A 144179-nucleotide genomic window follows, 5' to 3' on the forward strand; every position below is an offset into this window, starting at 1 on the left:
TGCAATCTTGGAAAAGTGCCTTTTATCAAAATTCTTGGCACCATATTGAGTGCGATGATGGTCAAAGCGGACCATGAAAATTGTACCTACAGAGTGGTTTCTTCAACCATTGCCAAATAAACATGTTATTGGGTGTTTCCAGGCTGCTGGATCTGATTAAACCCCCTTCTTTTGCTTTGGCGCCGTTGAGTTTTGTTGGGGCCTTTGGGCGCCATGGCAACTGCCCCGAATTTGCGCTTCCTGCTCCTCTGTGTGCAAACGGCAACCAAAAAAAAACATCTGCTTTTCTTGTGACAAAGCCGGAGTTATCAGCAGCAGTTGGCCAAAAACGAAGAGAAATTGAGTAATTAAAGACAGGAGGTTATAAATTATCTAAAGTTGGCAAGCATTGAAAAGGTTGCAGAGACCACAATAATGGCGGGATGAAAGACTGTGGTTATGATTGGTTCAATCATACCATCACTCATGCCGTACATTTAATGATGGAAAACATTGATTGAGTTGGCTCATTGGCATATTATATCCTTATCAGTCTTGCATTCCGCTTTCAGCCTAGAGGCGTTTTACCTTTCTTTGGACCTATCTCGGAAGGATCTAGCAATGCTACAGTGAATATATATTGACCTTATTATAGCAGCGCTGAAGGCACTTGAGCACATTTAGGTACAAATTAAACTCATTGCCGTGAAATTTAAGGTCCGTTGGCAAATGGGGAACAACATCTTCAGCAGAGTGCCCCAGGTTTGGGAAGGGGGAGGAGGCAGACAAGATACATTCGCAGATAAAATACCACAGCAATGATGTGTTCAAAGAGGAAAGAAAATTGTGGAGAATTGGCTTCAGGCTCTGCTACGTGAACTGTATTTTAACATAACATAGAACAAAGTGATCTCTGCTGACTTTACTTTGGTGAATATTTAAGAGATCACACTATGGTTTTCAGATATTCTGATAATGAGGGAAACAAGCAGGATAGTTTGAGAGCCCTCAGGAGGGTCTGATTGCTACACAAATGTAATAGCTCATGTCAGCCATGGCTCAGTTGGTTGCACCCTCGCCTCCGAGTTAGAGGTCATGGCTTTGTGTCCGTAAACTTGAGCACAAAACCCAAGCTGATACTCCCAGTGCAGTACTGAGGGAGGGCTGCACTGTCAGAGGTGCTGTCTTTTGGAACGAGGGGTGAAATCTAGGCCCTGTTGGCCCTCTCAGGTGATCCGGATTTCAAAGAAGAGCAGAGGAGTTCCCCCCCGCCCCCCCCCCAGTGTCATGGCCAGTCTCTCTCTCAGACAGTACATCGGGATCAAGGCTAACTTGCTTCCATTCCAGTTTGATGGGTCCCGAGGTGGCTGATAAGTTCAATGCATGGTCTACAGACTCTGCCACATGCAGGGTGGTGGTGCTTGAAGGGTCTGGCAGGTGGGTTATTTCTTCAACACCGCAACTTTGCCTCTGCGTGCTCCCGACGAAGTCTCTCAATGTCTTCACTGCCTTCCTGGATGAGGCTTCTCCATTTTGGTTGTTCACAAGACAGCGAGTCCCATGAGTCGACAGGGATGTTCGACCTCTTCAGGGACGTTTTGAGAAGCGTTTCTGTTGTCCTCCTGGCAGCCTTCAACTGTGACCAAACTCCAAGTAAAGCAGTTGCTTTGGGAGTCTGGTGTTGGGCATATGAGCTACACGTTCTGCCCAGCGGAGCTGTTTTTGAGTGATTAGCACCTTGCTGCTGGACACGTTGGTTTGGGAGAGGATGCTGCTGTTGGATCACCTTGCTTGCCACCAGATATGTAGGATCTTGCAAAGGCACCACTTCTCCAGTGTTTTAAGGTCCTTGCTGTAGGTTGTCCAAGTCTCTGAAGCATGTAGGAGTACAAGGATCAAGCTGCCCAGTAAACAATGACCTTAGTCTTGGGTTTGAGACCCTGGTCCTCAAATACTCTCTTCCTCCGTTAGCTGAATTGGCATATTGGAGGCGATGATGAATTTTGTTGTCTACGTCTGCCTTTGTCGAGGGGAGGCTCCCAAGGTACAGAAAATGGTCTACATTTTCCAGGATCTTGCTGATTTATCACTCAGCCAACATCACTGAAGATAGATGATCTGGTCATCATCATATTTCTGTTTGTGGGACCTTGCTGTGTGCAAAGTGTTTCCAACATTACAACTGTCACAACACTCCAAAAGTACTTAATTGGCCATAAGACAAATTGAGATGTCCTGAGGTCATAAAAGGTGCTATAGAAATGCAAATTCTATCTTTCTAAGTTTGGGATTTCAGTAAACAACATCTTGCATTGTTGCAGTGCCTTTATTGCAATAAAATGTCTGAAGACACTTCACAGGAGAATTATCAAACAAAATTTGACACTGAGCACCATCAGGAACTGTTAGGACAGATAGCCAAAAGCCAAAAGTTGGCCCAAACATATAGATCTTAAAAGAGGAGAGCGAGGTTGACATGCAGAGAAATTTAGGGAGGGAATTCCAGAGCTTAGGGCCCAGGCTGCTGAAAGCACGGCCCCCAATGGTGGAGCGATTAAAGTCGAGGATGCGCAAGAGGCCAGAATTAGGAGAGTGCAAAGGTCTCGGAGGGTGTTGGGGCTAGGGGAGGTTGGAGTGAAGCCATGGAGGGATTTGAAAACAAGGATGAAAATTTTAAAATTGAGCTTTCGTTGGACTGGAAGTCAGTGTTGGTCAGAGAGCACAGCAGGTGACGGGTGAGAGGGACTTGGTACAAGTTAGAATATGGGCATCAGAGTTTTAGATGAGCTTAAGTTTATTCGGGGTGGAAGATGGTGGGCGGACTAGGAGGGCATTGGAATAGCCAATTCTGGGGGTACAGGAGAGTTTCAGCAGGGGATGAACTGAGGCATGGGCAGAGTCAGGTGACATTATGGAGGTGGAAGTAGGTGGTCTTAGTGATGATCTGGATATTTGGTGGGAAGCTCATCTTGGGGTCAGATATGAAACCAAGATGGTGGTCGGTCTGACTCAGCCTCAGACAGTTGCCAGAAAGAAGGGTGGAGGCCTTGGCTAAGGATCGAAGGTTGTAACAAGGACCTATGACAATAGGGCTTCAATGGATTTAAGCCACACAATGAACTGGCAACACTGAACCAAGTGTGCATAGCGTTGTCAGAAATGTCTCCCTTTGGGTGAGATGTAGGGTGACCAGATTTTCGAAAGTCAAAACTGTGACACTTTGAAAAGTCTTGGGAAGGTGGGGCTCCGTGATGGTTGACATGTCGAGTGACCAAGAGCAGCAGTCAGGAGGAGCAGTTGAATGTAGGAGGTCATGTGATGACATCACCCAGAACATCTCCAGCCAGAGTTGGCAACCCTGTTAAGTCAGCCAGTTACTGAAGGCAGCCGTTACAAACCACAGACTTTTGTTCCAATGAAATTTCTCCCTAATTTTCTTCAACAAAACGCAACCATGCCTTCGTTTGTCACAAAATCCCAGCCAGAATCCTCAATTCCTCTCTAACTTCACTGTACGATGCACAATGGTTTGACCAATCTCCATTTAAAAGCCTTATTTATTTTTACTTGCATACTGGGTTCTAACAATAGATGTTTTCAACCAGAAGCTGGATTTTAAACTAGCAAACGTATCTCAAGCATGGGAGATTTTGTTTGCACCCAGAGCTGTGAGCAGGAAAACATACAACCTTTCAGTGAGTAGTTTGTTTGAACGTGTCACAGTTCAACTGAACTGGCTTGACAACTTCTTCAGCGTTGATTGGTGCTATACTGATGGGCATCATCTGACCACCTCATCAAGTGTGTGGCTTGTGGTAAGCGGACACCGCTGTCAATCTTCACTTCTCACCCAAAGGCTGATCTCCCCCCATTGTCCCCCCACCCCGGTTTTGGATGTCAGAGCCAGTGAGGATTTCTGAGCACACACCAGTCTCCTGGTGCAGCCACTTAATGGTCAACGAGTGGGTGGCATTCCAATCCCCAGGGTGCCGCGCAGTCCAAGAGGGGTTTTTTGGGGGGGTTTGTCGACAGTGAATGGAATGTGAGGGGCAGGTGAAAGAGGAAGGGACTCAGGGGAGCTGAAAACAGGGACATTAGAGCAATTTGGAGATAACTGTCGAGATACTGGGACATTTAGTGAAAAACCGGGACTGATGTGGCATAACTAGGGCGTCTTGTCACCCAAGCTCAGTATGTTGAGTTTGGGGAAAAAGTTTAAGATTTCATGATGCTATTGGAAAAAGAACAGGAAGTGTCCCAAATAAGGACTGACATATTTAACATTCACTGTCCTTGACGGCAGGAAATTCCAGAAGTGATAATGTAGCAACTCCTGTGATAACAAGAATTGGTGTCCAGTCCAAACCTTCCCTTTGTGGTGTTAGCTTGTGTGAAACACTGACCATAGTCACAGCCACAGCTAGGCTTATGGCATCTGAACAAGTCAATTTTTTCCTTTTGTTTGATGAAATGTTGGCATTTCTATGTGTAATATTGTGAATTCTGTGACTCTTCCTATTTTCCAAATAAGCTCCTAAGTTATAGTGACTACCTTTGACTCCTGGTTATTACCTCCTTGTCTGTTCCTAGTTTCACTATATTCTCTCCCTCTCTTTTTTGGGGTTGTCAACTTAAAACATAACATAAGAAATAGGACCAGGAGGAGGCCATTCAGCCCTTCGAGCCCGCTCTGCCATTCAAGGAGATCATGGTTGATCTTCTACTTCTACACCATTTCCCTGCACTATCCCCGTATCCCTTGATATCTTTAATATGTAGAATTCTATTGATCTTAGCCTTGAACATACTCAATGACTGAGCCTCCACAGCCCTCTAGAGGGGTAGAGAATTCCAAAGATTCACCATCCTCTGAGTGAAGAAATTCCTCCTCATCTCAGTCCTAAATGGCCATGCCCCTTATTCTGAGACTGGGTCCCCTGGTTCTAGAGCCCCAGCCAAGGGAAATATCCTTCCTGCATCTACCCTGTTGAGCTCAGTAAGAATTTTGTATGTCTCTCATTCTTCTAAACTCCAGAGAATAAAGGCCCAGTCTATTTAATCTTTCCTCACAGGACAATCCCTCCATCCCAGGAATTAGTTTGATGAACCCTTGTTGCACTCCCTCTATGCCAAGTATATCTTTCCTTAGGTAGGGAGACCAGAACCGCACACAATATTCCAGATGCGGTCTCACCAAGGCTCTATGTAATTGGAGTAAGACATCTTTACTCCTATACTCAAATCCTCTTGTAATTAAGACCAACATACCATTTGCCTTCTTAATTGCTTGCTGTGCCTGCATCTTAGCTTATAGTGACTCATGAACATGGACATCCAAGTGCCTTTGTAGTTCAACACTTCCCAGCCTCTCACCTTTTAAGAAATACTTTGTATTTCTGATTTTCCTACCAAATTGGATAGCCTCACATTTCTCCACACTGTTTTCCATCTGCCAAATTTTTGCCTACTCAGTTAGTCTCTCCAAATCCCCTTGAAGTGTCTTTACAACCTCCACAAAACTTACACTTCTACCTAGTTTTGTGCCATCTGCAAACTTGGAAATATTACATTTAATCTCCACACCCAAATAATTGATACAGATTGTGAAAAGCTGGGGCCCAAGCACTCATTCTTGTGATACCCCACTAGTCACAGCCTGCCAACCTGAGAATAATCCATTTATTCCTAGTCTCTGTTTTCGGTCCATTAACCAATTCTTAATCCATGCCAATATATTCACCCCAATCCCATGTGCTTTCATTTTGTTTATTAACCTCTTGTGTGAGGCCTTATCAAAAGCTTTCTGAAAATCTAAATATATCATATCCACCATTTCCCCCTGATCTAGTTTGCTAGTTACATCCTCAAAAAACTCCAACGAGCTGGTTAAACATGGTTTCCCTTTCATAAATCCATATTGACTCTGGCCAATCCTATCATTATTTTCCAAGGGCAGAATCGTCGCAGATTTGCACTAAGTGCAGCAGCGGACAGGAGAAACAACATTTTACCCGCCGACCGTGATGGTGGCTTCTCACACCATATCATCCCGATCTCGCCTCATTAATCATGCATTCCTGAAAACACGCCATTTCGATGGCAGGCAGCCTCTCGTTCACCCGCCACGCCTTCACCTCGCCGTTTCATCACGCCAAGCGCCATATTTAAAGTGCAGCCGTGCGCACACCTCTCAGTGCTTGCAGCCCACGACTGCTGCACAGAAGGCATGGCCCTGAAAGGCAAAAAGACTGCAGCCCCCAGGTTTAATGATGCATCTCTCAAGCACCTTTTGGACACCGTGGAGGCTCGCTGTGATGTCCACTACCCCCGCTCTGGCCGCAGCAAATCACCAACCCGGCTTTGGAGGCGATGGCAGTGGTGGTCAGTGCCAATTCCCTGCAAAAGAGAACAGCCACCTAGATCCACAAGAGAATGAATGATCTCCTTCGTTCCACCAGGTAAGTTACTCTTCTCATCACTCTCAACTCACACACCCACAAACCCATCGCACATCCACAGGGATCTCACTCACTGCCAGTTCAAGGGATATCACCATTCACTCTCTCATGCACACCTTCATTGTCCTCATCTGGACGATGGGGCCACTCACCACCCACATAGGCCAGGCATACATATCATCTGGCCTGGCAGGCATCCTACTTACACTCTTGGCATCTCTATTCATGCAGGACAAGCTGGCACACAACAAGAGAGAGAGGTCACAGACTGATGGAGAAATGCCTGAAATCAAGGTCCTCATGGACTTTGTAAACAGGGTCATCCAGCTGGCTGGCGAGGATTTGGACCGGTCCTGTGCTGACGGTGAGGTCGGTGATGCTCTACCAAGTGAGGGTCGAACAGTGCAACATCCATCAGACAACCATGCTGTGAGTGACTTCCCCTGTTCCGCAGTCCCCTGCCATGCACTAATTATCTCTCCTTGAGTTCGCAAGCACATCTGGGAAACAGCCAAGGGAGTCCACAACACAGGGCCTCCAATCAAGCCCTGAAAAAACCTCTGAGGAGGAATCTGGAGGCACCCTCCCTGACATCCCGTCACAGCGCACACCCACACCCTCCACCAGCACAGAGACCCACACCTCGATGGGACCTAGCTTTAGAGTAGCCTCAGGATAACAATCTTGTGAGCACATCGCACTGTCTGATCCACAGCAGGCGGAGGCAGGGACTTCCCAGGTCCCCGGCACTCGGAGGACTGCTGGAGGCCAGAACGCTGCTGAGTCTGAGTCAGATGATGAGCCTCTGGACTCGGTCATGTTACAGTTGCTGGAGCTGCAAAGGCAAGCTCAGGAACATCAGGAAGGGATGTCCACTGCACTCCTCAGATTGTAAGGCACGATGGAGGAGTCTGTCTGCCTTCAGGCTGAGGTGATAGTGCCAGCATTGCCAACACACCGAGGTCAACACTGGTAAGATGGTGGCCGCCATTGAGACCTTGGCCCAGGACGTCGCTCTTGGACGATGTGGAAGGCAGGAGTCAGACATTCCCAGGGGCTGTGTGAAGATCTATGGAGTGTCTTCACTGCATGTTGTCATCATCCTGCTGCAGTCGAGCGACTATAAGGGCCTCCACTGCGCCTCCATGACAGGAGCATTCTCACAGACGGTATGTGCGCTGCCATAAGCCAGGCTGGAGTCAAACTTTCATAGCTACAATGTGAGGATCTATGGTTTCTCCTCACTGCATGTCGTCCTCCACAACTCTAGCAGCTATGAGGGCCTCCCGAGTACATCCTACCTCATCTGGCCAGTGCAAGGGCATCATCGCCATCATTGTTGATGTCGAGGACCTCCTTACCCTTATCCCAGTCGACGTCTTCCTCATCCAAGGAGACCTCCAGCACCCCCATCTCCTCTCAGCCAGCTCCTCTCCCTGTTGCAGCACAAGGTTGTAAAGGGCACAGCAGATGATGATGCGTGACACCCTCTGCAGACAGTATTGCAGGGCTCCACCAGACCGGTCCAGGCACTGGAACTTCATCTTCAGCATCCTGATGGTCTGCTCCACATGTGAGCTGCAGCATGAGCCTCATTTTCTCTTCACTCTGCTGCAGTCTGAGGCTGCCGCACGGGTTTCATCAGCCACAGCCTCTGTGGGTAGCCCTTGTCCCCAAGGATCCATCCCTGCAGCTTCTGTGGACCCCGGAAAACGTCAGGGATCTGTGACCGACTGGGAATGTCGGAGTTGTAGGCACTCCCTGGAAACTGCGCAGACCTGCAGGATGCGTTTGTGATGGTCGCACACCAGCTGCACATTCAGTGAATGGAAGCCTTTGCAGTTGACATAGTTGACCGCTTGTTGCCATGGAGATCTGAACGCCATGTGAGTGCAGTCAGTGGCACCCTGCACCTGTAGGAAACCCGAGATCTGGGCAAATCCAATCGCTCTTACATCCTGGCCCTCTTGGTCCCGGGAAAAATGCACAAAGTTGTGTGCCCTGCCGAAAATGGTATCCATGACCTCATGGTTGTATTTGTGGGTGGAAGCTTGTGACACCCCACAGAGGTCACCTGTGGAGCCCTGAAAGCAGCCACTGCGTAAAAATTGAGCGCCGCTGTTACTTTCACGGCCACTGGGCAGTGGATGCCCTCCATGTCCCCGTGGCGCTAAATCCTGCAGCAGGTGGCAGATGGGATTGAACAGGTCCCTAAACATACGCAGTCTTCGGCAACACTGGTTGTCAGTCATCTGCAGGAATGAAAGGCGGTGTCTATAGACCCTGGGTCTAGCCAGGCACCGACCAGCGAGGGCTCACTGTGATTTTTCAGCTGTGTGTCCGGGAGGCCCAGCCACCCCTTCTTTCTGAGGTTGCTGCTCCTGCCTTTGCGCGGCCAGGAGCCTCAGTTGCTCTCTTCTCCATCGTCTTCGCTCTCTGTAGGGCACCAGGCACACAGCTAGTTTACCAGGCTCCATGACCCTGATGCACTCCTCCTGCAGGATAAAAGAGAGAGACGCGTGGGTTAGCTTGGGTGTACTAACAACCTGTCTTAGTTAAGTCTGATGGTCCCTTAACACATCCCGGAGAGTGCTGGCCACCACTTGGATGGTCAGAGTTTAGTGCGCTGCATGGTTACCCGAAACCCCGCCCACCTCCGCCCCACTCCACCCGACCGATTGGCAGCAGCTTTGCCCATTGGACTGCATGTTGTGCTCTCAGCTCAGGCACAGGCATTCTCCTAACCCGCACTGCCCTGTTAGCTTGAACCATGGAGGAGACTGGTCCGAACCGGGATGGTGACATTGCCAGGGGCTGTGAGCGCCCCCAGCAGTGACTGCTCCATGGCCGGCTATAGCGAGGAGACTGTACAACGTGCCCAGTCATCCAACTGTTCTGTAGTCCATTAAAACGGTCATTAGTTTATTAGTTTGCAGTCTGTGCCTGAGGGGTGAAAAGCTCTGGAGCACTTGGTGGCGCTTTGACACCTCTGCATTGCTTGGGTGGACAGATAAGCTAGAGGCCTGACTCCATGCATGTCAATGTGGCTGCATCTGAACTGTTTCAGCTGCAGAGGGATGGTCACTTTATACAAGGTTTCCTATAATGTGGGCCCAACCCCACATGAGCTGGTGCACTACCTTCAACCGCAGGGCATCCCTTTCCCCTGTATTCACCTCAACTTTCACGCCCAACCGGCAATCTTTGTGAGTGCTGCGCAATGTTACTGTGCACTCACCTCCGAGTTCCCCTCAAAGTGCAGCCCGCCAAGTGCACGCCTTATATCTGCTGTTGGGAAACACGGTGGTGTTGTGGGTGGACAATTCAGTGGGGAGGTGTTAGGGAGGGGGAGGCTGGCCTTATATTGATATGCAGCTGTATTACAGTGAGGTCCGATGGTGGGAAACGCGGCCTGCCATTGACGGGCTGAGCGGACAATTGCAAACTGGTTTCACGATGCGATGAAACCGATTTTTGGCCTTCTCACCATATTGTCCGCTCATACCGCCAAACACGCCCAATGCCGGCGGGCAGGAAAATTTCCACCCTCAGTGCCCTGTTATCACATCCTTTATTATAGATTCTAGCATTTTCCCTACCACTGATGTCAGCTCTGTAGTTCCCCATTTTCTCTCTCCCCCCCACCTTTCTTAAATAGTGGGGTTACACTTTCCACCTTCCAATCTGTAGGAACCATCCCAGAGCCCATAGAATTTTGAAAGGTGATCACCAACTATTACCACTACCTCCACAGCCACCCCTTTCAACATTCTGGGATGTAGATCATCAGGTCTAGAGGATTGATCTACTTTAAGTCCCATTAATTTCTCTAGTACTATCTTTTTTTAACTAGTATCGATATCTTGCAATTCCTCATTTATGCTAATCTCTTGATTCTACATTATTTCTGGGAGGTTTTTCAGTATTTTCCTCCATGAAGACAGACACAGAGTATTTGTTTAGTTTCTCTGCCATTTCCTTATTCCCCATTATAAATTCCCCTGACTCTGCTTGTAATGGACCCACATTTGTTTTTGCTAACCTTTTCCTTTTTACATACGAAGCTTTTACAGTCAGTTTTTATTTTTTTTGCTAGTTTACTCTCATATTCTACTTTCCCCTTCCTAATCTTTTTCTTGGTCCTCTTTCACAGAATTCTAAAATGTTCCCAATCCTCAGGCTTACTGTTTTTTTGGCAACTTTATATGTCTCTTCCTTTGATCTAATACAATCCTTGATTTCTTTTGCTTGCCACGATTAGAACACTTTCCTTGCTGGGTTAAAGGAATGTATTTTTGTTGTAAATTATGTATTAGTTCTTTAAATGTTAGCCATTGCCTGTCTACTGTCACACCTTTTAATGTAGTTTCCCAATATAGAACAGTCAATATGCCCTTCATATCTTCAGAGTTTCCTTTGTTTAGATTTAAGAGACTAGTCTCTGATTGAACTTCATCACTTTCAAACTTAATGTTAAATTCTATCATATTATGATCACTCTTTCCTAAAATCTCCTTTGCAACAAGACTATTAATTATCCCTTTTTCATTGCACAATACTAGATCTAAAAAAGCCCGTTCGATAGTTGGTTCCTCGGCGTACTACTCTAGAAAACCATTTCACACACATTCCAAGAATTCATCCTCCATAACATTAGTACTAATTAGGTTTACCCAGTCTATATGTAGATTGAAATTCCCCATGATTACTGTATTACCCTTGTTACACACACCTCTGATTTCCTGATTTATACTGTGATTATATTACCACTGTTGTTTGGTGGCCTATAAACAACAACCCCCAATGTTTTCTGCCCCTTGCTGTTTCTTAGTTACACACAAACTGATTGATTCTATATCTTGCTCTTTGGAACTAAGTTTATCTCTCACTACAGTACAAATACCCTCTTTAGTTAACAGAGCTACCCCACCACCTTTTCCCAGCTTCCTGTCCTTCCTGAATGCCACATACCCTTGAATATTCAGATCCTAGCTTTGGCTTCTTTATTGCCATGTGTCTTTGGTAGGATGTATACCTGGAGCTGGCACCACATGACCTCCCCTTTTGAACAGTCCCGTTCCCTACACTCCCATGATTGGTCCATCCTCTGGGTACATTGCCTTCCCCCAGCCAATTAGAAAGTGACCAGCTACTTTGATATCTGGATTCAATTTGTCTGCCCACAGAAGAGCATTTTCTCCTACCTCTAAATGGTTCCGGGCATGAGGAACTTCAGTTATGTAGATAGATTGGAGAAGTTGGGGCTGTTTTCCTCGGAGAAGAGAGGGTTGAGAAGAGATTTGTTAGAGGTATTGAAAATCATGAGGGGTCTTGACAGAGTAGATAGGGAGAAACAGTTCCCACTGGTGAAAAGATTGAGAATGAGAGGGCACAGATTTAAGGCAATTGGTAAATGAAGCAATGGAGACATGAGGAGAAACTTTCTCACTCAGCAAATGGTTAGGATCTGGAATGCGCTGCCTGAGAGTGTGGTGGAGGCAGGTTCAATCGAGGCATTCAAGAGGGAATTAGATTGTTATCCGCAAAGGAAGAACATGCAGGGTTACGGGGAGAAGGCAGACGAATGGCACTAGGTGCATTTTTCATTTGGAGAGCAGATGCAGACACGATGGGCCGAATGGCTTCCTTCTGCACTGTAACAACTCTGTGATTTTCCTCATTAATATATAAAAACTATTGAAATGGCTGCTATGAATTTCCTCCAGAGATTTGCCCTCCGAAATTTCCTGAAGGTGGATCTTTAGTTCTTGGAGACTCCAGGGCGAGACTGAACGGTTGGCAAACCTATTCTTTTTTCCTTCTTATCTCCTGCCAGCTCTAGTCCAATCTTTCTTCTCTCTCTCTCTCTCTCTCTCTCTCTCGCTCCTGGCTCTTCCCTTTTGCTGTCTTCTTCACCAGGCCTTGTAATTGATCAGTTCTGCACTGTCTCACATACTTTCTCTTGGAGATGGATCAATCAGCCGACACAGTCTTCCGCATAGACAACATGGTGTATCCTCAATCAATGGGCTGTCTCTGGAACAGATACCTCATTAGAGCACACCACACATTTCCTTGACTATGTATTTGAAAGCCTGTTATGCTAGGATGTGGTCAGCTGCCTTTATCCTAATTGCTACTCTACGATAAACAATATAATTGTCCTCCCTGGAACCTCAGAATCCTCAAAGTATTTAACTTTCAATTTTATGTGATTCAAATTTTCGTTTCTTGTGAAGGTGGTGTTGCCCTGAAGTCTCCAGGAATTGAGGATTAATCTCCAGGACAGTTGTTAGTAAAAACCCCGGAGAAAAATTCACAGGAGGCATTGAGAATAGTTTTTTAAAAATATATGTCATTTGAATACTCTTGTCTATTCATTGGAAATATTAGAAATCTGGGATAAAGAGCATTTGTGCAGAGCTATTGGAGGCAAGAGAGGGGGTGACAAAATCTCCAGGAATACGTCCAATTAGAGATGGCAATTCTGTGTAAAGTAATAGGGTAGCACCTGTATCTTGGGCTCTTGTGGTGGAGACCTAAACTGAACTGCTGCCTCCAGCCAATATTCACAACATGGATTGAGTCTGCTTCACACATTTACATTGAAAAATGAGATAATTAGTGGTAGCATTTCATGTTTTAATCCGCTGTTTCTTTGACCTTTAAGGTACAAAGTATCTGTTGACATCAGTCTGTCAGCCAATGAGTTTAAGGTGGGCTGGGTCTCACTGCAAGCAGTCTATTTCACAACAAACAGAGTCTATTTAAAAAGAGACTGTGAACTACAGAAAATGGAACACATGATAGAAATTGCAGCAACTTCTCCCGACAAAAGCAGAATTATTTCTCCAGAAAATTGCAGTCAGTGGAGGATAGTCACAAAATATAAATTGAGCATAAAATCGATCCCAGTCATTACCACAATGCGATCGCCAGGTGTGATTGATGGAGGAACCGTCAAATCATTTCCATTCTAGACAGAAATATTGGTATCAGTACAAATGGCCTCTACTGTAATAAAAGATGTGTTACGGAGGTGGTAAAACCATAGTGGCGGGGAAAGGCTCTGCAATTCCCTCCCTAAAACTCTCCACCTCCCTCTTCCTTTAAGATGCTCCTTAAAATCCACATCTTTAGCTACATTTTTTTGGTCATCTTCCCTAGTATCTGTCCCCTGTAGATCGGAGTCAAATTTTGTTTGATCACTCCTGTGAAGTGACTCGGGAGCTTTGACTTTGTTAATGGTGCTATATAAATGCAAGTAGTTGATGTTGTGCCCCAGGCAAGGTTGAATTTCACCCCTAAAGATTGAACCACCCTTGACTTTTCTTAGCTTCTTTCCTTTGGATAAGGGGTTCCATAAGGTACAGAATGTAGAGTGATTGGCTGGAACCCAAGAGTTACTCCGGTGTCAAGTATGTGCTTGTCTGAACTCAATTCTACTCAGATTTAGTGTGTCTGAGCAATCGAAACTGTGTAAACTGTCACATTTCAGATGGACAGTGTAATGGGAAACAGTGAAATTTGGTTAATGGTCTAATCGCAAATGGAAAGGAAATATAATTCCATGTCACTTCACATAACCTCATCTTGTTCAATTATTAAACTCCTTTATAGGTCACAGTCGCCAGCTCAAATAGAAGGAATTGGGGGTTACATGTTGCTCAAAAGAATTGCTAAATGGGAACTAAATCCCCAGCTTTAACCCTTAATGGAGACGCTAGTGCTTTTTTTGCGTGAATTTCATGTTGGCTGTTTTTTGGAGGATCCGAGGAAGCCCTGGCGCAAACATCAAGAACAGCATTACTGAAACAGACTGTCTGGTCACTATCACACCTGGGATCTTGCTGTGCACAAATTAGCTGCCATGTTTCCTACTCCACAACAACAACTTCACTTTACAAAGTACTTTGTTAGCTGCAAAGCCCTTTGGGAGCCTTCCAAGGTCATGAAAGGTGCTATAGAAATGCGAGTTCTTTCTCTCAATCCCAGAGGGACCGTGCCCAGCACAAGATAAGGACAACGCGTCAGGGAAAGAAAAAAACGCTGCATGAGCCATATCATTTCTAGGCTGCCTTTTAGTTAGACCAGGTAATGTTAAGGGCATTCAGATAATGTTTCAGTTGGGATGCGAGAACACAATTTATTTTTGTCCTGTTCTATTTAACATCTTCAGCATTGAAACAGAATCCCTGCAGGTCAAGAGAGACGAGGACATGTTTGCAACTGCACAGAGCAGGCAGATGGATGAAGTGCAAAACATTTTTAGTGTTTAATACCTTATGTAACACTCACCTTGAGCTGGCAGCTGCAAACCTCGGAGTGTTTTATGTCACCTTTGGCTCCTGGTAGAAAAGTACTTTTGGTTAAATAAAATTATCATTGACTGAGCCCTGTCTACCTGAGTGTGGAGTCACGCAGAGTTTGTGTGTGCTCCTTGGGCTCCATAGCAGGTTTGAAGATTGAGCTGAAAAATGCCCCTGTGAAGCACCTCGGGGTGGTTTACAACGTTCAAGTCGCTATATGAACGCAAGTCATTGTCTGCTCTCCATTGCTTGTCATTGCTTGGTGAGATGTGGAGAGGAGGACAAAAAGGAAGTTTGGGGAGCATAAAATAATTGGGGAAAAAAAAATCAATTTGGTGCAACTGGGCCCCCCATGTTATTTGAATCTGCTCCCTTGACAGAACTGGCCCAGCTGTAAGGTCAGACTAAGTGTGAAAAACAGATCATAGTACTGCTACCAAGCAGTCAATCCGACATGCCTGGAAGAGGTTAGGAGGAAAGACGTAAGGGGGGCAACCAATAATTTTGCACTTGCCCCCTTAGTAACAATGGCCTCTTTAAACAGGGCCCGTGACACCTGCCTCAAAGCCCTGCTTATCCAAAAACAAAACGCAGCCAGGCCGAGAATACAGTTCCGACTGCTCTCCTCGGACACGGCTCAGTAACTGCACTGTCAATTTACTCCCATGTAATTGCACAAGAAATATAATTTTACTGAAACACAGCAGTGAGCTCTTTATTGGAGTTGCAGTCCATTCGGAATGATGTTTTACTGTAAGATTCCAGAGGGCTCAATTTATCTATCACTATGTTGGCTATAATTAAACGAGTTGCCATTAGAGCAGTTAGGGATGACATGTGGCTACGCTCAGTTGTTTCCCTCCTCGCAGATTTCTGACACTTGGTTTAAGTATCCTGTGCAGAGCCTGGGAGGAACGGAGAGTGCGGGGAGGGTTAAGGAGAGAGATTCTGTGGCCGCCTAATCCCCTACTGCCATGATTACACCAATGATAGCTCCCTGCAACCCGTTGGCCAAGTTGTCTTATTGCTTTGTAACAATTTACAGTCCAATCCTGCCAGCTCAAAATAAATTTAAAAATGAGTAAATAATGCAACGAGAGGACAGTCCTGTGCTTAAAATAGATGGAATTATCAGAGCATCTTAATTGGGTGACTTTAAACAATGGGTTTGGACTGGGACATTATATAATACATTATGCTAAAATGCTGTGAGTTTTGCAAATGGCAGCTGCAGAAGGAAAATTGTTGCAGAACAGAGAATCGACCCAATATCCTTCCAGGTGAAAAAGTGACTGGGTGTCTTGGTCAATGTTAATCCCTCAACTAATGCTAAACAGATCATCTGGTCGTTATTGCACTGTTGTTTGTGGGATCATGCTGTGCACAAATTAGCTGCTGTGTTTCTAACATAATATTACACTTAAGAAGTGCTTAATTGGCTTTCAGGTGCGTTTAGGGTGACCTAAAGTTGTGAAAGGTGCTATGGAAATGAAAATTCTTCCCATTGAGCTGTTAAATCTCCACACAGACGCAGAAATACTTATCCCTCAACCAACCTAAAACAGACTAACTGGTCATTATCTGATTGCTATTTGTGGGATCTTTCTGTGCATGATTTGGCAGCCATGTTTTCCTGCATTACAACAGTGATGATACTTCAAAAATAGTTCATTCACTGAAAATCACTTTGGGGTTTTATTTTTAATTCTTTCATGGGATGTGGGCTTCGCTGGCTGGGCCAGCATTTATTGCCCATCCCTAATTCCCCTGAGAAGGTGGTGGTGAGCTGCCTTCTTGAACCGCTGCAGCCCATGTGGTGTAGGTACACCCACAGTGCTGTTAGGGAGGGAGTTCCAGGATTTTGACCCAGTGACAATGAAGGAACGGCGATATATTTCCAAGTCAGGATGGTGAGTGGCTTGGAGAGGAACCTTTAGGTGATGGTGTTCCCATGTATCTGCTGCCCTTGTCCTTCTAGATGGCAGTGGTCAGGGATTTGGAAGGTGCTGCCTAAGGAGCCTTGGTGAATTCCTGCAGTGCATCTTGTAGATGGTACACACACTGCTGCCATTGTGCGTCAGTGGTGGAGGGAGTGAATGTTTGTGGATGGGGTGCCAATCAAGCTGGGCTGCTTTGTCCTGGATGGTGTCAAGCTTCTTGAGTGTTGTGGGAGCTGCACTCATCCAGGCAAGTGGGGAGTATTCTATCACGCTCCTGACATGGACCTCGAGGATGGTAGACAGGCTTTGGAGAGTCCTGCGGTTGTTAATGTCACTTTCTGGGAAAGAATGTTCCAGATTTCCGCTGCCCTTTGTGTAAAGAAATGTTTCCTGTAAACAGCTTAGACTTAGTTTGAAGGTTATGCCTCCTTGTTGTGGACTTCCCCCTCCAAGGGGAGATAGTCTCTCTCTCTATCTACCCTACAAAACCCTCTGTACTCTGTTATAAATGTTGTACTCTGTGGTGATGACTGATTCTGTATTGATTGGTTTTTAAAAATTCTTTCCTGGGACATGGGCGGCAAGGCCAGCATTTGTTGCTCATCCCTAATTGCCCCTGAACTGAGTGTCGCACTAGGCTATTTCAGAGGGCAGTTAAGAGTCAACCACATATGCTGTGGTTCTGGGGTCACATGTAGGTCAGACCAGATAAGGATGGCAGATTTCCTTCCCTAAAAGGCATTTGTGAACCATGGTGACCATTACTGAGACTAGCTTTATATTCTAGATTGGATTTAAATTCCACCAGCTGCTGTAGTGGGATTTGAACCCATGTCCCCAGAACATTAGCTCTAATTTCTAGAGTACTAATTCAGTGACATTACCACAACACCACCAACCCCCCAACAAGGTAACTGCAAAGAGGAGATTTCATGCAATGACATTGATGTGTCTATTGTGGTGTTACTGATTGATGAATGCCTGCCACTGGTTACGAGTGAGTGATCTAGTTGAAAGGTTCAGATATCATGGAGTTAATGGAAGGGATGCCATTGGCTGGGACTGTTCAGCTGGGACTCGCAAGGCTGGTCATGACTCGACTGTCCCTGTCGGAAAGTGCTGGGGGATGGACACTGGGCCTGAACAGAATTAAGTCTGGTCATAGTGCCCCATGTGGTTGAATAGCTTCCCAACACTTGTTGGACTCAAGTTAAAAATGGCTGTTGAGTGGGAAAAAGCATATGTGGAAGCCAAGGAGAAGAAAAAAGTGCAAAGACATTTCCAACGGCTTATTTATAGCACAGTAGGTGTCCAACAGTAAGTACATGGCTGTATTCTGATCGAGGTTTCAACTGTCATCATCAACTCAGATATCTTCACAGTTTGGAACCAACAGCTGACACTGAATTACCATTACAGTTTTGAAAAGAATCCTATGGCATCTCTTCAAAGATATTTATAATTTATTTACCAAATGAGAGTGTCATGCAGATATCAATGGCTGGAGTTCTTGGCATCATGTGTTTTATTCATGTGGGTGTCCTTGGCAAGGCTGTTATTTATCACTCATCACTAGTTGCCCCTTGAGAAGGTGGTGGTGGGCCGCATTCTCCAACCCTGACCTCCGTATGGTGATGGTATCCCCATGGAGCTGTCAGGTACGGAGTTGCGGGAATTTGACCGAGCGGCAATGAGAGAATGTTGGTACTTCTCCAAAGTCAGGATGGTGCATGTGTTAGAGGGGAACTTGGAGGTGGGTGTGTTGTGTTCCACTGTCCTTGCCCTTTCGGGTATTGGAAGTTGTGAGTTTGGGAAGTGCTGTCAAATAAGACTTTGCTTGATAATTTCCCCCTAGCTTTCTCCTCTCTTTTTGAAGGTGCTGACTCAGAATGACATAACACAGAAGGAGGCTTTTCGGACCATCGTGTCAATGCTGGCTCTTTAAAGTGCAGTCAAATCAATCCCACTCCTCTGTTCTTTCCCTACGGCCCTGGAAAAATTTCCCCTTTAAGTATATATACCCACTTACCCTCATGAGTCATATGGGGACAGAATCCACAACCCTCAGAATTCCTTCATCATCGCCTCCAAGTAGCCATTTTTCAAATGTGAGCCTAGGGTTTGCTAGCTATTGAACTGTGGCAGGTATCATAGCCAGGTCAGCCCTTGTCCTCAATGGATGGCCACATGAGACCAGATAAATCTGTTGTAATGATGTTGTTTGAGGGATAAATATTGGCCAGGACAGAGGGGAGAACTCCTCTGCTCCTTTTCAAAGTAGTGTCCCGGGGTCTTTTACAGAGAACAGACAGGACCTCAACTTAACATCTCATCTGAAAGATGCTACCTCTGACAGTGCTATACTCCATCAGTGCTGCACTAGGAGTGTCAGCCGAGATTATGTGCCCAAGTCCTTGCAGTGAGGCTAGAACCCATGATCTTGGACCGTTGGATGAAGGTGCTACCGACTGAACCTTGGCTAATACCATTAGACTGTAAAACCTTAAAATTCATATCCAACTATACTATAGCAGAAGATTAACACATTGAGTTTCAATGTTCTGGAAGCTAATGAAGCATTGTATCCTCCAACTTGCAACATCAACAACTTGCATTTATACAGCACCTTTGAAGTAGTAGGTGCTTCACAGGAGAGGTTGTCAGAAAAATTTGACTTTGAGCCACATAAGGAGATATTAGGACAGGTGACCAAAAGCTTGGTCAAAGAGGAGGTTTTCAAACTTCTTAAAGGAGGAAAGAGACGTAAGAAGAGAGGTGAGGTTTAGGGAGGGAATTCCAGAGCTTTAGGGCCCAGGCAGCTGAAGGCAAGGCCGCCAGTGGTAAAATGAAGGAAGTCAGGGATTAGAATTGGAGGAGTGTGGAGACCACAGAGAGTTGTAGGGAGCAGAAAATGTTACAGAAATAGAGAGGGGGTGAGGCCATGAAGGGATTTGAAAACAAGGATGAGAATTTTAAAATCGAGGCGTTGCTGGGCTGGGAGCCAATGTAGGTCAGTGGCCGCCGGGATGACAGTGAAACAGGACCTGGTGTGAGTGAGAATGTACACACTTCAATCAAGATTGATGTGCAGGGAGAGAGAAGGTTGAAGAGACAGGAAGCAGGTGAGGCTGGGGAAGAATTTGAAAGCGTAATGAGAAATTGAAAACGGAAGGTATGCTGAAACATGTACCTGTTAATGATTAGATATACACATTAGATCATGTTTGCTGAATGAATAAATATGCGTACAGAAATAAGTTGTCAGAGCTAAAATGCACAAAACCTTTTCCTCATTGATCCATGGTTAGTAATCAGGGACACATATTGATGTGTAAAAGGGTAAAGTAAAGTCACACGTGTTTAGTGTCTATAAAAATGCATGTCTTTCTCCACAAGCATTCAGCTTGCTTCTGACTTTACTAATGGCCACACTGTGAAAAGTTCTCAGATTGCTGACGGCAGCTGCACAGCCAATCTTACCTCTCAGGACATATCTCAGAGTACTTTTCCATCTTAAACACATGCTCCCTCCAGTAATTGCTTCCCGTTAACTCTCTTGCTGGCCTCTCAGCTATATTTAACCTCAAATAGCAGCAACGGGCTCATGGCTGCTTACAATGGTATCCGGTGCATTGGGAGGGGCTGGGAGGAAGGGTCCGAGGTGGGGGGAGTGGTGTTTTAGCATCAGTGTGAAGGTGGATACTGGTTCAAAGGTGCTAATGGACAGGACTCTGCACAGTAGGACTTTGCAGCTTGGCACTTAGCGAAGAGTTAAAGTGCCTTCACTGCTTAGCAGATCTGTTAACCAGTTTATCTTAAATGAGTTCACACAAGTGTGAAAATAGTGGAGAGACACTCACTTAACCTAACTATGTCACTTTGGAGCCTCCTAATGTCCTCTTCAAAATTTACTTTACTAATTTACAGCAAATTTAGCCACCATTCCTTCGGTCCCTTCATCCAAGTCATTTATATAAATTGTAAGAAGTTGAGGCCCCAGATCTGATTCCTGTGGCACACCACTCGTTACATCCCGCCAACCAGAAAAAGACCCATTTTCCTGTTTCCTGTTAGCCAGCCAATCTTCTATCCATGCCAATATGTTACCCTCTATACCATGAGTTTTTATTTTCTGCAATAACCTTTGTTGTGGCACTTTATCAAGTGCCTTCTGGAATTCTAAGTACAGTATATCTACCAGTTCCCTTTCATCTACAGCATATGTGGCTCCTTCAAAGAACTCCAATAAATTGGTTAAACATGATTTCCCTTTAACAAAACCATGTTGACTCTGCCTGATTGCCTTGAATTTTTCTAAGTGCCCTGCTATAAGATCTTTCATAATAGCTTCTAACGTTTTCCCTGGATGCCCTGGGTGTGGCCGTCCCAGAATGACATTTGTCCCAGATTTCTCTCCTTTTGTCACTGCCCGGTCATTGTTACTATTTGCCCATGCCCACTGTGCTGCTGGTCATGCACAGTCTAGAACCGGCAACCGTGTACATGGGCAGATACAGTCACAAGGGAGCAGCACTGGCTGGCACCCACTCTCCTCCAGGCTTCAACAGGTGTATGAATGGGGTTTGTGAAGTCTGGGAAGGTGGTGGGGGGGAGGGGGAGGAAAAAAGGGACACGTCGCCAGTTGGGGGTGGTGGGGGGTTGGGGAGGACAAATTTGATAGTGTTGCTCTGCAAAGCGGTGACCAACTCATGGGAGAAAGAATAAGGGACACGTCGCCAGTTGGTGGGGCAGGACTGGGGAGAGGGTGAGGGGTTGCTGACAGGACCTGAGGAGCGGTGGTGGGGAGGGTGCAGTTCTTGACAAGACCTGATTAACGGGAGGGGGGTGTTAACAAGACCCTTGGAATGGTCTGCCATGTTCCCCCACCCCACACCCTCAACTTTTCAAGTTCCCCCCCTTCCCCTGCCTGTACCCCTCCCCTCCTCTTTGGGTCTCCGTAGACCTCTTCTCTTCCCTCCCCCTCAGGCTTGCTAGCCACCTTACTGGGCCTATGCCGGACCTGACCCTATCAGGACTCTCGTGACAGGATGGAGAGAGGGTCAGTAGAAGTGTGCCTTGCTGATGATAGTCGTGAAACTTGGGGCAAGAATCTGTTGTCGGTTAGGACTCCTGACTTATCCTGCGTGAATAAAGAACAGCATATTGTGGAACTGTGTAGATACCTAACACCATGCATGTTGAAGGACAATGCTTGTGGTTGTTGAATATATATCTTTTTGTATTGACCATTTAAAGTGAAATTTACCTTTCTATTTGAAATATTATTTGCACGTTAGTTCATTTTTAATTTGGGTTGGTTCTGATTCGTGTTAAAGTAAAAGTTACAAAAAGTGAAGTCTTGTTGTCTACATGGACCTGGCTAGGAACGCTCATGAGCTCATCACCCCTACAGTGTGTCAAAATTTGCCCTTCTGAAATTCATTCCTATGACCACTTAGAACAGAAATGAATCGCAGAATGGTCACAGTGCAGGATGAGACCATTTGGCCCATCAAGCTAGTGTTGTCTCTCCTGCCCTTTCTCTGGAGCCCTGCAATTTTAATCCCCTCAGGTGCGTATCCAATTCTCTTTTGAAAGCTACAATTGAATCTGCCTCCACCACCCTCTCAGGTCCAGGTCCTAATCACTCACTGCGTAAAAAGTCTTTCAGCATTTTTGATTTTTTTTGCCTCATTCCTAGTCCCAGTGGTTCTAATTTTGTAGGACAGATACTCAGATGTTCTATCCAAGTTGAAAAAGGAAGAGGTGCTGAGTTTACCAAGTTGGACATATTTTGGCCTTTCCCTCAGCGTCCCTTGGTAAAAATCCTGGAACTCCCGAACTAACTAGAGTTGCAACAAACCCTCCAGGATTGACCTGGAGCCTCAGAAATTAAAGGTAAATCTCCAGGTCGCTGCTGTGAGCTGCAGTCCAGGAGAATAACCACAGGGGTATTTTTTAGCCCTAACCACCATCATTAACACTCCATTTGTCCTATAGCTCATGACATCTTTGTCAATCTCTCCTTTGTCCCCACCTATCGCTGGCCTTCTGTCCAGCTCCACCTGCCCCAACCCCCTTAAACTGTATAAATGTCACTGCGTTTCCACTTCAGCTCTGAAGAAAGGTCATACGGACTCTAAACGTTAGCTCTGTTTCTCTCTCCACATTTGCTGCTAGACCTGCTGAGTTTTTCTAGCATTTTCTGTTTTTGTTTCAGATTTCCAGCATCCGCAGTATTTTGCTTTTATCTTAGCATTTAACAAATCATTTTTTTCACAATTTTGAAAACTTATGTCAGAAAAATATTAGGCATGGGAATAAAGGCCGCTTGATTGACAGTGAAGGATCAGCCAAGTGGGTAATGAGCAGTCTACTGGGTTCCTGACTGGCCAGGAGAAGGTGGAGCACCACAAGGATTGATCTGTTGAGCAACCAATGGTGAGTGAGTGGGGGGTGGTGTAGCTGGAGGCTAATGCCATGAAACCTCCAGGAGGGTGCCCAGCCAGAGTTGCCAACTATAATAGCATTGGGAGCGACCTTTGCCATGTGGACTGCATATTTTTCCATTAATGGCCAATGTTCCACAACTTGCATCCGATTATTTTTGAAAACCTCAAACGCTTGGTGATGCTGCCAAGAATGAATTGATACTAAAGGGAGTTTAATGTTTTGCCCCTTAATTGCATTCTTTTCCCCACTTACCCCAGAATGTGTGGGCTGCCCTATAAGGAGTCATTGAGTGGAATGGGCCTATATTCCCGAGAGTTTATAAGAAGGAAAGGTGATCGCATTGAAGTGCATAAAATACTTAGAGGGTTCACCGTGATGAGAGGTTGTTTGACCTGGCTGGAGAGTCCAAAAGTGGGATAAGGGGTCAGCCATTTAGGGCTGAGATGAGGAGAAATTTCTTAATTCAAAGGGTTGTGAACTTTTGGAATTCTCTACCCCAGAGTGTTGTGGATACTCAGATGTTGAATATGTTCAAGACAGATTGAGAGATTATTGTCACTAAGAGAATGAAAGGATCTGCTCCCATGTCTTATATCCTTATATTATTCATCCCATGAAATAGTTAAAGAGCTCTTCATGTGCCTGGATGTCCATTGTAGACAAGCACCGTTGCTTCTTAACCGTTGGAGGTTATACCCCTGTCTTAGGTATACAAATAGTTGTTTGGTACCAAATGATTTTGGAGGTTATTTATTCACTGAGCCCATTATTTGGTGGAAATGCTTAGTTTTCTAAAGGTTGTATGAAGATGAATTGAATCTGTTAATTTACTGTCTATTAGAGTTCCAATGGTTTTCTGCTGATTGACATGAGTTCCAGCATCTACTGGGTCAAGTCCAGTTTCCCCTCTGTGCTACACTCCAGTCTGCTTCCCATTTCCAATTTCCCCCCCACCTTAGAATCATAGAACAGCAACAGCACAGAAGGAGGCCTTTCAGCCTGTCATGTCTGTGCTGGCCCTCTGAAGGAGGGATTCACCCAGTGCCACTGCTCTGCCTTTTCCTCGTAGCCCTGCAAATTTTTCCTTTTTGCTTCTCCCTATTCGTTTCTCACCCTGGTGTCACAGGGTCTGACAGAGCCCACCTGTGCCCCCAACATCTCACACTTCCAGCCACCCACAATCACATAAGCATAAGAAATAGGAACAGGAGTCGGCCATTCAGCCCCTCGAGCCTGCTCCACCATTCAATATGATCATGGCTGACCTTCTACCTTAACTCCACATTCTCAACCGATCCCCATATCCCTTCAATGCCTGAGAGACCAAAAATCCATCGATCTCAGTCTTGAGTATACTCAATGACTGAGTGTCCACAGCTCTCTGGAGTAGAAAATTCCAAAGATTCTAGATCCTTTGGTTGAAGAAATTTCTCCGAAATAGCATCCTAAATGACTGACACCTTATTCTGATGCTATAACCCCTAGTTCTAGATTCCCACCAGGGCAGATGGTGGAATTTGAATTCAATCAGATACCTGGAATTAAAAGGCTAATGATGAAACCATTGCCGATTGTTGTAAAGATCCATCTTCCCCTTCGGAGAAATCTGCCATCCTTACCTGGCCTGGCCTACGTGTGACTCCATGGTTGACTCTGAAATGCCCTAGCAAGCAACTCAGTTGTATCCAACTGCAAAAAAGTCAAAAATCGATAAGAAATGAAACCGGCTGGATTACCCGTCTTCGATGTTGGCACTGGAAATGGGCCCTGTTGAGCCTGAAAAATCCTCCTTACTAACATCTGGCTTGTGCCAAAATTGGGAGAGCTGTCTTACAGACTAGTCAAGCAACAGCCAGACATAGTCATACCTAACAGACAATGCCCCCCAGCTGTTGAATCAATGCTCCTCCATGTTGAACACCACTTGGAGGAAGCACTGAGGGTGGCAAGGACGCAGAATGTATTGTAGATGGGGGACTTCAATGTCCATCACCGAGAGTGGCTCAGGAGCATCACTGCTGGCTGAGTCCTAAAGGACGTAGCTGCTAGACTGGGCCTGCGGCAGGTGGTGAAGGAACCAACAAGAGAGAAAAACATACCTGACCTCATTCTCATCAACCTGCCTGCCGCAGATATAGCTGTCCATGACAGCATCTATAGGAGTGACCACCGCACAGTCCTTGCAGAGACAAAGTCCCGTCTTCACATTGAGGATACCTTCCATCATGCTAAATGGGATAGATTTCAAACAGATCTAGCAACTCAAAACTGAGCAACCATGTGGCGCTGTGGGCCATCAGCAGCAGCAGAATTGTACTCGACCACAATCTGTAACCTCATGGCCCAGTATATCCCCCACTCTATCCTTACCACCAAGCTGGGTGATCAACCCTGATTCAATGAAGAGTGCAGGAGGGCATACCAGGAGCAGCACCAGGCATACCTAAAAATGACGTATCAACCTGGTGAAACTACAACACAGGACTACTTATGTTGCATAAGCAGCAAGTGATAGACAGAGCCAAGGGATTCCACAATCAACGGATCAGATCTAAACTCTGCAGTCCTGCCACATCCAGTCGTGAATGGTAAAAACAAAAAACGACTGCGGATGCTGGAAATCCAAAACAAAAACAGAATTATCTGGAAAAACTCAGTAGGTCTGGCAGCATCGGCGGAGAAGAAAAGAGTTGACGTTTCGAGTCCTCATGACCCTTCAGCAGACGTTTGTTCTGCTGAAGGGTCATGAGGACTCGAAACATCGACTCTTTTCTTCTCCGCCGATGCTGCCAGACCTGCTGAGTTTTTCCAGGTAATTTTGTTTTTGTCGTGAATAGTAGTGGACAATTAAACAACTCACTGGAGGAGGAGGCTCCACAAATATCCCCATCCTCAATGATGGGGGAGCCCAGCACAGCAGTGCATAAGATAAGGCTGATGCATTTACAACAATCTTCAGCCAGAAGTGTTGAATGAATGGTCCATCTCAGCCACCTCTGGAGGTCCCCAGCATCACAGAAGTTCCCCTCCAAGTCACTCACCATCCTGACTTGGAAACATACCGCCGTTCCTTCACTGTCGCTGGGCCAAAATCCTGGAACTCCCTTCCTAACAGCACTGTGGGTGTACCTACACCATATGGACTGCAGCGGTTCAAGAGGGCAGCTCACCACCACCTTGTCAAGGGCAATTAGGGATGGGCAATAAATGCTGGCCTAGCCAGCGACGCCCACATCCTGAGAATAAATTACTGAAAGTAAGCCACACTGGAGATATGTACAATAACACCTATTGTTCCTTGTGGATTTATTTTACAATGTTTATTGCTGCAATCCTTTTATCAAATTAAAGTTTTATTTGCCTACGCTGTTTGTTCAGGTGGTTTATTTATTCATGCTCTTGTTCTTTCAGAGTGACGTGCTGGATTACTAGGCTATCCTGTGTCACTTAAGTGATTGTTTGTACTGAAGTGCCTGAATAAATAATTAAAAGACCCAGTTTATAGAAGCACGGGGAGGAGAGACAAGACCTGTCTGAATCAGAATAGCCCCATCTGAACTTCATTCTTTCACAACAATGACATGCAGTGGAAATGCAAAGCAGTGGGTGAATGGGAGGGAGCGCCATGGTGTGGTCAAGCCCCGGCATGCTGTGTGAATGATGATACAATGAGCGGTTTAGTCTGGTTTTATTGATCAGTGATATTTTGATTCTGACGCTTTGTCCAGGCCTTTGTGCCCATGTTGCTGTGTCCACAACCCAAGGCTGTGGGTTCACCTCCACTCCAGAGACACGAACACACAATCTCGGCCAACGCTTTCAGTGCAGTACGGAGGGAGTGCTGCACTGTTGGAGGTGCTCTCTTACAAGGTGTTAAACTGATGCGCTGTCTGCTCTCTCAGTGTAAAAGAAAATAACACATGGCCTTATTTTAAAGAAAAGCCAGGGAGTTCTCCCTGGGCCAATATTCCTCAACCAACATCACTAAAAGACTATTTGGTCGTTTATGCCGTTGCTGTTTGTGGCTGCTTGTAGTACTTCGTTTGCTACATTACAACAGTGATGACACTTAAAAAAGTACTTCGGGAGTACCTTCACCACATGGGCTGCAGCAGCTCAAGTGAAAGGCCCACCGTGACTTTCACAAGGGCAGAAAGGGGATGGGCAATAAATGGCAGCCTTGCCAGTGACACCCGCATCCTGCAATTCAAAGATTTTTAAAATGTCTATTCCATTAAAACGCCCTTCTGAATATAGTTTGCTGTCTACGAAATACTCTCCGAAATGAAAGATGCAACTGCAAAATAACAACATTCCCCTCCCCCCTCTCCGAAAAAATCTACCCCTTTGAAATTGCTCCGTTGGAAAAACATTTAAGTGATTCCAGCTGATACTTAGCCGAGATTTTCTTTCATGGGAAAAATGGGATTATTAAAATCAGAAAATCGTGATGTATCTCTATGAAGGTAGCAATCTCATTCTGTAACTGGGTTCAGAGATGGAGGCCTGAGGTAGATAGAAATTCTCACCCAGTAAATTTACATCAGCAAAGCAGAGGATTTATCCGCTCACCTTTTTAATGAAAGCTATTGAATGAAGATTGTTCCTTCCATTTGATCTCGTCTGCCCGAATACCAACTCGAACATCTCTCCATTACATTTTTTGTTTCCAATTGAGCTCAGTGCCTTCAATTGTCTTTCCTGACAGCTGCTTCAGATGTTGATCGACCTCAGTGTTAAAAAAATACTCCCTAGCACCGCTCCTGACCCTGTGTTGACCCTGTAATCTCCTGCCTTCCTGTCGTTGCATATCAGTACTGCCTCAGTTTTGCTTTTTCTATCCTGTGAACCACCTTACGTAAGGTCTGATCTGGAACATCTTTCCAAGAAGGGTTGCCATCCCTCCAGGATTGGTCTGGAGTCTCCAGGAATTGGTGATTAATCTCCATGACACCGGGGGCCAGGTCAGGGATGATAAACCATGGCAGCATTAAAACAAAATGAGAGATTTTGCTCCATTTTCTTTGAACGAGTTCATTCATTAAATGCACTATGTCCGATAGGCTGGTGGATACAGATTCAATTTAAGCCTTAAGAATGCAATTGGATACATAGTTGAAGGAAGGAAAATTGCAGGGATATGGGGAAAGAGTGAGAGAGTGGGACTAACTAGTTTGTTCTTCAAAGGAGCCAGCTCAGACTTGATGGGCCGAATGACCTCTGTCTTCGCTGGACTATTCTACGATTCTATAGTTAGAAAAGTATTAGAGATGGAGGGAAGAAAACAATGTTAGACTGGTCAGCGTGGTTGGAGGCAAGAAGTCATGTGATGGAATCTCCATTCAACCAGAGATGGGAACTGTATTTCCAATGTTGAAATACCTTGGTTTACGATAGCTCCTTCCTCTGATGAAGGGGCCGACTGTGGCCCCTTAAACTTACCTGCTCAAAACCATATACAGAACATGAGACGTTATTTTAATCTGCATTTACACACCAGTGACCCCTTTCTTTTCAGACCCATCACTCCTATAAATTGCTGGCAATTACAAAAGAAGTTTTGATAAGTTCGAAGGTTATTTGAAATAGTCACTTAGTAATACAGAACTTGAGTATCGCTGTAAAAAGAGACATGTCGAAACTTTTCATCTTACACTCATCAGGACAGATGCAAGAATGTTAAATTTTAAAGGGAACGAAAATTTATACTGCATGAGAAAAGGGGTGCTGATTAGTTGACAAGTCAACTCTGATTGGTTGAAGTGTTGCCATGGAGAATGCACCAAGGATCTATTGTCCAGATTATTTTAGATTATTTTTCGTAGAATACCACATGACTCATTCTGCCTGTATCCAAACTTGCACCAAGTCCCATTCACCTATCACCTCCCTGTTCTCTCTGACCTACATTGGCTTCCAGTCCAACGATGTATCAATTTAAAACTTTCTACTCTCTTGTTCAAATCCCTCCATGGCCTCACCCCTCACTATCTCTGTAACCTCCTGCAGCCCTGCAAGCCTCTTAAAAACTCTTTGTGCCTCCAATTCTGACCCCTTGTCCATCCCTGGGTTATAATTGGTCCACCACTGGCCATGCCTTCAGCCACCTCGGCCCTATAGCTGGGATTCCCTCCCTAAATCTCCCTCTCGCTCCTTTAGGAATACGCCACTCCAATTTACAGGAATGATGAGCCTAAAAGGAAAGGGGACGCTGGCAGGTAACTGCAGATTAAAATAATATCTGATGTTCCGTGTACAGTTTTGGTCAGCCTGAAAACGGTTTTCCTTGACCAAGCATTGGATCACCCTTCTTAATACCCCCCGTCTTTGGGCTTGCCATCAAATGTTGTCTGATTATGCCCTTGTGAAGGCATCAAGAGATTTTTTTTTTTAGCCACACTCTGGGCATTACGTAAATGCAAGTTTCTGTTGTTTAAAGTAAAATAGAGAGAATTTAGGTTTATGGCCGTGAAGCATGCTTTGTGCCATGAATAGGTCAAAGGGCAGAACGGGGTTTAAAAACAATCTTGAATGATGAAAAGCTTTTGCGCTGTGAGAGCTGGAGCTGAAGTCATGGTAAGTGGGGATGGTTCCGACAGTTTGGAATGCCTGCGGAGCTGATTGTAGTGAAGCAGAACAGAACCTGCTGACCAGAATGAACTCCTGGCAAAAAGGTTAAATAGACAGCGGTGGAGAATGACAGGATAGAAATGAAGCCAAAAAGGATGGAAAGGAAGGGGAAAAAAAATATGGAGCAACACAGAAATGGATTGGCAAAAGAAAAACAAGAGAATAAAATAGAGGAAAAAGAATTGGAATCTTTTTCTTCAATTAATTTTCCTCAATTGGTTGCATATATTAGAATTGCGTTCCCTCGAGTTTGAGAGATTGAGAGGTGATCCGATCAAGGTGTTTAAAATAGTAAAAGAATTCACAGAATTTTTACAGCACAGAGAGAGATCACTCGGCCCATCTTGTTTGCATCAGCTCTCTTAGTGAGCTTTACGGTTAAACAATGTTTTATAAACAATGTCATGTGAAATTTGTTCAGCGTTTTCAATGCTATTTGGGCCTAGAGCATATGACTCCCACCGCTACAGGAAAGCAATGTTAAACCTGTGTCAGGTAACTTAGCCATAGTCCACATAGGACCATAGGCATCTGTCTCCATTAGAGAGACACAATTGGTTTTACATATCATGAGGGACACCCCTCCACAAGCCTGGGGCAAGGTGAGGAGGCAGACTTCCATAAACTACCACAGCTGGTACAGGAATTGAACCCTCGCTCTTGGCACCTTTCTGCATGATATACCAGCCACCTAGCCAACTGATAGAACCTTGTTCAGACCACCTTTGAGGTACCACGCACAACTGCTGCTCTCCATATTACAAAAAACTATAGAGGCACCAGAGAAGACGTGAAAAAGATTCTCCACAATTCCAGAGGTTGTAACTATCAGGAAAGACTGATCAGGCTACAGCTCTTTTCTGTATAAAAGAGAAGGCTTGAGGGTGTCCTAAGGACGTCCTTAAAATCATGAAGGATTTCTAAACAGTAGGAAGTGGAGAAGACATTTCCACTTATGGGGATCCCAAAACAAGGGGCCATAAATATAAGACAGACATGACAAAGTCCGATAAGGAATTCAAGAGAAGCGTCTTTGCCCAGAAGGTGGGTAGAATGTGGAACTTGCTACCAGAAGGTGAGTTGAAGTGAATTACATAGCTGTACTTAAGGGAAAACTAGATGAACACATGAGGGAGAAAGGAATAAAAGGATATGCTGATAGGGTTCGATGAAGTGAGCTGGGAGGAGGTTCCTCTGGATTATAAACACCAGCGCGGACCAGTTGGCCTGTTTCTTTGCTGTACATTCTGTGGAATTCTTGCTTAGCACTCATTGACAGGAACTTTCATACCGTGTGGGTATGGGATGGTTAGCCAATGGAAAAAAGCAGAGTAGGTCATTTCTCTGAGATCGTCGCTGGTTTTGCAATATTTGAGTAGAGCAGCAGTTTGTTTAACCTGTGCTGTACCTGATCTAATGGTGATTGATGCTAGATTCCCAAAGTGTTCCCCATGGCCAGCCTCGCATGAAAAAAAAATCAGAAGTAAATATTTTTAGTGAAAATCTTTCAGAGTCTGAGAAGAAGGGCCTTTAGCCTTAAATACCGCACAGTTTTTGCTAATGATCTCTTGATTCTCTTGTCCTGTGTATGTGCTTTGCATAGCAGAAGCCTGTTATAACAATGTGTTTATTTGAACTGGTGCCTAGACAAGCAGTTTTAGAGTTAGACAAAGAGAAAGGATTGTTTGTGTTACTATGTGTCCTGCCAATGTACTTTGCCTGGTGTGTTTGAACAAGGTGGAACTTCTGACCATCTGGTTACCATCAATACACGTTTATTTGGATTGCATGCCATCTATCACTCTTTATTTTTCTTGAATAGTCTCATTCTTGCACGGGCAGTTTATTAACTAAATAGGTAAATCCCATTTAGGCACATTTATCAAAGATCTCTAGCTGGGCAAGGAGCTACTCCCTCCTTGCCTCTTAAAAAAAACGTCCTAAAAAGGTGAAGGCATCTATATTTTTAGGAGGGGAGCGGAGGGAACCAGATCTGATAAATGATGACATCCAAAAAAATGATAGATAGTCCCAACTGTTTCAGCAGCGAGCTTCACTTAGTGATAAAGGTATGAATGTAGAAGGTAAACTATTGTAGCTATTTATCTTTCTGTGAAGGTTTCTGCTTTTTAATTTATCTCTCCTCCCTTGTGGATGCCTCACACTGTCACAATGCCCTTTAGGAAAGCAGAGGTCCAATACTCGGAGTAAAAATTGGAGATAAAATTGGAGTTCTGGATCGAGGCAGCATCATCCGAGAAAACAAAATGTTTTTGAAACTTACTGTGCCAGAAGACTTAAGGAGGCTTTAACTGAGACAATCTGATACTTTTATAACACATGATAGTAATAATGTGGTATACTCCACACAAGCCTCCTCCCACTTCACTTCATCTCATCCTATCAGCCCGTCCTTCGATCCATTTCTTCCTCATGTGCTGATTTAGTTCTCTCTTACACCTAACCTATCATTGGAGCTACTCCCTCTGGTAGCCTGTCCCACATTCTAATCACTCTCTGGCTAAAGGAGCCTCTCCTGAATCACCTACTGCATTTGTTACTGTCATAATGATGGGGCAGGATTTTTGAGTTGTCGGACGGGTGCAGTGGGCAGGCCCGGGAGCGACTGGGAAACGAGCCACGGTTTCACGCTTGCTGGTCAGTTAGCGGCCAGCCAGTGTGACAGGCGAGCTCAGCGCTGCAGGGTGGGGGCAGGAGGAGGGCTAGCGCTGAAGTCAGCGTGGATGCGGAGGACCGCGCGATGAAAGCCCCCTGAAGGCGGAGAGAGCTGCCTCCGGGAGCTGAAGGATCTTAAAAACAAAACTAAAGATTATGAAATTCTGAAAAAAAAGTGTCCCCACGTAGGACTCACTCACCTGAACATATGGATCATAAAAATTAAGTCAAAACACTTTTATTGTTTTTTTAATTAATCTCGGAAACCTCATCCCGCCCGTCGATGAGGTTCCCTCAAAACTCCAAAGGCCGCCCGGCCGATTCACCCGCCCGCCAACCGTAAGGTTGGATGGGCAGCAAAAACTCACTCTTAGTTAAGACATCAATGGCCTGAATAGACCTCTTCATTGTAGGCGGGCATGCAGCCGATTCTCGCGAGCACCCGCCAACAGAAATATTGCGCGAGTGTGTGCGATGGCGACGGGACGCTCGCTCAACGTCATCGCGCGTGATTTTTACGCCCAATAGTTTGGGCGCGCGCCCACCTCCGCATGGAGACCCATGGAGACCAGAACTTACCGTACATCAAGTGTGGTCTAACCAAAGTTCTATACAAGTTATTTTGCTTCTCTATTCTATCCCTACAGAAATGAACCACAATGTATTGTTTATAAGCTTGTGCCCGATATCCTGTGCTTTATTCTTCAAGAGATACTGAACATAATTTTATAGCCCAGTGAAGAAATGATTCACACCAGCGCAGAGTACAGTGCAGCAGTAATACCCAAAGGTTTGCGTTACCATCTGACAGGTGGTGTATCACTCCAGAAATCATTTAAAGCCTGACTAAGATTGCAGGGATTATATCCATCGTGTGGAATATACTGAATATCTAACTAGGTTGGAGTATTCCCATGGGATCTCACTTTGGATTTGGAGGCTCCAAATTTCAGTGCACTCATGTAAGAAGTTCTGTTGCTAAGGGACAACTATATTTAACCAGATCTGTTTCTCAATATCATCAAGTAAAAGTCTTGCAAATGGGAGATCCTGAGCTCAGTTGGAGTTTGACTGCTGTGATAGGAAATTCCCATGTTCTAACGAGGAGGACATCTTATAATGATATGCTCATTTACTAATTTAATTAACTTTGATATTTGCATTAAATATTTAAAATGTTTTTGAAGATACCAACATACAAGGTTTTACTTCCTGCCCCTTTTTAAAAAATATTTTCACACTTTGAAGTGCAATGCCTGAAATGTGAAGAGTTTTGAAACTTTGGGCAACATTTTCCCTCCCTCGGGGGTGGGGGGAGGATGTGCGGAAGCGGGCGGGCGGGTTCCCGATCGGCGCCCCCGGTCGGAGGCTTGCCGCCATTTTATGTGGGCGGGCCAATTAAGGCTTGCCCAGTGTGATGTCCGCTCGGAAGCGCTGTGTGCTCCCTGTGCGGGCGGGGAGGGGGGGTGGCCGGGAGTGAGCCGGGAGTGCGCTATTTCGCGCATGCACGCGTTCGAGCGCACTCATCTCCCTGAGGCTAAGTGCCACCTCAGGGAGATCGGCAGAAGTTGTAAAAACTTTTGGAAGGTCGGAAAAAAATTTTCCTGACATGTCCCCTCGTGTCACATGGGCTGGGACATGTCAACGTCTTAAAAATTAAACATTTTATACACATTTTAAATCCCTCATGAAACCTCATCCCGCCCTTGGATGAGGCTTCATGATTTTCTGAAGGCTGCCTGGGCTCTTCGCCTGCCCCCCCGCCAACCTTAAGGTTGGACGGGCAGGTCCATTAATTGGTTTAATTACTTTTTTAAAGGCCTTAAGTGGCCGTTGACAATTCGTCGGGTGCGCAAAATGATGCGGGGTGAGATTGGGACGCATGTCCGACATCACTTCGCATCATTTTATGCGTCAGCGAGTGGGCTCCACCCCCCGCTTGTCAACGGGAAGATGCAGCCCTTTGTGAGTGTGAGAGAGTGTGTGAGAGTGTGTCTGTGTCCGCATGTATGTATGTGTGTGTCCTTGTGTGTTTGTGTCTGTGTGTGTGTGTGTGTGCGTGTGTGTACCCGTGTGTGAGTGGGTGTGTATATGAGTGTCTCCCTGCAGGTTTGTGTGTATGCATATATGGGCGCATGTGTGTTTGTGTATCTTTTGTGTGTGTGTGTTTTTGTTGTTTCACATGTATGTGCATGTGCGTGTTTGTGTATGTGCATGTACAGTATCTCTCTCTTTCTGCGTGTGTGTGCTTACATTTTCCTCGAGGCACTCTGCCTATCTCCTCCTACTCCATGTATTACTTGGGGGAATTGGTGGTATAGAGTTAATGTCACTGGGCTAGTAATCCCAAGGCCCAGACTAATCCTCTGGGGTTATGGGTTCAAATCCCACCCTGGCAGCTGGTGGAATTTAAATTCAATTAACAACATTCTGGAATATAAAGCTAGCCTATGAAACTATAATTGTTGTAAAAACCCACTTGGTTCACTAATGCCCTTTAGGGAAGGAAATCTGCCATCCTTACCTGGTCTGGCCTACATGTGACTCTTAACTACTCTCTGAATTGGCCTAGCAAGCTATTCAGTTCAAGGGCACTTAGGGTTGGACAATGTATACTGGCCTTGCCAATAATGCCTACATCCCATGATAGTAAAAAAACTCCCCACTCACTCTTCACTGACAGAGCAACCCTCAGTCACTATATCACCTACCTCCAAAGTTCCTTTTCCCAACACCCCCACCTTGCCACTGCAATTGCTGCTTCCAAAAGTCCCTTTGTTTTGACCTCAGTTGACACCTTGTGACTTTTTATTTTTCCTCCCTTGCGTTGTGTCCGTCACTCTGCAAATTACTGGGAGATGCCCCTCTCTATATAACGAGTCCTGCAGCCTCAATTTAAAAATTGCAATCCTTGTTTTCAAGTCCTTTCCTGTCCTTGGCCCTGCCCCTCCCCATCTCTGTAATTTCCTCCAGCCCCACAGCTATTAATTGCATACTGATGGTTTAATTGTATACAGGTGTAGGACATTAACTGGGGAGTCACTTGAGTCCCTATAAATAAACGGTGACTAAAGCTGCGCTTCTTGGCTTATAAGTGTATGCTTGGAATGTGTAGCTGTATATAACAGTGTGTAAAGATTGGCTCTAGTTTCATCCTTAAACGATTGGCTTTCTGGAATAGAACAATAGCCCACTGTGAGATTTCTATGTTCCTCAATTTTAGCCTCTTGCACGTTCTTGCTTCCCATCACCTCCACCATCGCTGGTTCTGCCTTCGGCTGCCTGGATCCCAGCTGTCTGGAACCCCGCCACCAACATCTCTGCTTCTCTAGGACTTTGTCCTCCGTTCTCTCTTTGGTCAAGTTTGGTCAAGAGAACTCTCTCTTTGGTCAAGTTTTGCTCACCTGTCCTGATATCTCTTTATGTGACTCAGTGTTGAAGTTTGATTATGATCCTGTGAAGTACCTCAGGATGTTTCATTTCAGTAGGAAATGCCATTGAAATGCAAATTGCTGTTGGTATTGAAACATTAGTTGTTTTGATGTTTGGACTGAAAGGGTTAATGCTAATCTGTGTGGTTGGATGCCTCAGTTCAAATGATCTGTATTGTTTGGCAGGTTTGATATAGGTTCTTGAAAACCAAATTAATTGGGGTTACAGCCTGAATAATACCCGATTGAATAATTAAACAGAAAAACAAAACTGTTGAATGTGTTGTTGGTGTAGTGCAGATAATTAACAATAGAGTCTATAACCAATCCTAAAATTATCATCTTTAGCACTGCAGTAGATGTGACAAGATTTAGTGTTTAATTAAATCAGTTCTACAGTGCATTTTAAAAATTATTTATTTTTAGAGATTTGAAGTTCAGGTTGTACAGCATTCTCTTCTGATAGGTCTAGGTTCCTTTGACCCTGTCTGCTGGACACTTTGGGACATTCGTTTATTTGATTTTCAGCTTATCCACGTTATTCCCCTCAAACTGAATGGTACAGTTGTATAGTTAGAGTTACTGGACTAATAATTCAGAAATATGGGTTCAAATCCCCCATCATGCCTATTGGGGAATTTAATTTGTTAATTGAGTAAGAAGTTTAGTAATGATGGCCATGAAACTATCAGGTTGCCATAATCAGCCCTTGAGGGAAGATTTAAAAATGTGTACTTAAAGGGGAGTAGGATGAGCTGAATTGCTCTTGTGAAGAGCCAGCATTGGCTCGATGAGCTAAATGGCCCCCTTCTGTGCTGTAACCATTCTACGAAACCTACACTGCCTGGCGTATATGTGACTCCAGACCCACAGCAAGGTGGCTGATTCTTAACTGTCATCTGAAACGGCTGAGTAAGCCATTCTGTTGTATTAAAACAGCTGGAGCTGTATATAGGCTGGGCCAGGTTTCCTTCACTGAAGAGTGTTCATGAATGAAGTGGGTTTTTAAGGCAATCCAACAGCTTTATCATCACCATTACTGCTACTAGCTTTTAATTAATTAACAGAATTCAGATTCATAACCTGCCATGGTGGGGTTTGAACTCACACCCACTGGATTATTAGTCCAGTTCCCTGGATACCTAGTGCAGCAACAAAGTCACTTTGCTACCGTACACCCTCCCTTTAGCTCCCAATGCCAACCTTCTGTCCTCCTTTCTCTTATCCTCTCATCCAATGGTTATCCCCCACCCCACATGAAGGTCTGTCGGGATGTGGGTTGTAGTTTGCATCACTGGCCTGTGTACCTTTCTAAGAATGCTTCCTGTTTTCATTTCCAACTGGGTTGATATGTTGACTGCAGCTCATCCCTTTCAGGAGGAAACCTCACAACTCGAAAGTGGATCGAGCCGAGTTTATTTCTTTTAACAGCCGGCGATGATAATACTGTCAGGGCGAGACAGGAGGAGTAAGGGAAGCCTGACAATGTGACCTCATGACCATCATTGCAGGAGGCCTCCCAAGTACAACCTGTTATACTCCATTCATTCTGGAAGGAAAATAATAGGTTCCACTAGAGAGGCCAGTTCACGGCAACCACCCCCACATCCCAATGCCACCCCCCTCCCTCCCAGATAACATTGTGAAGTAGACAGGTTAACTCACCAGTTAAAATGTCAGAGAGTGGAAAACAATACGAATGCATCCTGTATCCATTAGCTTAGCAGTCAGTAATATGCACCTGTCTGTGTTACCATTGACTGCACCAATGTCGCAATGGGTCTTTCATAGGTTCTTTCTGTCAGTTTTCAGCGTTAGCCATGGCTCCAATGGGTAGCACTCTCATCTGTGAGTCAGGGGGTTGAGAGTTAAAATCCCACTCCAGAGTCTAGAACACATAATCCAGGGTAAGACTCATGCTGCATTGCTGAGGGACTGCCGCGCTGTTGGAGGTGCCAAGTTTTGGCAAATACATTGAACTCTTGAGAAGTGGATGTAAAGGATCCCATGACCTCTAGCCTATATACGACTATTTTGGACCAGAGAAACGGAGTTATCCTTGTGGCCTGACCAATATTTACACTTCAATCAACATCACTAAAGCAGATTATCTGGTCAGAGGGGCCAGAATCTTGTGCTGTCACTGGCGGCGGGTAGGGGTTGTAATTAGGCGAGGTGGTAGCACACCGGAACCTTGCCACTTTCCCGCCTCCAGCAGAATTAAGTTCTGGGCAGGAAGGCCCATGGTCGACCTTCCCACCTGCAGCCAATTGAGGCCCTTAAGTGGCCAATTAATGATCACTGAGAAGCCTTATCTCACCACCACTGGGATTAACCCGGCTGCATGAGGACCTGTCACCGTGTCACGTGCACAACAGCTCTAAAACCTTACAGCCAGCTTGTCACCCCTGAGGGAGGTGCCTCTCGATCAAAGGCGCTCAGTGCCTGATCAAGGGTCTGCTGAGAGCCACCCCTTGCCCTTTCCTGCTGAACCCCCTGCACCTCCCTCTCCATGACCCCCATCCTGTGAAACCCACCCGCCCCCACGTTACTTACCCGTGGCCTGGGTCGGTCCACGATCCTGTCTCTCCGAGGGGGTGTTTTTCCTACAGCAGCCATCACCTTCCACTGTGGCGCTGCTGAGTCAGCCTCTGATTTGCTGTGAGTGGGACTTCGGGCCCTGGGTCTTGATTCCTAGGGAAGGCCCGCCGCTGGCCTGGGCGTTGCCTGGTTGGCGTGTGGTTTGGCGGGCCCTCCCAAAAAGAGGCAGCACAGGTCTCTCAGTGACTGTCCAGCCAGCAGGCGAGACTCCTGATGTCTCAGCAAGATTTTGCCAAGGAAGTGTGAAGCAAAGAGTATAGAAGCATTCAAGGGGAAGCCAGACAAGCATATGAGAGAGAAGGAAATAGAGGGTTATGATGGTAGCCTTAGATGAGGAAAAATGGGAGGAGGCTCAATTGGAGCATAAGCATCAGTATGTACTGGTTGGTGTTGTGTTTTATACCTCAGAGATATGCAGAGATGATACACTCTAGGTTATATGCCTGAACAGGAGTTTTATTCAATACTTTAAAATGTCTGGTCTCATGTTTCCAATTGCTGCTTTCAGTTTAGTTTCAGTTTCTCTTTCTCAAAGCACATCTAGGCTTAACTAATCACACACAGTGAGCAGCCAACAAACACACACAATCAAACACCAAACGACTGAACATTATAGTTGGACCGAATGGCCTGGTTCAGTGCTGTATATCCTATGAAATGTTGCTTGTGGGATTTTGCTGTTTGCAAACCGGCTGCTGTTTTTCCTACATTACAACAGAGACTACACTTCATTGGCAATAAAGTGCTTTGAGATGTCCTGGTGGTGTACAAAACACTATATATATCTATATATATATATATACCTATATATATATATATGTGTGTGTGTATATATATATATGTGTGTGTATCTATATGTGTGTATATATCTATATATGTGTGTGTGTGTATGTATATGTATATGTGTGTGTGTATGTATGTCTATATATATATATAATGTGTGTGTATGTATGTGTATATATATATATATATTGCTACGCCTCTAAACATATAACTCAAAGTGATGAAGCTCTGAACAAGCTCTATGGTAATAAGATCTCCTGGGGTGCTTAAAAATGATTTTCACTATTAATGTCTCTTTAGAAGTCAATATGTTGTAAAGAACCCTGATCTACTTCAACATTTTCTTTTTCTTCACTGACTTCTAAACATATTTTTCTCTAAATATCGAGTGTTGCTGACTTGGCTGGGTGGAATTGTCTAGGAAGAGTTACTGAACCTGGCTGAATCAACGTTCTTAGTTACAAGCGGATCTCTGAGATAACTGTGATGTAGGGAAGTGAGATGGTGGCCAGGTAATCCCTGTTCGTGATGTTGGTCGAGGGATAAGTATTGGCCGGGACACTGGGGAGAACACCCCTGCTCTTCTTCAAGTAGTACCATGGGATCTTTCATGTTCACCTGAGAGGACAGACGGGACTTTGGTTTAGCATCTCTTCCAAAACGCAACAAAAACAACTTGCATTTATATAGTGCCTTTAATATAGTCAAACATCCCAAACATATTTCGCAGGAGCATTATCAGACAAAATTTGACACCGAGTCAGATAGGGAGATATGAGGACAGATGATCAAAAGCTTGGTCAAAGAGATATTTTTACGGGAGTGTCTTAAAGGTGAAGGAGAGGTGGAAGGGTTAGGGATGTTAACGTTGGCATAGACCAGTTGGGCTGAGTGTCCCGTTTCTGCCTCTCAAAAGCTACAACTCGTTTGGCATGGCAGGGTCACTAGCTACAGCATACAACCAATACTTGTCTCCAAACTTGATCATGCTCATGGATGAGCATCAAATTGTTAATTCTCTGATTGAGGATCTAGCATATACCTGCTACAGGTCACACCAAGGCAAGTCCCTCACTTCAAGAAATAGTGCACATGAGGGAAGAAAGAAACTGTTGAAATGTAGGAAACGCTGCACCTGATTTGCGCACAGAGAGCTCCCACATTTGAAATGGTGACTGGATTATTTCTTTTGCTGATGTTGATTGAGAGATAAGTATTAGCCAGGACACCCGGGGTAACTCCTACGCTCTTCTTCGAAATAGTGCCATGAGATCTTTTACCATCCAGTTGAGAGAGCCTCAGATTAATGTCTCATCCAAAAGACAATGCAGCACTCCCTCAGTACTGCGATGGAATGTCAGTTTACCAGATTTTTGTGTAAAACTCCCTCATTTGAACTCATGACTCTCTGATGCTGAGGTAAGAAGGTTACTTACTGAGCCAAGAATGAAACCTTAGTCTATTTCCGAATGATGAGATCATGTTAAGAGGCTGTATTTATCCCAAATTCTCATGTGATGTTGCAAATATCTTTTACTGTTTACTGAGGGTGTGCAGAACTTCAATAGACGAGTCTTGTTCCCATTTGCTCCCAGTGTACAACAATATTGATCCAAGTGCAATATTTGAATTCTGCACCTGGCATGAAATGTTCTCAATTATCTCCATTTTAACACTCAGCACAGGCAACGTATACACACAGGAAGCAAGAGTGGAAAAATGCTGACTGGTTCGAGGTTAACATCACCGTGATGAAACCTGTCATTGAAACCAAGCAATCCACGTTTATTAATTCCAAGAGAAATCCAAGCGAGGAAACTCTGAATGCACTGGTAGCCGCTCAAAGTAAAGTCCAAGGCAAGACCTTGCTAATAGCTACTGGTTACAACTCTACCAGAATATCCAGATGTACGTTGACATAGGGAATGATAGGGGCATGTATGAAGGGATTAAAAAGGCAACAGATCCATCAGTAAAGAAAACGGCTCATCGCAAACGAAGGCCCAGGAGGTCATCACTGACTGCAACTATCGGTTGAAGAGACGGGTCGAACACTACCTTGAGTTGTACTCGAGGGAGAACACCATCACTGAGGGAGCTCTAGACACCAAAGGAAGTCTGCCCATCATGGCAGAGCTGGAATATTGAGCCCACAGTGGAAGAGCATAGCAAAGCTATTGACTCACTTGCCAGGTGCTGATGCTATGCTGCTTGAACTCATTGCGCATGGGAAATCGGCACTACTGCAGCATCTGTACGAACGCCACTGTCTCTGCTGGAGGGAGGGGGCAGTGCCCCAGGACATGCAAAGATACAAAGGTTGTGACCCTGTACAAGGACAAGGTCGGCTGCTGCAATTGCAACAACTACCGAGGCATCGCCCTGCTGACCATTGTGGGAAAAGTATTTTCCCATACGAAAACAAAAATACCTGGAAAAACTCAGCAGGTCTGACAGCATCTGCAGAGAGGAACACAGTTAACGTTTCGAGTCTGTATGACTCTTCAACAGACTCTTCTACTGTGTTCCTCTCTGCAGATGCTGTCAGACCTGCTGAGTTTTTCCAGGTGTTTTTGTTTTTGTTTTGGATTTCCAGCATCCGCAGTTTTTTGCTTTTATCTAAGTATTTTCCCACGTTGTCCTCATCAGATGGAAGATCCTGGCTGAAGGAATCTAGCCCAAATCCCAGCTTGGTTTCAGAATTGGAAGATCCACAACCGACACAATCTTCTCTGCAACAGAAATGCTGTGAACCAAGGAGACCACTATATGTTATTGTCATCGATCTCACCAAGGCATTCGACTATGTGAGCAGAGGTGGTCTATTTAAGCTGCTGGAGGAAATTGGCTGCTCAATGCAATCTCCTCTTTCCATGACAACATGATGGGTAAGGTCAGCAATGACAGGGCAACATCTGAACTCTTTATGATCTTTAGTGGGGTGAAACAGGGTTATGTTCTGGCACAGAGACTCTTTGACATATTCTGCCCTTTGCTGCTGTCATAGGCCTTCAGGCCATTTATGGAGAGTATCTACTTACATACCAGAACTGACGGAAAGTTGTTCAGCCTTTCTCACCTGAAATCCAAGACAAAGGTGTGCCAAGCCCTCATCAAAGAGTTGCTCTACTCTGACGATACTGCACTAATATTCCATACCGAGGAACACCTTCAACAGCCAATGGACAGGCTCTCTCACACCTGTAGTGAATTTGTTTTGACCATCAGCATCAGAAAGACAAATGTCATGTTCCAGGATGTTGTCATACTGCCCTCTGTCAGCATTGACAATGTGATGCTGGAGTCTGTTGATGGCTTCGCATATCTAGGGTCCACAATCACCAGCAATCTGTCACTTGGTGCTGAAATCAACACGTGCATTGCAGAAGATGTCCAAGCTGAGTAAGGAAGTGTGGAACAACTGCAACCAGGTGAGAACATCAAGCCTGCATCCCTAACACACTCCTCTCCAGTGGTGAGACCTGGGCAACGTATGTTAGGCAGAAAGAAAGGCTGAGTTCCACCTTCACTGTCTCAGACGTATTCTCAGTATCTCTTGGCAGGACAAGGTCACCAATTCAAAGTCCAGAGCGTGCAAATTCCATCAGCGTACACTCATTGCTACGTCAATGATGTAAGCGCTGGCTCAGGCATGTTCATCAGATTAATAACAGCTGTAAACCTAGAGACCTTCTGTACGGTAACCGTATTGGCCACTGGGGCATAACCTCCTGGGCATCCGTTCCTCTGCTACAAGGTCACATGGGAACGAGATATAAAGATGGTGGACATTGACAACTGGGAGACAGTCGCTGACGGCTGTGACCTCTGGATGCTGACTGTTTGGAAGGGCATAGGAAAAGGCAAGCAGAAATGAGCTGGCTGAGAAGAGGGTCCAGAAAAAACAGAGACCAGCTAAATCCTGCACCTCCTCAGCCCACTGCCTTCCTCTGCAGCATATGTGGCAGGGACTGCCGTGGGGCTCCTGAGATACACCAGGTGATGCTTAATACAGAGCTGACCACCATGGCGCAAACCGCCTCACGAGACAGAAAACTGCCATCACACGCAATTTATTCAATCCACGGCCAAATCTCCGGTAGAGACAGTGGTATATTTTCTCCCATTGCTGTGGAATATGTTCATTGTTCAGTGATTCCTGTTTTAATTCAGGTGAAATTGCTCAGTGGATGATGAAATGACTCACAATACAAAGTTGATTGTTCCTATCTGGAGTTCATAAAGAGCTTGACCTGGGAACAGTTGCAGTTCTAGCCTGACATTTCTTGACAAACACCTCATCCATTTCTTGGGCTCCGACGGTATCCGTATTGATGGGGCTGGGTTGATGTATGAGGAATTTGGGGGAGGGTGGTGGAATTAGCAGCAACATTTGGTTGGCTCTGTTTTAGGCAGGGGTTAAGCTCAGGGGATTCCAGGCCAAGACTAGAGGGAAACAATGAAACTAATATCATTGTACAACAGTCCAAGTGATCTCACACTGCATAGCATTTACCTCTGCCACTCCCCAACACGTGGTCCATTTCAGATCACAGGGGAGCCACTGATGTAGAATTTGCTCATTCTCATTCTCCCCTTGAGTTCAAGCAGGTTTTTATTTTGAGCCAACTGGAAGGGGCCTGAACGCCTAATCAAACAAGGCAATTTGGATTGACTCATTCCTTGCATGGAGCTCACAGTGCAGTCCACTTGGAAATGAGAAGTGTCTGCTGTCATTAACAGTCCGTCAATACCTCACCGGGTCACGGGCTAGGAGCTGTTAGCTTGTGAAAGGTGAGGATCTGGAGCGGGAAGAGGCGGGTGCATGAAAGACTGAAGTGGGCCTGTCAACAATAATCCAAAACGCCACATAGAAAGAAAATCACATTGAAATGATGAATCATTCCCCCTCTCTCCAAGACAGCCATCATATATCGCCTTGTTGGGTTCGAGTATACTATAGTTCTACAAAGTATGTTGCCAAAATTACATTCTAGGTGCTCTGCTGCTTTCTAAAATAGTTCGTGTTTTCTTTACTTAAAGCTGATTGAATTTCTAAGCTGTCGAATACCTGCCAAGTTTTTTATTTAAATGCTCCTTCAATTTGTTAATGTCTTAAATGAATCTGCTGCCTGCCAACAGTCCTAGGTTGTATTGATTTCCTGCTCTGGAGAGGTTAGGGTGAAGCGATAGTTACACTTTAAATTTTCCTTATTGATCTATTCATCTCTTGATTCTCCAGGATTAAATGGCACATTTCACAAACTCCTGAACAAGCACTCAGCTCTGGTCCACATTAAAGATCTTATTGATTTCCTTTTTCCATGAGTTTTCTGCTATTAACTCTCCTTCTGTCTCCACAACGCAATGTAACTTGGCAGCCCTAACTTGAGCTGTAGCTGCTGAAGACCAGATATCTGCTGGTTCACATATCTCTGCGTTCATCCAATTCTGGCCTCTTGGGCATCCCTTATTTTAATCACTCCACCATGGGTGGCCGTGCCTTCAGTTGCCTGGGCCCTTAGCTCTGGAATCCCCTCCCCAAACCTTGAATATGTTTTACGCTATTAACTGCAAGTTGTCGTTGTTCAGGCGGACATTACAGATCGGAGGAAGAATTGAAACTTTCACTGGTGTCCTGGCAAACTTTCATTCCTCCGAGGAAAGTCAGATGGTCTTCTTATGGCTGTTTGTGGGATCTTGCTGTGTGCGGCATGGCTGTCACACTAAGATAAAAGCAAATTACTGCGGATGCTGGAAATCTGAAACAAAAACAAAAATAGCTGGAAAAACTCAGCAGGTCTGACAGCATCTGTGGAGAGGAAGACAGAGTTAACGTTTGAAGTCTGTATGACTCTTCATCAGAACTGAAGAGAAAAAGAAATGTGGTGAAATATAAGCTGTTTAAGTGGGGGTGGGACAGGTGGAGCTGGATAGGGGGCCAGTGATAGGTGGAGGCAAAGGAGAGATTGCCAAAGACGTCATAGACAAAAGGACAAAGGGGTGTTGACGTTGGTGATATTGGCTAAAGGATGTGCTAATGGTGACATTAAGGGTAGAAAGCAGGATGAGCAAGTGACAGATAGTCCTAGTGGGGGTGGGGTGGGGGAAGGGATCGAAATAGGCTAAAAGGTGGAGATAAAACAATGGATGGAAATAAATTTAAAAATAATAGAAATAGGTGGGAAAAGAAAAATATATTTTTAAAAATTATTATTATTATTTATTATTAGAAAAAAGGGTATCGGAAAGGGGGTGGGGATGGAGGAGAGAGTTCATGATCTAAAGTTGTTGAACTCAATATTCAGTCCGGAAGGCTGTAAAGTGCCTAGTCGGAAGATGAGGTGCTGTTCCTCCAGTTTGCGTTGAGCTTCACTGGAACATTGCAGCAGGCCAAGGACGGACATGTGGGCATGAGAGCAGGGTGGAGTGTTGAAATGGCAAGCGACAGGGAGGTGTGGGTCATGCTTGCGGACAGACCGAAGGTGTTCCGCAAAGCGGTCACCCAGTCTGCGTTTGGGCTTTCACACTTGCTGACATATCAAGTCACTGCACTTCAAAGTCCATTGTAACTGAGGTAATTTGAGATGTTGCTGATAAAACTATGTTGCTATCCTAATGTAAACCTTCCTTTTTATCAACCCTCTTCAGCCACAAGTAGGCCCAAGGCTTTTAATGAGAGCTTTTCATGTTGAGAAGCAATTTAAGCTAACACCCACGGCTGTGTGTCACAGGACAGTGACACCCAAATAAGGAAGCTGGGGGGGTGAGGGGGGTGGGGGAACACTGAGATTAATCATAACATCCGACTCATACATTAATTAGAGTCGGCTCATTCAGAGGGTGAAATGTGAAACTTCCCTCAATCAGTTATGGTTCAATGTTGCTGTAGGCATTGGCCTGAAAATAAAGGAGTTGTTGTGAAGAGAGAAAATGTTCCAGTGTTGTTAGCAAGAAGAAACCCTGTAAGGAATTCTGGAGAAAAGTAGAGTGGTTAGAATGTGGAACTCGCTATCACATGGAGTAATTGAGATGACTAACGATGCATTGAACAGGAAACCAAATAAACACATGAGGAGAAAAGGTTGATGAGGTGAAATGAAGCTGGGTGGGAGGAGGTTCATGTAATAAGTACAGGCACGAACCAGTTGGGCCAAATGGCCTATTTCACTGCTTTAAATGTTAGGTCGTTCCTTTATTCTTTCATGGGACGTGGGCATCGCTGGCAAGGCCAGCACTTGTTTGCCCATCCCTAATTGCCCTTGAACTGACTTTGCTAAGTTGTTTCAGAGGGTAGTTAAGAGTCAACCACATTACTGTGGATCTGGAGTCACCTGTAGGCCAGGCCAGAACAGGTAAGGATGGCAGGTTTCCTTCACCTAAAGGACATTAGTGAACCAGATGGGTTTTTAACAACAATTGATGATAGTTTCATGGTCGCCATTACTGAGACTAGCTTTCACTTCCAGGTTTATGAACTGAAATTAAATTACACCAGCTGCTATGGTGGGATTTGAACCTATGACCCCAATGCATTAACCTTGGTCTCTGCAATACTAGTCCAGTGACATTACCACTACACCACCTTTTGATGTAATTGTCTGCTATTTAATTTAATGTTGAAACAATTGCACAAGTGCAGCAACATTAGACCGGGCAAGGAATGCCAATGGCACAGCTCCCTGAACTGAAAGCAATGGTTTACGCAGTGTCAGCTCTTTGCAATCCATCATTCTTCAGTGTAAAGTCGGGAAAGGTCAAAATGCTTTACACTTGGTGAAAATTTTTTAAAATTATAAACGATGTTAGCCACAAATGAGACATGTGGTTATTTATAATCACGTAAACCGAGCACATAATAAATCCTGGAGTTATTGGTTTACTAAACCAAACCAGATTATGATGAACAGGAGCCCAGATATGCTCCACTTTTATTCTTCCAGTTCTCCATGTCTTCCAACCAACCAGAGTGCTCCCAGACCATCGATCAGACCTCTCTAAGGAGAAAAGGGATAATTTTCATGCTCCTCCCATGTTTCCCCAATTACCCTAAAGGGGAAAATGCACCAAGCAAAATATGGAATCCATTAAATCATTGGGACATTTCACTAAAGAGTAAAGAGATTCACCAGCTGCAGATGGTTGAGGCTGAGGAACCCCATTAACCACTTTGCAGCCTTCCGCAATCGGCCCCATGCACTGAAATTGCTCATTTGGTGAAGCCTGTTTTCGGCCTCAGGGAAGAGACATATATCCTGTTATTCCTGTTTCCTTCACCATGTAATAGTCTGAGTTTTAAAATCACTACAACTTGTTAACAGGTTATTAATGAGACACTGAGGGGTTTCAGTTCCTCTCTGCACTAGCTTTATTGCATTGGTCTATGCATTCACATTGAATTTCTCTCTGCCTCGCTTTCTCACTTTTTCTCCCTTTCCATTTATCTCTTCCTTTTTCCCTCCCTCTTTCTTATTGACCCTTTTTTCTTTCTCTCTCTCAATTTCTCTCCTTTTTATTCCTTTCTCTTTTTCTTCCCTCTCTCCATTTTTTCTTTCTATTTTCCTCTTTCTATTTCTTTCACTGTCTCTTTCTCCCCCTCTCTCTTACTCTTTCTCTCTCTCGTTTCAGCAGTCACATGGGTTTTTCCATCTCCCCCTGGTGTGACTCCTGCCCCGATCTCACCTTGCCTCCCCATCAAAATGTTTCTTTCAATTGGTTGCTTTCAGGACAAAAAAAAAACTCTTTAAGAAGACCTATTTTGAGATGGCACTTTGCTTGAAATATCGATCAACCTGTGGGCCTGATTTTGACAGTCTCGGTGATGACAGTGTTTGAGGCCAGTTGATTTACTGAGATCCAATTTCTCTGGGGGCAATGAGGATATATTACTGGAGCCACGCGTCTCGCTTAACAAACATTTAATTCAATCAGTTCCCTTGCCAAGTTTCACAAATTGAGACATGTCTATGACCTCAGTATGATCATCATACCCGGGATTTAATGTAGCCGTCCAGAGCGGGCTAGGTGCTGGGCAAGCCCGCGTGATTGCAGGGGAGGCCGCATGCCCAATTCACGCCAGCGGGGAAAACTGGACCTCATTAAGCCAGTCTCTTGTGAATACCTAATTAAATATGGACATAGATGAGGGGACCTCACAACCATTTGTGGAATTAACGCATCATGTTGTTTCAGGATGGGCCAGCACCTAAGGACTATGGAGTTTCCAAACTGCCTCCATGTTTCATATTTCCATACGAAGGGAAGATCAAAACTCAGTGGCCATTATCAGCTTCCCGCTGTATCATATTGGCCTCCCCCATCCAAACTAGGCTGGGTTTGCCTCTGAAGTGTTAACCCAGTGGTCATGAGACCGAAACTGGTTTCAAGGATTTCACCTTTTTTACTCAAGGACCTAGCAGATCCATCAGAACCATCAGTCATTAGCCAGTCTGAGAACCAGACTCTGAAACTAGCTGCAAGGCATTAGGCAGCCAAAGTACTTAACCTGTTCCAATTTCAAAGCTCACCTGAGAACTAACCTCTTAGATATTTGACTACAAGGAACCTCGCAATCTGCTGTAAGTCCTTCTCTTTACAAGACCCTGACTTCAACATTAAATCATCAAATTCATTCAAGAAACCACAGGCCTACCATGCAGGAGACTGTAAATCATAAATCAGAGACTGAAGTAACTGTAATCTGTAAAAGTGCACTTTTATCCAATCTTTGTTTGTGTGTGTGTGTGTGTGTGTGTGTGTGCACACATTGTATGAGACTGAGTGTGCGACATTATGTTAATTCGGGATAAGTGTGCGGGAATAAATAACCTTATTTATTTTTAAACACACAAAAGCTTGCTGCTGAATTGTTTAATTGGAATACACACTCCAAGGGTAAGAAAAGACAACCACTTTCTGTACAAAACATACTGATTATGGGCAGTAAGAGAGTACATACATTATGTCCATGACACCTTCTATTCCTTTCTCCCTTTGTACTTATCCCGTCTTCTATTAAACAACATCCATGCTACTCAGTTGCCTTGTGTAGTAGCAGTTTCCACATATTTTCAACTCATTTTTAACTATCCAGTGAAAATGTAGACGACTGCTCCCATGTTTTATTCTGAAATAAATTTGGGTGCTTTGCATTGTGAGAAAATTCACCACACCTTCAGTTGGTGAGTCACAGACTGTGCTATACGTTTCCTCGAGTCTTTCAATTAACCCCAGCCTCAACTGCTTTCTGGAGAGAGAGAGAGTTCCAGATTTCCACTATGCCTTGTGTAAAGAAATGCTCTTGACATCACCGCTGAATTGCCTAGCTCTAATTTTGAGATTATGCCCCCACGTTCTAGACTCCCAAAACGGAGGGAATAGTTTCTCTTTATCTAGCCCTATCCAATCCTTTAATCATCTTAAACACCTCAATTTAATCACCCCTTAATTCTATATATTCAAAATAACATTCAAGGCCAACATTCCCTTCCTTGACCAACACCATCATGAATTGGCTATTTATCACAGCAGAAATAAAATACAGGAGAAATGTGAAACATATGAACATACGAATTAGGAGCAGGAGTAAGCTAGTCAGGCCTAAATGACCCGTTTATCCTTACTTTCTACTTCCTGTTAACTAACCAATTCTTTATCTGACTAGCCATGCTAATATGTTACCCCCTACATCATGAGCTCTTATGTTGTGTAGTAATCTTTGATGTGGCATCTTATCAAATGCCTTTTGGAAATGCAAGTACACCACATCTCCAGGTTCCCCTGTAAATCAAGATCAGTCGATTCACAATCACCTGGCTTACACTCGTGCACAAAGTCAAGATCAACCCTGTTGACTCTTACTTGCACCCTGAGGTAGCCTAGCAAACCATTTTGTTGCATCAAACCACTACAAAGAATGGGCTGCAGTGATTCCAGAAGAAAGCTCACTACCGCCTTCTCAGGGAAACTAGGGATGGGCAATAAATGCCAGCCTTGACGGAGACGCCCACAACTCGAAAGTGAATAAGGTAATTATGTTAGTTCACCTGAGTCCCCATTGCCTTTAGTTTGAAATGGGAAGGGTGGATAATCACAATGGCCATGAGTTAGGCACGCTGACCTCTCCACTCAAGCCCTTGGTGTGCAGCTCATCGGAGCAGTGACCTGCCCAGGTTTAACTTTGCTGGAAACACCATGGATCCTGATTGCAGGTGTGAGGATTTAAACCAGCATGATTGGGTATGATTACATTACAGTGGTGCTCGAATAAACCACAGCATTTTGAAATGTCACAGTGTGAGAAGATTCATGTTGAAATGCTTACAACTTCATTAAAATGGAAAAAATGCCACTTGAATTGCTGAGAAATGGTTCTCTAATGACAGAGATTAAAAAGAATTCTTAACAGCATCTAGCTCTCCTCCCTCTGTGTATTTAATGAACTTGCTGTAAAATCAATGTAAATTCTTTAAATAGCATGTTATGTTTTAGCAGAGGTTTTTGAAATCTAGATTCAAATTGCCGTAATGTCCTAATGCTACACTTAACGGGGTTTTGAGGAGGCAATTCAGATCATAGATAGGGAGAGAGAGAGAGAGGCAAAGGGGTTTAGGAAGAGGGTTTCAGAGTACAAGGCCCTGTTATCGAAAGTGGGGTGGGCGACAGAGCAGGACAAGGTTGGAGGAGCAGAGGGTGAGCATTGGGGCCCAGAGAAAGAGAAATTACTGAGGTTGGAAATGGGAAGTCAATAGAGGAGTTTGAAAAGAAGCATGAGGATTTTAAAGTTATTGCACTGAGAGAAGGTTAGGGAGATCAGCAAGGATTCTAGTGCCCATTTAAATGCAATGAGGAATAGATGAGACCTCACCTGTATTTTCAGGCTTCTGAGGTAGCAACCACCAAGATTCTAAAGTGCACCAATCCCAGTGAAGGAACCCCAAACTTCAGGGCAGTTTGAAGTTGATTCCGAATGTTCCTCACTCTTCAAAAATCTGAAAGTCAAATCCTACCTTGTTCTCATTATAACTGAATTCAGATGCTTGTTACTTGGAGCCTGAATTAATTGTTCCCTGATTCATTTTGGCATGGCGTGCAGCAGTTTCCTGTTAAATGTGTATTGGGATATATGGTGCAAGGGTGAGCGAGAGGAGGTCCTGTCCAGACCTATCTCTGCTGTGTGACATCTTAATGGGATTTGATCTCCAAAGTCCAATTTACACCAAGAGGAATGCATTGGTGTACAAAGTGCTTTCAATGGTTTGCTAGGAAACTCTTCTAAAGTGCTAATAATCACCCACGCTACACAGAAGATTTGTAACGTTATACCAGTTCAACGCTTCAGACTAGATAATGGCATTCAGTAAATGGGTCTTCAAATGCCTGATGTGACATCTACTCCCCTAAGTCACTGCAACCTGTTGAATAATGACCACAGCATCAGAACCATAGAACATGGTAACATATTTAGTCTGCACAACTTTAGAACAACCAATCTTGTAGAAAGCAACCTCAGCCAAAACCAGTTTCTCTGCAGCGCTTTAAACATTTTGGAGTTATCCCAGTGTCCTGGCTATCATTCCTCCTTGGTTGACACCACCAAAAACTCATTTATACAAAAGCAAAATACTACAGTGGCTGGAAATCTGAAATAAAAACAGGAAATGCTGCAAACGCTCAGCAGGTCTGGCAGCGTCTGTGAAGAGAGAAACAGAGTTAACGTTTCAGGTTCATGACTTTTCATCAGAACAACCATTCTGATGTCTCCTTGTGTGGCTCAGTGCCAGGCACTGTGAGACACTTTTACTACATTAAAGGTGCTATATAAATGCAAGTTTTTGTTGCTTACCCAAACAATAATAACGAGTGACTTCAAAAATTAATTCTTTGGAGGTGAAATATTTTGGAACATCATGAGATCTGTAAAGGTGGTAAATACGTTTGGAAAATATACAAACATATAAATTAGGGGCAGGAATAGGCCACTCGGCCCCTCGAGCCTGCTCTGCCGTTCAATAAGATCATGGCTGATCTGATTGTAACCTCAACCCCACATCCCTGCCTACCCCCAATAACCTTTCACCCCCTTGTTAATCAAGAATCTATCTAGCTGTGCTTAACTATATTCAAAGACTCTACTTCCACCGCCTTTTGAGGAAGAGAGTTCCAAAGATTCACGACCCTCTGAGAGAAAAATATTTCTCCTCATCTCTGTCTTAAATGAGCGACCCCTTATTTTTAAACAGTGATGACCCTTAGTTCTAGATTCTCTCACAAGAGGAAACACCCTCTCCACATCCACCCTGTCAAGACCCCTCAGGATCTTAAAGGTTTCAATCAAGTTGCCTCTCACTCTTCTAAACTCCAGTGGATGCAAGCCTGGCCTGTCCAGCCTTTCCTCAGAAGACCTCATATACCTCATATAGCTTGCATGTAACTTATAACAGAATTGTGTGAGGGAGATTCTTTGGTAGCTGAGTATATAGACCAGAAGATCTCAGGTTTGATCCCTGTTTTGCTCTACATTAATTGACCTTAGACAGCAAGGCTTCTAGCTTCAGTGCCCTTGAGCTGAGGAGGTAAAGCTCAGCCATGGTCTCATTCCAGATTGCTGTCCAATGGCCCCTTGCTGAAAGTTGAGCATATGTGCATGTTGGGTGAAGACTGGCTTAAGTTTGACTCCAATGTCCCAGCCCCCTCCTGCTTCCTGACATTTACTGTTCCAGAATCACAACTAAAGGATGGCTGCTTTGATAATATTCCCGAGGTTGGTGTCAGTGACTTCAGGGAAGAAGCAAGGGAGGAAGTCGCTAAAGCAAGTGTGAATGGCCTAATCCTGCTCCTAATTCGTATGTTCATATCAGAGAAGTTCCCACAATAGGCGGGAAAGTGGAGTTGAGGCCACAACCAGATCAGCTATGATCTTACTGAATGACGGAGTAGGCTCGAGGGGCCGAATAGCCTACTCCTGCTCCTAATTCATATGTTCGTGATGCCGATCATCTCTCAATGAAAGATTTAAAACTAGCTGTGAATGAATTTAAAGCTCAGCTCTGCTCAGGGCATTTTACACTATCCAAAGTGTTCAGTTGAATTCAATCTTGCAGTTTCATGCCAGCCAGCTATTTACTTCAGTTTTGATTATTGCTAACTTTCATTAAGTATGATCTTAATAATCTATTCATAAGGCATCATAAGTCCATTGTCCATTGTTGTCATAGTGACTCATCGTAAAGGCTTCATGTCCTGTTCAGCAACCTGGCTGTCTCCTGTGTTTCATCCCTTCCTATGCCAATACCATCAAGAACAGATTTAACTCGTTATTCAGCTCATCCCAATTTATGGGATTGCGCTGTGTTCAAAATAGAGGCCACGTTTACCCACATTGTAGCTACTCACAGTCCAAAGAACTTTTGGGAAAGTTTTGGAGGATGTAATAACGTGCTACATTAATAAGTGGTAAAACCTTTACAGACGGAGAAGTGGAGAACCATTTTAACCCCATCCACCACCTTAAACATTCACTCCCTCGACCACCATAGCTGTGTGTGTACCATCTACAAGATGCACTGCAGCAACTCGCCAAGGCTCCTTCAACAGCACCTTCCAAACCCACGACCTCTGCCACCCAGAAGGACAAGGGCAGCAGATGCATGGGAATGCCAGCACCTGCAAGTCCCCCCTCCAAACCACGCACCATCCTGACTTGGAACTATATCGTCATTCCTTCACTGTCACTGGGTCAAAATCCTGAAACTCCCTCCCTAACAGCATTGTGGGTGTACCTACACCACATGGTCTGCAGCAGTTCAAGAAGGCAGCTCACCACCACCTTCTCAAAGGCAATTATGGATGGACAATAAATGCTGGCCTAGCCAACGACACTCACATCCCATGAAAGAATAAATAATAAATAAATAAATATTGAGTTAAAAAATGTTCATTTTGGACATCTGTCTTCTGTTAGACTATTGCTCCCATCATGATATCATCATTAGTCTAGGTTATGATTTATCTTCTATACTGCATCGGTGACACTGTTTCCCAATCTTGTCTACGTGTAGATAGTTACGGGGTGATTAATTTGGGTTCACATGACATCGTAGGATGTAATGGCAGTTTATAAAGCTATCTGAATCTTCGTACTTATGAAACTGCTTTAGAAATATTGCCATCTTTTTAAGAAGTCTAATTTCTTTAGGGTGACGTCATTGATTTAGCCGTGTAGCTGCATGCTAGATAAGCTGGAACAGCCTGAGGAAAGGAAGTTGATCTCTTTAGCTGGCATTTCTTCCACCATATGGTGTGGGGCAGGAAGATGGGATGTGGTGTAGGATGCCACATCCCATCAAATAAGTCATTTATTTATATTGGCTCATTGCCCTAGTTTAATAAAGTGTGCACTAAAATATTGGCCACAAAGCAGCAATCCTTTGGTCGTTGGGCAAGATCAAGTAACTCACAGCACCGGGCAATCTATCCCTGTGTGTTCATTTTTAATATGAAAATCCCTGTTGTTGGCTAGCCAAAGTCCCATGTTTGTGAATCAGCTCCAAACTGCATGCTTCTCAGATTTGCTTTTTCAAGGAACTAATGAAAAATAGTCCAATCTGTATCGAACACTGGCTCTATTCCAGCTAACCCTCCTGCTAAAAACATGGCATCTTAACACAGTGTTTCTCTTCATAAAGAGGAAATGTTGGACACCAAGATACACTGAAATGTCATCCAAAATTCAACACCAAAAGTTTCACCAAAGTGGTGCAAACAAACAAAAGCTGAATGAAGGTTAAAAAAAAGTTAACAATCTTTGGAAGATTAATCCTGCAAACACGGTAACTCTGGTGGCATTTTGAACCCCTCACCGAAGAACTAATGGACCTCATATCAATTACATTGAATTGTCAAAACCAGGAGCGATGAATATAAGATAGTGACTAATAAATCCAATAGGGAGCTCAGGAGAAACTTCTTTAAGCAGGGAGTGGTGCAGAATGTGGAACTCGCTGCCACAGGGAGTGGTTGAGCTGAATAGCATAGGTGCATTTAAGGGGAAGCTGAGGAAACACGTGAGGGAGAAAGGAATAGAAGGTTACTCTGATGGAGTGAGATGAAGAGGGGTAGAAGGAGGCTTTTGTGTGAAGCTTAAATGGTGGCTCTGCACTCAATGTAATTTTATGTAATTACTGTTCTGTTTGGCAAGTGATGTAGAAAACCCACTTCTTAATGAGGTTTCAGACTGAGTGGAACAGGACAGAAAGTAAGCTTCTTTCCTCAGATCGACACTGGGGTGTGGAGCACCATTTGACTTCTGGCTCTGCCTGAAGCTGAACCTGAACATGAAGAATTTCTTTTCTGTTCGATAGAAGCAAGCCCTGAAAGAGATCACTTTGCATTTTAGTTTTTACAGAGTATTTTCCCAATCTATTCAGAAGAAATGAATCACATTTCATTTGTTTTCCAATTCGTGTGACATGAATATAATTGAATGGATACATAATTGGCAAAGAGTTTTTGGCAGCTGCACAGTGGAGCTGTTCTGATATTATAAACAGAGGGAAATGTGAATTTCAAGCCCTTTTATGAGCAGAATCTGGAAAAATTGGACTAAGTCACAATGCCCAGTCCTACATATTTATTAATGGTTGAATGGAAATGTGTGGACCAGGGAGGCTCTAGATTCAATTCCTGAACTGTAAGGCTGAGTTTGTCCTGAATTAAGTTGCTGCAAAATTTTCATTTGTAGCTCCAAGTTTTTTTAATTCATTCATGGGATGTGGGCGTCGCTGGCTGGGACAGCATTTATTGCTCATCCCTAATTTCCCTTGAGAAGGCGTTGGTGAGCTGCCTTCTTGAACCGCTGCAGTCCATGTGGTGCTGTTAGGGAGGGAGTTGACCCAGCAACAGTGAAGAAGGGGAAAAGAAATCAGACGAGAGTTCTTGACCTGACTGTTATCCAGTCATTTCTCTCTTAGGAAGTGTCTCTGGGCATCAGCTCAGGGCAGTGAACAAGCCTCTGGGTAGAGGACAATGAAACAGAAAGGATCAGAGATCCATACAGAACCCAGCCTGATTTTCTGTCTCTTACAGGCAGACTGTCCACCTGGCCCTGTTTCCACAGTGTTCTCCATCTTGATGATCATTTTCACCCATGTGCAAAATCTGTCTCAACTGCTAAAGACCTTGCATTTACATAGCCCCTTTCCTGATCTCAGGATGCCCCAAAATACTTTACAGCCAATGAAGTTTTTTTTGCAAGTGTAGATGCTGTTGAAATGTTGGATACACGGGAGCCAATTTGCGCACAGTAAGATTCCACAAACAGCAGTGTGTTAATGACCAGACGTTGTGATGTTGGTCGAGGGATAAATATTAGCCCAGGTACACCAGGGAAAACTCCCTTCCTGTTCTTCAAAAATAGTGCCATGGTATCTCTTTTGATGGGGTCTCAATCTAACATCTCATCCAAGAGATGACACCTTGGACAGTATAATCAGGCTAGATTTGGCACTCATGCCCCAGCAACGAGAGTTCAACTCACAACCTTCTGACTCAGAGGCAAGAGGCACAACTGAGACAATGAGAAGAGTGACGGCCCTAACACTGACCTTGTAACATGAATATCATCCCACTACACCGACATGGCATGTACTGGCAACTGATATCTTCACTAACAACACAGAACTGAATAAAGTCACCCCACTACAACCAGGGCATATCTTTTGCAAATACTGTGTAAGATATAATTGCTGGAGTGCAATCTCACCTTAGGTTAAACATGGCAGTTATAAACCTCTTGAGCATTATTCTAGTAGTTTACGGTGTCAACAAATTGCACAGTTACGCAGCTACCTTGCTATTGCTCAGTGTTTTCCATTGTTCCCTAATAGCATAAGCTGAATAATGGATCACAGTTAACAGTGCACTGTAACAGAGTGAAGGGAAGTCTAATGAGAAAATTTTTAAAAAACTAGCAGACAGCAGTTCCTACGAACGATAGAGGGGAAAGAAAAAGTATTTGATGCTGGAGAGGACCCAGTTTCCAAACGTTCGACAGAGGACCTGCTGTTCAGTTCCTAAGAGTTGAACTGAGTTGCTGATTTGTCTCCTGGAGAAGTTGGCCAATGGCCTGCTCAATAAATTCCTGGCATGTTCCTGTGCCAGTTTGAAGTGTTTAGGTTTTGGTTTTCCTCTGGTCCATGCAATTATCACACCAGTTGATTAGAGGGTCCAGAAGGCATCTGCTTCACATCATAGAGGTCACAATATGTTTCATATATTGCCTGTTGCCTCATCGAAGGCTATGTTTTGAGGTCTGTATGCCAGTGTGTGAACCTTTCAGCCTGTCACCCTGTTACTATTGTTACTGTGATTATTACTTTGTGTCCATGCACTGGAATCTGTTTACGCTGTTAATAGACTTGTCAAAACTCCAAATCCCAACTCCTTTCTAACTCACTGATTCTTTTAATGATAGAATTAGTGGATCTCCTCTGGTGTTGTTCACAATAAATCAAACGTGGAATGCACAAAGTATTATTCCGCTGCTCAGGTAAAGCAATGTTCCATGTGCTCCGTGACTTGAACAGCATAATCTGTCAGCTGTTAAATAGGCATCTCCATAGATCAATTAATACCTCATTGCTGCTGAAAGAACTTTCATTTGCTTAGCATCTTTCATGACCTCAGGATGCCTCAAAACACTTCACAGCCACTTTTAAAGCAGAGCCGTTGTTTTACTGAAGGAACAGGGAAATCAATTTGCACACAGCAAGGGCCCCACAAACAGCCATGAGAAAATGACCAGACAATCTGTTTTTTGTGATGTTGGTTGAGGGTTAAATATTCAGGACTTTGTGGAGAACTCCCCTGTTTTTCTTTAAAATACTGCTAGGAGATCTTATATATCCACCTGAGAGTGCAGTCAGGGCCTCAGCTTAGCATCTTGTGTGAAAGACGACTCCTCCAACAGTACCTCCCTCAGTACTACAGTCTCAACCTGGATTTTGTACTCAAGTCTCTGGAGTGAGACTTGAACCCATGACTTTCTGACTCAGAGCCAACTAAGCTCACTAAGCCAAATTTGTGGTTTACCTTGTAACTTTCCTGCTCCAAGTCAGGAGAGACCAGTGTGAGCTGATTGCCTGGGTACAGCATCTGTTTTGCAGGAAAAGAGGGTTAATCAAAGGGAGTCACAGTACAATCTCACACCAGTAATGACAATTCTTTTTAAATATTGATACACAACATGGTCAATGGCCTGGAAGGAAATTATTAGGAACATAGGAAATAGGAGCAGGAGTAGGCCATTCGGCCCCTTGAGCCTGCTCCGCCATTTAACTAGGTCGTGGTTGACCTTCTACCTCAATGCTATTTTCCTGCACTTTTCCATATCCCTTGATGTCATTGGTATATAGAAATCTATCGACCTCTGCTTTGAACATACTCAATGACTGACCCTCCACAGCCCTCTGGGGTAGAGAATTCCAAAGATTCACCACCCTCTGAGTGAAGAAATTCCTCCTCATCTCAGACCTAAATCGCCTACTTCTTGTTCTGAGACTGGGTCCCCTGGTTCCAGACACCCCTGCCACCCAACCAAGGGAAACATCCTTCCTCTGTCTACCCTGTCGAGCCCTGTAAGAATTTTGTACACTTTAATGAGAGCACCTCTCATTCATCTAAACTCTGGAAAATACAGGCCCAGTTTCCTCAATCTTTCTATCCCAGGGATTAGTCTGGTGATATTTCGTTGCATTTCATCTATGGCCAGTATCCCAGCCTTCCTTAGGTAAGGAGAAAAACAGCACACAAAACTTTAGGTGTGGTCTCACCAAGGCTCTATACAACTGCAGAAACTTCCTTATTCCTGTACTCAAATCCCCTTGCAATAAAGACTAAGTTTCCATTTGTCTTCCTGATCGCTTGCTGCACCTGCATGTTAGCTTTCAGTGACTCATGAACAAGGACCCTCAGCTCTCTTTGGACATCAACACTTCCCAGACTCTCACCATTTAAGAAATGCTCTGCATTTCTGTTTTTCCTACCAAAGTGGATAACCTCACGTTTTTCCACATTATATTCTTGCCATGTTCTTGCCCATTCACTTAGTCTGTCTAAATCTCCTTGAAGCCTCTTTGCATCCTCCTCACAACTCACATTCCCACCAAGTTTTGTGTCATCAGCAAACTTGGAAATATTACATTTAATCCCCACATCCAAGTCATTGATATAGATTGTAAATAGCTGGGGCCCAAGAACTTGATCCTGCACTCACAGCCTGCCAACCTGAATATGACCCATTTATTCTTACTCTCTGTTTTTTGTCCATTAACCAATTTTTAGTCCATGCCAGTATATTACCCCCAATCCCATGTGCTCTAACTTTTCTTACTAACCTCCTGTGTGGGACATTATCGAAAGCCTTCTGAAAATTCAAATACACTACATCCACTGATTCCCCCTTATCTATTCTCCAAGTAACATCCTCAAAAAACTCTAACAGGTTTGTCAAACGTGATTTCCCTTTCATAAATCTATGTGGACTCTGCCCAAACTCACCACTTTGTTCTAGGTGCCTAGTTATCACATCCCTTAGAATAGATTCCAGCATTTTCCCTACTACTGATGTCAGGCCTGTAGTTCCCTTTTCTCTCTCTCCCTCTTTTCTTAACTTTCCTACCTTCCAATCAGCAGGAACCATTCTAAAATCTATAGAATTTTGAAAGATGATCACCAGTGCATCCGCTATCGCTACAGCCAATCCTCTGGGATGTAGATCATCTGGTCCAGGGGATTTATCAGCTTTCAGCCCCATTAATTTCTCCAGCGCTACTTTTTTACTAATACTAATTTCTTTCAGATCCTCAACCTCACTCAGACCTTGGCTCCTCAATATTTCAGGGAGGTTGTTTCTACTTTCCTCTGTGAAGACAGACATAAAGGCCTGAATTTTCCCGTCGGCGATTTGGGGGCGGGGCCCACTCACCGAGGGGAAAATGACGTGGGATGACATCGGGAGGAAACCCCTTTAAATTTTTAGGAAGGCGGGCGGACAGCGAAATCAGCTGTCCGCCCGCCAACCCGTCAATGGCCAATTGAGGCCATTGACAGAGTAATTAAGATAATTAAGGGCCCTGCCCGTCCAACCTTAAGGCTGGCGGGCAGGCCAGGAGCCCCAGCGGGCTCCAGATTATTCATGAAACCTCATCCATAGGGTGGGATGAGCTTTCATGTCCATTTTTTAAAACTTTAATACATTTTATGTGATATTCATTAACATGTCCCATCTCGTGTGACATTGTCACATGATGGGGGACATGTTAATCATTTTTTAATTTTTCTATTTTTAAAGTTTTCTGGACTGTCAGTATTCTCCCTGAGACAGGACTTTGGTTCAGGGAGATGTGCGCTCTTTTGTGTGCATGCGTGAAAGAGCGCGCTTTGACAGATGAGGAATCCCTTCTACACCCGCACAGGAAGTGCATAGAGCTTCCTGTCGGGACCGCCCACTCAAAATGGCGGCGGGCCCCGTTTTGGCGGCGGGGATTGGCTGTCCGCCTGCCGCCAAGCCGGTGGGGCCCTGCACGTCCACCAAGGGCAAAATTCTGCCCAAAGTATTTGTTTATGTTTTTTTTCCATTTCCTTATTCCCCGTTATAAATTTTCCATTCTCTACCTGTTGGCCAATGCGTTGTCTTGTGCTCCTCTCACAGGTCCAGGGGAGGTGAGCGGCAGTGCATTACTGCCCTGCACATAGATCTCAAGTGAGCAGTGAAGTTTCAGAGTGGTTGGTATGTTGGAAATATTTTCACAGTGCAGAGGAGGGGCAGAAATGAACAAGAATCAAGATAAGGCAGAATAATTAAAGTGGAAGAGGATGGAGATTGATTTAATACTATATGTCAAATTAATTATTTTTCCTGAGATTAACCCATGCTCAATTAATTGACATCCACACACCAGCCCAACTCCTGCAACTTGCCATGTTTAATCAGCGTTACTTTCTCGTAAGTAGAAATACTTGATATACAAAAATTCCAACATCAATCACTTTGCAAATAGTGATGTGGCAATATTAAAAACTAAATCCTGGGATTCCATCTCTGTAATAATGTGCTGTACAGACCAAGAGTGTCCAAAATGAGGACTGAGTGTCATTTCCAGATCTTTGTATTCAGAGAGATGGTGGCATAGTGGTAATGTTGCTGGACTAATAATCTAGTAGGCCCAGGCTAATTCTCTGGGGGGATATGGGATCAAGTCCCACCATGGTAGCTGGTGGAACTTAAATCCAATTAATAAATCTTGGAATTGAAAGCCAGCCTCAGGAATGGTGACTATGAAACAATCAGTGATTGTCATAAAAACCCATCTGGTTCACTAGTGCCCTTTAGGGAAGGAAATCTGATGGCCTACATGTGGCTCCAGATCCCCAACAATGTGGCTGACTCTTAAATGGCCAAGCAAGCCACTTAGTTCAAGGATGGGCAACACATGCTGGCCTTGCCAGTGATGCCCACATCCCATGAAAGAATAAAGGGGGAAAAAAACAGCCTGGAAACCTGACCTGCAAAACCCAAGCATGATTTGTTTTTTATTATCGCTGTTTGAATGTTTTGGGGTGGTCGTGGCCTGGAAACTTTCTTAATGTTTTTGACTGATTGAAGGGAAGGCTTTTACCAATCTATTAGCGTCCGGAACGTTGGTGCATGCTAGCAGTGTATTGTGATGTTAATTGTAAACTGGAAGGAGATACTCCCCCACTCTGGAGTTAGCGTGGGGTCTGCAGCGCCCCTGAGCTATACAGGCACAGAAAGATCCCTCAGGCATGGTGTTACCAACTCTGGGTGGCAATATTCCTGGAGGTTTCATCACAGAATTTCCCGCCTCCAACTGCCTCGCCTGCTTAAAGTGTTTTTATTTTTATCCTTGTCCAATACTTTTAGAACTAATAATCAAAAATGAAAAATGCGCACAATTTTGTTTAATACCGCCCCCCCACCATGGCTTTTCTCTCTGTTTTTTTTTTAGTTGGCAGCAGTGTCCTGGAGATTGTCACACTTGGGTTTTGTAGGTCAGGTTTCCTGGCCTTTTTTTTTCTTTATTCTTTCATGGGATGTGGGCATCACTGGTAAGGCCAATGTATGTTGCCCATCCCTAATTGCCCTTGAACTAAGTGGCTTGCTTGGCCATTAGAGAGTCAACCACATTGCTGGGGATCTGGGGCCACATTACCAGCAGATTTCCTTCCCTAAAGGGCATTAGTGAACCAGATGGGTTTTTAATTTCAGGAAACTCCAGGCTAATCCCGGAGGATTGGCAACTCCTAGTCTCTGCCTTTGTTTTCAGAGCCACTGGTCTGGAGGAGTTGGGGGGGTGGGTGGTGGTGGGAATTGGCATCCAGTTACCCGTCAGCAGATCGAATTCAGCTGCTACGGCCCCCTGTTCAGTAGGTCAGCTCCTCCTCTCCCCACCCACCAACCGGGCCCTTCCCCAAACCAATCAAATCCCCCCCCAATACCCACCGTTCGCCCTCCTCCCACACACACCCATCACCTGGCTGCCTCACCCATCGGCTCCCCCTTGCCCACCGTCCAATTACTTCCCCCTTACCCCACCCACAATCATAGAATGATTAAGGAACAGAAGGAGGCCATTCAGCCCATCATGCTTGTGTCGGCTATTTCAAACAGCTGCCCGGTTTAGTCCCACACGCCAATATTTTCCCCATAACCTTGAAAATTAGTTCTTCTCAAGTGCATGCCCAGTTACCCCTCTGAAAACTCCAATGGAATTTGCTTCCTTTTAGTAAGTGTATTCCAGATCAAAACTATACATTCTGTGAAAAAAATTCCATCTCTCCACTCATTCTTTTGTCGATTATTTTACATCAATGACCTTCAGTTACTGATCCATTCACCAGGGGCAACAGTTTCGCTCTAGTTGCTCATCAAATTTCTCAAAACATTGAACCCCTCTATTAAATCTCCTCTTCACCTTCTCAGCTCTAACGAGAACAATCTGAGAATCTTCAGTCTCTCCACATAACTGAAGTCCCTCATCCCTGGCATTGTGCCCACCCTTACAGTCAACTGTGCCAGCTTTCAAAATAACCCACATCCCAACGTGTCACAACGCCTTCAGGAAAGAGATAAAATATCTATTTTGAATTTTAACATCAGATTTCTACTCACTCCTGAACTATTATTGCACAAACAACACTGGCACCATCACTGGAAGGGATGAGTTGACTGTGCAAGGCAGGTGGGGCTGAATGGCGATGCCAGTGGGAAGCCTTCCTCTCTGTTCCACACCTCCTGCACCAGCATCTGTTCGGTGCCCACAGGTCGTGCTTGTTCCAATCATTAAATGGATTGAGTCTTGCGGTAATTATTGTCTAGATTAGAACTGATAAAGGCTAAAATGTCACGATCTGCCTTTCCTATTCACAGATGTTGATCAACTTGTTACAGGGATTTGTATTAACAGCACAGACAAAGGCCATTCGGCCCATCTGATCCATGCCAGTGCTCCACAAGAGCCTCCTTCCACCCAGATTCACCTCACCCTATTAGCATATCCTTCAGTTCCTTTCTCCCTCATGTGTTCCTCCAGCTTCCCCTCCACTTGTATTTGTGATATTTGCCTCAACTGTCATAGTGAGTCTGACATTCTCAACACTCTTTGGGCAAAGGAGCTTCTCCTGAATTCACTATTGGGTTATTAGTGACTATCTAATATTTATGGCTCGTTTTGGGCTCCCTCACAAGTGGAAACATCACCTCTACTTCAACCCTGTCAAACCCCTCTGTAAAATTTTAACAACCTCTATTGGGTCATTCCCTGGCTTTCTGTTTCCTGAAGAAAAGAGCTCTAGCCTGTCCAGCTGTTGTGCATTTTTTGTGCGGGTCTGAACAAGATGGGTGGACCATCCAAACACAGCATGGTTCTCCTGGACAAACTGTCTCGCGTTTTCACCCAACATTCACTGGTGGTTGGTTGTTGCACTGACTAGGGGCAGAAACATTGGTGTTAGCATGAGAGGCAGCTTCTTTGTAGACCAAGCCTTCAGCTGCTTAGACCCTAAGCTCTGATATTCCCTCCCAAAAACCCCTCCGCCTCTCTCTCTCTCTTCATTTAAGATGTTTCTTAAGTTCTACCCCTTTGACCAATCTTTGAGTCAGCTGTCCTAATATCTCCCTATGTGGCCTTAGTGTCAGATTGGTTTGGTAACCCCCTTGTGAAGCACCTTGAAATGATTTTAGTACATTAAAAGTGCTATATAAACGGAAGTTGTTGTTAAGACCGTTATCCTTTTTAATTCCAGTATTGCATCTTGCCAGATCTTGTAGCTCAGGACTGACAAACTGCCAAAGAGATAACGGGCAGAGTTTTACCGTCCCTCTCGCTGACGGTATTTTCCGGTCCCCGTCAAAGTCAACGGACTTTTGAACGGCTCGCTGCGTTTTATGGCCCTGCCCCCTCCCACCCCAACGGAGCAGTAAAAATCCTCCCAACTTGTTGATCCCTTTTTACCCTCCAGTGATCATTGCTTGAGTGAGAGATTCTGGCCTGCTTTGCTTACGAATCAGGTTTTTTTTGTGGGGGGGGGGGTGCCAGGCCAATCTGTGATCATGTCACTAGAGTATTGGACCTTCCGGCTAGCGTGGCAACTGACACGGTTCCCAAGGCATCGAACACTGATTCTTGGTGGCAAAGCAACAAGCGAGCGCCTTGAACTACCAGATGGGGCTTCCAACAAGGGTTAACACACTCGCACGCTGCCAGTAAATCTTCCACAACTAATTGCAAATACGTTCCAAATCGATGGCTGCCATCTTGCCTCATTTAACTCATGAGCAGAGACAATCCATTTGAATCACAGGCAATCTCCAACTTTCACGCTAGACTTCCTGATTTCCTCCTAATGTAGTGTGCAGAGCAGCCGATTACTGATGAGAGCCTGTAAACAATTTTAAAAAGGAGCGATGCACTGTGAAAACTCAATGTGGCAGAAAGTGCTAGAACACAGTTTGGCAGCAAAATAGGAGCTTCGACACGGGGAAGTTCTTATCTTGACTTCCCCGGCTCCAAGCGTTGCGCAGTACTCATTTCTGCTGTGTTACCGGGTCATTCGAGGCCCGAGTGCCAACCCATGAGCGTGGGCGAGGAGTGGGTGAGGGAAGGGAGCATCAGATACGAATCTCTCCGTGATGCGGTTCCTAGCCTTTTGCCCAGAAAAATCACTTTGGGGGCGGGGAGGGGGAGGCGATGAATCACAAGCAGTGCTTCCATTCAAGGGCAACTTGCACAACCTCAGGACCTTGTAAAGCACGTCGACCGCCAGTGAAGTACTTTTTGAGGTGTAGTCACTGTTGCAATGTAAAAACCAGGCCAGCCAATTTGTACACAGCAAGATCCCACAAGGAGAAAAGAGATCTTGTCCAAGGAGAGTTCAAATAGCCTTTACATCCACACACAAGAGGGCAGACGGGGACATTTTGCACTACCGACGAGGATCAATCTCAGCACCATCCCTCCCTAATGTGTATCACTGGGCTATTCAACCTTGGAGGCTATCATAGTCAAGGGCAATCCTGCCCCTAGGTGACCTCTGCATCAAACACACTTTTCAGCAATAATTAGGGGAAAAATCTTCCCCCTGTCCGGTGTGGGGGGGGGAAGGGCGGGAGCGGGAGCAGGTGCGAGCGGGCGGGCTCCTGATTGGCGGCCCCGGTCGGGGGCGCGCCGCCATTTTATGTGGGCGGGCCAATCAAGGCCCACCCAGCGCGACGTCTGCCAGGAAGCGCTCCCTGTGCGGGCAGGGAGGGATTCCCTCAGCCGGGAGTGCGCTCTTTTGCGCACGCGCGTGAAAGAGCGCACAGATCTCCCTGAGTCCAAGTGCTGCCTCAGGGAGATCGGCTCCGTTTTGAAACTTTTAATAACGGAGTTTAAAAGTTTTCCCTGCCATGTCCCCTCATGTGACACTGTCACATAAGTTGGGGCATGTCCATAACTTTTATTGCAATCTTTCATTAAAATTTAAATACCCTCACGAAGGCTCATCCCGCCCATGGATGAGGTTTCATGTTTTTTCACAGGCCCGACTGGGCTCCCGGCCTGCCCGCCGACCTTAAGGTTGGACGGGCAGGTCCATTAATGAGCTGAATTGGTTTCTTAATGGCCTCAATAGGCCGTTGACAGGTCGGCGGGTGTGTAGCTGACTCGGCTGCGCCCCCTGCTGACCTGAACATGTAAATGGCGCAGGGTGACATTGGGAGCTCCACCCTACGTCACCCTGCATCATTTTACGCGTCGGTGTGTGGGTCCCGCCCGCCCCCCACTCGCCGACTGGAAAAATTCTGCCCTAAGAGTCGGAACACTAGTTGATTTCCTCTCCGGCCCTCTGCCTCCCATCTTCTCACCAATGGGCAGTGAGACCATGTCCATGAAAAGTGCACAATTCTGCTGTCCATAACTACAAAAAACAATATAGAGGCAATAGAGATAGCGCAAAAAAAGATTCACAGTGAGGATGATACCAAAACTGAGAGGTTAAATCTATCAGGTAAGACTTAACAGGCTGGGATTCTTTTCTCTAGGAAAGAGAACGAGGGGGTGACCTATAGGGGTTGCTAAGATTTTGAAAGGGTTTGATAAGGTAGATGTAGAGATGCACCCCCTTGCGAGGGAGACCAGAGGACATAAATGTAAGAGACTCACTAATAAATCTAACAGAGAATTCAGGATAAACTTCTTAACCCATAGAGTGATTAGAACATAGAACATGCTATCGTAGAGAGTAATTGAAGTGAATAGCCAGGTACATTTAAGAGAATGCTCGATAAGTACGTGAGGGACAAAGGAATAGAAGTAGATGCTGATAGGGTGAGAGGAAGCCCCATGTGGAGCATAAACACCAGTATAGACGCATGGGGCCAAATGGCCTGTAAATCCTATGGAACTGCCACATTGAATGACACCAGCTGGCTTGGCACAGGCTGTGGCATTCAATTGTTCGATTTCTCTGTGTTTGATTGTGTGAGTCTGATAACTGATCAATGCTCACTGTGTTTGATTGGGTGTGGACTCGGAGTAAACAGACACCACAGAAGCAACAAGAAGCTGAGCTGTAAGTATGAGTGCAGACGTTCTGTGATTGTGGAGATATTTTAAAAAGCACACTTAGAGGCTAGCATCATCTCTGCATCAAACCAAACGTATAAACTATACAACATAGACTAAGTTTAATAAAAAGCTTTGAGATTTGGTTACCTGCCTTGTTTGGTTGTCAGGAAATGGGATGCATGTTCTGAAACTACGTGAGTGATAATTATGCCAAGTTACCGCCCAAGTGGTGACATTCCAGCTCCCACATTTTTTATGTGTTGCGATAATTTAGCTTTGGGGGTGAGCTAAACCATCTCATGGAACGCAAGATGTAATAAGCCAAATTAAACAGTTTAACAACTGGAACTGACCCACTTAACATTTCTTAATAAGCATGATTTAGCAACAAATGAAGAAAGATGGGTTTGTAAAAGCTCCACAAACCATCGTTCACAGAGCTGCAGCCTCCTATTTTACCAGAATAGGCATTTTTTTATAAGTAAAAGGGGTTAATTAGGGCCTCAAAGCTGCATCAGGTGGTTCTAAAAAGAACTCAGATATTGAGAAGATGCTGGAGGCTGTGTGATGTGAAGTACAGTACATGGACCTGTAAGGAAGTATAGATTAAACTGCTGTTCATCACTATTCACTACAAGACAGGATGTGATGTATAATCCCACGACCCTGAACAAAGCAGTGATCCTATAGGTTAGATGTGTCTACATGGCCTCCTATAATTATTGTATGTGTAAATATAAAGAACTCACATTATTGTTTTACCAGTTCTTGTTGTACTATTGGTACTTCTGCGATAAACAGGAGAACGCAACTTGGGCTATACTTTAACCAACTCAATGTGACTGGAATTTGACACAAATTGTTGGACCCCTCTCCTCTCAGTTGGCGATGAGGATGCATGCTCTATGGTGCCACAGAGACTTTGGAAATGAATAGATAGTGAATAGACACCGCACTTAAGTAGGCCTCATATTGCAAGATGAATAATCTTTTATTTCGCTACAGTACAACACAGCTCAAAGAGTTAAGTATTGCAATCCTCCTGGTGTAATATGCCAATTGGCCCTGAGCTTCTGAGGTTATAACCGCTGTGTTTGACTGGTGGATCTGGGTTGTGGGAAATGCAATGGAAACAGCAATTAAATCGCTGAGCATTGCATGGGTTTTACTGGTTTATCCAGCTGGTGTAACCAGTATCTGCTGTGGAACTGGAAAATATAAACACTCAAATCCATCCAAGCCCACTTCAATTTTCTGTGGAATTTTTATGACTTAACCACAAAGACAACAATGATTCCGAGCTGGGAACAAACATTTAAAACAGTTCAAATCCTTACGCTGAGCAATAGTTAGAGGCATTGGGGTTTTCCTAAAGCAAACAATGTGTGTTTTGTTGATTTTAATTGTGTGGCTTAAATGATCTAACTCTAAGTCATCCTGATCGCCCTTGTGGGATGGTCACATGATGTCTGAAACACTTCATAAGAATGAATCATGCATAGAAATACTACCACACAGAGGTTGTTCGACCCCATTGGTCTGTCCCAGACTCCATGCTCCACACCCGCTTCCACACACCCTACTTCATCTCACCCCGCAGCATGCCCTTCTCTGCCTTTCTCTCCCATATTTGTCAAATTTTCCTTTATTGCATCTATACTATTTATCTGAACCGCTTCCCATGGTAGTGAGTTTTCCATTCTAATCACTCTTGAGGTAAAGAAGTTTCTCTTGAAGTCCTTCATGGATTTATTGGTATCCATCTTATACTTACATTTCCTATTTTTGCTCTACCCTACAGGTAAAAACATCTTCTCAATTTATCAAAGCCCGTCATAATCTCAAGGGTCTCTCTCATATCACCCCTCGGACTTTTCTTATCTCGAGAAAAGAATCATACGTACGAACATATAAATTAGGAGCAGGAGTAGGCCAATTGACCCCTTGAGCCTGCTCTGCCATGGCTGATCTGACTGTGGCCTCAAATCCACTTTCCTGTCTACTCCCTATACTCTTTGATCCCCTTGTCAAGCAAGAATCTATCTAACTCAGCCTTGAATCTATTCAACGTCCCAATCTCCACTGCTCTCTGGGGAAGAGAATTCCACAAACTAATGACCCTCTGAGAGAATTTTTTTTTTGTTCATGGGATGTGGGTGTCGCTGGCTAGGCCAGCATTTATTGCCCATCCCTAATGGCCCCTGAGAAGGTGGCGGTGAGCTGCCTTCTTGAATGGCTGCAGTCAATGTGGTGTAGGTACATCCACAGTGCTGTTATCTCCTCATCTCCACCTGAAATGGGAAACCCCTGAGTTTGTTCAATCTTTCCTGATCGATGCAGCCAATAATCATTCCCACAAGCAGTCGTGGGTAATTCTCTTGCCCCCTTCCCTTGGTTCTATTCTCATTTTAACCTGCTATTCTGAGGAACGATCCAAACGTGATGTGCCCTCAATGGAAGCTGCCTGACTTTTAGCATTTAGCCCTCCTGTTTCCTGAAAGCAATGAGTGTCCGCCCATCACAACAATGAAGCACCAGCAACTCGAGGGTTTTTTGATCTACAAGGGAGTCAAAGGGTTATGGGGGGGGCAGGTAGGAAAATGGAGTTAAGGCTGCAGTCAGGTCAGTCATGATGTTGTTGAACGGCAGAGTAGGTTCGAGGGGACAAACTCCTGCTCTTATTTCTTATGGTCTTAATGGAGCTGTTTTCTTCACAGGAGAGAAGGAAGAAAATTGGCTTCTTAGCACCCATTGCTGCCTTGCAGAGTCACACAATTTCCCTTATAACCCAGTGAGGGAGGCTGCCCTTTACGCAGCTTGTGGTTTTCAAGTTTAGACGAAACAAATTCTTTAGGATGACTGTCAGCACAATTGTGCCTTTGACAGAAAAAATTTGGAATATCCTACACAACAGGAAACAAGCTCCCTGGGTTGTCAATTAGTGTGGTATGATAATGTGCTTTGAGTGACTGACACAGATCCCGGTTTCTCAGTATTTCAAGCATTTATGGCTAGGATAATGGGCATGAGATGTGGATGCAATTAGCTGCATCGATCACATTTCTGTTGTCAGTTGTATGAATGAGGAGTGTTGTGTGGACTACCGTACCTGCATAATTAGGTGACTGTTTCAGCTCCGACCTCATGCTAGGGAATGTGCTATCATAACAAACACCAAGCGGAGGCAGTGGAAATTCTGTGCTGGAGAGTCCTGCCCTGTCAGAGGTGCCATCTTTTGAATGAGATGTTAAGCCGAGACCGTCTGCCCTCTCAGGTGGACATAACAGAACATTATGTCAAGGAAAGCGGAGGGGGGGTGGGGGAAGTTATTCCTTGTGTCCTGGCCAATATTTATCCTTCAATCAATGTCGCAAAAAACATATTATCTGATCATTATCACATTGCTGAATATGGGATCTTGCTGTGCATAACTTGGCAGCTGGATTTCCTACATTACAGCAGTGACTACACTTCACGAGTACTTCGCTGGCTGAAAAGTGCTTTGGGTGTCCTGAGGTTGTGACAAGTGCTATATAAATGCAAGTTCTTCCTTTCTTCCATCGTTGGGGTAGAGGCAGCGCCAAACTTTAGTGTAGCTGACTGGGATTGCTTTGAAGCTGACTCTTGTGAAGATGGATGTTATTTTAATATTGTTGGGGATATGGGTATTCTGTAAAGAAGGCTGTGTGTGCATGTGCATGTGTGTGTGTGTGTGTGTGTGTGATTAATTAAACTGGAGGAAGGTTCATAGAGACAGCTTATCTATGGGAGCTGAGAGATGAAAGATAAAGTCTCTAGATGCATGCATTTGTAATGAGAGGCTATGGTGAAATTGGAATTACAAGTAAATAGGTTGAGTTTTAAGATTTGCCTTAGGTGATAGGTAAAGATGACTTTTCAGCTGCTAAATTTCAAAGGGACTTTTACAACAAAGGTTTCATAAGTGAACAAGGGGAGGTTATTAAATTTTATTTGAACCAAAAGTGGAGGCATTGAAAGGCGTGAAAGATTTTTATATTTTGGAAAAGTTAAGTTCAAAAAGATGCTTAGGACAATGGAGCCTAGGATGAAAGGGGAAAAAAGATATTTAAGGGAGAGGTTTAGTTGAGTTGAGGTGGTTGTGTGGGGGAAATGTCCTGAGACCAGCTCTGTGCTGAGAAAAGCTGTGAATTTGAAGCAGCCATCCAGTTTCAAGCCAGAAACATCTTTATTTTCAGAAAGCAGTCTGGTTCTGAACTTCCTTCATATTTCCACAGCAGAGTGGAAGAGAGTGAGAAGTCATGTGGTATACTTTATATTTTGCCTTGGGTAGTATTGCTGGATTTTTATGGTTAAAAAATCTATAAGGGAGCTGTTGCCAAGTAGTACTTGTGTCTTCTGACCAAGTAGGTTTTTTTGGGGGAAATGTCCTGTAAGATTGTTGTAACTGTATAATTTTAATCTTGTGCTCTTAAGTTTTTTTTCTTTTTGTTAATATATTTTTAAAATTTAAAATCCTAAAAGTGTTATGGGGGTGCTATGCTTCTGGGATTAGTAGTTTTCCCCTCGTTTTCAAAATACAAAAGAAAAAACTGTGATCAATGTGACAAGTTTCCCTCTGGGGCTTGGCTCGCTCAGTGAATAACATCGGCTGTGGTCGAAATACCATGAATGCCTGAAATAGGAGATGCCATGTTATTCTAATGATCTAAGCACCAACCGCTCATAAGGGATTTGGTGAACACATTGTGGGTTCATTTATTAAGGGTGGAATTTTCCGTGCCCGTTGACATGGGCATCATTGTGGGCGTGAGCGGGCAATATGGTGGGAAGGCCAAAAATCGGTCTCACAGCGTCGTAAAACCAGTTTGTAATCGATGGCTCTGCCCATCATATCCAGCCGACAAACATCCAGAACCTCATTGTAATATATCTGCATATCATTATAAAGCACTGCTCTCTGGATCATCCCCTCATGCTGGATCATCCGGGCACATCAATGTGATTGCACGCCAACGTGTTTTGCAGCTGAGCGTAAGCGACGTGCACCTGGTGAGCTGCACTTCATTGGAACTTTGAGGTTTGTTTGCCCTCCTTGCTTCGGGCAGCACTCGCAGTCATCAGCGCCAGGCTTCACAGGCAGCACCACATCACTTTTAGGGGGGGCTCATGGGCAGGTCCCTACTTACGAGACCAACCTTAAGGCAGGGGTGGCTTTTCAATGGCTGCAGGGCTAGGGCTTGCTTGGGGAAGGGGGAGAAGTGGCCTCAGGCAAGGGAGGAGGCTGCAAGGCGAGGGCTGTACTGGGGAAGGGGAGTAAACCAGGGTGTGTGTGGGGGCACATGTTGATCTGTGCAAGTGGCCTCAAGATGGTGAGGGCTGAGGAGGCAGTCTCCAGAGGAGATGAGGCCAGATGGAGATGTGAGGGTGTGTGTGAGAGAGTGAGTGGTGATGCCCCTTGAGCTGGTGGTGAATGAGATGCCAGTGAATGTGTGATGGGCTTGTGAGTGTGTGAGTTAAGAGTGATGAGATGGTTCCCTTACCCTGGCAGCACAGATGAGATCTTTCATCCTCTTTCTACATTGGACGGTGAACCTCTTCCGTGCAGCGTTGGCACTGACCACCACTGCCATCGCCTCCCAAACTGGAGTGGTGACACTGATGGGCCTCCTGTGGCCTGGGCAGGGGTAGAGCACATCGCGGGGGGCTCCAATGGTATCCAGAAGGCATCCCAGGGATGCATCATTGAATCAGGACCTGCAGTCCTCATGCCTTTCTGGGCCATGTCTTCTGTGCAGCAGTCGTGGGCTGGGAGCACTGAGAGGTGTGCGCACGGCTGCACTTTAAACCTGGCTCCCAGTGTGAGGAAGCCTTTCCTGGGAATGCATGATTAATGAGGCAGGATTGGGACAATTCAGTGAAAGTAACTGCCATTGCAGCCAGTAGGTAAAATGTACTTTTTCTCACCCGCCACCACACTTAGTGCAAATCTGGGGTGATTCCGCCCTAAGACTAGGCACAGGAGAACAGTTATACATAGGTATAAAGCTTAAAGACATCAGAGCTGTGTGTGTGTGTGTTCTGCTCTAAGCAAAAGTGAAACTAAGACTGGATCACATTTCGCCCCTCGTGCTGTCATACTGTTATCCCTTAAAGTCATATTACAACATCCCCCTTTTCTTTTTAAATATGCTTTCCCCCTTCAAAAGAAGTATAACTATTTACAGTACATGTTAATGTTTAGTTACCATTACATAAGTGTGTAGGACTGATGAATCTAGGAGTCTCGAAAGCTTAGAGGTAATCTGCTGGTAATCCCAGATCTTGTAATGGTAACCTCATTAATTGGAGGCTTCATTAATTGCTCACGGTGATCTGTGGGATTCTTATGACAGGTTTTTTATGTTTGACTCTCCCTCACTCAATCCTGGTCACTCATCTTTCCCGACTGAGCTAACCTGGTGCTGGTCCTATTGACATCCGGCCCCACTCACGGAACTGACAGGCTACGCACCGCAGTCTCACCACCAGGGACCCATCTGCTTACCAGCCCTTTACTGGTGGGACAGATTTGAAGGGCTGAGGGGCTGAATGGCCTCTTCCTGTGGCTGACAACCTGTTGGCACTCCTGCTTTTGCCTTCAACTTAGAGTCAATTTTAATTTTTAAAACTCTTTGCTGCTACGCAACCTCTTTCCTGTCCATATATCTATATGATTCTGTAATGATGACTGGTTTTATTGTCTTTGAATCTGTTGTGCAAGCAAGCTAACTTTGGCCAGTCAGTATTCATCTCTATCCCAGTGAATAATGCCTCAATAGCTACACAAGTAGACCCATGGCAGTTGAAAATATGCATTCTAAAATAACATCAAATTCAAAATCCTATTTCTTATGATTACACCCTTGGGTAAAAAAACCCTGAAATTTGACTTTTGTCAAGAGACTTATGAGACACTAATTTATTTTACAGCCCCCTTTAGCCAGAATTTTATATCGATCTCTTCATATTTCAGTCACAAACGCTACCCTGTAGCTAGTAAAATGACACTTGTTTGCTATTGATCATTGCACTTTCACTTATTCTCCAACCTTGGTGGAGAATTCCAGCTGTTTTCCTGGATTGGAAAGTAATATTGCCCCCCCACCCGTCGAAATTCGATCAATTATGTAAAAGTTACCAGTAATGAATCATTAAGTCTCAGATCCCACCCATAAAACTAGCCACAGCATTCCCACCCCGCCCCCAACCCAACCCAACCCAACCCCCCCCAACCCAACCCAACCCAACCCAACCCAACCCAACCCATGGTGAATTAATCACAATAATAAATTAAACAGAAAATGCTTGAAAAACTCAGCAGGCCTGACAGCATCTGTGGAAAGAGAAACATTTCAAGTCTGTATGACTGTTCGTCAGAGCATCTTAGTGAATTATCCCCAGTGAATTTTTAAAAAAAAATTCATTCGTGAGATGTGGGCGTCACTGGCTAGGCCAGCATTTACTGCCCATCCCTAATTGCAAAGGCATTTTTTAAAGAGTCAACCACATTGTTGTGGGTCTGGAGTCACATGTAGGCCAGTAGACTTCCTTCCCTAAAGGGCATTAATGAACCAGATGGGTTTTTTATAATTTTTCATTAGACTTTTAATTCCAGATTTTTTTTTATATTGAATTCAAATTCCCCCATCTGGTGGGATTTGAACCCAGGTCTCCAGAGCATTACCCTGGGTCTCCAGCTTGCCAGTCTAGTGGCAATACCACTATGCCACCACCTCCCATACGCAATTAATCACAATTGGCAGTTTCCCCTAACGCTGACTGGGATCTTGAAATTCCCGCTGGTCCGTCAAATTTTCCATCCCTCCCGTGACGATTCACGCCATGGGCGGGATTAGAAATTCCTGACCCATATATCCCGGCACCGACATGAAAGCATCTTTGTGAGTGTGGACTGGCCTCACATTGTTTCCGCCTGCACATGCGCAGTTTCCCTCGGTGGTTGGGTATATGTATCCACAAACATTCGCTCCCTTCACCACCGACGCACAGTGGCAGCAGTGTGTGTACCATCTACAAGATGCACTGCAGGAACACACCAGGGCTCCTTCGACAGCACCTTCCAAACCTACGACCACTACCATCTAGAAGGACAAGCGCAGCAGATAGATGGGAACACCACCACCTGGACGTTGCCCTCCAAGTCACTCACCATCCTGACTTGGAAATATATCGCCGTTCCTTCACTGTCATTAGGTGAAAATCCTGCAATCCCTCCCTAACAGCACTGTGGGTGTACCTACACCACATGGACTGCAGCAATTCAAGAAGGCAGCTTACCACCACCTTCTCAAGGGCAATTAGGGATGGGCAATAAATGCTGGCCCAGCCAGCGAAGCCCACATCCCGTTAATGAATAAAAAAAATCAGCATCAAAGGGACTTCTGTTTTCCTCTGTGTTTTATTATATATATCTCGAGCAGCAATCAAAGGCCAGATTTCATCAATTACAGTACCATAAACCGTACAGAATATGCCATTAAATAGCAGGATGCAGGTTTCTTACCAATTGCCTAAGTAGTTCTTATGACAGGAAATTGAGAAGGAAAATAGTATGATGGATGTAGTTGTAGTGGATTATCAGTTTGTAAAGATTAAGAATAGAATGTAATTATATAGTGAAAAGTATATTAATTAGCAATTAGCATAGTATAGGTCCAAGGTGGAATATAGATTAATGCGGATTCAACAGTAACTGTAATGGGGTTGGGGAAAGACTATTATTGGGGATTAGACTTAACATGTAGTATGTGGTATATTCAGCAATGTGGGCTATATCATTAATAGAGGCCCTGCAACTGTGCATGGGCAGGAAGTACTTCCTTCTATAACTGTGACCAGTAATAAATGCAACCTTCCACTACCTACTGAAGAAGAGTCATATGGACTCGAAACATTAGCTCTGTTTCTCTCTCCACAGGCGCTGTCAGACCTGCTGACATTTTCTGCCTTTTCACAGAATCACAGTGCAAAAGAGGCCCTTCGGCCCATTGAATCTGCACTGACACGTGAGAAACACCTGACCTACCTACCTAATCCCATTTACCAGCACTTGGCCCATAAGCCTTGAATGTTGTGACGTGCCAAGTGCTCATCCAGGTACTTTTTAAAGGATGTGAGGCAACCCGCCTCCACCACCCTCCCAGGCAGCGCATTCCAGACCGTCACCACCCTCTGGGTAAAAAAGATTTTTCCTCACATCCCCCCCCTAAACCTCCTGCCCCTCACCTTGAACTTGTGTCCCCTTGTGACTGACCCTTCAACTCAGGGGAACAACTGCTCCCTATCCACCCTGTCCATGCCCCTCATAATCTTGTACACCTCGATCAGGTCGCCCCTCAGTCTTCTCTGATCCAGCGAAAACAATCCAATTCTATCCAACCTCTCCTCTGTTTTTATTTCCACTATGCGGGTTTGTTGGAGGCTATCAGAGAGGGTTCAGAAATGAAACTGGATCTTGTGGGTGCAAGGACACTATGAGGTACGTTTTGAACAGTTCTGAATGGTCCTTTAAAACTTACTAAGGAGCTGGCTATTGTGCCCCAATCTAACTGGAAAATAGTTTTGTTCGTCTTCATCTTCAGTAATTCCAAGCTGTGTTACACACAGATGGTGAGTTGACGCGGTGATTTTAAAATGCTTATTTTATTCGGTGATAAACACATTTTCAGCGACATTTTTTTACATCAAATTTTCTGTCAAATTTTACCAAAGTTACAACTGTTAAATATATCAAGGATTTTTTTTTTCGGAATCAAAATTTAAAACACAATATTTCCTTTTAGAACACTGACCAATTGCACTGGTTGATGGTAACTTACTCAAATCAGTTTGTGCAGGAATTCGTGGGGGAAAAGAATATCATCAGGCTCAACTTTCTCCAGAAGTGCCAAAGGTTTCCAAAATGGAAACTCTACTCCTTGAATTTCAAACTGCAGCATGTTTTAAAATGCTGATGGTCCCCCTCTCAGCTCCACCTGATGGTGAGGGATCATTTCAGTTGAAACACCTGCTCAAACAGCCGTTCTGCTCTGCTCTGCTCATCAGCGCTTTAATTCCAACCCTTCATTTCAACGGTTTTGCTGAGCTAATGTTGGCAGTTGTGCTGAATGCCCAAAGAGCTGTAACAATAACAGACAGAAAATTCCTTCACTCTTGGGACAGCGTGAAGAAGCAGAACACTAACGGCGCTGCTGGATAACCGGGTGATGGGGTGGAATAGGTACCGACCTCTGGGACTTGCTCAAGCGCAGACTGAAAGCAAATGAAGCAGGTTTGGGCCAGCAGGATGAAGCTGCCCTGCTTTGGCAGTAATTGGCAAACCAATTCTTCCCCAGAGATGGCAGCAGAGGCAGGGTCATTGCTTTTTTTTTAAGGCAAAGGTAGATAGATGCTCGACTAACAAGGGAGTCTAAGGGTGTGGGGGGGACAGGCAGGAAAGTGGAGTTGAGGCCACAACCAGATCATCCACAATCTTATTGAATGGCAGAGCAGGCTCGAGGGGCTGAATGGCCTACTCTTGTTCTTAATTTGCATATTCATGTGTAAGACAGGCCTACAGATGATTAGTGCGGGATATGCCACGATAGCGCAGTAAGGGTATTCCTTTGAGACCCAGTAGAGTTGAGTGAGTTTCGTTGCCCAGATCTGATCGAGGAATGATTGATGCTAACACTGGATGAAAGAAAGACTTGCATTTCTATAGCACCTTTCACAAACTCAGGATGCACCAAAGGTGCTTTACAGCCTTTCGAAATGTGATTACTGTTGTAATGTTGGAAATGCAGCCCCCCAATTTTGACACTGCCAGCTCCCACAAACATCAATGACTAGATAACCTGTCTTAGGTGTTGTCTGAGAGACAGATGGAGACATGGGATCTTTTGCATCCACCTGAGAAAGCAGACAGGGTCAGGTTTAATTTCTCATCCAAATGATAGCACTTCCGACTGCGTGATAACCCCTCTGCTCCAGCATGGGATCATTAGCAGAGGTTCTGTGCTCAGCTCTCCGGAGTGTGGCTTGGATCCACTATCTTTCACCTTAGAGGCAAGAGTGCTACCCACTGAACCAAGAGATAGGGGACAAAGGAAAGTGAAAGGGTGAGGTGGGGGGAATGTCTGACTGAGGGAGGCCTACAATGGAGAGAACGTAGTGGGATGTTGTGCTGTGATACATCTAATTATCAGATGTAAGAAATATCATTGTAAGGTACGATACAGGAAAACAGCAGCCGCCCCAATGATCTATGTGAAACACATTTACTTGTGCAATCCAGGGTAACAGATAGGAACTGAGTAAGTTAAAGCTTACACATCGCTTGGATGATGTCACCTGTGTGCCGAGCAGGTATCCAGGCAACAGGAATCACTGCTAAGCCTGTCAGAATAGGCCCATTTAGCTGCAGCACCGGAGCAGTCTTAAAACATGAGTAACAGTTTGATTGGGTTAGGCGTGTTCAACAGCAAGTCAATTAATGTCACTCACACAAAGAGCAGCAGCCTCTATCAATGTCCCTGTTACTGTATTAGGAGATGTTTGCGCACCCAACCCTAATAATTAAGATCTCCTCTCGACACGATGACAGAAATATATTGCAAGCAAAAGGGTTCAGGTTTTAATGGGTCGCCTGTTTCATTTTCCACTTGTCACCGAAAAGACTGCAATAAAAGGGTTTAGTTGTGTTTGGCAATCATATTTTAGCACTTTTAATACTGGGCTGTCATTGCTGGCCTTTGGAAGCTTCAACAGAGAGAGAAAAAAAAACATTTTCTTCCTTCAAGTGACTGAAAAGAGTTTATGAGTAAACGTTCCTCTGCCTGCTGAGATATTTTTTATGTGTAGTTTGCTCCATCGCTCCCAACACCTTCCTCTCTCCTCTCCTCCCTTGGTGCTTCCCTCTATTGGCAGATGGTCCTGCTGGTTACTGTGGGCCATTTGCCTAGTGGGAGCCTTCCTAGTCATTTTAACAGGCTATTTGACTTGGAGAGCGCCACTGGCAAGTCCATTGCTGCCTCACCTGATGCCCACACACACACACACACACACACACAGACATGAGGTAAAATCCCACGACAGCAGCTGTCGATTAAAATTCAACTAATTAAATAGCCTGGAATAAAAAGCTAATGTCAGTAACAGTGACCACGAAACTTCTGAATTCTTGTAAAAACCCATTTGGTTCACTAAGGGAAGGAAATCTGCCATCCTTACCTGGTCTGGTCAATATGTGGCTCCATTGACTATGAATACATGAGTATTGAAATCGTATTGAGGCACCTCAGACAGGCAGATGCTGTGAAGGAAAGTTGAATTCTATTGCACTTTCTGTGATTTTTCAATTGGAAATGTTTTGCCCTCAGACTCTAATATGGAAAATATATTGTAAATATTGTGAGAATTACAATTGTATAGGGGCATTTAGGAATGGAACATACTACATGGAGACAAGGCACATTTTATGGTACTTACTGTAATTTTCAAGTTGAAATGTTTTTTATGAATAAAGTATATTTTTGGAAAAAACATGTGTGGCTCCAGACCCACAGCAATGTGACTGACTCTTAACTGCCCTCTGAAATGGGCTAGCAAGTCACTCGGTTGTGTTCAAGAAGGGGGCTCACCACCACTTTTTCTTGTGGGGCAGTTAGGGATGGGCTGTAATTGTTGGCCTGGCCAGCGATCCCCACATCCTATGAATGAATCATAAAAAAAACTCAACCGCATCCTCAGATAGACGTGCGTGCATACAGACACATAAACAACCACTCACACATGCAAACCCACGCACACCTTACCCAGAGGATCCCGCAGATAATGATCAGGAGCAAAAATTCAGGCTGAGTTTTCTTTTCCCCTGACTCTTCCCATCGTATTACCACTCCGCTACTTTTTTTTTTAACATTAGATGGAGTTCCGCATTTCTGGCTTGGAATTCCAAACTGGGCACTTTCAGACCGCACCGATCCCCGGACTCCTTCTTAGTAGTGCAGGATTGTCTGGAGAAGCCAAGCCTCACCCCCTTTTTACGGCACTAGCTGCCATATTTTGGTAAGTTTTCATTCGCTAACACTCTGAAAAGCTCAGGGGCATTTAAACAGCGAATGAGTGTGAGTGAGCTATGCAGATATGGTAGCAGGATGGTAGATGGCAGGGTGGTTATGGTGCCAGCTGGGTAGGGTGGCAGAGTGGGTGGATTGGTGAGGTCGGGTCGGGGGGCGGCGGGGGGAGTTGGAGGATTGCGGGGGTGGGGCGAAGTCGGAGTGTCAAGAGAGAGGAGCCAGGGGGGGTCAAGGAGTTTCAGGGAGTCGAGGGGGCAATGGAGAGTTAGGGAGGAGTCATGTGGGGGGAGCGTGGTTACAGTGGGGAGTCGGGGTGTGATTTGTATAGCTACCCGGGAGTTAGACATGGCTTTTCCCTGTCTAATATTTCCTTGGTAACTATCAAGGTAAGTGAATCAGAGCCTTGTGAAATCTCCAACTCCAATTCTGAGCTAGAGACCTTTAAGGAGGGTCCCAGGGGGCAGGGGAATTACCCATCGGAAGTTAGAACTTCCCGAGCAATGCCCGTGGAGACCTTGTGATGGGACCTCCGAGAGGTCCCTTAGCACATCTTCCAGGGTATAGCCGGCACCTCCGACCATCCGGAGATCTGGGCCAAGGTGTTAAAGCCAACCGTTGAACCCTGGAAACAACTGAACCTGAGATCAACTAATCCTGGGCAGACCAGACATTGAGTCTGTATCTGTGTCACACTAGATGGAGCTTTTAACCAGCTGAGAAAGCTTTGTATCAGTGTTGTTTTTATTTCAGACAAGTGAAGTGACACGCGCTGTGACATGTTTGCTGCGACAGAAGTGTGATCATTGACAATCGATTTCCAAATATCTAACAGCCCTGCTATGGACTGCTCTTAAACACGTCCGGAGCCTGGCTAGACATTAATGGAGCCTGCCCCACTCTGTAAACTGTGCCAGATCAGACCAGCATTGTACATGGGCTGTGATAGCTATCACTAACCTCAGCTGATTCCTTTTAGCGCTGTGTTTCTGAAGATGTGTCACTGACATTATCAAGCAGAAGATGAAAACTAAAGTGGAAAGAGAGGCCTGCTGAGGCAGCTTTGACTGCCCCTTGGTGATTCTTGGCTTCAAAGTGTCTCAATCCCAGTTTTGCGCCAGGAGCCCACGTGTTGTCTCCTGGATGGCTGGCAAATATCCTGCCACCTTTTTATCGATGCAAGCAAGTTTCTGGGGAGTCAGATACAGTCACTGGCCAGAGGCCAACAAGTGATATCCACGGCTTCGGTGCGTTGACTGGGGAGGCCGTCAGTGTCCGGTCTAAGAATAGGTTTTATTGCAGCGAGTCACTAATTACATTGATATTAACACTTTCAATGTGACTGGCGCGGGTGCCAAAAGGCCTTTCTATTTATACACTGCCTGACTAATGGAATGCTAATTAATGTGCAGTATTTTCTAAACAGGTGGTGACCTTTATTTCTAAGCAGTATAACCTGAACCTGCCATTTTAATCCTTGTTGGAGTTAGGCTAACGAATGCGCATGACCTTTCACTTGTCCTCCTGGGTGTGGTGCTGACCCACAGGGAGCTAAACTGGTCTCTGTCAGTTGCTCTCCTTTAAGGTTTCACTCCTGCATGTCCGCTGGGTGTAGTTGTGACACCCTAATTTTATGTCCACCCCTGTGTTGGCAGGATGTGGTTCAACATCGTGTGGCCACTGCAATTACATTTCTATAACACCTTCCACAACCTCAGGACGTCCCAAAGTGCTTTACGGAGGACTTTTTGAAGTGTGGGTCACTGTTATAATGTAGCAAACACGGCAAACCAATTTGCACACAGCAAGCTCCCACAACCAGCAGTGTAATAATGACTAGATAATCTGTTCCCAGCCATATTGGCTGAGGGATAAATATTGGGCAGAACTCCCCCTGCTCTTCTCCGAAATAGATCCATGGGCCCAGGCACTAACTGTTAGTGGAATCACCAACTCCCAACAACTAACCCAGCAGGAAACTGAGATCACAATATCATATAAGAGGCTATTCTGTCCATCGTGCCAGTGCTGCCTCTTTGAAAGAGCTATCCAATTATTCCCCCCCTCTGACTTTTCCCCCCCAAAAAGTCTTGAATTTCCTTTTCGAGTATTTATCCAACCCCTTTCCCAAAGTTCCTGTCGAATCTGCTTCCACTGCCCTTCCAGATCACAACAACTCGCTGTGTAAAAACATTTCCCTTCATCCCTCCTCTGTTTCTTTGTCAATTATGGTACATCGCGGCTTATAAGTCGACCCAGCCTGTAGGACGGCCCCCGTTTCTCTTGGCCCCGAAAATCATGCTCAGTGTATAAGTCGACCCCCTCCCCCCCCTTTTTCAGCCATGACATGCTACACTCACATTAATAGTCCATCTCAATTTTTCACCCCACAAATGGATATTTTACTTACACTGGGACCTTATAACTGGGTGCAAGGGATCCGGCAGGTGATAAGGGCTGTGTTGTGAAGACACGTCCGCACAGAGCAGGCCCCTGTGTGGCGACCAACAAAGATGGTGACCACCCAGACTGGTGGTTCATTTTTATACTCAGCGCATAAGTTGACCCCTGTTTTTGGAGGGATTTTTCGAGGCTTCAAAGGTCGACCTATACATTGACATCTACACTATCCTAAATCTGCACCCTCTGGTTATTGACCTCTCTGCCACCGAAAACTATTTCTCCTAATTTGCGCGATCAAAACCCTTCATCGTTTTGAACGCCTCTATTAAATCTCCTCTTAACCTGCTCTGCTTTGAGGAGAACGATCCCAATTTCTCGAGTCTCTCCACAATAACTGAAGTTTCTCATCCCCGAGTTAAAATACAATTTAAAAAAAATAGCTAGTGAAGATCAGATTGCCTAAGACTGGAGGATACCTGAGAGTTTTGTACTCTGTGAAAGGAATTGAGTAATTGGTTAAACTGTAACACAGGCCTTGTGAAAGATAAAGGGAAAACGCAAAACGTTAGTTTCAATTGTTAAACGGGAATTAAACAATCTAATTTATCAAGCAAAATGCCTACCTAGCCCAATCGAGAGCCGTGTTTGACTGATATCACAGATTCACAGAATCACACAGTGCGGAAGAGGCCCTTCGGCCCATCGAGTCTGCACCGACACATCAGATTTGAATCCTGAAAGATTTGACTGTGACCATATTTATCTGCATTTGGCTTGACTTCAATTCTTTCCTCATTCATTGTGTGTCACCTCACAAGTTTTTTTTTATTCCTTCATGGGCTATGGTGAGGCCAGCATTTGTGTCCCATCCCTAATTGCCCTTTCTTGCTAGGCCATTTCAGAGGGCAGTTAACAATCAATCACTAAATTAACAGGATATAATCGAAGGTTTCTGATTCTGTTGTTGTGAACATACAAACAAGAAACAGGAGTAGGCCACTCGGCCCCTCGAGCCTGCTCCACCATTCAGTAAGATCATGGCTGATCTAATTGTAACCTCAACCCCACATTCCTCCCCACCCCTGGTAACCTTTCAACCTTTGCTTATCACGAATGAATCTGGCTCTGCCTTAAAAATACTCAAAGGATCTGCTTCCACTGTCTTTTGAGGAAGAGAGTTCCAAAGACACTCAACCCTCTGAGAGAAAAAAATTCTCCCCATTTCCATCTAAAATGGGAGACCCCTTATTTATAAGTAGTGACTCCTCGTTCTAAATTCTTCCACAAAAGGTAACATCTTCTCCACATCCACCCTGTTAAGACCCCTCAGGATCTTATCTGTTTCAATCAAGTCGCCTCTTACTCTTCCAAACTCCAGCGGTTACAAACCTAACCTGTCCAGCCTTTCCTCATAAGACAATCTGCCCATTCCAGGTATTATTCTAGTAAACCTTCTCTGAACTGCTTCCAACGCATTTACATCTTTCCCTAAATAAGGTGCCCAATACTGTGTAGAAAACTCAGGGACAGACTTTGGCTAATTTCCCAATAGATTTTTCTCTTGGATGTAAAGGATCACCAGTCTGCAGCACTTGGTAGGAAATCGCCCAAGAGGATTGCACACTCGTAACAGAGACTCCCAATTCCCTGAGAATTTACTTAAAATGCAGATGGGTTCCAGCATGTGTTGGAATTTTTGGGTTCCTCATCACTTTCCTGCTCAATGCTTCCTTTGCCATTTCCTGCAGGTCAGCACAGATCTCATCAAAATCGGACACAGACACACACACATGAGCCACCATCCTGTCTGAAATTTTATGAGGGGGAGTCGGGTGGTCTGTCTGCCCTTGGGCCATTGAGGCCTATGGTGACCAATTAATGGCCAATTAAGGTCCTCCCCACCCCACCCCCCCAACCAGTATTTTACCCGTGACAGGAGAGGCCATGGAAAACAGGAAGGCCAGCAGCTTTCGCTGCACAGGCTGGTGTCAGGCGAGGAGGGGACCTCCTTAGTAGGTCTCCTCAGCCCATCGGAGGCATCCCTTTCTCAAACTCATTACCCCCTTTGAATCCTCCACCATCCACTTGAACCTGGCCCCACCCCCTTCACCCCCTGTCGTTGATACCCCCGATCCCGGACTTGCCTGGGCCGCACGGCATGGTGGGACATCCTGCAATCTCAAGAGTGACCACCACTCCCACAGGCACTGCTGGCACTACAGAGCCGCTGGCCATTCGATTGGCCGGCAGCTCCGGGTGGAAATTCCTCCTCAGATAGGATCAGAAATCCCACCTTAAAGTAATTAACTCTGACCCCAGTGTTAAATTGCAGCGGGACAGCCATTGGCTTTGTGGGCAGACTCCTCCCACCCTGACCTTTTAGCTGGGGGCATTGGGAACCGCGGCTTCCCGTAAAATCCAACTCTTACACAGACACTCCCTCCCTAACAGCGCTGTGGGTGTACCTACACCACAGGGACTGCAGCAGTTCAAGAAGTCAGCTCACCACCATCTTCTCAAGGGCAACTAGGGATGGGAAATAAATCCTGGCCTAGCCAGTGGTGCCCAATGAAATAGTAATAAAATAAATTCACACACACACACACACACACACACACACACACATACTCTCACATACACACACAGACACAGACACAGGCATACACACACACACACACACACTCTTACACAAACACACTCTCACACCCTCTCTCACACCCTCTCTCACACTTACACTCTCTCTCCACACACACACACTCACTTTCTCTCTCTCTCTAACACACACTCACCCTCTCTCACACAGACACACACACACACACACACAGACTCTCTCACACAAACACACTCTCACACCCTCTCTCACACCCTCTCTCACACTTACACTCTCTCTCCACACACACACACTCACTTTCTCTCTCTCTCTAACACACACTCACCCTCTCTCACACAGACACACACACACACACACTCTCACACAAACACACTCTCACACCCTCTCTCACACTTACACTCTCTCTCCACACACACACACTCACTTTCTCTCTCTCTCTAACACACACTCACCCTCTCTCACACAGACACACACACACACACATACACACTCTCACACAAACACACTCTCACACCCTCTCTCACACCCTCTCTCACACTTACACTCTCTCTCCACACACACACACTCACTTTCTCTCTCTCTCTAACACACACTCACCCTCTCTCACACAGACACACACACACACACACTCTCACACAAACACACTCTCACACCCTCTCTCACACTTACACTCTCTCTCCACACACACACACTCACTTTCTCTCTCTCTCTAACACACACTCACCCTCTCTCACACAGACACACACACACACACATACACACTCTCACACAAACACACTCTCACACCCTCTCTCACACCCTCTCTCACACTTACACTCTCTCTCCACACACACACACTCACTTTCTCTCTCTCTCTAACACACACTCACCCTCTCTCACACAGACACACACACACACACACTCTCACACAAACACACTCTCACACCCTCTCTCACACTTACACTCTCTCTCCACACACACACACTCACTTTCTCTCTCTCTCTAACACACACTCACCCTCTCTCACACAGACACACACACACACACATACACACTCTCACACAAACACACTCTCACACCCTCTCTCACACCCTCTCTCACACTTACACTCTCTCTCCACACACACACACTCACTTTCTCTCTCTCTCTAACACACACTCACCCTCTCTCACACAGACACACACACACACACACACAGACTCTCACATACACACTCATACACAGACACAGACACACAGGCACACACACACACACTCTCACACACAGACTCTCACATACACACTCAGACACAGACACACAGGCACACACACACACACTCTCACACACACCCTCTCTCACACCCTCTCTCACACTTACACTCTCTCTCCACACACACACACTCACTTTCTCTCTCTCTCTAACACACACTCACCCTCTCTCACACACACACACACACACTCTCACACACACCCTCTCTCACACCCTCTCTCACGCTTACACTCTCTCTCCACACACACACACTCACTTTCTCTCTCTCTCTAACACACACTCACCCTCTCTCACACACACACACACACACACTCACCCTCTCTCACACTCAGACGCATGTTCACACTCACACACATCACACCCACGTACAACCACACATGACCCCCTCTCCTTTTGTGTGGGGTAAGCAGACACCAGCATCATTGTGTGGGTTCACATTCATGAAGGTGAAGGGAGTTAGGAGCAGGAGGAGACCACTCAGCCCCTCGAACCTGTTCTACCACTCAGTCAGCTGCTCTGGACCTCAAATCGATTTCCCTGCATTGGTCCCAAGTCCCTTGATCCCCATACCCAATAAAAACCTATTGATCTCTGTTTCGAAAGCTCCAATTGTTCCCCAGCCTTTTTGGGGGGCGGGGGGCAAAGTTCCATATTTCCAGTCGTTTTTTGTGTGAAAAGACTGCTTAGTGATTTCACTGCTGAACAGCTGAGTTCCAATGTTAAGTAAGGAAACTAAAGGCAAAAGAATAGAATTAATAACATTCATGAAGGCAGAGCCACTTTGTGTTTCAATCACAAAATACAACACCTCTCTTTCCAAGAAAAAAAAATCCATTTACTCAATGGATCAAAAAGCAACAATGGAGTTTGGTGAAGTAGTTGAAACAAGGGTTAAAGTGGCCTTATGTACATGAAGTGTGTGTTTCTTTCTCTCTTTCTCAGGAATATGAAATAAATGGATTTGAAAAGAGCAGTGAAATGAATTGGGGGAAGAAAGCATGAAGATTAATGAATGCTGACACAGATTGGAGAGAGAACGCACAAACACTCTAGGTCCACGATGCACCTTAATTGAGCCGATGGCAGTGAGGCCCTAACAAGTTTTGGGTTGTCGAGAGTAAGGCTGTGGCCTTATAATACTGCAGTGACATTGCAGAAATAGTGTTGCCAACCCTGGTTGGATGGGATCCATCACTGGGCCTCCTGCTTCCAATCAACCTATCACCTGACTCATCCCACATCGGTCGTGACAAGGCAGCATGTCACAATCGGAAAGCGAACAGAATCATCATTGCTCCATTGGATAACTCTTGACTAAAACACTTCTACAACCAAAAGTGCTGAGAGAATTTTTTGTAAAATATAAGTTCTGTTCCCGCTATGGTTTTTCTCACTGGCCTTTGCTCACCGCAGAGCCCTGGAAACTCATCTTCAATCCCCAGAGACTCCAGGGCAACCCTGCTGATGGTTGTTGGTGCTGAGGTATAGACGGAAAGTATGTCTCCCTGTTTTTAAAGGATCAATAGCTGTCACCGTTTACCAAAACGTTAATGAGCAGTTACCACTTCAAACGAGCGGAATGAGCAGCGTTCCAATCCTTACAGGAAGCTGGATTTGCTTCGATGATGTTGATGTCTCTCAGTCCCAGTAGAGGTGACCTGAGTTTTTTTTCTCTGTGGTCTCACTATTGAGGCTCTTGGTACCAAACTGCTGGTCCACTCCTCCATCACCCCCTACACCTCAACCCCCTCCCACGGCACCTTCCTATGCAACCGCAGAAGGTGCAACACCTGCCCCTTTACTTCCTCTATCCTCACCGTCCAAGGGCCCAAACACTCCTTTCAAGTGAAGCAGCATTTCACTTGCACTTCCCTCAATTTAGTCTACTGCATTCGCTGCTCCCAATGCGGTTTCCTCTACATTGGGGAGACCAAACGCAGACTGGGTGACCGCTTTGCAGAACACCTCTGGTCTGTCCGCAAGCATCACCCAGACCTCCCTGTCGCTTGCCATTTCAACACTCCACCCTGCTCTCATGCCCACATTTCCGTCCTTGGCCTGCTGCATTGTTCCAGTGAAGCTCAATGCAAACTGGAGGAACAGCACCTCATCTTCCGACTAGGCACTTTACAGCCTTCCGGACTGAATATTGAGTTCAATAATTTTAGATCATGAACTCTCTCCTCCATCCCCACCCCCTTTCCGATTCCCCCCCCTTTTTTTTCCAATAATTTATATAGATTTTTCTTTTCCCACCTATTTCCATTATTTTTAAATGTATTTCCATCCATTGTTTTATCTCTACCTTTTAGCCTTTTTTGATTCCTTCACCCCACCCCACCCCCACTAGGGCTATCTGTACCTTGCTCGTCCTGCTTTCTACCCTTAATTAGCACATTCCTTAGATAATATCACCACCTCCAACACCTCTTTGTTCTTTTGTCATCTTTTGGTTATCTCCACCTATCATTGGCCCTCTATCCAGCTCTACTTGTCCCACCCCACCTTAAACCAGCATATATTTCACCTGTCTTCTATTTTTACTTAGTTCTGTTGAAGGGTCATTCGGACTCGAAACATTAACTGTGTTCCTCTCCACAGATGCTGCCAGACCTGCTGAGTTTTTCCAGGTATTTTTGTTTTTGTTTTGTGCTGCTTCCCTTGATTTACTCCTGCATACTGGTCTTTGCCTACCTGTACACCATTTTACCACTGTTCTGTCTAGGCTGCCATGCTGGCAAAGTAAAAGGTATTTGACGTGTGGTTCAGTGATAGCACTCTTGCCTCTGGGCTAGAGGTTGTGGGTTCAAGCTCCAATCCAGACACTTGACCACAAAAATTTAAGCAGGTCCTGTACCAATGTGGAGCAACTACCCTGTTGGAGGCGCTGTCTCTCAGGCAGGACGTTAAACCGAGTCCCTATCTGCCCTCTCGGATGGATGTGAAAGATCCCATGGCACCATTTTGAAGAAGAGCAGGAGAGTTATCCCCGATGCCCTGGCCAACATTTATCCCTCGGTCAATATCATAAAGTACAGGTCATCTGGTCATCATCTGGTCTGTGGGATCTTGTTGTGCACAGATTGGCTGCCGCGTTTCCTATTTTACAACAGTGACTACACTTCAGAAGTACTTCATTGTCTGTACAGCACTTTGGGATGCACTGTGGATGTGAAAGGCACTATATAAATGCAAGTCTTTCCTTTTACCTTTTGTCTTTTGAGTTGCCTAACAACGGCTGAACGGCTGGCCTGTGAATGCGGGTCCAGAAAGAGAGGTTCCCTCTGACAAAGAAGATCTTCTATATTCTCTATATGGTCTCCATTTCAAAAAAAAAAGATTTACAAGGGTTATGCCAGAATTGAAAGGGCAAGAACATTAGAAATAGAGGCAGGAGCCTCGAGCCTGATCCATCATTCAACATGATCAGGACTGATCTACCTCAACTCCACCTTCCCACCCACTCCCCATTATAACAAGCAGGAGGGCTAAATAGGCTTGGGTTCTATTCTCTAGAAGAGTGAAGGCTGAGGAATGAGCTGATAGGGGACTTTAAATAATGGAGGGGTTTCTTAGGGTAAACAAAGACATTTTCATTTGCAGGAAGGTCTAAACTAGGAACCATCCATATCAGATAGTCACTACTAAACCCGATCAGAAATTCAGGACCAAGTTCATCACATCCAAACATACAAATTAGGAGCAGGAGTAGGCCATTTGGCCCTTGAGCCTGCTGTCCCATTTGGTAAGATCATGGCTGATCTGATTGTGGCCTCAACTCTACTTTCCTGTCTACTCGCAATGACCTTTGACCCCCTAGTTAATCAAGAACCTATCTAACTCAGCCTTAACAATGTTCAACAATCCTGCCTTCGCTGCTCTCTGGGGAAGTGAATTCCACAGACTATTGACCCTCTGAGAGAGAAAAGTTTCCCTCATCTCCATCTTAAATTCTGCCCAAAGGGTCCTCCCATTTTACGTTCTGTGGGCGGGCGCGCGGCCGACCCGAATGGGTGTAAAATCACGCGATATTTCACTTGATGGGCGTATGCAGCAGTCGGGAGAGCGCCCGCCGACAATTAAGTGGGCAACTAAGCTCATTAACGTCCCAATTGAATGTGATTTCTCGTGGCCTGTCCAACCCTACGGTTGGCGAAAGGGCCAATCGGCCAGGCGGGCTTTACATTTTTCATGAAACCTCATCCAAGGGCGGGATGAAATCCCCCTTAGGAAATAAAATAAAAATAAATATCTGGGGACAGCATTTCTATGAGGTATGTTTTCAGGTGCTTGATTGTGCTGCACGGACATTTTTTACATCATTTTTGTGTTTTCGTTTATTGTTTGGAGGTCTGCAGCTCCCTGAGGCATCCGTCTGCCTCCAGGGAGCTCAGTGGGAGCGCTCACCAGCACCCGTGGTGACATTGGAACCCACCCTCTTCCCGCCCCCAACGGCAGTGCTGAGCCTTTGTCAGGGCGCGTTTCACCAGCGTTTCGCCAGCCAGCGTGAAATCGCGGTCAGGGGCCAGTCAAGGGCCCGTTTCCCATCCGTTCACAGACCCACCGAGCGCGCGCGCTGGACGAGCGCAAAATTCAGGCCTTTGTTTTTAAACTGTGTCCCCTGATTGTAGATTCCCCCACAAGAGGAAACATTCTCTCAGCACCCACCCTGTCAAGTCCCTTCAGGACCCTATGTGTTTCAATAAGATCACCTCTCATTCTTCTAAACTCCAATGGATACAGTCCCAACCTGTCCAACCTTTCCTGGTGAGATAACCTCTTCAGCCCAGGAATCGGACGAGTGAACTTTCTCTGCACTGCTTCTAATGCATTTATATCCTTTCTTAAATAAAGAGACCAAATCTATACACAGTATTCTATATCTGGTCTCACCAACGCCCTGTACAACTGCAACAAAACTTCCCTACTTTTATGCTTGATTCCCTTTGCAATATGTGCCAACATTCTATTTGCCTTCCTAATCACTTGCTGTACCTAACTTTTCCTGATTCATGTACCAGGACACCCAGATCCCTCTGTACCTCAGAGTTTTGCAATCTCTCTGCATTTAAATAATTTGCTGCTTTTCTATTCTTCCTGCCAAATTGGACAAGTTCACATTCTCCCACATTATGCTCCATCTGCCAAATTTTTGCCCACTCACTTAACCTATCTATATCCCTTTGCAGTCTCCTTCTGATGTCTTAGGTACTTTCCTGCTTATCTTTTGAGTCATCAGCAAGAATTGCAACCATACATTCAGTCCCTTCATCCGAGTCATTGATATAGATTGTTGAGGCACCTCATATGTTTCATAAAAATCACATCTCATTCTTCTAGACTCCAATGGATATGCAGACAGCGGCCAGAATGTGGAATTTGCTACCTCAAACAGTAGTTGAGGTGAATAGTATAGATGCATTTAAGGAGAAGTGAGAAAAACACACGAAGAAGAAAGGAGTAGAAGGATATGTTGATAGACTGAGATGAAAAGAGGTGGCAGAAAACTCGTGTGGAGCATAAACACCAGCATGGTTCTGATGGGCTGAACGGCCTGTTTCTGTGCTATACGATTCCAGGTAATTCGACATATGAGCGTCCTTAACAGTGCAACTCCTTCTTCAAAATAACTCGTGATGGCGACGCTTGGAGGGGCATTTCCAAACTTCGCCCTATTAGAATTTGCCTGATTTTCATCCTGTTGACTTTCTGAACAGGAGTTGGAAACCCACTTTCCTCTTTCTTTGGGAGGGGAGGGGCTGATACTGGGATTCCCTCCTTGAGAAGGGGTTCTACTGAACTGCAACTGAGCACGTACAGATCCAACTGGGTGGGGGGGGGGAGGGGTGGGGTGGTGGGGGGGGGACAAAAATCTAAAGGGAAGTAAAAATAAATGATTGGCAAATCCTCATAACACACTCAGTTAAATAAGCTACTTGGTGACCCAGTTTGAATCCACGTTTTCACTGGAGTGATTTGGTTTGTTGCTCATGTTCCCTGCGTGTGAAGCCTGGCAACAAAGCAGTGGGTAAACCTGATAATTGTGGAATATTCCAAGCTTGTGAAAGGATCGTACATTTTAGTGTTACACTTGGAGGAAGTGGCTTGGTGCGTGGAAACTGTTAGGTTTGGGCAGTGGTGAGGGGGGGGTCTTTGATTAGTTTGGAGTCAGTGGCCTGTATATTTTCATTGAAATGGTGTTTGATGCATCTAATCCCATGGAATGGTGCTCGAGGGTTGCTTGTGATTAGACGCAAGCGTTCATAAAGCTGAAGCAAAACAGAAACAGCTGCTTAAGTGTATAACATTACGCAGTGACCAATACTGCAGAAACCATTAGCATACTGCAGAGCTGGAGTACACAGCCTAGTTACTTTTTATACCTATTCTTTTTTTTATATAAAGTTGAAGTCCCAGGTTTTATTGTCACTGAAGTCTGTTCACAAAGATACTTCCTTTCAATTTATTCTTTCATTCATGGGATTTGGGCATCACTGACAAAGCCAGCATTCATTGCCCATCCCTAATTGCCCTTGAGAAGGGCGAGGTGAGACCCCGCTGCATTCCGTGTGGTATATATAAATGCAAAATACTGCAGATGCTGGAAATCTGAAATAAAAGTAGAAAGTGCCGTAAAAACTCAGCAGGTCTGGCAGCATCTGTGGAGAGAAAAACAGGGTTAATGTTTCCAGTTGACTATGGCCCTTCAGAACTATTCCGAAGAAGAAGAAGAGTCATATTCAACTTGAAACTGTAACCCTGTTTCTCTTTCCACAGATGCTGCCAGATCTGCTGAGCTTTTCCACCACTTTCTGTTTTTATTGCAGTCCATGTAGTGTAGATACACCCACAGTGCTGTTAGGGAGGGAGTTCCAGGGTTTTGACCCAGCGACAGTGAAGGAACGGCGATATATTTCCAAGTCAGGACAGTGTGTCACTTGGAGGGGAACTCGCAGGTGGTGGTGTTCCTATGCGTCTGCTGCCCTTGTCCTTCTAAGCGGTAGAGGTTGCGGGTTTGGAAGGTGCTGTCGAAGAGCTTTGGTGAGTTGACCAATGTGACTCACTGTTGTCCCTTTTGAGAGCAGTGCGCCACAATCACCCACCTCTAAGCCTATGGTTGCCAAACCCAGGGGGAACCAACAGAACTGTAGCCAAAGATATTGGGACAGAATGTCCATGTTTGGTACACCTGAGGTTAGCATTAATTCTGACCGAAATCCAGTGGAACCGCCCAGGAAAAGGCTGGGAGCCAGAAATGCCAGCTTCTGAGCTCAGTTTAGAAGCCCTGCTGGACTTTGTAAGGGGCAGAGCCTCCGCCCACTCTTAGAAGACCAACCGTGCCCAATAGAATGAGGCTGGGCCTGGGCTCTTCCTACACAGGAGTTTCCGCTTCCTTGACCAATAAGAAAGGCTGTGTGCAAATTGCTGTCACATTTCATGCCTTACGTCAGTAACTACACTTCCAAAATTACTTCATTCACTGTAAAGCACCCTGAGTGGCCTTGAGGCACAAATTTGTTTTTCTCTCTAGCCGCAGCCTGTAGGCAATGTAACCTCTCACACCATCCTCCTGACCTCTAGTTATGCTATCCCTTAGGAGAGAGGAAAAAAGAAAGATACCACAATATTGTGGTTAATATAGGAAAACTGCAATATTCCTTTCTAGTTCCCTAAAGCTCCAGGGGATTGCTCGTGACAGACTACAATCTAAAGTAACTAACCATTTGTACCTAAAACAGAGTGTTCTCCACTCAGGAAATTGTCAAGTTCCCTTTTAAAGGGCTGTCATGATTTCACATACATCACATGTTACAGGAGCTTGTTCCAGTGGGTGATGACAGCCTCTGAAATGAGAAACCTCCACGACTAATTCTCGTAATGTGGCTTTTATAGAACTCATCTACCTGTTTTAAATGACCTATTGTAATTAGGGTTGCCAGCTCTGACTGGGGCATATTAAAGGTTCAGTAATGGTTTCCCATCTGACCTGCCCACTGTTGTCCACCTGCAGGGTCAATTGGACAATAATGGAGGCAATAATACCCACAATACCCTGTGCTACAGAAACCGCTCTAGCTGTGGCATGGTTCCACCAAAACCACATGTGCCCTAGCTGTGTTGTATCCTAAGTGCAGTGTGGCCCTGGTCTTTGTTGTAACTCCAACTGGAGAGGAGCAAGAGAGGAAAATGTTTCCTTGGTTTTACTCTTGCATTTCTCACAGGAGTGTCCAGGAGATTAATCTTTAATTGAATGAATATTGGCACCACTATGTCCGGCAGTGGGTCAGAGGCCGAGGTTAGGGGTTAGGGGGGTGGCGGGGGGTGGGGGGGGGGGGGGGGTGGGATGGTGGGAAGCGTGTATTTTACATCAGACGGAAGCTCCAAACTCATGACTGAAACTATAGCAAAGTCTCCTGATAAAAGCAGGATTATTTCTCCAGAAAAATGCGGTTCTCTTCTGGACATGAAGCATAGACTAAATTTATTGCTCATTAGAGGAATGATCCATGTCGAGGATGAGGCAAAGGCAGCACTTACAAGATAGAAAGCAAACCTGTTACAACCCAGCAGAAATAAATCACGTTATAAAAAGAAAGCATCACTCTTATAGCCCAAAAAACCAGGACAGCAATGAGGACTGGGATTCATGCTATTGACTGAAGGTCTGCCTAATCCCACTTTGCCCCACTGTCAGTTCAGCCATGTTTAGTCACATTCTCACCCCAGCGTCCGAACGTTAAGCTTTGCTTCAGACTTGGGTCCTCTCTTGCAGAGAGCCGGCACAGACAAGATGGACTGAATGGCCTCCCGCTGTGCTGTAACCATTCTATGATTCTTTATTTGCTTATCAATGTAAAGTATCCATCTATATTTGTATTATAAAAGACTAACTAATTTTAAGACTTGAAACAGTTTAGCTTATAAATGTTTCTGTACGTTGGCCTGAACAATGTGAAGCCATTAAGATTGCAGTTAATGTAGAACTGATTCCATTACTGTCGCCCAGACTGCAGCTAGTGATTACTTGAAGGAGGTAATTCTATCAGAGATTCTTAATGAACTGTTACAGCTGAGTGGGTTTAAGCAATGCAAGCTGAACATGTAATGCCATTCCAGAGTATCGGAGATGTGTGAGGGCTTAGCTGTAGATGAAATATGATTCATGTATGTCTCCCTCCGCCTTACCACTCCTGCCAAGTGACTATTCTTCAAGTATGGGCAAGTTGTTCAACTATTGGTGGGGCATCACAGCTTGGCTTTGTCACACCCTCACTCAATACCCTCACATGTAAACCCAGAAACCCGCGGTAACTTTGACAGATTCGTTAAAATGCATATTTTATGAAGACAAACCAGGAACACGGTTCATGACTGTACAGTCTGTCAGGCTACGTCCTTTATTTACAAAAGCAAAGTACTGCAAACACGGGAAAATCAGAAATGGAAACAGAATAGGCCAGAAACGCGCAGCATCAGGTCAGGCAGCATCTGTGGAGAGAGAGAAACAGAGTCAACGTTTCAGGTCAATGACCTTTCATCAGGACTGACGAGAGGTCATTGCCCCTGCACGTTAACTCTGTTTCTCTCTCCACAGATGCTGCCTGACCTGCTACGCGTTTCCAGCCTTTTCTGTCCTCCATGTAGCTCCATTTCGTCAGCCATGCCAATTGTTTATTGCCACCTTGGGCACTCCACCAGCAGGAGGTATAAACATGGATCAATGCATCAGAAAGCAGCTCCGTGTTAAAGACTTTGTAAAACTTGACTGAAGTCACAAACTGCAATATGTTCCACCCTACATACTCCTCTTCCTCCCTAGACTCAGGACATAAAGGAGAACTCCCCTGCTCTTCTTCCAAATAGTGTTGTGGGATCTTGCATGTCCACTGGAAAGAGAAGACAAGGCCTCTGTTTAATGCCTCATCTGTAAGAGAGTAACTCTGACAGTGTAGCATTCCCCCAGTACTGAACTGAGCAGCAGCCTGGATTAAAATTTGGGTTCCAGTTTCTGGGGTGGGGCTTGAACCCATGATCTTCTGACTCAGACGTAAGATCTCTAATCTACTGAGATGTGGCAGACACAAAACTATTCTTTGTCAGGTCTTCTCAGTTGTGGAGCTCATCACTTCGCTCTGTCCTACTTTCCTCCCACAATCTACAGGCACCTAAATCCAAACTCAGCTTCACCCGATCACCACTTCCTGACTTATCCTATCTTGACTCTGTACTATTCAACTAACGCAGCATTTAACTCCTCGTACTGTGGACTTTCACCTAGACACCTCAACAGAAGGGAATAGAAAATATCCTTGATTGACCTCTGGAATTCACAGAAATTAAACCTAAGAGTCTTAAAAGCATTTGCACACAACTCTTCCTTAGCAGCAGAATAATGCATTGGGTATTGCATGTACGATCCTCCTATTCTTGGCAATATTGGGCCTGACTAGGCATTCCATGATTCTCTTTGGCTTTATTCTTGTCAAGACACTCGTCTTAGTTTATATGTTAGTTTTGATAGAGGTGTTCAAAATTATCAGGTTTAGGTAGAGTAAATAAGGAGGAACTGTTTCCATTGGAGGGAGGGTCATGAACCAGAGGGCAAAAAAAATCAAAGGGAATTTTTTACATAGTGAATTGTTGTGATCTGGAATTGTTGCTGTCTGAAAGGGCAGTGGAAGCAGAACAGCCATTACTTCCAAAAAGGGATTGGTTAAATACTTGAAATTAAGAAATTTGCAGAGATACAGGAGCTGGGCTAATTGGACAGCTCTTTCAAAGAGCTAGCACAGGCATGATGGACCGAATGGCCTCCTCTGTGCTGCATGATTCTATAATAATCTCAACTTTATTAGTAATGCAGCATCAGGTCATTGACTGTTAGACCTTAGATGAGATGCCAATTAACTCAATCTTCATCTGCCTGACCCACTGCTTTCAGGGGATGTTAAAGATCCCATCGAGTATTTAAAGAACAATAGGGAGTTTTCATCATGTTTTGGTTAACATTCATCTCTCAACAAGAAAATCTAAAACAGATTAATTGGTTGTTTGTCTCGTTGCTCTCCGTGGCATCTTGTGTAGAACATTTTAAGCCAAGTTGGTCCACATAACAAAATTTGCTGAGCTTCACCAGTTTAAACCTCCACTCACTCGGCTACCTGTGCACAGTTACTGCAGTGTCCCATCCACAGGATGCACTGATGCATCTTAACAAGGCTTCTTCAATAGCATCCCCCAAACCTGTGACCTCCACCACCTAGAAAGACAAGGGCAGCAGATGCCTGGGAACACCATCACCTTCAAGTTCCCCTCCAAATCACGCACCATCCTGACTTGGAAGGACACCGCCATTCCTCCACTGTTGCTGGATCGAAATCTCCTGGAACTTCCTCCCTAATAGCATTGTGAGAGAAACTTCACTGCATGGACTGCAGTGGGTTCAGGAAGGCGGCTCACCACCACCTTCTCAGAGCAATGAAGGGTGGGCATCAAATGCTGCATTTGCCAGCAACATGGAGATGATATTAATTAGTATTTACAGCACAGAAACAGGCCATTCAGCCTAACTGGTCTATATTGGTGCTTATTCTCCTTCCACCCCACTTCATCTCACTCGCTCAGCATATCCTTCCTTTCTCCCTCATGCATTAATCCAGCTCCTATTGAATGCATCTATGCTATTCACCTCAACCATGCCACATGATAACAGCTTCCACATTCTAACCTCTCTCCAAATGCTGGGGTTGTAAAATATATAACTGCACTGTCATCAGTGCAGTATGAGATTACTCATAATTCCAAATTCCCTGAAATAAAAGTAGGATAAGAAATGACAGAGGCAATTGTTGTTGCAAAGCACAGAAGGAGACAGTCATTAAACTCCAATCGTTAGGAAATACATTTTAAGAGATTAAATTCTATTATAATTGATTGCGTGTGTTTTAACCACAATCATTGGTTGAATAACAATGTCCTGTGTCATCGTATATCTTGGCCACATAATAACAGGATTTCAGGCAGCAGCATCAAGTAAAATATCAATTGATTGCCATCAGATCAATACCAGTACTATCACTAACATGGTGAAATATACTCCACAAACATGGATTTGAGATGGCGTTTCTGCCCATCGGGTAGTGTAACAATCATTGGTTTATTTTTGCTGCTAATTTGATCTCTGCCTCTTCTCCTGTAGGCACTGGCTCTGTCAGGATACAATGCCAATGTCTGTTGCCCACTTTCATTCAGAGGCAATCTTCACACGTGACCCTGGCAGTCAATGTTGCCAAGCAATTTGAGTGTAGTGGGGACGTCACAGGCTCAGCCCAACCCCTTCCTTACCTAAACATCTGCACACTGGCACTTTTGAGCGGGCATCATTGGGAGGTGATTAGGAATGGCCTTTTCCCATCTCAGCTGAGAGACACTGAGAGCTCATTGTAGCATTACTCGTCCAGCTAACCCCGCACAAACTGGAAATCAAACCTGGTACTTCCTGATGTGCATGGTTTAGTTCTATTCCCTCTCTCTTCCCCAAATGAACCATTGAAAGTAAATCCCATCATTGTAATTTGGAATTGTCATGAGCAAAATTTATGTGTTCCTTCTTACTGCCTATGATCAATATGTTTATGTGTAAGGGGTGTGTGTTTTCCCACTCTCAGAGTAATTCTCCCAATTTAAGCTTTCCCACAGATCTATATTCATTATGCTGCAAATGTTTCATCATTCTCAAATGTTTTTACAATGCAGCATTTAAGGACAATCTCCCACTCTGAAGACTCGATGTCTATTGTGTTGCAACACCAAAGGCTCAATGCAAAGTGCTCAAGCCAAATTTTTGCAACATTTAGTGTTGGACTGGGAAAGAGAATAGAATGAGAAAGAACAACATAAGGAGATATATTTCGCTACAACACCAATTTTCATTTATAAAGCACTTTGAAATCCCCCCAAAGTGCTTCACATGGAGTTCTGAAGCACAAGTGAGATCAGGGGTGACTGGCTCCATTGAAAGGGAACAAGATTCTTTAGGATTCTTGTGGTGAATACAACACTATGGAACCATGCAAGGACCCACTCAGGAAATAGCCTAAAGATGCAAGAGCATCAAGTGTTGAGTAAGAAGGGAGAAAATCACCTTGCCAATGTAAAACTGGGAGGTATCTCAAAGGTCACCCATTCCAAGTCCCAGCCTCGGTCACAATGGAACTCAATATCGCTCAGGGTGTTTGTCAGAAAGCCAGTGTGACACCTCCCAAGGTGAAATTCTATCAGCCAAAATGGTCAATCACACAGTAAGGCACAGGGAGGTGGAAAGAAATCCACAGCTTGGAGCATCTTGAATCTCCATTTGTAGAAAGATGGCTGTCGCCTCACTCGAAGGGACAATGGGCGGAATTTTATGCCAGGGGGATCTTACGGTCCCGCCAAAGCCAATGGACTTTTGGACGGCTCGCCACATTTTCAGCCCCGACCCCGTCACGATGGGGCCATAAAACTCCGCCCAATGACAGAGAGAGAGAGACTCAGGAAATAGATGGAGGGAAATAGAAAGAGGTTAAAAAAACTGAGTGAGAAAGAAGAGGAGGGAGTGGGAAGGAGAATAGAATGAGAAAGGAAAACAAAAGGAGATATATTTCGCATTTATAAAGCGCTTTTAAATCCCCCCCAAAGTGCTTCACAGGAGCATAAGCAGACTGAATGTGACACTGAGTGACATAAGGAGATGTTAGGTCAAAAGCTTTGTCAAAGGGGCAGGCTTAAAGGGATGTCTTAGAGGAGGAAAGATAGAGATGCAGAGAGGTTTAGGACAGGAATTACATTGATGCCATGTCCACAGGAAGTGGTCCATTCTGATTCTATCTTAATATTTCTACCATGGTAAAGGATTGCTGTCTCTGGAGGGAATGACCTCTGAGGATATCAAACGAGACCCATTAGCGCAATGTAGAAAAGGGCAGTCAAATCATTTTTAATCTCCTTCCCCTTTTTCTTTTGTTCAGACAATGTATTGTTAATCGAACAAGCAATTTTTTTGTCCTTTTAATCCATGCATTAGATTTGTTCCAAGATTTAGTATTTCTTAATTTTAATTACTCTATCTGAGGAGGCTTTATGATGCATCAAGTACCCAGGCATGTGCAGTGGTATAATGAATCAAGCCCTGCTGTAAACCAGAAGCAATTAGATAAATCTAAATCTTACTTGGTGATGCAGAAAGAAATTTAATCTCACAGCTAAAATCAATTATAATGCTGTAATATTTAATTTCATTTGGGCCATGCAACATATCTTTTTAGGCTTTACTGGGATTTTGTTTCAGAATCAACACTGTTTATTAGACTTTGTTGGCAGTTCTGTGTGTGTTCTAGGTAAATATTCCCAAAGGGAAAGCTATTACAATTTCTGAAATTATAGGAAGTCTATTTCCTAATTGCTGAAAAGCTTAATGGAGACAATTTCTCACACATTTGTCAATAAGTGGAAATGTGCAGCTCTGAATTGTGATGATTGATGTTCTTAATGAACCTTCATAATTAAAGTATGAAGCACAGTATCAATGCCATTCCAAGTATCAAACAGTTATAAAGAGTAATGACTAAATTAACTACGGTACTTGCATTTATAGGGCACCTTAGCACATCAAAATGTCTTAAAGCATTTCACACAGTGAATTACATTGAAGTGCAGTGACTATTGTTATGTATGGGCATGTAATTCTGCATTAGAAACCTCACATTTGTGTCAGCATTGCCTGAATCGGTAGCACAGACATTTACGGATTCGAGTCTTCACAATCAGAAAGACAGACTTAACATAGAAACCTAGAAAATAGGAGCAGGAATGGGCCATTCAGCCCTTCAAGCCTGCTCTGCCATTCATTATGATCATGGCTGATCATCCAACTCAATAGCCGGCTCCTGCTTTCTTCCCATACCCTTTGATCCCTTTCGCCCCAAGAGCTATATCTAACTCCTTCTTGAAAACATACAATGTTTTGGCCTCAACTACTTTCTGTGGTAGCGAATTCCACAGGCTCACCACTATCTGGGTGAAGAAATTTCTCCTCATCTCAGTCCTAAATGGTCTGCCTCATGTCCTCAGACTGTGACCCCTGGTTCTGGACTCCCCCACCATCGGGAACATCCTTCCTGCATCTACCCTGTCTATTCCTGTTAGAATTTTATAGGTTTCTATGAGATCCCCCCTCATCCTTCTGAACTCCAGCGAATATAATTCTAACCAACTCAATCTCTCCTCATATGTCAGTCCCAGCATCCCAGGAATCAGTCTGGTAAACCTTCGCTGCACTCCCTCCATAGCAAGAACATTCTTCCTCAGATAAGGAGACCAAAACTGCACACAATATTCCAGGTGTGGTCTCACCAAGGCCCTGTATAATTGCAGCAAGACACCCCTGTTTCTGTACTCGAATCCTCTGGCTATGAAGGTCAACATACCATTTGCCTTCTTTACCGCCTGCTGCACCTGCATGCTTATCTTCAGTGACTGGTGTAAGGTATGACATGATGGTAAGCATGGTTTACAAGTACATTAAGAGTAAGAGGATAACTAGGGAAAGAGTAGGGCCCCATTAAGGACCATAGTGGTAATTTGTGTGTGGAGCCAGAAAACATAGGTAGGGTTCTAAATTATTACTTTGTGTCGGTGTTCACAAGTGAGAGGGACGACGTAGATATGGAAATCAGGCAGAAGGAATGTGATATAATTAAAGAAATTAGCATATTAAGCAGGCTTAAAAGCAAATAAATCTCCAGGCCTGGATGAAATGTATCCCAAGTTGTTGAGTGAGGCAAGGGAGGAGATAGCAGGGGTGCTGGCAATAATTTTCAATACGTCTCTGGCCACAGGAGAGGTGCCAGAGGACTGGAGGACAGCCAGTGTGATACCGTTTTTCAAGAAGGGAGGAAGGGATAAACCAGGGAACTACAGGCCAATCAGTCTAACCTCAGTGGTGGGGAAACTATTGGAAGCAATTCTGAGGGACAGAATTAATCTACACTTGGAGAGGCAGGGTTCAATAAAGGACAGTCAGCATGGTTTTGTTACGGGGAGGTCATGTCTGACCAATTTAGGCTATGGGCCTAGTGCTGGAAAATGGGATTAGAATAGTTAGGTATTTATTTGACTGGCACAGACTCGATGGGTCAAAGGGCCTTTTTCTGTGCTGTAGACCTCTATGACTCTATGACCTACCCGCTAAGGCTTAAAATGCTTTCAGGGAGTGTAATATAGCAAACTTAGCAATTCCTTATCCAGTGCCCCACTCCATTAGATATGGGGATCATGCCAATGGTAGAAGTGGTTGATTGGTCATGTCAGAAGTTCAATAAATGGATGGTCCCAGCTTGGTGAGAGATGGGTAGGAGTTAGCTTCACAGCATAAACAAGATTTTAATTATCTTGAGGAAGGACATGGGGCAGATCACAATTACATTGACTTGTTACATTCCCTGTACTTGGGCTTCAAGACAACATGGCTGTGTTTGCTTGACAATCGGCCTATCCCGCTCTGTCACTCATGCCAAGTTAAAGTCAGATCCCGGGTATCTGGATTAATTTTGGTTTGAAATACACTGCTGGATAAAATATGGATCACTTCAGTCATTTCCCAAGGGCAGGAAATGAACCCATTACATTTCTATAACTTGACTGTGTTCAAAAAATAAATTCATATAAAGGCCCTACTGCCTATTTGCCCCAAACCTTTGAGAATACCAGGCCTGCAGCAGCTGTTTCTTAAGAGTACCAAATCCAACTATCTGACCTGGGACTCAATTCCATCTGTAAATCAGCTTCTGTGTTAAAAAGTGCCTCTTGGCATCCATGTTAAAATTGCCCCACCTGGAAGTTCCCCTCCAAGCCACCCGCCATCCTGACTTGGAAATATATCGCCGTTCCTTCATTGTCGCTGGGTCAAAATCCTGGAACTCCCTTCCTAACAGCACTGTGGGTGTACCTATACCACAGGGACTACAGCGGTACAAGAAGGCAGCTCACCGCCACCTTTTCAAGGGGCAACTAGGGATGGGTAATAAATACCGGTCTAGTCAGCGACCCCCACATCCCATAAACGAGTAAGAACAAAATTACATTCGGAGCCTGTCGCAACACATTGATAGTTTTGTCTCAGTCTTACCTTCCTCGTCCCATTAAGTACCTGAATACCTCCACATCTCCTGCTTGGGAAAAGCGAAACCACAAACGTGCTGGCAGGTGGGAAAACTTTACCAACCTAAAATTGGCTACGTCCTTTTTCTTTTCGAAGCTTATGAATCATTGCCAATCCATATGTTGATGGTTCATCAATATTGAAGAAAAGCACACTGTAGGCATATCCTGTCTATTAACACGTTTATTAATACACACACTTGTCATGAGCTTTAGCAGTTTTTAAATGAGCCACCAGGAATAATGCCTCCAGAGTGTTTTATGTGATGAACAAGTAAGGTTGAACTTCTGCAGTCAGCAGGGAAGCCTGTACCTACAGGAACCCTCCTCCCTGCTCTCTCCAACTTGGTCTTTCTGTTCTGTCTCTGCCTCCCTCTCAGTCTGTATTCTTTACACTTTGTGGAGTTCCAGACGGCTGTGACTCCAACTGTAGCACTTCTTACTTTCTCTGTCTCTCCTTGTCTCTATTTCTGCCTCTCTCTCTCTCTTTCACTCTCTCTACTTCTCTATTTGTCATTCCATTTGATCACGATTAAGAGTATCAGAAACAGGACTAGATCATTCATCCCCTTGAACCTGTTCCACCATTCAGTTGCATTTTGGCTGGTTTGTGCCTAAACTCCATCTACCAGCATTGGTTCCCCAATCCTTAATAGGCTTGTTTAATAGGCGGATGCCCATTTACCCAATCAGGCTGCAGGAGACATTGTGAACCGCATCTGTTTTATTGTTAAACGACTGTTCAGTACAAATACTAGTTTCCACACTTCCCTCCTGGATCCCTTCCCTGCCCAGAAGTGAGACAACGGGGGACAAAATCTTCTTTTCTATATGCGGGATTATCTTTAAGAAAATGTGTCTGGCAAACTTTATTTGGCTTGGGAGGTAAAATTAGGTTGAGGTCTGATGGAGATGGTCTAAATTTTGTAAGGTTTGGGTAAGGTATTTGGAGACAAGGGCAGAATTTTACGTTCCCCTCGTGGTGGGTTTGTAGGCGGAGCTGACCGTAAAATTCCTCGGATAGCCTTCCCACCGGATTCCCGCCTGCCCAGAGCTCTCCGCAACTTTACAGTGGGATGGGCAAGGCCTACGCTAGCCCATCTGCCCTTGCCCTAATTGAGGCCTTTAAGTGGCCAATTAATGACCACTTAAGGGCCATTTTGCGCCCAGCCTCAATTTTCAGGCCTGGCGGGAGGAGTTCAGGGGTGGGGGGAGGTCCGAAAAGTGACCCTGGTCAGGCCTTGAGCGGGAAGCAGGCTTGGCACCTCCATCAATGGCCTCCTTTCAACATTGGGTGCCCCCACCCCCCCACCGCTCCCCAAAAGATCTGGCCCCAACGGGTACTCCCTCCGGTCCCCCACCCCGGACCTCTCCACAAACATCCTCATCCCCTCCCTGCCTGACCCCTGGGACTCACCACCCTTCCCCCCACTCCCAAGACCCCCACACTTACCTGGTTCTGGACTCCCGGGATGTAGACTCTGGGACAAATAAAAGCAAAATATCGGAGATGCTGGAAATCTGAAATAAAAAGAGAAAAGGCAGTAAAAACTCAGCAGGTCTGGCAGCATCTGTGGAGTGGGAAGCAGGGTTAATGTTTTTGAGTCCATATGACCTTTCTTCACAGCTTAGACCCTGGGAGCTGCATCCTCTAGAGTGAGGGGCAGAAGTCCTGCCTCCAGTCAATCCACACTCCTTGGGGTGTTAAATGGGCATGGGGCAGCCAGTTTTGGGGGCAATGTATTCTCCGCTGATTCATTGGATGGCGGGTAGGGAAACCCCCGCCATCCAAAAAATCCTGGCCAATCATTTCTACTGGTCAGTGCATCTGCAACGGACGGCGATTGAAGATAACCACCAAAAAAATGAAGGGGCAGGTTAGAAGAAATTTTAAACCAGAGAGTTGTTAGACAGCAGAAACATTCATGGGAGCAGAATCCATGACAGATATTAAGGGTGGAGTGGATACATTTGAAAAAAATGTAACAGGTTAAGGGGAAGGGACAGAAGGGCTACATGGATGGACCATTCAGTGAACCAGCATGGACATGATGGACTGAATGGCCTCTATTTTTTTTTAATGTTCTCAGGGTGTGGGCATTGCTGGAAACGCCACGTTTACTGTCTACAGATGCCTAGTTCCCTGGAGAAGATGGTGGGGGACCTTCTCCTTGAGCCGCTGCAGTCTGTGTGGTGATGGTACTCCCCCAATGCAGGTAGGGAGGGGCTTATGGGGTTTTGACCCAGTGAAGGAATGGCGACGAATCAGGATGGTGTGTGACCTGGAGGTGGTGATGTCGCCATGACCCTGCTGCCCTTTTCCTTCTAAAGCAGTGGAAGTTGCCTTAGCAAGTTGCTAAGTGTGTTCTGTCGATTGTATACACTCAAGGCACAGCGCGTCAGCTGTGAAAAGAGTAGATTTTTAATCCAGTTTCAGGAGCATTCATCATCTGAACTTCTCTGTCCTTGATGGTGTTAAGTGCCTTGAATGTCCTGCTCTTGTAGTCAGTGTTGCTGAGGTGGCTGGTCTAATTTAGTTCCTGCTTAATGTGCTAGATTGGGAATGGTAGGATACTGGTTATGTTACTGGACTAGTAACGCAGTGGACTGGGCTAATGATCTAATAGATGATGAATTCAAATCCCACCATGGTAGCTGGAGAATTTAAATTCAATTACTTTTTATTCCAGATGTATTTAATTACTGGTAATGATGACCATGAAATTTTTGGATTATTCTAAAAACTTGCCTGGTTCACTAATGTCCTTTAGAGAAAGAAATCTGCCATCCTTACCCAGTCTGGCCTACCTGTGACTCCTGACCACAGCAATGTGGTGGACTCATAGCTACCCTCTGAAATGGTCTAGCACTCAGTTGTATTCAAGAAGGCAGCTCACTGCCACCTCCTCAAGGGAAATTAGGGGTGGGCAATAGATGCTGGCCTAGCCAGTGTCACCCACATTCCATGAATGAATTCTTTAAAAATCTTTGACTGTATAACTCTGTTCTAATCTCTTTAACTTTAATGATCTGCAATATGAATGGTCTTGGACCTTCACCCTAGATTTCCCTTGGTCTTTGCCAAGCTCTGTTTTATAACATTTCGTTGACAGCCTGGTGCTGATGAAAATGTGCTGAGTTGCACAGAACTCTGGCACTGTGGGTAGAAATGGCCCCAAAAAAGAGACACGCTGCCTCTTGAAAGATGTGCCATCTAAAGAAGGCAGTCACAAGCAACATTGAACAACAGAGCAGCTGCATGTCTACACGCTGCCCAATGTCTTTTCTTTGGAAAAGGACGAATTTTAAGGAGAACAAAGGCCGACTTGCTTCATCCCAACTCCTAGCGCCGAGGAGGCTCGGAGAGAGGGATGGTTCCGACTGCATCTTTATTATAAAAATGAGTTGTCCTTTACGGCAGCACACAGTAGTCTTGCTGACAATGATTATGAACCAGGAGGATAATTAGCAAGTAACAAATTGTTCTGTGTTACTTGCGACCAACATTCGGAGCCATGAAACTTAATTAGAGTGCAAAGATAATGATGAAGTATCTGAAGGAATTTGCATTCAGTGTTAGTGCTAATGGGCTAGGTGAAGCCATTTATTATCCTTATTAGTCCAAGGGCCTTTGTCATACAAACACAAATCTAAAATTAATTTAAGTCCTTAGCATGGTTGCACCTGCACTCTGTCCCAATTGATTGGTGGGAAGCAGTGAATGCAATGCAAGCTGTAAACTGTACTACGTATGGACAACTGACTGCACTACAGTGGATCTGCAAATGAAACCAAGCTGGAGGAAGATTTTGCCTCTCGTTCTGGCCAACATGATCAAAAAACCCAGCTCTATTTAAATGGGGAGAGTGAGGCAAGTGGCATAGGCGGGGGGAGTGTTCTCATTCCTACAATAATTAAATGCAAAAATTGACAAATTATTTGCTTTCTTTATTTGGAGTTTATGTCAATCCTAAACCAAAGCAAATTAATTACAGGTTTATCAGTGGTTAACTGTAATATGGTAACAAGGTTAATATTTCCGCATATTTCAGCTGCGATTGGACTTCTGACCTGGGCTAGGAAAGTTCACATTAACTCACACACATAATCAACACGTTTTCATCCTCAGGCTTAATGCCTCTCATGGCCTCCCTATATCTGTAGTCTCCTTTAACACTGCACAGAACCTCCCCCACCCCTCTTCCCCCTCCCCCACAACAACATCTCTCTGTTGCTTTTTCTTCAGGCTCTTGTTTCACCCCACACATTCTCCAGCCCCATCACTGTTGGCTGTGCCTTCAATCACCTAGCTCACATTCTCAGGAATTCCCTCCCTAAAACCCTCCGCCACCCCCTCCTCCTTTAAGGCCCACCTGAGAACCACCCCCAACCCCCCCACAACACCCCCCACCCACCCCCCCACCCCACCTTGGGAAGCTTTTCTAAGCCAAAGTATCTATATAAATGCAATATGCTGTTATCACTCTATTTCGCTTTGCGATTGTTTCTCTGCCAGGTTTGCCCCTCTGCTCTCACCCTGTGGACATTGCTTCGATGTTTGGTCTTTTGCTTGCGGTCGTGATGAGAAGCTGGAACCCGATTGACCCTACCCCTCTCTCACCATCCATGGCCAAGTAGAGCACCCTAATTTAGGGCAGGAATCAAAATCTAACCTTCTTAGCCATGGATCCCACACTATTCCTTTACTGGAGCTGAAAATTCCAAGTGGGAATTTTAAGTGGCACGATTAGACACAGGCTATGGACCCACCCATCGTTGAATAGACTGTTAATGGTCACTGTCTTAGGTGCAAAGCCAAGGATGGCCACTTGGGAAGGTGAAGCAGCCTATGCCTCTCCATTCCAGACAGTTAACTGGTGTCTTTGGGAGAGGAGAGAAGAGAATAATCTAACGTGTGTCCTCCATTGCGGAGAAATTGTGTTCTGGTATCTTTTAGGTCCACCTAACAAGATAGACATTTAGGTGGAAGCAAAATACCGCGGATGCTGGTAATCTGAAACAAAAACAGAAAGTCCTGGAAAAACTCAGCAGGTCTGGCAGCATCTGTGGAGGGGAAAGCAGAGTTAACGTTTCGAGTCCGTATGACTCTTCCTCAGAGCTAAAGAGAAGTAGAAATGTGATGAAATTGATATTGTTTAAGGGGGGGTGGAGCAGGTGAAGCTGGACAGAAGGCCAGCGATAGGGGGAGGCTAAGGAGAGATTGACAAAGATGTCATGGACAAAAAGACAGAGGGGGTGCTAATGCTAGTGGCGAGGGCTAAAAAAAGGTGCTGATAGTGGCATTAAGGTAAGAAAGCAGAATGTGATAATAGCAGAACAAGGGTAAGCACTCTGGAAAGAATAACATGAACAAGTAACAGTTGTCCCTTTTGGGAGTGGGGTGGGGTGGGGTGGGGGAGGGGGCGATGGTGGGGAAAAGGGTAGAAAATGGGATAAAATGGGGGGATAAAAAGGGGATAAAAATGAATAAATATGAAAATAAATAAAAATAAGTGGATAAAAAATAAAAAAATAATTTTGAAAAAAGGGATTAACAAAGAGGTGAAGATAGCGGAGAGAGTTTATGGTCTGAAGATGTTGAACTCAGTGTTAAGTCCGGAAGGCTGTAAAGTGCCTAGTCGGAAGATGAGGTGCTGTCCCTCCAGTTTGCGTTGAGCTTCACTGGAATATTGCAGCAAGCCAAGGACGGACATGTGGGCATGAGAGCAGGGTGGGGTGTTGAAATGGCAAGCGACAGGGAGGTCTGGGTCATGCTTGCAGACAGACTGAAGGTGTTCCGCAAAGCGGTCACCCAGTCTGTGTTTGGTCTCTCCAATGTAGAGGAGACGCATTGGGAGCAGCGAATGCAGAAGACTAAATTGAAGGAAGTGCAAGTGAAGCACCACTTCACCTGAAAGGAATGTTTGAAGATTTGGACGGTGAGGAGGGAGGCGGTAAAGGTCAGATGTTGCACCTTCTGCGATTGCATGGGAAGGTGTAGTGTGAAGGGGATGAGGTGCTGGGGGTGATGGAGGAGTGGACCAGGGTGTCCCAGAGGGAACGGTCCCTACGGAATGCTGATGGGGGAGGTGAAGGGAAGATGTATTTGGTGGTGGCATCATGCTGGAGTTGGCGGAAATGGCGGAGGATGATCCTTTGAATACGGAGGCTGGTGGGGTGAGAAGTGAGGATCAGGGGAAACCTATCATGTTTCTGGGAGGGAGAGGAAGGTGTGAGGGCAGAGGCGCGGGAGATGGGTCGGACACGGTTGAGGGGCCTGTCAATCACAGTGGTGGGAAACCTCGGTTAAGGAAGAAGGAGGACATGTCAGAGGAACTGTTTTTGAAAGTGGCATCATCAGAACAGATGCGACGGAGGCAAAGGAACTGAGAGAATGGGATGAAGTCCTTACAGGAAGCGGGGTGTGAGGAGCTGTAGTCGAGGTAGCTGTGGGAGTCAGTGGGCTTGTAATGAATATTGGTGGACAGTCTATCACCAGAAATGGATACAGAGGGGTCAAGGAAGGGAAGGGAAGTGTCGGAGATGGACCATGTGAAGGTGATGGAGGCGTGGAAATTGGAAGCAAAATTGATAAATTTTTCCAGGTCCAGTCGAGAGCATGAAGCAGCACCGAAACAGTCATCGATGTACCGGAGAAAGAGTTGTGGGAGGGGGCCTGAGTAGGACTGGAACAAGAAATGTTCCACATACCCCATAAAGAGACAGGCATAACTGGGGCCCATGTGGCACATTTAGATAAGGCCGTTGTTTAGGTTTTAAACCATGGCCCTGCCTGCTCTCTCAGGTGAATATGAAAATCCCATGGTACTATTTTGAAGGGGAGTGGAGATTAACCCCTGGTGTCTTGGTCAATATTCATCCCTCAATCAATATCACAAACACAGATTATCTGGTCGTTATCACATTGTTGTTTGTGGGAGCTTGCTGTGAGCAAATTGGTTGCTGTGATTCCTATATTACAGCAGTGACGGCACTACAAAATCTACTTCGTTGGCTGGAGAGCACTTTAGGGCACTCTGTGATTGTGAAAGGTGTAATTTAAATGCAAGTCTTTCTTTATTTTTGAGGAGGCATAGTTGTTTTGGATTAGTATTCCAGTGACCCAGGGTAATGCTCTGGGGCCCTGGGTTCCAATCCCACCACAGCAGATGGTGAAATTTGAATCCAATAAAAATCTGGAATTAAAAGTCTGATTGTTGTAAAAACCCATCTGGTTCACTAATGTCCTTTAGGGAAGGAAATCTGCCATCCTTACCCGGTCTGGCCTACATGTGACTCCAGACCCATAGCAATGTGGTTGACTCTTAAATGCCCTCTGAATAAGGGCAATTAGGGATTAAGGGCAATAAACGCTGGCCCAGCCAATGACGCCCACATCCCATGAGGGAATATAAAAAACACTCCCACAGTACTGCACTGGGAGTGACAGCCTGGATTATGCGTTCATGTATCTTTGATAGCAACTATGACTTCACCTCAGGGGTAATTAACTGGCTGTCTAGTCTTTAGGACATTTCAAAGATGCGATGGGGCTTGATATGAATTCCCCCCCTCCCCCCTTGCTGTATACTCGCTGAGCTGGCTGAATTCACGGAGAAGAAGCCACAGAATTTCTTGATTTCTGCGAATCTCTGTCCCTGTGTAGTTTTGCCATCCTTCCTACCTAATTAACACATTCAGATGGGTGACAACAAACAATAAACAAAGCATTGCAGTTCAGGAGTGTGTCTGATTACAACTGTTAACTGGCTAATTAAATGCAAATTCCAGCATTAGCGATGGTGTCTATTACATTAACAATGCACTTGCTATCGTAGGACCAGAGTTAGATTAATGTTAAATACATGCAAATTTCTGATTTTTTCAAAATGGCATCTTATTACATTAATGATATGTTGGTGTCACACCACTGGCGGCAAATTAATTATAATTATCATTTGGTAATGTGCCTGTGCTTTTGTCAATTGACTGATTTGAAATCTGACGTATTTAATTCCTTCTCAGTGCAGAACTTCACTGTCAAGAAACAAAAGATATTGGAATAATTTCAGGAATTAGAAAGTGATTCATTTAAGACTCCTGACTCGAGGGTGGGGAAGGAGGGCTAAAAGCAGGTTCCTGATTCTTAATTAGCTTTTAATTGCCACGTCACAGGCGGTTAGATTACATTCATTGTTTAGCAGGAGTTATCAGTATGGAAAGCGATAAAGAGATTACATGGACAGAGCGTATGACCACAGAAACAGGCCATTCAGCCCAATGGTCTATGCTGCAGTTTATGGTTTCCCCCTTCTTCATCTCACCCTGTCAAAAACAACAACTTTATTGCGCCTTTAACATAATAAAACTTCCCAAAGTACTTCACAGGAGGGTTATAACATCTGTGAAACTGAGCCACATAAACAATATTACAGCAGGTGACTAAAAGCTTTTGTCAACGAGGTAAGTTTTAAGGAGCGTCTTGAAGGAGCAGAGAGGTTTATAGAGGAAATTCCAGAGCGTGGGGCCTAGGCAGCTGAAGGCACTGCCAACAACGGTAACGTGCTTAAAGTCAGCGATGCTCACGAGGCCAAAATGAGTTGAGTTCAGATATCTCGGAGGCTTGCAGGCCTGAAAGATGGGAAAGGGCCAGGTCGTTGGAGAGGTTTAAAAACAAGGGGAAGAATTTTTAAATTGAGGCGTTGCTTAACTGGGACCCAGTGTAGGCCAACGAGGGCAAGGTCGATGGGTGAATGGACTGAGCTGGGGCATGGGCGACAGCATTTTGCGTGGCCTTAAGTTTACAGAGGTGGGGGTGATGGGAGATCAGCCGGGGTGGCACTGGAATAGCCAAGTTTAAGGTGACAAAGACGTAGATATCAGCACAATTTTCTTTACTTCCTTGTGTGCTTATCAAACTCCCCCTTAAATATGTCTACCTCAACCTTTTTTTTTAATAGAATTGTGCTTTTGTGCTAAGTACTCCCTTTTCTAGTTAAGCGTTGTCCAATATGTTAACCACTAGGTCGCATGTGGCTAATTGGGAATCCAGATGTGGCTAATTGGGAATCCAGATGTGGCTAATTGCATTCCTGATGAGCAAATGTAAAACTCTCGTTGGGACTGTGATCGCAATACCCGTTCACATGGTGCGCGCATGTGAACTTTCATCTTTTTGTATGTTTGTTGGTAAAATATAAAGAGCAAACGCGGAGAGTGCAGAGCTTTTTTTTGATGGTTGTGGAATGCTTTACTTCCCTTGATGACTGAGTGGCAGTGGGTGTTTATTGAGTTAATAAAAGGCCGATGTGAATTTAAATCCAGAACTCCAAATCCTTTCTGGCTTTTGTTAATGCAAACCCTGGATTGAATTAAAGGATAAGAGAAGTTGCATTTTTATAGGGTCTCGCTACTTTCCAAAGTGCTTTGCAAGCAATGGACGTGCAACTGCTGTCTCTGTAGAGGCAAACACGGCAGCTGGACTTGGAACCACTATTCTGGTGTGAGCCCAGACAGTAAGTATCAGCGGGCTATTTAACCACTCTGCAATCCCTCCCTGAGCCTGTCCAATTTTCTCTCCCATTTTGAGACACTCCTTAGAACTTATCAAGCTTTGGGTCACCTGTCCCTAAAACCTCCTTGTGTGCACCAATGTCAAGTTCTGTCTGATAACACCTGCTGTGAAGCCAGCGGGGACATTTTTTTTTTTGCCAATTTAAAGGTGCTATATAAATGCAAGTTGCTGCTGCTGTTTTTATCCACCAGAGAGTTTTCACGCGTTCACAATTTGATGCAGCAGGATTTACCAAGGCAACATAACGCAGTGCAGTTATCAGCCTCCCAAGGCTGGTGGCAAGAAACTATGCAGCAATTGACAAGAGTGACTTGGGACTGCAAACACACAACGGCCAAGAGAAAGATGATGAAGTGAACCGCGACACTCTCAGTGCTGACTGGTCACTTGAGAAGCTGAGGGGGGGAGCAGATAGAGACCTACATGCGCTATATCATTTGTGTGTGAGGTGTCTCTCCATGCACTGGGGCTAAGGGAATATTGTAGCTCAGGAATGATTTATTTTCTGCAAAGCCTCTCTCTTCATTGTGCTTTAAATTAAGAAAGAATATGAAGCCAGGAGAGCTCAGTTTTAAAGATAACAAGTCCACTGACAACACTGAGAGGAGTACCAATGCAGGGCAGAAGAGACAGGCAGGAACTGATCCTTTATGTATATCTCTCTATTCTAATTGCTCCACCAAGTGTCCAATGTTTTGCTTGAGCTGTCTCCATTAATGAGGTAACACTGCAAAAAAGAAACGATGATTACAATTCTGATGAGATACTGCGTGGGACTAGCTTCCACGCTCCAGTGCTTCATTGGATCGTTAGCACTGTCAACCACACTGGGATTATCCTGCTGGACAAGTAGGTGCTCATTGTCTTGGCTAAACTCAATTGATCCTCAATAATAAATTTGGGCATGTGGTTAATTAACTCTTCCTTTGGCGAGAGGCAGATGGACTGTTATGTAAACAGCAGCTGAGACAACAAGCTCCCAAGTGGTCATATGACAAGTCTTGTTAATATGCAATTGGAAAACAGCCAAAGCTCGGAGCAGGTACCATCAGAGCAAAACAATACAGTCTCCCCTCTGACCTGTTCCAATTGGATGTAAACTGGGATTTGCTGTTGTTTGAACTTCCATTTTAAAAATACTCCTATAGGATTTAATGTTCGTTCTGTGGGCCTGAGTTAAATAGTGTGTGTATGTACATGCGAAGGTTCAAGCAGAACTTCTCCACTTACCTTTCCAGCAGATAGACACTAATCCATTTGCTTTAACTGGTTAATGCCCTGCTAAAATCGCGAAGAGATCAATCAAGGGAGCAAGGGTCATCGCAAGGATTTATGTGCAGGAGTAAGGGGACAGGGCGTTACGTCTGACAAATTTACCTGAGGATTTGAGCGAGTTACTGGCAGTAGAATTTCTGTGGGTATCTTCTATTTTGATTTCGGTGAGCTATCTGCAAATGTGTCACTTAATCATTTATGAACACACAAGGTAGGAGTACACACGAGGAATAGTTTGTGTCACAAACAAAAACAAAAATTGCTGGAAAAACTCAGCAGGTCTGACAGCGTCTGTGGAGAGGAACACAGAGTTAACGTTTCCAATCCGTACAACTCTTCATCAGACATACTTTGTGTCGGTGTTCACAAGTGAGAGGGATGACGTGGGTATGGAAATCAGGCAGAAGGACTGTGATATAATTAAAGAAATTAGCATAAATACTGGGGAGGTTCTAAGTGGTCTGGCAGGCTTAAAAGTAGATAAATCTCCAGGCCCGGATGAAACGTATCTCAGGCTGTTGAGTGAGGCAAGGGAGGAGATAGCAGGGGCGCTGGCAATAATTTTCAATACCTCTCTGGCCACAGGAGAGGTGCCAGGGGACTGGAGGACAGCCAATGTGATACCGTTATTCAAGAAGGGAGGAAGGGATAAACCAGGGAACTACAGGCCAGTCAGTCTAACCTCAGTGGTGGGGAAACTATTGGAAGTAATTCTGAGGGACAGAATTAATCTACATTTGGAGAGGCAGGGTTTAATCAAGGACAGTCAGCATGGTTTTGTTAAGGGGAGACCAATTTGATTGAATATTTCGAAAAGGTGACCAGGCGTGTAGATGAGGGCAATGCATTTAACGTAATCTACTTGGACTTCAGCAAGGGTTTTGATAAGGTCCCACATGGGAGACTGATAATGAAGGTAAGAGCCCATGGGATCCAAGGCAATTTGGCAAATTGGATCCAGAATTGGCTGAGTGGCAGGAAGCAGAGGGTGATGGTCGAGGAGTGTTTTTGTGACTGGATGACTGTGTCCAACGGGGTTCCACAGGGATCAGTGTTGGGTCCCTTGCTGTTTGTGGTATATATAAATGATTTTGACTTGAATGTAGGAGGATTGATCAGTAAGTTCGCGGATGACATGAAAATTGGTGGGGTGGTAAATAGTGAGGAGATAGCCTTAGATTACAGGAGGATATAGACGGGCTGGTCAGATGGGCTGATCAGTGGCAAATGAAATTTAATCCAGACAAGTGTGAGGTGATGCACTTGGGCAGGACAAACAAGGCACGGGAATGTATAATGAATGGTAGGACCCTGGGAAGTACTGAGGATCAGAGGGACCTTGGTGTGCATGTCCACCGGTCTCTTAAGGTAGCGGGACAGATAGATAAGGTGGTTACAAAGGCATATGGGATACTTGCCTTTATTAGCTGAGGCATAGAATATAAGAGCAGGGAGGTTATGCTGGAACTGTATAAAACGCTGGTTAGGCCACAGCTAGAGTATTGCATGCAGTTCTGGAATCTGCATTTTAGAAAGGATGTGATTGCACTAGAGAGAGTGCAGAGGAGATTTACCAGAATGTTGCCTGGGCTGGAGAGTTTTAGTTATGAGGAGAGATTGGATAGACTGGGGTTATTTTCCCTGGAGCAGAGGAGATTGAGGGGGGACATGATTGAGGTGTATAAAATTATGAGGGGCATAGATAGGGTAGACAGGAAGGAACTTTTCCCCTTGGTGGAGGGATCACTAATCAGAGGGCATAGATTTAAGGTAAAGGCAGGAGATTTAGTGGGGATGTGAGGAAGAATTTTTTCACCCAGAGGGTGGTGGGAATCTGGAATGCACTGCCTGAAAGGGAGGTAGAGGCAGAAACCCCAATAACATTGAAGAAGTATTTGGATGTGCACTTGTGATGTCATGACACACAAGGCTATGGGCCTAGTGCTGGAAAATGGGATTAGAATAGTTAAGTACTTGTTTGACCGGCGCAGACTCGATGGGCTGAAGAGCCTTTTTCTGTGCTGTAGACCTCTATGACTCTATGACTTTTTGGCCTGGTAAAGGAGGTTAAAAATCTGGGTTGAAAATTGGCTACCCCGGTGAAATGATAGGGCGCTTATAAGTGGAGATGTGTTGATTTGGCAAGGTACCAGCAGAAACATGCCAGAGGAATCAATGCTGGGACCACTGGAGGACCACAGGAGGGTTATATCACTAAAGGAGTTTGGAGAGGGGCAAGGACATGGAGAAATCTGAACACGAGAAAGAGAAATTTAATTTGAGGTTTTGCCAGGCTTAGAGCAAATATAGGTCAACGAGCAGAGCAGGCGATTGTTGGGCTGGGTGAACTCATGAGTTAGGATTTGAGCATTTTCAATGAATGTACATCTTTTAATTGCCTTAATATTGTCCTTGTTTCTTCCTAGAATTTCCCTGGAATAGAATTCACTTGATGAACACCAGCAGGTACAATTTAACTGGTTGTTCCTCTAATTGCTGTCAGCAAACACTTCTACATTGTTACTTCTATCCACATAGCAACAGTGACTGTACTTTGATATTTTACGAAGTGTTTTGAGATGACTCAGGCAGCTGAAGGCTCAGCCACCAAAGGTGAAGTGATTAAAATTGAGGATGTGCATAAGGGCAGAACTAGAGGAACATAGATATCTTGTAGGGTTGTAGGGTTAGCAAGTTACAAGGATAAGGAGGGGGTGGATATGAAAATGAGGGCGAGAATTTTAAAACTAGGAGCTAACCTAGGCCAGCAAGCACCAGGGCGATGGGTCCCAGGCTGAGGGCAAGCCTCTCAACATACTTTACCAGTTTACGAAATGGAGAGGACCACTTTGGCAGCAGGGCTAAGGTTGTAATGTTACTAATTTCCTGAGCTGATGCGAATACGTGTGTTCAAAAGAAAAAGCACATTGGAAGATTGTACCAGAGCAGATGAAGCAATTCCTGGGGGGGGGGGTTTAAGTTGTCTCAAGGCCAAAGCCATTCCTCTTTGTGCCACATACAGATCTGGCTGGTACAAGATGTTCCTGCTGCTGGGAAGTGCGTGTGTGTGGGCAGCAGACGTCAGTAGGTTCAGACTTCGCTGTGACTCGCCCATTGACTGCCCAACTTGCTTTCTGGGCTGACCAATGAAGTAAAACCACTTGGCTGAAGTACTGGTGGGTGGGCAGCTCCTGCAGACACTGTGACCCCCTTGACCAATGCCAGCAAGCACAATTTAACTGGCCGTTCATCTCAATGCCATCAACAAACCACTTCTATATTGTTACTTCTATCTACATAGTGACTGTGACTGTACTTCCTCAGCTGTGGCTCAGTGGGTCCCACTCTCACCTGAGTCAGAAGGTTTGAGCCCCCACTCCAGAGCCTGAGCACAAAAATCAAGGTTGACACTCCCAGTGCAGCACTGTCAGAAGTGCTGTCTTTCGGATGAGAAATGAAACTGAGGCTCAGTTTGTCCTCTCGGGCGGTTGTAATAAATCCCATGATATTATTTGGAAGAAGAGTGGGGGTACTTTCCCCAGTGCCCTGGTCAATATTTATCCCACAGTCAACATGACAAAAACAGATTATCCAACCATTATCACATTGTAATGTATTTCCTACATTACAACAGTGACTACACTTCATTGCTTGTAAAGTGCTTTGGGATGTTTAGTGGTTATAAAATGTGCTATATAAATACAAGTCTTTTTTTAATCAGGATAGGAAGGGAATCAGTGAATGACATGAAAAGGTAAGATTCTGTTCTTTGACCTGAACTTGCCATAACCCAATGCATTTTCCTTGGCTGAGTTCAATGACTGATGGGGGGGAGGGGAGGTCGGGGTGGGAAGGGGTGTGGGGGCTGGGAGAGGGGGTGGGGGGTGTGGGGAGGGGTGGGGTAGTGGGTGGTGGGTGGTGTGTGGTGCTGGTTTTCGGCCACCATGACCAAGTCCGCCACTGAAGGGCAGTTATTCTGTCGGAATGCCACTCCAGCATCCACGCAGGGAAGTTAAAGGGAGGGAAGAATCCCAAAGGTGAAAAAATTCAGCAGTTTTGTGGGCCTTGGGTGAGCAGGCTGGAGGGAGTGAGGATCCCTCGACAATGTCTCCTCCGTCTCCACTTGCAGAGTTCACGGCCTTGCTGCCACTACTTTTCTTCTGGCAGCCTGGGGGAGTGGTAGGTACGAGTGGATGACAGAAGCCTGGCCAACTGCAGGGAAAATAAAATCGGTGAATTTCCTCTCCTAATCTCCTAAGCGATTGAAACTAGTCCAGGCCATCACTCTGGCCCTGATTAAATAAAGAGAGAAGTTGTATTTGTATAATGCCTTTCACAACCTCAGGACATCCCAAAATGCTTTGCAGCCAACGCAATGCTTTTGAAGTGCAGTCAGTGTTGAATGAATGATTCATGTTATACAGTGTCTGTCTCTTGTACGCAATGATCTCCACCTCTCTCTCAGAGTTCATTGAACCGCTATCCACCACACAGGCCATGTGGTACCTGCAGAGGCGCAGGGCTTGAGGCAGATTGGTGACTTGGTCCCGGTGTCTGGATCACATGCTGTCAGTAGATGGAGCTAATAGCAAGTGGTCAAATAATCAGGATAACGAATCAGTCAAGGATGGGAACTGAGCAGCAGGGAACCAGATAACCAGAGCGTGCGTACCTGACGCGAGCGGAATAGACGGCAGCAGCTACAGGTCTAGGTGCGGGGAAGGGACAGGGGGAAATCAGACCTTGTGGTGCTTGTTTTCCAGGAAGAAAATGGGGTCACGGAATTCCAATGTAAGAGGTCAACTCCCTGAGCTCGAACAAAACACACCTTCCACCCCTTTCCATGTGAATTGCTCTGCTGATTAAAAAGCGAAATGTTACACTGGGACATGTCGAAGGTTAATGACTTGTTGGCTCTGACACCAGGCTGAGATATACTGTACCTTCACAGGGTCCCCTGATAACTTGTGCAGGGACAGTGATGTCCCAGCAAGGAAGACACCATCTTCAAAAGAGGAGCAAAGGCGGAATAAGTAAATGAGTGAGGAAAACAAATGGGGGTTTGAAAGAAAGTTTTTGTTAAAAAGTGGAATGGGTCAAATTAGACAGTAAAAAGTGATCCTAAAAATAGGAAAATGAAAACAGAAAGGAGTGGATGGGGATTAAGAGAAAGAAAGAGTTTAACTTTTTTGCTAGCTAAATTTCATCCTGTGGCTGCAGCAGAGGTCAAGTAGCAAAGGGAACAGGGGCTGAAGCAAATTTCCCTGATGCTGCTTAGGCGGCGATCAGTGTTAGCATGTTTACAAATCCTTTATAAATCACTGATTCCGATCCAGCTGGGACACTGTGACCAATTGGCGAAGGTGTATGGGAGATTTACCAGAATGGCATCAGGGATGTGGGGCGTCAGTAATGGGAAGAGACTGGGGAAGCTGGGATTGCTCTCCCCGGGGGTTTGATAGCGGCGTTCAAAGCTACAAAGAGAGAGACAGTTCCTGCTGGCGGGAGGGTCAGTAACCAGGGGCAGAATTTTTAGCTGAGCGGGCGGGCGCGTGCCCAACCCGCTCGAGCGTAAAATAATGTGCAGTGACGTTGGGCGAGCGTCCTAACATCATCGCGCGCTCACGCGATATTTCGGTCAGCGGGCACGCACAGGAGTCAGCAGCGGGCCCCACCAACAATTAACAGGCCTATTAAGGCCATTAAAGTAATAACTAAATGGAAATTTTCGCTGACAGTTGGCCGGCAAGTGAATCAGCCTTTGGATTTTTAATGAAGCCTCCTCCATGGGTGGGATGAGGTTCCTAACAGAAATTAAAAATAAAATGATGTTCGAACCTCATTTATAACATTGTCGCTGCTCACGTGACAAGAGTCACATGATGGGACATGGTTTTTAACATTTTAAAATTCTCTATTCGTGTTTTGAGAAACCTTCAGCTCCCCGAGGCCGCTCTGAGCTTCAGGGAGGTTTCAGCCCACGTGCTTATCCCGCGCCCACGCGCCCACCCTCCTCCCGCCCCCCCCACCCCCACCCCGGGCAGCGGTCAGTGTCACAGCGCGCGTTTTGTGCTGGCTGCCCGTTAACTGGCCGGTCAGTGTGAAATTGAGATCGGGGCCCGATCGCGGGCAGCAGTTGGCTCCACGGCCGCTCTCAGGCCCGTCCGCCCACCGAGCCTGCCCGCCGAGCCTGCCCGCTGAGGTAAAAATCCTGCCCCAGGAGACACAGATTTAGGATAATTGAAAGTGGGAGCCCGGCATCTTATTTACTCAGCTGGCCGTCAGCACAGACACCATTGGCTGTGAGATAGGAGCCCTTTGCCATCTCCAACAGGGTAAATGGGAGGGGGTGGGGTGGGGGGGTGGGTGGGGAAGGAAACAGTAGTAGCGCCAGGTTGGGCCAACTCGAGGATTTGAGGAGGTGAGGGGGGGTGGGGTCGCACTGGCCAACCCCGAATTGATGGAGTGGCAGAGGGGGAGGGAGATGGGCAGGAAGGGCAGGGGAGGTGGGCGCGAGGGCGTGGAAGCTGCCAACAGAATGAAGCACGGAGGAGAACAGGCTGCATAAACGCGCTTCCGTGAACAAAGACAATCGCATAAAGTGACTTTCATTGACAGCGCTGTGAGGAAATCAGGACTGGCATGACTAGAAAAGGTTGTCATGACGCATCTGCCAGAGCTGTGCTGGAGTCAGTGGTGCAGAATGAGATGACAGTAGAAGTGTAGTACTTTGTGGAGTGTGGTTAATGAACATATCAGTGCAAAGTCATTCATGTGCGAAATATTAAGCTTCAGAAAACACTTCAGCGTAGAACCATCTGGTCAACTATTGTGTGCTAACGGCTTAGACTAATTTTTAATGTGCTTTTTATGTAAGTGCTGGATGTACTTGTCACCTTTGCCTCGCAATTGGAAAGCAACTCGATAGTTAAAAAAAACCAAACACAATGAATGGCAAATATTCAGTACAAGTAAATGCGACTGTGATATCTTCGGTTTGGCTCATTGTTACTGTTACCATCAGATCTGCCAGATTAAATAGCATCATTTGGAAGCTGAAGAAACTTCACCTGAAGATGCACACTGCTCTTAAACATACATGGATTGAGGGAGTGTTGCATAGTGAGTTCAGGAGCATTCAACTGCTGAAATAGAACATCATGGGTCTCTGCTGGTCCTGATGACTAGGCTCCGATTGAATGACTTTAAAACAACCTGTGAATGATGACAACTTCTTCTTGGGGGTGGGGGGGGGGGGGGGGGGGTGAGGGAGTGGCCACATCCAACATCCACAATTCCCCCTCCCCCGCCCCCCGCAACTAATTCCAGCCTTAACCTAGATAGAGAGAAACTCTTTCCATTGGCTGAAAGTGCCAAGAACCAGAGGACACCAATTCAACGACATGCGGAAAGCATTTTCACGCAGAAGTGGTTGGGTTGTGGGATGCACTGCCTGAGAGTGTGGTGGAGGCAGGTTTCATCGAGGCTTTCAAAAGGCAGTTGGATTACTATCTGAAGAGAAATGAGTTTCGGGGCTACAAGGAAAGGGTGGGGGTGTGGGGCTAGCTAAGTTGCTCTTGCAGAGAACCAGCATGGACATGGATGGCTGAATGGCCTCCTTCTGTGCTGTCACCATTTTATGATTCTATGAAAGCCAACACCAACTCCAACACCAACCACAACAACAAAACCAACCCCAACGCTAAACTCAAAGGAGGGAGGGAAGTCTGCAGAGATGCTAATTCAACGTTGATGAACAACCAGAGATCGCTACATGTGATATCACTCAGACAGCCTTGTGGAGAAGGACACACCGTTACAAGCATTGTTGCTTTTGGCTGCTCCACCAGCCATGGGCACTCTACCCAAGCTGGTGTTGCTTGCACTGGATCGAGTGGGAAAATTCTGTTCAATCCTGGTCCCAGTGAGGCAGCCGTCAACATCACTAGACTGGCCCAAATATCAGGTAATTGGATCTGCTCCTGAGCGTGAGCTTAGCTCCTGCCTCCAAACACTAGGCAGGTCAATGTGACCCTGAACAAACCTCAGTATCCAGCACACCCAATGAGTCAACAAGATGTGAAAATCAACAGAAATTTAAATACTGCTATAAGAAAAATCAAGCACGCACAATTTTTAAATGCAAGTTGGATCGCAGAAGGTCATGGACTAACCTATTACTTTTCAGTAGATTGTCCACACCTATATTTCCAGCAACACGAGTCCGGATAGCTGACCCCTGTGAGTAATCCCCTGAAATCTTTGTGTTTCTCCATGTCTGGCCTCTTCCACATGTTTGATATTAATCACTCAACCATTGGCGACTGTGTCTTCAGCTGCCTAGATGCTCTAGAATTCCCCCCCTTACAACACCACCTTTGGTCATCTGACCTAACGCCTCCTTATGTGGCTCAACATCAAATGTTGCTTGAAAACGCTCCTCTGAAGTGACTTGGACAGTTGACAGCATTTTGGCACTATATAAATGTAACTACTGTTGTTTTGCGTGTTTCTTAAGATAATTTCCAACCTCTGCTCCTGAAGGAGCAGATTCATGTTGGGGTCCACAGAGCAACAGACACTGTGGGTACAGTAGTGTAGGGGTTAATATAAACAGAAAATGTTGGAAACGCTCAGCAGGTCAGTCGGAATCTGTAGGGAGAGGGAAAGAGTGAATAGGGGGATTTTCTCATACAAGGGGTGGAGGGTTTGGGTGAGCGAGGGAGTTAAATCCCTAAAAGTAATGTCAGGTTGGGGTTTAATTCCGTCCTCTTGCATGTTTCATCCGGGTGGATCTGAAGGCGAGAGGGGAACTTCTGTACAGCTATCTGTTAAGGTATTATAATTAACAATTAACTGCTGCTTAAACCATGGATTCTGGATTTAACAGATGGTGGACTTTTTAACTTGAGCTGTATTCAACTTGCCGGGGTCACCTGAGGCAAGTATACGATGGGAAATGCTACTTCAGTGAAATTGACAGGCTGGGAAGCCTTTGATCAGTGAAATTGTAGAGCTTCCGCCATGGCCGGATGAGAGGCTGCTGCTCGCAGAACTCCTTCCCAGAGAGTGCTTTCGGTGCTAGACAGGTGATTGCCAGCTTGTTGGAACTTCACCCCTGTCTTGCACTTCACGCCTCACCTCCAGCTGCAGTTCCCTAGTGCCAGCCCTCTCCGCAGCCTAGGAGCAGCGCATGCAGCTCTACCTTGGACCTCTGACGAAGACCAGGAGGAGCAGCAACAGCCGCACCAGCTACTTTCTTCTCAGCCGCCTGCTTCTCCACAGAGCGGAGGAACAAATTCAGAGATCCAGCTCTAAACCCCAGGGCTGCAGCAGGTGATCAGCTCCCCTGACGTGTGTGAACGCCGTTACCTCAAGAGGCGCAGGTTTTCATGGCAGGTTGCTGCCGGCATCTGCAGCCTCCCTGAATGAGACCTCCCTCTGTCCCGCTGGAGCAGGTGGGCATGCATTGTCAGTGGCTGTCAAGGTATTATGTAACTCTCCTCCACTTACTGCATTTTGCTGGAGAAATAATCCTGCTTTGATCAGGAGACTTTGCTGTAGTTTTGTCATGAGTTCTTTTTATTGTAGTTTGTAATTGATAGGGACTCTTTTGAATAGACTCTGTAGACTGTTTGCTGTACTTCGTACAGACTGTACCCCACTTCCAGCCCATTGGCTGACTTGATGATATCAACAAGACACTTTTGTTATGCTGACCAGTTGACCAACTTCCCTGTGAAGTCTGGGAAAGATTTCAAACATCTACTGGGGAGCTATGATTTGCAACTGACTCCAGTTAAGTTTGCAGAGACAACCAAAAAAAAATGTGATAGATGATCTAGTTATAATAAGTCATTGCAACTGTTGACATACATTGCGCAACATCAATCAATTTAGAGTGTGATGAGGCAGTAGAGAGATGATCTATTTTTTCTTATTCTATCTGCATCGGCAGGAAGAGGGGGGGGGGGGAAAAAACAGGCAACTGAATCACTACAAGCTTTAGATAAACACTATTAAACTTAGTGTCACTAAATATTTTGGAGTGTGATTGTGTGTGCAATTATGTGTATAATACAGAAGAGTAATTATGACCTGCAATCACAACAGAAGTGAAGAGGGAAGGTGTCGTTTAATTTCACCCCGGTTGTAAAAAATGAGAGGTTTTTAAATTGTAGGATTATGTAAATGAGTGCTTAGTAATTATCCAAATTAACCCTAACCCAGTGGTCTGAATCATTTTAGATGACCTTGTGATTGTAGTCAGAAAGAAAAAGATTATGTTGAATGGATTCCTGTTGATTTGTTCCGTTTTTCACATTCCAGTAATCTCCACTGCTTGAGGTGCTGATTGTTACACTTCTGAAATTCCTTGTCCAAATAGCCATTCTTTGCCTGCCAACCCGCGTAAGGAGATATTAGGGCAGGTGGTCAGAGCTAGGTCAAAGAGGTAGGTTTTAAGGAGCGTCTTAAAGAGAGAAGCAGAAAGATTTAGGGAGGGAATTCTAGCGTCTACAGCTAAGGCAGCTGAAGTTGTTTTTTTTATCACATGTGAAATTTAAATCCACATAGTATTTGACCAGGGGAGGCATCACAGCTAAGCAAGATCCCACTACCCCATGTGTTGTTCCTGGATAATGTTCAGAAGTGTCATCTTTTGGTCCTTTTCAGAGTCTAGACATGCCATGAACATGTAGCCTCTGCAGCACCCACTCTGGGTGAAATCAGCAAATGTAGAGCTAACAAAGAGACAAACTTGGGAATGTGTGGCTTCCCTACCACAGAGTGGGGCATTGAGATATTGAGCATTTTGGAGGGTTAAAGTGTACACAGTTCTTCTTTAGTTAGTCTATGGATGTGTTCTTATGAAATTACTGCTCAGGTGCAAAGTAATGGCCGTGTGAGGGAGTGTCCTCATTAAGCAATGCAGACTTTGGTTCATAGCTATCTAATTATTAAAAAAAACTTGCAATTTTACCATAGTCTTCAAGAGCTCAGGACATCCCAATCATTTCACAGCCAATGAAATGTAACATGAGCAAACCAATTTGCACACAGCAAGCTCTCGCGAAGGAAATCAGATAAATGGCCTGGTATTCTGTGTTAACAAGGTGGCTAAGGATTAAATATTGGCCAGAACTCTCCTGATCTTCTTCGAATGCTGCCATGGGATCTTTTATCCCCACTTGAAAGGGCAGATGGGAACTTGGTTTAACGTCTCATTGAAAAGGTGTCACCTCCAACAGTGCAGCACTCCCACAACACTGCACTGGAGTGTCAGCCCGAATTGTGTGCTCAAGTCCTTGGAGTAGGGCTTGAATTCACAATCTCTTGACTCAGCGGCATCAGACATCTGTGTAATTCAATAAAGAAATTCAATTTGATAAATTATTCAAATGCAAAACATGAATTCAAATATCAACAACTGCAGCCCTGTGAGTACAACTTATAATGAGATAGGTGATCATTCTCTCAACAGCAACACGCATTTATATAGGTCTCAAAGCGTTTTACAGGAGCGATTGTCAAACATGACAATGAGCCACATGACAGGTGACCAAAAGTTTGGTCAAAGATGTTGGCTTAAAAGAGTGCCTTAAAGGAGAGGGGGAGGGGTGAGGTGGAGAGGTTCAGGGAGGGATTTTCAGAGCACAGGGGACTTATGCAACTGAAGGCACAGACGTCAATGGGGAAGTAATTGAAAAAGCCAAAAGCTGGCTCAGCCCGAGAGATAAGTTCAAGGACACCACTGAGTTGGGACAGGGTCAGGGTGTGGTGCTGGGCGATAGGGGTAGGAGGAGCAGGGCCCACCAGAAAAAAAACATTTGCGAGCTCCCTGGGCTGTTTTTGAGTGATCCCTGGCCATCCCTTTAAGAATTCCTGGTTCGGCTGCTTATTATTTTTTTCTTGGGATGTGGGCATCCCTGGGATGGCCAGTATTTGTTGCCCATCTCTAATTGCCCTTAACACCCGTACAACCGGGCTTCATTTGTACTTGAAAATTGCAATAAAGACTCGGCAATCGGCCTGGGATCCTTATTTGCAAATTGATGCAGCTTCTCACTTATTTCTGCCGATCACTGATGTTCGAACATTTACAGGCTCACCAGGATTAGGTGCTCCTTGAACATCATTGGAATGCCCCCAGCCTGATTTTTAATTGCTGACTACTTAAAATCATCTCTCCCCCAAGACTCGTCAATCAGTCTCCTACTCAAACTCGTTCTTTCCCCAAGATCTCAAAACGGCAGAATTTTGTTTCTCCTTTAGCTTTTCTCCCTGTCTACAAACTTTTAAAACTTCAGTTTGGTTTCACTGACACGTCTTGATTCACTTGTCTTTGCAGATTCGTGTGCACTGAACGTTGGCCTTGCGCTGTCGTCCTGGTTCCTCAATGTAAAAACAAATACATTGTGCGTGTCCACTGCAATTGGCTCCTTATTGACTTTGTATCCCTAGTCATGCATTTAACGGAAGCATTTTCAGGCCTGTGCTTCTTCCCAGCCACAATACATCTCAATAGCAACTTGATGGTTGTGAACCCTGTTTACTGTTTTACTTCATCAGTGATGCCGTATTAACAGGAGTACTTGGATTTCCTCAAAAGGTGATCTACACACAGATTCAGGAAAGGATATCTGGTAAAGCCTGCGATAAAGAGAGACATGACCAACCCCAGCCTTTCTAATGGGGGCCACACTGATACTAGAGGGTTCATGAGATTTGCTGGTCTCAGCTGAATAAAACTGTTATTTTTCTTTGCAATTCCATGAATTGATTAGCAATTTAATTGGTCCCATACTTCTTCTGAAACTGTCTGACCCTTGCAAATAGAAAATAAATACAGAAAAAAGAGCCAAAACATTTTAAAGTACAGAAAGATTCCAATCCAGATGTGTGAAAAGTGCCCTGTAGGAGCTGAAATCTTATTAAACAGTAAAGGGTTGTGCTTGGTTGCACAAACGAATATCAGACTAAACTTTTGCTGCCAAACCAATGCTTTCCTTGTGAAAGTTGAGTTGAGTATCTGGTGAATGTAAAAGCTATATCATTATTAATAAACCTAGATGAAGGATCCGTGTCCCATACTTCAGGGTACCATGAACAGATTTGGGGTAGTTCGTAGAGAGTTCACTGGGTTGGTTCCTGGGAGGGGGAGGGTTGAGTGGGTTGAATCGGAGTTTGTTGGAGTTTGGCGGTATGAGAGGCGAACTTATTACACCTTGTGGGGGAAGCTAAAATGGAGGTGTAGCTTCAGATTGGAGCATTGCCCAATTGAGATGGAGATGGGAGAGGATTTTTTTTTCTCTGGGATCAGGAGATTTTGAAATTCTCTACCCATCTGTGAGGTCTGAGTCATCGGGCGTACTCAAGGCTGAGGGGAGAGACAGGTTTTTGAACTATCGGGGCGTCGGGGGATATGAGAAATGGGCGAGAAAGTGGAGTTGCGGCCAAGATTAACCAAGATCGTATTGAATGGCGGAGCGGGCTCGAGGGGCTGAATGGCCTACTCCTGCTATTTCTTATGTTTTCTGCGTAGGATACAATCGGGACTAATGCGTAGGCGACACCAGTTATATTTCAGGAAACACTTTAATTGGTGCGGTAACAATCAACTGCTTTTATTTCCAGGTCCTTTAAAACATTCCATCAAAGAATAACAAAAGTAATACAAGCGAGACCTTGGACTGTAATTGTTGCAATGTGTATCCTCCCATCATGGGGCCATCTAGTGTTTACTTAACAATAGGCAAATAGCATACATATGGACACCGAGCTTGAAACGTACAGGAGAGGAGAATTCTGCAGGATGCAAGGTTATGTTTGCCTGGTGTTACCGTCCAGGGAGTTTTGGAGAAGATTGCAACAAATTTGGGTTGTAACGCTGTGAGGAAAATGAGATCCTTGAAACTTACAAAAAAGACAAGTGAAGTTTAGGGGAGCCATGACCACAATGGTTGTATTGATGGAAGAGAGAGAGAGGTTGTAACAGAGAAATCAAATGACCAGCTATCATTTGGGGAAACTTGCTGCAACTGGGAATTTCAGAAGTTGAAACATAAAACGCTAGAAATATTCAGCAGGTCAGGCAGTGCCTGTAGAGTGAATGAAAGAGTTAAAGTTTCAGGTCGCTGACCTGTTAATCAGAACACCGGTGAATTTCGGAGTCTGTGTTATGCTGCTTCTGTTGAATGGGCTATTGATTAGGGAGCTAAAGAGCTAGAGATTGAACGAACAACAAGAGGACTGGAATTTATGGTAACCATAGCGATGCATGGTTTTTATGTCATTACCTGCTGAGTTTTAAACTATAGACTGCACTTCAATCGTTTATTGTGTAGATATGAAAAGAAAATATTGCTATCTTATTAGGGACACTTTATAAGCATTTGGATAAGTAGAGAAGGTCAAGGGGAGATAGAGGTGTTCAAAATCATGAAGAGCTTTGATAGGGTAAATAAGGAGAAACTGTTTCCTGTGACAACAGGGATCATAAGAGGACGAGGATTGAAGTTAATTGGCAAAAGAACCAGAGGAGAAATGTAAAGAGAAAGATTACTCAGCGAGTTGTTGTGACCTGGAACCCACTGTCTGAAAGGGCAGTGGAAGCAGATTCAATAGTCACTTTCAAAAAAGAGTTTGCTCAGTAGTTGAACGGGATAAATTTGCAAAGCAGTGGTGAAAGAGCAAGGGAGTGGTTCTTGTTGAATGGCTCTTTCAAAGAGCCAGCACGGGCATGAAAGGCTGAATGGCCACCTTCAGAGCTGGATCATTCCAACATCCTATGAAAGCTGATTGGACTTGTTTGGAGTCAATCACTTTTAAATGGTGCACAGAATGGAAACCCACTAAAGATCTGTCTGATAATTTGAATCTCAGGGCTTCCTCTGCCTACTTGCTTTGGCAGAATGAGTTTCATTGGCCCCTAATACGAAGAATCATGAAGTATTTGTCTTTCTGGCAGGGGGTATATCTTCCCAGCCTGCCTTAGCTGCATCTCCTGTCAGCTGGTGTCTGAGTGACATTGATGAAGCTGGGCAGAATTCCCATCTGTGTGAGTGCGATATACCTGAAACCTGTTAATGACAACACCTGCAAAAAGCCAAAGAAAATCAATCAATGCCTCTCTCCTTCCCATTCTTTCTGTTCCTCTTCTTCTATCTCTGTCATTCTATCTTTCCCTTCCGTCCTTTCTGTCCAGATCATTCCATGTCTCTCCCTCACATTCCGTCTTTGCTTTCTATTAGCCTGTCCTTTCCATCTCTTTCAGTATGTCCCCAATTACTTGTCACACTTTTCTCAGTGTCTTTCTCTCACCTTTGCTCTCTCAACCTAATTCTTTCACCAATTTCTTTATTAAGGATGTTTACGCTAAAAGCAAAACAGTTGCAAGGGATAGTTTAACTGGGGACTCCGAGTTCAATATTTTGATGCACATTTTTAATTTTGAAACCACATTTATGACATTTCTGGTCTCAGGAATTGTCTTGTTTAATAATGTTATAGCTGAAAAAATATGCATGGGCTGGATTTTCTGTTCATTGACTATGAACGCCGTTACATCTAGCTCACGTAAGGAATATAAAAAATGGGGAATACTTGCATTTATATAGCACCTTTCACAACCTCAGGATTTCCTAAAGCATTTTACAGCCAATGAAGTTCTTTCAAAGTGTAGTCACTGTTGGAATGTAGGGAACACAGCAGCCAATTTGCAGACAGCAAGCTCCCACAAGCAACAATGTGATAATGAGCAGATTTTAGCGATGTTAAATGAGTGATAAATATTGGCCACAACGCCTGGGATTACTCCATCACCCTTCTTCAAATGATTGTGACTTATTAGAGGTATTCAAAATTATGAGAGGTTTTGACAGTGTAAAATAGGAAGGAACCATTCTCACCAGCAGATAACAAGGGGACACAGATTGAAGATAATTGGCAAAAGAATCAAAGGAGGAGAACATCTTTTACGCAGCAGGTTGTCTAATGAGGAAAGCTTGGACAGATTGGGCTTATATCCACTGGAGTTTAGAAGAGTAAGACATGACTTGATCGAAACCTTTGAGATCCTGAGGGGTCTTGACAGAATGGATGTAGAGAGGATGTTTCCTCTTGTGGGAGAATCTGGAAGTAGGGGTCATGGTTTAAAAATGAGGGGTCGCTCATTTAAGACAGAGATGAGGAGAAATTTTTTCTCTGAGGGTCATGAGTGTTTGGAACTCTCTTCCTCAAAAGGCGGTGGAAGCAGAGTCCTTGAATATATTTAAGGCAGAGCTAGATAGATTCTTGATTAATAAGGGGGTGAAAGGTTATCAGGGGTCGGCGGGACGTTACAATCAGATCAGCCATGATCTTATTGAATGGTGGGTCTGGCTTGAAGGGCTGAGTGGCCTAATCCTGCTCCTAGTTCGTAAGTTCGTTTCTTATTGTGACTTGGAATGCGTAACCTGAAAGGGTGGTGGAATCAGATTTAATAGTAATTATCAAAAGGGAATTGGATAAATACTTGAAAAGGTGAGGTTTGCAGGGCTAGAGGGAAACAGTGGGGCAGTGGGACTCATTGGACAACTCTATCAAAGAGCTAGCATAGGTGGGCTGAATGGCATCCTTCTCGTTTGTGGGTATGTGTGTGTGTTGAGGGGAGAAGTGTTGTGTTTAGCTACAAAGCCCTACATGATCAAATAGCCTGCAGCCAATTGCAGCCTAGATTCAACCAGGTAGAATGACTGCTTGAGCAAGATAACTGAGGCAGTGTCTGCCCACAAGAGTCAGCATCTTTCGGATGGTTGAAAAGCACATTGCAGGGGGCTGATGTGGGATAGTGCATGCAGGATGTAGAAATTCCTCAGAATCATCTGCAGATTCCCTTCTCGATAAACGTCGCCTGAATTTCATCACGCATCAAGCACATTGAATCCAGAGGATGTCAAAATCCACAGTGCTAGCATCTGCCAGCGCAAAAGTCTGACCAAAACCACAACAAACTTGCTCATAAACTGAAACAGTATATATTATAAATGATAACAGATACCAGAGAATAATTTCAAAGCAGCAATTTAATCTCGGGTTCTGAGAAAAGCTATAAAATGTTGAGCTTTTCTCCTGTGGTTTACAATGTCATCTGATCTCCTTGATTAGATTACACTCTTATAATCACTGCCAGGTATCTATTATTTTATATTAATAAGGATACCAGTTTTGGAACCCTTGTCTAAGGAAAGATATGCTGGCATTGGAGGCAGTCCGGAGAAGGTTCACTAGGTTGATCCCGGGTATGGAGGGATTTTCTTATGAGGAGAGGTTGATTCGGTTGGGCCTGTACTCATTGGAGTTTAGAAGAATGAGAGGCGACCTTATTGAAACATAAAAGATTCTTAGGGGGCTTGACAGGGTAGATGCTGAGAGGTTGTTTCCCCTTGTGGGAGAGTCTAGGACCAGAGGACATAATCTCAGAGTAAGGGGTCGCACATTTAAGATAGAGATGAGGAGGAATTTCTTCTCTCAGAGGGTAGTCAATCTGTGGAACTCTTTACCGCAGAGGGCTGTAGAGGCTGGGTCATGAAGAATATTCAAGGCTGAGATAGATTTTTAGTCTGTAAGGGAATCAAAGGTTATGGGGAAAAGGTAGGAAAGTGGAGTTGAGGATTATCAGATCAGCCATGATCTCATTGAATGGAGGAGCAGACTCGATGGGCTGAATGGCCTACTTCTGCTCCTACATCTTATGGTCTTAATCTTTAGGTCACAATCATTTTGACACCAGTGATATGGGTAATTGTACTTCTGACCAATACAAGCCCACTATAATTAGTCCTGGAGTGGAAAATATCCGTGTGATCCTGAGCGTGTGCTGCAATGCAAACAGTTAAAGTATTGTTGAAATCCAAGTCTAGCATTCCAGTGAACTCCCGCTGTATAAAATCCCAATGGATCAAACCCCTTCCCATTCACTCCCATTGTACAGAATCCCAATGGACCAAACCCTTTCCCATTCACTCCCATTGTACAGAATCCCAATGGATCAAACCCTTTCCCATTCACTCCCATTGTACAGAATCCCAATGGATCAAACCCTTTCCCATTCACTCCCATTGTGCAAAATCCCAATGGACCAAACCCTTTCCCATTCACTCCCATTGTACAGAATCCCAATGGATCAAACCCTTTCCCATTCACTCCCATTGTACAGAATCCCAATGGATCAAACCCTTTCCCATTCGCTCCCATTGTACAGAATTGTAATGAACCAAGCAGCTTCCTATTTTCTTCTATGGCACTGAATTCTAATGGGTTTGATTCCTTCCCATTCACTCCCATTGTATAGAAATCCAAAGGATCAAACCCTTTCCCAATCCACTCCTATTGGGATTAGATATTCAAAGTCACAATTGTTGGGGAAACTGGGCTCTGCCACGTCCACATCAGAACCTGTAACCATCAGGTTCTGTAGGGTTTGCACAATGTCTGCTGTAGTAGAATATCCAAGTGAAATCTGGACTATGCTTTAAAAAATATTGCATTTATGCAGTCACTTATCTCAATCTAGAAATGTCTCAAAAGTTTCACATGCAATTAATTACTTTGAAATTCTAATATCGCCAAGTATGGCCGTTGCCTTGCGCATAGGCAGTTCCCACAAGAGAAATGAGTGATCATCTAATCTCTTCTGATGAAAGGGTAAATCTGAAACATTTTAATCGACCCTTTCTTTTCACAGACGCTGATTGACCTGCTGTGTGTTTCCAATGTTTTTCCATTTATATTTCAGGCTTCCAGTATTTACAACGTAATCCACTGGTGTTTCAGGAGGTTACACTGGCCAGGATAACGAGAGGTCAGTTTTGTAGCTGTGACATTTTAAATTGTTCCAGATCACAGCACAGTTCAGATGGACTTGGCTGTTGATGGGTAAAAAGATCCATGGTATGATTATTTGGTTCTTACATTTTTGGTTACTTATTAATTTTCACAAAAAATATTGCTTTTACACAACCTCTGGTGAATGATTTGGAATGAACACCAATTGGAATTTGGCATGGATTTGAATGTGGCCCATTACGCTCTCTCAAGGAAGAGCGGGGAGTTCTCCCTGGTGTCCTGACCAATGTTTATTCCTCGATTAACATTACAAAGACAGATTATCTGGTCATTATCACATTGATATATGTTGGAGCTTGCTGTGCATGAATTGACGTTTTCTACATTACAATAGTGACTACATTCAAAAAGTACTTAATTGGCTTCAGAAGTGCTTTGGACATCCTGTGGCCATGGAAGGTGCTATAGAAATGCAAACTGTTTTTTTTTCTTTGACTCAGTTTGCTTTTATATTGAATCCAGTTGTTCTAGTTTAGACTATGACTGGAATCTGGTTGGATGTTTTTGGTAAAGGCACAAGCACAATGGGCTATTTGGTCATAATGAGTGTGTCCATGCTATTGGCTACTGGTGTTTGCAATTGGACTGTATTGATGGATCAATAGTTTAAAATTCTTTATAATATGTGAGTGTACATGCGCATGCAAATGCATCTGGTCTTCTCACCTTGGTGATCCAGTGAGTTGGGATGAGTCTGATTGCGCATTGTGTAACATTGTGGCCTTGCTTGTTTCTGTCCCCGTCTCCTTCTGAGGATGCTGACCGATCCCGGGCTAGGACTCCGCCAGCCCCGATCGCCTTTGCACCTCAACCCAGAAGTGATTCTTCATGAGCAAGCTTTCATAGTGGGCAGAATTTTAACATTCGGTGACATGCCCGAAAGGCCAGAACGTAACATGATGTCGGGCATGTGTCCCGACGTCATTGTGAGGTCGCGCGATATTTCGTTTGGCAGGCACGCACCGGAGTCGTTTGCACGCCCGCCGATGATCGAAAGGCCTATTGAGACCATTAAACAGGCAATTAACCTGAATTTTACACTAACTGTCCAACCTTACGGTTGGCAGGCAGGCGAAAAGACCAAGCAGCCTTTACGTTTTTTAGGAAACCTCATCCACGAGTGGGATGAGGTTTCCTGAAGCTAATACAAATTAAATAAAAAGTTTCATTTGAACTTAAAAACATGTCTCATCACATGTGGCACAGTCACATAAGGGGACGTGCCTCAGGGAGATTGAAGCGCTCTTTCCTGCGCAGGTGCAAACTGTCCGCTAGGCCCGGCTCTCCCTCCTCCCCCCCCCTGCCCGCGCAGGTAGCGCTCAGCGCTCGCGATCCATGCTGGGTGGGCGTTAATTGGCCCGCCCGTGTGAAATCGCGGTGCGGAGCCGATCGTGGGCAGTGGTCAGCTCTGCAACCGCTCCTGCTGACCCCACCCGACGAATGGAAGATCCTGGCCTGTGAGTTTTAGCAGGTAGTGGCAAAAGATCCCATGACAACACGGGGGAGTTCTCCCAGTGTCCTCACCACCATGGTTCTCAACTGACATCACCAAAACAGATGAACTGATTAATAATATATTATTTGTGTTTATTTATATGCAGGAAGCAGGCATTAACTGGGGCTTCACTTGTGCCCCTATAAATAGTTACAGAATTTAAACTATGCTTGTTGATTTAGGATGTATATATTTGTGATGTGTGACTCTATAAATAAATGCTTATAAAAGTGTGTAAAGATGGGCTCCGGTTCTATCCTTCGACAATGGCTTTCTGGATTATTAACACCATCTCTGATGTTAATAATGCTGCTAGTGGGAGCTTTCTGTGTGCAAAATGGCTGCCACTACTTTACAACAGTAACTACACAACTGTGTAGCTGAGAATACTTCATTGGCTGAAAAGCGCTTTGGGATGTTCTAAGGTCATGGAAGGTGTTTCTAAATGCAAGTACCTATTTTCCAACATTTCTGCCTTGAGAAAATCTCAAATATATCTGCAAAAGTCACGTTTTCTGAGCAAAATTAGCATTTTTGTCCGTTCTGATCATTCACCCCATGTTTGAGTGGAATTCAGCCCATCCAAGTTGATACAAGAGCCAAGTTTGAATTAGCAAAGCTCACTCACAGCTAGTGTTGTTTGAGGGGAAAAGTCCTGTCCATGGCTCCATTAAATTCCAACGTGCAGATCAAAGTGACACAATCAAAGCATTCACTCTTCAAAACCACCCAAATGGCTTGTTCCTCGCAACGCATGGACACTTAGAAATAAGGGAATGCCATGGATTGAGGCCAAAGAGCTATCTGCTGCTGTGCCAAGAGCAAATGGACTGTGACCTGCTATTTAACAAAAGTTGGTGTTTGACCCTGAAATACTCAGTGCAGCAAATGAGGAATGTTCCTCTTTGCCCTTTGAATTCTTTCTTATTTAGGAGCATTATAAACGCATTTTGATGATGGTTTTTGTCTGCCATGTCAGCTTGAATTTCTATAGCGCTCAAAATGCAAAAAGTGGAAGGTGATAAGGAGTGGTAAATGGAAAACCAGAGATCAGTGACAGGATTTACAACATGGTTGAAGAGGTTTTTAAAAACAGGGAGGTAGATGACAAGCCAGAGGAAACTGGGCTGCAAGTTCCAGAAAGCTAGAGCGTTGTTGGTTGTATGAGTCATTGCCAATGGTCAAGTAGAGTTGGCAGGAGAGGGGCAAAGGATATTTACAGAGGTGCCAGGCTAGGTGAGGTCTATGGAAGGGGGAGAGTGTGGAGGTGAAGTACAGAAGGTTGGAGGAAGTTCATAGAAGGGTGAGATCGTGGAGGGATTTGAAAGGCAAGGCAAGAATTTGGATACTTGCCTTTGGGATACTTGAATGGAATACTTGCCTTTATTAGTCGAGGCTTTGAATACAAGAGCAGGGAGGTTATGCTGGAGCTATATAAAATGCTGGTTAGGCCACAACTGGAGTACTGCGTGCAGTTCTGGCCACCACATAGGAAGGATGTGATTGCCCTGGAGAGGGTGCAGAGGAGATTTACCAGGATGCTGCCTGGGCTGGAGGGTCTGAGCTATGAGGAAAGATTGGATAGACTGGGATTGTTTTCCTTGGAGCAGCGAAGGTTGAGAGGGGACCTGATAGAGGTGTATAAGATTATGAGAGGCATAGATAGGGTGGAGAGGAAGGCACTTTTTCCATTAGTAGAGGGGTCAATAACCAGGGGGCATAGATTTAAGGTAAGAGAAGGAAGGCTAAGAGGGGAGTTGAGGAGAAATTTTTTCACCCAGAGGGTGGAGGGGGCCTGAAACTCACTGCCTGAAAGGGTGATCGAGTCAGAAGCTCTCGTAACATTTTAGAAGTATTTAGATATTCACTTGCGTTGCCATAGCCTCCGGGGCTACGGGTCAAGCGCTGAAAAATTGGGATTAGTGTAGTCAGATCTTTGTTGAGTATGGACATGATAGGCCAAATGGCCCCCTTCTGTGCTGTAAACGTCCATGAGTCTATGAGAATTTTTAGATCAATGTTGGAGCATTGGGACCTCGGAGAGGACGGTGAAGGGTGGAAATCCGCAGGAGTGAGGGCACAGCCAGCAGAATGTTGAAGGAGTTGAAACCTTTGGATAGTTGGGGCAGAGGAGACAGTTAGAAGAACTTTGAGTGAAGATGGACTTTGGGGAAATGAGGCTAGGAAATGGATGGAGAGCTCAAGGTAATGAGTAAACAATTCTAGACGCCTTCATGTAATCTGATAAGAGTAATGTATTGCGTCCATAGGATTTAGCAACCGGTGCAATCGCAATCTAAACACACTCCATCCCCCAGTGCCATCTTTAGCAGCAAAGGAGCACGACAAACATTTCCGGGTCTTTGTAGATTTGTTTAAATTACTAGCTCTTTCCTTTTTAAGATGCAGCCTACAGCATTCCTTTCATCTTTACCGCTCTACAGAATATAATTTCAGTCAATATTTTATGATTGAATCTTATGCCTGCTCAAACCAAGGAACAAACCTCATTGCAAATCTAAATGAGACAAATCGAGGTCAAGTCAAATTCTTCCCAGAGGTAGAAAGGATAAATGGTGAATGCCAAAGACCCATAATGAAAGTAGAGGGTCAAAACTTCCGATCCGGCCCAATGTCCAATGGAGGTGAAGGGCTGGAATTTGGAGATTGAATCTTATTCCACCTTTGATTTCTGCTCCGATTCAAGTCCAATTCAAAATCCCGGTGTGGCAGGTGTCAATGACTCTTCTGCCTTTCATAACGGGATTAGTTTGTGGAATTTGCAGACTATCCTGGAGATCTCTGCCTGGTACACCCTCATAAGGCCTCAACTGTACTCTTGCCAACAGAAAGGTGCCATGTGTCCCATGGAGGCTTCAGGAGATGCCCAAGACCTTGTCCCAACTTGGTTAATTGGTCCGGGAAGCTCCTTTTTGAAGCATGAAGATTTTTTTCCCAATTTTGTTCCGGGGAAGTCTTAGAGATTCTGCCACGGTCAGCAGCTATGAACCAGTGGATCAGGGAAGGGACCACTCTTGCACACAAAGACACTCACCTTGATGCCCCTACCCTCTCACACGTTGAGAAAAGGTCTGGGTTACCCGACATCGCAGGGTTTAATGCCCCACTCCAGAACACCAGCCTGAGAACTCAACACAACCTGGAACAGTGAAAGGAAAGACCATTAAGACCATTTTAGCCTCACTGTACAATTACTGATTGACTCCCCCACTCAATTTATACTTACTCTAACTTCTTGATTCTCTACCACAACCAACATTCAATGAGCGGGCACCCCAGATTATAAACAAGGTAAGTGCACACCCCTAGCTTTTCATTTTTCATCCATTGAAAGGCTGATGATGTACAATTTCATGACATTCTGTCCCGATATGTGTTGAAAGCAACAACGTGGGAAATCTCCAAATCAAATTCCTTCCTCTACTTCCTGGAGGAAAGGCAGACGGTTCTATAAATAGCTTTTCAAACCCTTCATTTCCCCCATGAACAAACACTCTCCAATATTGAGGGCTTCCTATCCACCTCTAACATTTTCTGCTGTGCCAATATTTTTGAACTACTTGAGTTTAGGCTGGTTAGATTTTTGCCCCTGCACCAGTGTGGGTCCAGGTAATTACAAACCTTTGAATGAGATGCATTTGCTTGTATTTTGTTTTTGCTCCTCTCCTACTGTCTGACAGTTTCAATTTTACTTTCTCCTTAATCTTAAGGTTTGTGTCCTCCCTTCCTCCCACTGTGCTCATTCCTGCCAAGAGCACAGGCAGAAGGTCAGTTTTCATTCTCTCCCACAGTCCCTGCCAACACTTCTTTTGAACCAGGATGCACAGGAGAGTGGCTAGAGGTAATACTCTGAGGACCAAGATTGGGAACTCAACCGTAAGGGGAGATGGCTGGTGCCAGTATCTCCAGTTATGCTTGGAGAACAATTTCAGTGTGAAGGATGCGGATCATGAGATTCCCATATCACAAACCAAAAACGCCTGGGCCAAAATCCAGCTTGGATTCAGATTAAAGACGAGATGCTTTTTTTTTTATGTGATGTTTGTACTGCAGGCAGCGGAGGTCACACTGACTTGACCAACAATGCAATGATGTCACCACATGGCCAACCAAGCCTGACGCTGCACAATTCTTTCATTTTCTTAACTTTCTCACCACTCTTCTCTCTTTCCGGCATCTTCTCCAGGCGTTAAGTCCTTGCCAGGGTTCTGTTCTGTTGGAGTTGTTTGCCTGTCTGCTGCTACAATCCCATTGGTCTTTCTTAGGGTTGAGTCTCAACAGTAAGTGTCTAAGGGCAATTTGAAAAGAAAATAAGGACTTGCAATTCTATAGCACCTTTCACAACCACAGGGTATCTCAAAGTGCTTCATAACCAATGAAGTTCCTTTGACGTGTAGTCACTGTTGTAATGCAGGAAACACAGCAGCCAATTTGCACACAGCACGATCCCACAAACAGCAATGTGATAATGACCAGATAATCTATTTTTAGTGATGGTGAATGAGGGACAAATATTAACCAGGATGCTGAGGAGAACTCCCTGCTCTTCTTTGAAATGGTGCCATGGGATCTTTTACATCTACCCGAGCATTAGATGGGACCTCCATTTAACATCTCATCCAAAAGGCAGCACCTTCAAGAGTACAACACTCCCTTACTACAGTGTTGGAGTGTAAGCCTTGTTTTTAGTTCTCAAAGTCTGGAGCGGGTCTTGAACCCCATGACTCAGAGGTGAGAGTGCTACCAACTTAGCCACGGCTGACACACTGGAGCATTTGGGTGAGGGGTTTGCAGTTTGTGAAACCCGAACCAGTTCTCGCTCTACACAAACACGCACACACACACACACTTCCAACAGGGACCAGCGGATAGTAATATAGAATGGGGACTATGGTTATTGTTCCCACTCCCTAGCCCTGAGTCTCTGGGAGTCTCTGTAGCAAACCCACAGCTTCCTCTTCAAGTAAATTCAGTTAATTCCATTTTGTTCCTTGAATTAATGCTTTGTTTTTCCACATATTTTCCACTACTATGCTCCTAACCCTGCCTAAACCGTGCACGTTTGCCCTGGACTGAGGGAATGTGCCAGGCAATCGATCCACATGCCGCTAGTACCTAGCTATGGACCTTGGAGTGAAAGAGCCTCTGGAAAATGTCAGCATCGCTTGTTCTGGGAGAATGCCTGGCCTCCATTCTCTGCTTCCTCGTGACAGTATTAGCAGCTTGCTGTGGGGGGTATTACAAAACAAGGTGCCCTGGCCCAGTGCTCTGTGGTACAATACATTGAATCTCCGACACATGGCAGCAACCTGTCATTATGCAAACTTTTCTTTTTTTAAATTAGCGAGGAAGATGATACGGGAAGCATGGAAAGTTTTTAGAAAAGGAATGGAGGTAGAGGCTGATTATTTTCTGAACTACAGTGAAGAAACTGATGGGAGGTTTAAAGGATCAATGGTTTCTCCTGTCCAAATTATGACAACATCACAAAGGAACCATATTCCCCCTTGCTTTCCTGAAGATGTTAACTACTTCCTGGGACACACTTCCATGAATAATAGTTATTCTTTGACTCCGTACCCAAGGACATTCTTCACATGTGAGACTTGACATTGAATGGTGACATTGTCACACATACACATCGAGGCAGAGACACTGGGTAAAAATCAGGCTTGGGAACTGTGGTTGATTGCTTTGGCTACCTTCTCGAGTTGGGAACCACTTACACATCATCTGTATTGATAATGTTGGTCGGTCAATAAATATTAGCCAGAAGAACATCTGCGCAGTTCTTCAAATAGTACCATGTGATCTTCCATATCTACCTAAACGGACACACAGAACCTCAGTTTACCAGCTCAGCTGAATGGTGACACCTCAGACAGTGCCACTGCCCAGCACCTCAGACAGTGCCACTGCCCAGCACCTCAGACAGTGCCATTGCTGTTAGAACATGAGAAATAAGAGCAGGATTAGACCATTCGGCCCCTCCCAACCATTCAATGAGATCATGGCTGAATTTCTACTCCACTTTCTTACCCTATCCCCAAATTCCTTGATTCCCTTGGTGCCTAACAACCTATCGATCTCTTTGTTGAACATACTCATTGATTGGCCAGTCTGAACGATGCTGCCATAATTGAGCCAAGCTGACACTGGGATTAGCTGCATCAGGGTGCAATCAGGAATCTAGAATTGTTTGACCCACACCACATGATGCTTTTACCCCCACATTGATCAGGGAGACCCAGCGCAATTATTTCTAATCTTACAAAAAAAACTCTCTCATGTAATGCTGCCTGTGATTGGGTAAGTGGTCATTTAAAATGGAAAATTTGGGTTAATGTCTACTTAAGTGCGTATAAGATTCTGAGTGGGGTTTGACAGGGTGGACGCTGGGAGAATGTTTCCCCTTGTGGAGGAGTCTAGAACGAGGGGTTGTAGTTTCAGAATAAGGAGTTTCCCATTAAAGCAAAGATGAGGAGGAATTTCTTCTGAGGGTTTTTAGTGTTGGCAATTCCCTTCTCCAGAGAGTGGTGGAGGTTGGTTCACTGAATATATTCAAGGCTGAGTCGGACCGATTTTTGATCTACAAAGGAGCCAAGGGTTATGGGGGGGGGGTGCAGGTGGGAAAGTGGATTTAAGGCCAGATCAGATCAGATCAACCATGATCTTATTGAATGGCGGAGCAGGCCCGAGGGGCCGAATGGCCTACTCCAACTCCTATTCCTCTTGTTATTGAAATGGGTATGATTTAAACTTTTCTTAGCAAGAGATTTAAAGCAACAGATGCGTTTTATTTAATATCCTCAAACTCTGATTTCTAGAAATAAAGATTTACCGTGAACTAGAGGGACAATTATCTACAGAAAATCAAATGGATTGATGTGCAGCAGAGCATCTTTAAGCACAATGTATGTCAGTGATCCCCGCATGTTACAAGTGCTCTGCCCAGCCCCCTGATTTTGATGACTCCCTTTCAACCCAGAACAGCAATTGATGAACTAATCTTCTTTTGCCAATAAACCTATTCTGATCAGGCCATCGCTGTGGGGATAATATTTATAGATCTCGTTGTAATGATGTTTAATTTGATGCTCTTTCTGCCTTCCATTAATAGTTTGGTGGTTCTGTCTCTCCAATCCATTACCCGGGCTTTCAGACCTTCCAGCAATGCATTTTCCCGGGTTCCCTGTGGTATCAGAATCGTTCTTCATTTGATCATTGCAGCCTAATGTTTTTTAATCCAATTGAAGCAATCCATATCAACCTTGACCCGTGGTGATTCTTTGGAAAATTTAGTGAGAACACCATTGCCTGATTCCCAGAGGACTGAGCCTGCCAAATGATGATAAGGGAATTGGATTCTTCAGAACAAGGTCACGGGTGGAGCGAAAAAGAAGCCCAGAATACATATAAATATTTCTTTAAAAATACATGCGCTGTAATCTGGTTCTCACACAAATGTCAACTAAGCCTCTTTCACTACATTGATTCTCCTGTTCTCTCCCTCCATCGAAAGCTAGCAGAAGTGAGTCATATTTCAGTGCGAGGTGGTGTTTGCGCAGAGAGGTTTGATTGAGAGAAACGCAATATTTCACCATCGCAGTGTGTTTGCCCGCTTCAGTAATCATCAGGCTCAATCACTTGTGCGATGTTTTATGAATTAATAAAAGGCCCTTTGGGGAGTCAGCGGGGAGACACAAAAGGCAATCCATAGAACGTTAATGAGCACCACAGGGAATAGCTGCCATGGGTTTTTTTTTAATTTCCAAAACCCTTTCTGTGTGCCACTCTAAATCATTGTCACAGACATTAAGAACTTTACATCACTGCTTCCCCCTCCTCCAGTTTCTGAGCTCGGTTGCTATCATTATGTAAATCATCCTGACTGAAAGCACACCTGCTTCTCCGTCGTTGATAGAACAGACCAGCCTCCAATTTGTCATCTTTATCCTTTACAGCCCTCCTTTCTCTTCGATTGCATCTGATGGGCTGTAAGTGTTATTTATCTGATGCAACACTTCTTGCTGAATAATCAAGGGGGGGTGACAGCATGTCAGGGAGCAAGAGGGGTCACAGCGGAAGCCACAAGAAACGCACCCAATATGTCGCTCCATAGGAATAGGAGGAGGCCATTCAGCCCCTCGAGCCTGTACTGCTACTCAATGAGGCCATGGCTGATCCATTCTAGTGCTTGTTTAGGAGGCAAGCCCACCACATCCCCAAGCAGAGAGGAGAGTTTCAGCTCAGCCTCCCTACGAAGCCTCTCCAATGTAGTTATAGGGCTGTGAGCAACTTGGTCAATGGGTCAGAAGATGCGGCCTGAGAAAGGAGATGGAGAAGCTATAGTAAATTGTGCATGGTATAGTGGTATTGTCACTGGAGTAGTAATCCAGGGACCCAGCGCAATGCTCTGGTGACCCAGGTTCATATCCCACCATGGTGGAATTTGAATTCAGTAAAAACCTTGAATTAAAAGCCTAATGATGACCATGAAACCATTGTTGTAAAAGCCCATCTGGTTCACTAATGCTCTTTAATTCCTTCTTTAAGGAAGGAAATCTGCCGTCCTTACCTGGTTCTGGCCTACATGTGATTCCAGATCCACAGCAATGTGGTTGTCTCTTTAATGCCCTCAGAAATGGCCTAGCAAGCCACTCAGTTGTATCATACTGCTACAGAAAATTGGACATGGAAGGCAGCTCAACAGCAGCTTCTCAGGGACAATTAGGGATGGGCAATAAATGCTGGCCTAGCCAGTGACACCCACATCCCATGAATGAATTTTTTAAAAATCGACTTTTTTTCCCCCTCCCTCATTTCTCTATTCTTTGCTTTGGGACCATTATATGGGCATCAGACACTCTCCAGTTTCTCAGTCATTGTGCATCAATCTATCTTGGCACTGTGGCTATTCAACTGCAACAGTGTCACAGTCAAGATTCAGGTCCACAACTTCCAGTGTTGGCAGCTAGGTAACACTGCACAGACTGAGAGCTGGACCT

This window comes from Cetorhinus maximus, chromosome 26, assembly GCF_964194155.1.
Source record: "Cetorhinus maximus chromosome 26, sCetMax3.hap1.1, whole genome shotgun sequence".
In the NCBI taxonomy this organism is placed as follows: Eukaryota; Metazoa; Chordata; class Chondrichthyes; order Lamniformes; family Cetorhinidae; genus Cetorhinus; species Cetorhinus maximus.